This window comes from Meleagris gallopavo, chromosome 1 (assembly GCF_905368555.1).
Source record: "Meleagris gallopavo chromosome 1, MGAL_WU_HG_1.1, whole genome shotgun sequence".
In the NCBI taxonomy this organism is placed as follows: Eukaryota; Metazoa; Chordata; class Aves; order Galliformes; family Phasianidae; genus Meleagris; species Meleagris gallopavo.
In genome coordinates, this window is record NC_139404.1 from 5,227,025 (window position 1) to 5,371,203 (window position 144,179).

Here is a 144,179-nt window from a genome sequence, read left to right on the forward strand (position 1 = left end):
TCAACATGGGGGAAAGACAGATGAGGGATCTGATAAATGTTCATAAATATCTAAAGGGAGATGGGAGGCACATGAATGAGGCCAGGCTTGTCTTGGTGGTGCATAGCAGTAGGATAAGGAGTAATGGCCTAGAACTTGAACATAGGAAATTCTGTACTAGCATGAAGATCTTCTTTATACACAAGAAAGATGTGGAACTCTTGGAGCAGGTCCAGAGGAGGGCTACAAAAATGATCAGAGGGTTGGAGCACCTCTGCTATGAGGAAAGGTTGAGGGAACTGGGATTGTTTAGCTTGGAGAAGAGAAGGCTCTGGGGAGATCTCATTGTGGCATTCCAGTACTTGAAGAGAGCGTATAAACAGGAGGAGGTATGACTGTTTACGAGGGTGGATAGTGATAGGACAAGGGGGAATGATTTTAAACTAAAACAAGGGAGGTTTAGGTTTGATATTAGGAGGAAGTTTGTCACTCAGAGGGTGATGAAGCACTGGAATAGGTTGCCAAGGAGGTTGTGGATTCCCCATTCCTGGAGGTATTCAAGGCCAGGCTGGATTTGGTTCTGGGCAGCCTGGTCTGGTGGTTTGTGACCCTGCACATAGCAGGGGGGTTGAAACTAGATGATCGTGTTCCTTTTCAACCCAGGTCATTCTATGATTCTATGATTCTATGATTCTATGGTAAGGGTGATGGAGTACTGAAACAGGTTGCCCAGAGAGGCTATGAAGTCTCCTTCTGTGGAGATATTCAAGACCAGTCTGTACATCTACTTGTGCGACTTATTGTAGGGATCCTGTTTTAGCAGAGGGATTGTACTAAATAATCTTCCAACCTTGTGATTCTGTGATATTGTGTGAGACTTTAGCCCTTGTTTGGAGGCTAAATCTGATTACTATCTACTGATTTCAATTGTTCTTCTTTTTCCATAAGAAAACTCAATAAAACTTTCAACAGAGTACAAAAAAGGTAGAAAATAATTTCTTTTTTATGCTGATTCACCAGAGTCAAGATATTTGAGAGGAAGCACAAAACAGAATAACTCGTTTGAAAGGGATCTCAAAGCAGGCCCAACAGCCTGCAAAAGCCTACAAGCAACATGCAAAAGTGGTATGTGAAAAGGGCTAATGGACAGTAGTATAATCAACTTTCATACTTCTTTTTTGAGTCCAGGTAGGCAAGCCCTGTTAGTTAATCTCTAGCTAATCTGCTTCCTGATTTATTTCAGCTCAATCCCTTTCTTTTTTTTCTCACCAAAAACAACCTCTTCAACTACTAAATCAAATCCTTTTGCAGTCCTACTGCTCTCGGTAGGAGGTAGCCATTCATTATAATGACATTCAGATAAAAGAGTACATATTTTAGTTTACAGTAGAGTCTTTTTAGATGGTTTTAAAATACATTTACAGCAGAGTAAAGTACAGTTAAATAGTAAAGGATTTCCTCTGCACTTTTCAATATGCAAAGAAAGACGGACATGTTTGGAAACAGCAGATGCTTCATTGTCTGCATGAGAATTCACGGAAGGGGAGCTGAGAGAATTACGAACATCATCTGTTAGTGATTAGTCTTATGTATTCTTTATATTTTAGCACAAAGTCTTCTTTTTGTTTGTTCAGGGAAACACAATACACAAGTAAACTTCAAAATATTTATAAACAAGAGGGCAAAAGTTTAGGAACAGACTGTCAGCTTATGTAAATCCAACTCCTTGTCTCTGATCCTTCCTACAAATTCCAGACAAAACTTTTGAAGTTCTATTAAGGTCTCTAGCACTGACATCTCCATGTGATTATTTATATCCATTATCTATGTTGAAATTAGTCTTCAAAAGACAAAATGGTTTTTTTTCTGCATTTTCTTTCTTCTCCTGAGGATTTTTATGTTATGATTTTTTTTTCCAAATTATTTTATTTTTTTGTGAAGCATAAGTATTTATTGTTAAAAATATTACCAGTTTATAGATAACATATTTTAATTGGAAACTAGAAATTTTTATCCTCAGCTGCAAAACTTCAAAGTGTTTCATTTTATGATGAAAAAGGGGAAAAGGACTTATTCTGAAAAAGAAACCAAAAAACAAAACACAACATATTCTTACCTCTATTAATAGCAGCTGTTGTTCTTATCTGAATAGAATTTCTCAGAATTTCTCAGTAAAGTGAAAAGGATTTTTATTCTTTAGAAATTTCAAGAGACAAACGGTTCTTCACATTTCACCACTGCAAAGCAGAACAAAATGCCTACTTGGAAATGCAACACTGCAGCAACTAGGTGCAAAACTATTTTGAAGCTGCTCATTTCTTTTTCTGGCTTAGCAAAGCCTCTGATCATTCTGTAACTATAGCAACATAACCACAAGCTGCTCTTTTTAGACACTTTTTGTGCATTGTCTTTCTTTCTTTTTTTTTTTTTTTTGTCCAGAATATAAAAAGATAATGAGATACACGCATTTTACTTTGCTTGCCTTGTTAAGCTATATTTAAATAATAAGTAATAAACAGAACAAATTAAAAACCCTCCTATCTCTAAATGCTTTTAATGTTAATTATATTTACATATAGACTTAGGGGAGGTGATTCATTTTCCTGAATGTAGGCACATAGAGACATTCAAGATGTCCTAAAGGCTCCCACCTGGTATCCAGATGCCACAGCAGAGGAGTACATGTCTGGGAGTCTGTACAAGTCTTAGAACTAGACACTAATGTTTAGGTAACTGAATTGCATCAAAAATTAAGTAAGTATTTTTCAAATTATCCTAGACTCCTGTCATATGCTAACAAAACAAATGAATATTTGTTTAATGTTAATCATTCAGTCCAGGTAATGGCAAGATACACCTTCCTGCAGCACACTGAGCACGACAACACCACAACTCATAAAATCCAATAGGCTGTCTTTTACTCAAAAATTTTCTTCTAATTGAGTCTTCTTAAAATACGATAAAGCATAAATTTTGGAGAAGAATGTAAAGATTTGCCTGCCTGCTAGAGGCTTAGTTCAGTTTCCATATAGAGGCTTCTAACGCTGTTTAAGAAGGTGCTTTTTCCCATTCCAGAGTGCTGCAGATGTCCTTCAGGTCCTATGTTGTCTTTGCCAGTCTGTGAGGATGTCTCATTGTAAAGCAGTTATCAGTACTGCAGGAACTATTCAGGTGACACATATTCATGTTCCTTTAAACTATGTCATAAAGATCTAATCAGGATTCAGGAGACTATATCTATATATACAGGAAACAACACCTATAAATAAGCATATGTCTCTCAAGCTTATTTGATTCAGTATTTAAAACTAAAACCTAAGACTATTAGAAGCATCTCGAGGTATCTAATACATAGGAATGACAAATAAAACTAGATCTGCGAAAGATTGTGGTTCTCTACAGCAGCAAATGAAAGAAAAGTGGAATACACTAGGACATTTCAAAGGGCATAAGGAATTCAGAAGTTGAGATAAACTGTGAAGATATGTGTGGGCATCTACAATCTTAAGAGAGTTTATTCACTGTTTTAAACATGCCAAAGATATGTAAACAAATGGGCAAAAGCACAGAACCTATGAAAAATATCTACTCTTAATACCACAGTTTTTTGTGTTTTTTTAAAGTAAAACATTAATAGTAAGCACCTTGTTTTGCTGGCAAGAGTAAAAGTATATTAAAGGAGTGATAAGTCACATGCTCTGATGTTAAAAGTCTCAAATCCATAGACAGGCTCAATAAAAGCCATGTGCCCTCTCAGTTAGACAAATGTAAGCTCTGATCACTATCTGAGCATTCAAGATCCAAAGAGTAAAACAGCTCATATACAGCATGGCCATTCACCATTCATTTCTCAACTTTCTTTGTAGTCGCAAGAAAGAGGCAGAACTGCTTAGGGAGCAGCTCCACACTGGTCTAGATTTGTTGGAATACGTTGAATCACAGATGAGCAAGGTTTATATCTCTGCATAACTGAGGCCAGAGTGATTTGACTACAGCACATTCATACTCTGTATGAGATGGATCTCTGAGAATGAAAGAAAACATTTTGCAGCATGTTTTCATACTGACTGCCAAAAGACTAAAAGAATAATAATTATCTGCAATTAAATGAATTGTAAAATGGTACATTAGGACTCTTTCTACTTCTTTGTGAAAGAAATGTTCACATTCAACACAGTATATCTTCTGGGTTTTTTTGCAATCATTCTGATAAAGAGAAAAGCCTTTCCCCAACTTTTCAGTTTTTTAATCAGTTTCTCCAGGTGAAATGCAAGAAAATATGAAAAACTGCCCTCCATTTTTTTCTTTACTTCCAAATTTTTTTCTGATACAACAGATACAAAGAAACAAAACCCTTTTTTCATCTTCTACTTCTTAAATTATAATAAATTACATCACATTATCTGCACATTATCCTCATTATCCTTATTTCTGTTGGAGAGCATGAAAATAGCTTTATTTATTGTTTATACAGAGGAAATTAAGCAAATAAATATTTGCAAGAGTAGGTTATAGCCATGTAAGTTTCCCTCTCAGTGAAAGTTTCACTAAGTCTTTTTGTTGGTCTTTCCAGTATTAGTTAAAGAAATTACTAGTGTCCAAATCAAGAGAGGGAGAGATTTTCTTTATCTTCCAGTTCACCTGAAGTCAAAGAAAGAACTAAGTGATTTAAATGACTTTCCAGTGTATGTAAACCAGTAAACAGTGAGTTATTGTAGGAAATGAGCATGATCAGTGGCTGACCATGGTAGTGCTGGAACAGGCTGCCCAGAGAGGTTGTAGAGTCTTCTTCTATGTTCAAGACCCGTCTGTATGCCTGGCTGTGTGACCTGTTGTAGGGTACCTACTTCAGCTGGAGAGTCGGACTCAATGATCTCTTGATGTCCCTTTCAACCCCTGCAATTCTGTGATTCTGTGATTCTTTTAAATGACTAAATAATTATATACCAGTCACACAATGGCATATTGTGTACATGATCACAGAAATGAATGGTTACCCAAAGATAATTATCAGAAGTTCGAAGTCACCTTTTCTAATAATACCACTCATCATCAGATAAATAGCTATAAGCACTTGCAGTCTGATTCCTCACTTTTTAATTTTTTTTATTTCAGTAATTACCTAAGGATTAACCTCAACTTTTCCTCTTTGATCAAGGGATAGAAGCATCACTCTTAAGAGCAGAAGCTGAGAGAGCTGCAACTGTTCAGCCTGGGGAAGAGGAGTCTCAGGGAATCTTATAAATGTCTGCAAATGCCTAAGGGGAAGTACAATGAAAGAGTGGTGCGCAGTGCCAGGACAAGACGCAATGGCCACAAACTAGAACACAGGATGTTACCTCTGAACAACACGAAGAAATTCTCTGGTGCATGGGTGGTGGAGCTCTGGCACAGGTTGCCCAGAGAGGTTGTGAGGTGTCTTCCTTGGAGATCTTCAAAAGCTGCCTGATCCATTGAGATTATATAGTTCTGGTCTTGTTAGCATAGTTAACAAGAGTAAGTAGGAAAAAAAAACATAATTGCCCATTCAGTGATATTGATTTTTTTAATAGACTCATTTCAGTATACTAGTGCGTTTTGTATAAATTGCTAAGGAACACATTTGAAAAAAAACAAATGACATGTGAGATTATATATATGGTTAAAAACTATTACCAGTGTGAAATGTGTCCTTGCAATGTTATTAAGTGAACTGGCTTCATTACAAACATAGTATAATCATCATGGCTGACGGAGCTTAAAAAAAAAGAATTAATCACAGTTTGGTTTGGTTCAGCAAAGATGGCTACATCAAAGGTTTCATATTTAGCTACAAAGATTTAGACTGAAGAAGCGCATAAGGAGAGTCAGTATTAATTCAATATTATATTTTCTTTACAGTTTAACAAGTACACTAATTATTTAATAAATTCACCAATGAATGTGCTCTGAAAAACAGGATACAGTACAAAAAATTGAGTATAAACATTTTAGGATTCAGTGTAGAGATCTTTCAGTTTAAACTGTCTTTTGAACAGCTACTGAACCTTCTTTAAGCAGTATAAACAACATGTGAAATTACAATTTATATTAGTCTATATTCATTCCTCTCCATACATAGATCAGGAGAGTAGGAAAGTCCTAGCCCTTGATTTTAGGTATACAATTCAAGTCAGGTTTGGGGCTTAATCAACATCTATCTTTCATATCTAAGTTCTGGCTCGGTCTCTTCTTTCCTTAATACTCTCATTTATTTAATTTTAATTTTATTTATTTATTTATTCTAAGAATGTTAGCAATTAAACCTGTACAAAGTTTTAAACTGATTTCTCATTTCATAAAATTAGGATTTGATTTAGTGTTAGGATTTCACTGTAAGAGGAAAAAATGACTGTCAGGAGACTTACAGTGAACATTATCCCCTCAATAGTTATTCAGATTTATACTTCATCTTACATACAATGTTATTGCCACTTAGGCTCTATTATCCTATATAAGCCATTACTGACTTTTAAGGTGCCACATGTTTAATTGCATATGTCTAATGGCATATAAAGAAGGAACTGCAGGGAATGTTCAGATAATCTTCCTTCCATTAATATCATTACAGAGCAAAAGTGAGTCCTTTTCTTAAGAGTGAACCTGGTGCTGATGTAGGATCACCTGTCAGAACCTAGCCTCAACCACCTGGATAGATTTTATTATAGTGAAGATGAATGTGAATGGTTTCCAGGAGTATTTGCATATTTTAATATGCGCTTGTCTTTGTCTTCAGTTGTTATCTTGGCTCCTCTGGCAGAGCAGGTTCATTGTATGCAAGGATAAAACATTTGTAATCTTTGTCTTAGATATGATCATACACTTCACTTTGATGTCATTACAAATGGTTTCTTAGCATGAAAGAGTAGAATTGGGTTCACTTGATGGATGACATCGTTCACTTCTTTTTCTTTCATTCTTTTCTTTTTTTATTTTTTTAATTAGCAGAAAAAAAGATAAGACAAAACTGTGCATTCAGTCCTTTCAGTCAAGCTTTTTCTGACCCCAGGTTTGAAATAACTACATTACCTCCATATTTGGAGTAAACCTACAGTACATGGAGTTGTTTTTTTCTAAACACATCAAAGATTTCCTGGTGGAGTCTACCACTCAGAAGGCCATTTAAATAGATTCTCTGGATTGTTTTTAGAAATGAATTTATTTAGATTTGCGTAAATAAGATATGTATCAATTGACCAAACTTCTAGTCTGTTCCTAACTGCTGGTATCACTGCAATATACTATCAACACATAATCTTGTTTACTGGTGGTATGGTTGACTTTGAGTTCATAGTGTCTACTGACTAAAGTAAGAGGGGCTTTATATGAAAAATAACATTATCATTAAACTTAATGTTCTTATTTCTTATGGTTAACACTGGTGTACTGACATTCACATGAAAGAAAGCAGCAAAACAACAAATGTCAGCTGAGAGGAAATGTAATTGTTTAACAGTGAGAGCACAGAGCTCTGCAATTTTTGATTGATTTTCAAGGACTGCTCCAGACAGTATGCATTAAGATACACAATAACAGAGATTTTGATAAAAAAGAATCACAATATCCAGCTCATGAAGAAAAGGTTATAAATAGATATAAGTAAGAAACAGTTTCTGGACTCTCAACTCATGAAGAAAAAAATGCCTGCAAACAGAAAAGAAACAAAGATTTTAATGGTGGAAATAAGCACACAAAACAGAAGCATAAGAAAGACAGAGACCTAGTATAGCTTGTCCTGAAGAGGTCTACAAAAACGACCAGAGGGCTGGAGCAACTCTTCATGAAGACAGGCTGAGAGATGGGGTTGGTTAGCTTGCAGAAGCAAAGGACCATGTCAGAGGGATAGAAACTAGATGATCTTTATGGTCACTTTCAACCCAAACAATTCTATGATTCTATGATTCTAAACATGATTGCTTCTTCTAATGAAATTTTCAACCAAATGTTTTTTATCTACCTATCAACCTCAGGCATGTACGGGGAGAATGTGTTGCTTTATGCCACTACTGCTCTAATAACTGCCAGCTCAAATCACTTTACATATTTACCTGTCCATTCATCAAACATAATTTTGTAGAATGCAAATATTAACAAGTCTACATTACCAAATTAAGAACTGCATGCCATCATTTTGCATTTCAGAATATGGAAAGCCATTTCAGAACAGTTATATCTTCCATGATCGCAGAAATCTTCAAAGTTAAATGAGATCCCTCGAATCTTTAAGAGAGAAAAAAAAAAAAAAAAAAAAAAAAAAAAAAAAAAAAAAAAGACATTGTTTGGCTATCTGTTGTATATTTTCAGAAGCGGTAAAATTCTTAAATTTTTGTGCAGCACCTCATCTTGGGCAGAGCAAGAAGGATTAAGGAAGCCTGAATACTTTATATACTATCTTTTTACATCTTTCTTAGTAATGTGTGACAAGAAGGAAAAGTTAGATACAACAAGAAAGTATTAGGGTCTGACAAATATTTTCTGTGAGCTTTTTTGGACAGAAAATCTCATTTTCATTAAATACATTCTTACAATGTCTGCTCTCCTCAAACTTTCACTTTTAATCAGATAATAAAAACTTCAAGATTTTCATCAAAAAGGCAATTTTCCACAGGAAAGAATTCTCCTGTTTGACTGTACCTGGGAATTACCAATTTCAAAAGGTAATTTTCTAAGCTGAGTCACAATGAATGTGATTATTTACAATCAACACTAGCCCTTACTGAAGAATAAAAGGAGTCTTTATTAAAAGCAGAAATAAATAGTACATGTGAGCTATAAAGTGAATGAGTCTGACATACTACAGTAGCTTGTAACTGCACACAATGCTCTGAACATGACATTCCCATCTTTCATATTGCAGGTATCGACCTAGTTTTCCCCCCTCTTTAGTGCTTGAAATGCATTCTCCTTCTCTGACATCACTATTCAATCAAAAATGGTTTGTGAATGAAAAAGTTGAACCAGAGAGACTAATCTAAATAATAATAAAAAAATTAAACACTTAAAGTCAATTATAATGAAAGGGTTGTTTAGTTTCTGCTATAATTCAAAATTTTACTGTACATTAACACTTTAATTCACCATCTTGCAGGGAAAGAATACACTTCATAAAGCTTTATGTGTTGTATAACTACAAGATGCGTACAAAAAAAGGGATATCATGGAATGGACAATCTTTGTTTGCTTTCAGTCTTAATTGGTTCAATAACACTAGCTTTTCTGCTTGGCTGAAGGCAGAACTGAAACTTTGTAAAGGAGGCAATTTTTCATTTCTTCTATGTTTTAACTTAAAAACAAAACAAAACAAAAACAAAAAAAAACAAACAAAAAAAAACACCAAACAAACCCTTTCCAATTTCTTTATAATCTACTTCATGTCAATTCCCTCAGATTACTAGCTTCATTCTGATTCTATTTTTTAAACAAAGGCTGTTGGTTCTTGTTCTTCTCAGTTACCTTTTGCTTAACCCCTAATTTGAATCTGCCAGTCCTTTCTGTATGCCATTTGGAAATGCACTGGTAAGTAAGAAAGAAGTTCATTCTACAGAAGAACAAATGTCTCTTTATTCCCTTTATTGTCTTGTCCTGTGCATCTTGATCAATATTTTACTTTGTTGCCGTATAATATCAGGGAATAAATCCATCTCCCTCCACCCACATATACATGTAGAAATCGGTCTGTCACACTGCCATTCCCTTCGCCAGGTCAGGATCATTTGAATTTATTTATTTATTTATTTATTTATTTATTTATTTATTTATCCTTATCATTATTATTTTTTTTAATGTTGCATCTTTCAATACTTATATGTAAAATGTAAAAAGGAAAAACCAAACAAATAAATGCCGCCTGTCCATGGTAGCTACAGTATCTTACTCCATGTCTTTATTACAGTGATCTAAACTATTATTCTTTCCCTTTAAGACCTTAGGGATCATTTAAGACAGATATTTCAAGCAGTTTTCCTGCATTATACATCAGAACGTAGAATCTGAGATTACTTGTCTCTTACAGTCAGGGCTGTAACTAAAACAGCAGGCATCTTGAAATTTGCTGTAACTCATGAGAAAAAGCATCTTCTACTATCACAAGTGGAAAACTAAGGATAGGAGTCAGGAATAAGACAGGCATGTGATAATGAATTGTAATCCAAATAGATTTGAATAACCTGTAGCCAAAAATCTTTTATAAAGACACATACATAGTTACTTCATTCTGTTAGCGAAGAAATAAACTTCTTAGAAAACTTCCTATGCTTATGTGGGATAGTAATTCTCATTATCTCATGAAGAAGTAACATTGGCCCATTTTTTATAACATTCCAATTAGTCAAAATTGATCTGAACTTGAAAAATGTGTTTGTTGTGTTTTGGATTTATTTTTTTTTTAATTTGAAATTCATCTACAAATCTTTGTCTATAGAATTTACCTGGAGCATATTATGTTTAAAAGAAATTGCTGCCCTACTGCATGATAGGATTCTGCTTCCCTTTCTACTGACATCTCATGGATTTTTTAACATTGACATAAGTACGAGTAGGCCCGGGAGTTAAATTAAATTAAAAAGTCTTAGTTTCAAATGCAAATGCTTATTTCATAAACTGAGCTGATAGATGATAGCAACTATTGTCATGCTGGAGAACACAACAATGAAGATATTATATTCCAGGTAACTAACAACAAGTGTTTCTCTAGGAAGAAAATTCATGCTTGTGTTCAAAACAAGTCATGAAAAAAATAAAACAGTGTTTCAGAAATGCAGTTCAAGGGTTTGAAAAAAAAAAAAAAAAGATAATAGAAGTCATCAAAAAATTCAAATAAAAATGGTTGTATGATCCAGAAAACATTAACTCTGTGGAAAAAAAAGTGAATTTACAAAACTCTAGCTGTTTAAAAAATGTTTAAACTAATTGAGGGATGCAGATCTTTTATTTCCTGACTTTATTTTCATGACTGTGAAGAAGAAAGGAACCTGGGGCTGTTGGTTGATGCTGAGCTGATCATGAGCCAACAGTGCATCCAGGTGGCCAAGATGGCCAATGGCACCCTGGTCTGCATTAGAAATAGTGTGGCCAGCAGGAGCAGGGAGGTGATCATCCTCCTCTACTCAGCACTGGTGAAGTCATACCTTAAGTATTGTGTTCAGTTTTGGGCCCCTCACTATAGGAAAGATGTTGAGGCCCTGGAGCGTGTCCAGAGAAGGGCAACAAAACTATAAATATAAAGAATCATTCTGGAAAGAGGATGGAGAGAAGCTAGTCTTCCATGTTTATGATGGCTCCAGCACGGAAATAAAAATTTAAACTATATCAGGGAAAAAATACTAGTTTATACCACTGAAAAAAAAAATCCTATTGGGTGATAAGTACCAGAATGCATTATTTTGGTTCTGAAAAACATCTACTCTTAAAGGGAAACAGGAGCTAAAGCAACATGGTATAGGTGATCCCACTGATGGTTGGATGAACTCTATGTCTTCTAGCCTGTTGTAGGCTCTGATAAGAATACATTTTCCTTTTATAAATACAATTTGCAGAAACTGTCTTTGTTCTAAGTGATATGTTTTGCAGGAATGCACTGCATTGCTTTTTATTTCTGCTTTTTGTTTTTAGAAAATCTACAGATCATTCAAAACTAATGATAAATTCAGTATTGGAAAGTGGTCAAGGTTTGTAACGCCAGTAATTCCTGCATAGTTTCCCACTATGTTATTGTCCTAGAAGTATATGTTTTCAGTATTTTACTTTGCCAAATAAATAAATTTGTTAGTATTAATTTGTAATTAAAGCTTTTTGGAGTGTAAGTGTATGTGGATTTTATAATGTTTTGGAAATACTATCTCTATAAAATCTATGAGCTCCACAGAACTATGCGAGCATGTTTTATTATGTCAGCAAGGAGCTAGAAAAGGTCTACATGTAGGATATTCACATATTCAGTATTTTTTCTTTTATTTATGGTCACAGTCAATTTATATGCCTTTTTGAGCTTCTTAAATCTCTTGAGCTTCATATTTTTCCAAACACTTTGAAATGTTCTCTACCTCTTTTAAACTTTTTAAACAGACATAAAAGTGTTCACATTAAAATGGGAACAGCTCCAGAATCAACCTCATTTATTATATGTATGAATCAACCTCATTATATTATATGAGAGTAAACTCATCTCATCTCTTATTAGATTACTTTCTAGATCTGGATTTGTACTCACAAAGGCCACGTTAGTCCTATTAGCACAGTATCACAATGGAAGTTCAGGGCAAATTATTAGGACTTTTCATAGTTACTGCTTTCCAGGACAGAGTGCCTCGATCAATCAGATAAGCCTATTTCTCGTAGTGACCAGGGAGCTGCTATTTGGCTGTTTAAAAATCCATTTCTTTTTGATTGTGTATTCATACTAAGAAAACAAAAGGCTCTGCATGCTTATTTATGATACTCAAAGTGTTGGGAAGAGGGAGTGAAGAGGAGGAAATGAAAAAAATTGTTACTAGGGGCATAGAAAAGCAAATAGCAATTTTGTATTCTTTATTTTATTCAGTACTGATGTCAAGCTACCATGCTTGTAAGTTTTCCTAAACACCTTTTGATACATTATTGTAACAAAAGGATTTCTGAAGTCTACTAGACTTTCCTGACTTCTGCCTTTCTTACAACCTCGTGATCTGCTGTAGCACCTGACCTAGCAATTGTCTTACATGAGATTAAATTTGTTGGTTTATTCCTAATTATCTTTCGCATTGTATGCATATTATCCTGAACACTATCTCCATATTCTCATTAAATGAAAGAGTTATAGAATCATAAAATAATTTGAGCTAGACAGGTCTTCTGGAAATCTTTCATTCAACTTCCTGACTGAACAAAAGCTATCTTTAAATTTAAATTAGTTCCTTGACAAGAGTAGTTTTGAAATGTACAAGAACAGAGATTCCACAGCCTCTCAGGGACACAAATCCAGCTCCAGTCTACTTTCCTTGCAAAATTCTTTGCCTCTATTCAAAGATAATTTCCATTCCCTCAACATGTTATTGCTTCTTTTTTTGTTTGTTTGCTTTATTGTTGTTGTTGTTGTGTACGTATTTGAAGAGATTGGTTCCATCCTCTCTATGTTCCCCATTTATGCCTTCATGTCTCTTTAAGATAAAGAAGACCCAATAATACTGCTATGCATTAAGTATTTTTTCTTCACAGTGAATTTTGATTTTTCATTTGTATTTGCATTGTGACTGTCCAAATTTTCCCCTATGAAGTTAAGTTTATCACAGTAATTTCCAAAGCAAACACCAAGGTCTAGAACCTTGATTCATTTTTATCTGATTTAATGAGATCCTGGATTGTTTTCTTGCTGAGGAAAATATATAAATGCTTGAGCATCAACATTAAATCATGATTTTCAGCTCAATGATATAAGAATATATTACATATTGCACAGACCTGTACAATTTATTTTAAGAGCATGACTCTATAGCAGTCTAAGTCCAAGCCAGTTAAATCTCCACTGACACAGACCTATCCACCTTCATTCCTACACAGGCCAACATAAACACCAGGGGAGCTTGTTAAAGGAAATAATCTGACAATAATCAAATCCTGAAAAAGGCAGATGTTTAACTGGTGATAAGAACGTGATAACTGAGGTCATTAGTGGTCTATTTTTCTGACTCTGGGCTCAAGCTTCAACAAACTCTGCCTTCCTAAACATGGTTGGCTCAACCTCACACAATGTTATATTTTATAAAACATTCAGTGTTGTGAAGTAATTTCAGCTGATGCTAATAATGAGAGGAATCTTTAGTGCTCTAAAATCCTTTAATAAGACACACACTGTGCATATTAGTAGAAATGTATTAAACACACTTTACCTGCTCATTAAATTCACTTGTGGCATTTTTCATTTTTATTCTTTTTGGCGGCTTGGAAGGAAGCTATTAGATCTGCCATAATTACTGCATCAAGCAAGATTTTCATAAAATTAAAAGGGAAAGAGTTAACGTTGTATCATTATATGGCATTTACAGACTTATCATGAAGAATACTTTACTCGTGTTGAAGCTGTTGTTATTATCAATGGACTATGGCTAGTTTAAATCTCCAGTGATGAAGCTTTACTTCCATGATTAATGAACAAATTGCTGTTTTCACAAGGGCTTGTAAGACAGCCAGTTGTTCCTCCCTCCTTGTATAGGAGACACTTAAGGCTTTCTTTGGGGACCTCATTATTTTCTATATGGCTAGAGAAAGAAATAAACAAAGCCCTAAAGGACATTTATGTATACATAAAGCGGAATAATGTAACCTTTTAAGGGGAACCAGGATGAAATGGAGATGAAATCAGGAGCCATACAAGGACAACAATTCTCTTTCCAAAACTGTGCAAGACCTAAGTGTTATTGCTAAACTTAAATTTTTATCAAGCTTAACAATTTCAGAATCATTTTCGCCTTTGATACATTAGTCAGTATCAAATCAAAGTAAACAGCAAGTTGTTCTGACACAGGAAAAGAAGTGGACTTTATTTGCCCTGAACATAATAAAGCACAGTGATTTACTGATTTATCTTGGCTTAGCATCTGAACCCCAAAGAGTTCATATTGCACTTGATTTTGTTTCATCCAGTGCTTAACCAGGTGAATGACAATATTTCAATTCATCATTGTTAGCTAGCTTCACATACCAATATCCTCTGTCCTGATTGCATGCAAAGAGTATTACTGGAATTTACAAGAGATGCATAGATATTTATTGTAGAAGTTTGTGAATTTAGCTCTCCTCAGCACATGTAAATCAATGAAGCCACGATGACTTACAATATACTTACAACAATTTGTACCATTTTTTTTTTCTTTCCACCATAGATTCCAGTGGTTAAAGAGATTAATTTGATAAAGCAATGCAGGAATTCGGCTGGTTACACATCTCCTTGTGTAGGTTTTCTTGTTAATTTAATCTACTTAGTGGCAAATTGGTCATCTGATTGGTCTACTAAGGGACTGCCATTGTGAAAGATCTGGAAGTAGAGCTGTACACTACTTTGTATTTGGTTTGGTCCAGATTAGAATTTCTGGAGATTCAAAAAATGAGAATGATCTTTAAGATCAACCTTCCATAATAAGCCAACCAAAGGTAAATATGAATTCACATGCAGACCATAGATGAGGCACAAGGTGAGGGGATTCCTGTTGAAGACATGAACTTAGGCCATTTAAAGCTTTTATTTACTAATCTGTGTGTCTGATGGATGAAATTAATAAAAAGGCAGGACTGTTAGTAAATGCTACATATCCAGCAGTAACCTTTTCTCTTTGAGGAAGAAACTGTTTAGTATTTTTTCCTTTTTAGTCACAGTGTTCCCACAAGTTCTTTACTTAACAGGTTCAAAAAGTTTCACATATGTTTTTGAGTTTTGTTTAAAAATGGGGCTATACTACCCAAGCAGAATGCTTTTTTTAGAAGGCTGAAAGATATTTGTATATATCAGTGGAGAAAGGATAGTGGAGAGTTTCAGCAGTTCTGAAAGAAAATCAAAATTAATTTTTAATTTTCATTATTCTTAATCATTTTCTTGCAAAAGAGAAAATTTTAACCATCTATAACTAGATATGCAAATATAGTTCTCTGAAGTTAAGTTTCACTTCAAACTGAATAGGATTTGTAGGCCACTGTGTACAGTACTGTGTTCAGCCACTGTGTACAGTATCCTTAAAAGAACTGTTAATAAAGATTAAAAAAAAAGACAATGAAAAAACCCCCACAATCAAATAACAAAATTAAATATAAAGGTAATACCACTTTTAAGACTACCACTTTTACAGCTAATTCTGGACTTACTTCACAATTTAGGATTTTATTTTTTTTTATCAGAATACATATATAAAAACCTCTCATTTCGATGAATGAAGAATAGATGATATTTCAGTTTTGATGATGCAAATCTCCAATGTGATTTTTGACAGAGTTAGGAATTTTCCTCATATTACTTCACCCATAGCATACTCCTCAGTACAACTTTTGGATATTTTAGAGCAGGGAAGGGAAATACTTTCTGTTGCTTTTGAATTTACCTCTTGCCAAAATTGGCATGTTTTCCTGAGATAACTTCATTTTTAATTAATCAGAGTCTTTTGAAAAAAAAAAAACACGTTGCTGAAACATCAGAAACTCTGTACAAATCTAATGTTTAAGTGAAAAGAATGGCTCCCAGGACACACACTGAAAGACTCAGTCTCTATATTCATCAGTCATTACAAAAGCAAACAACTTTAAAAATGTGAAAACAAAGCTAAACTAAAAATGAATGAAAAACCCTATACAAAACATGAAGACTATTGTAGTAATCACTTCCATTAACTCACTATGTGTACTACATTCAATTTGATAAATAAAGAGTAAAAGAAATAAGAATATCCTGGAAAGGCCAATAAAACTGATGAGTCATGGCAAATGGAGAGGAATGGCTCTGTGAAAAAGAATGAATAGAACACAGATTATTAGGCTTGCATAGAAGGGTATCAAGAGAATTATTGGAAATATAAATAACAAATAGCAGGGATAAGATCAACCCAGAGCTACTCTTAGCACTTTCTTCCCTAATCCATTTCAGGTTCAGAAATTTGAAATGGCAGGGAATGTAGGCAGAGGGATGACTGTTGCATTTTGGCATCCAAATTTGTACTAGTAGATTTTCTGAGACTTATACATTTGAATGTTAAATGGAAAATTATGATGATCTATAAAAGTCTGTCATTTTGACACACAAGCCACATCTTTCCTGAGAACCTTATTTCAAAGAAATACATAAACTTTCTTCCTTCTCTTTTTTTTGTTTTTGTTTTTTTTTGTTTTTTTTTTTTTTGATTGAAAAAAAGAAATGTTCTTTACACAGAAAGCTGAGCAATTTTTCTACAATGTACTGTATTTTTTTCTCATCATAGTGTTGTGCTCTCAGAGGCTTAAGTTAAAGTTTTCTCTTGGCTCAGCTGATATTTCCCAGGGTTCATGTGCATTTTTAAGGATATCTCTGTTACCTCTATATGGTAAATAGCAACAAAACTGTTTCTTTACAAAGCCCAGGAGCAACTGGTATCATACAGATCTGGAACTGCTGTGATTTCTTACAGAAGCAACAAATGCATGCTCTAAGGATAAGGAAAAAAGAGAACATCTAGAGAAACAAACTTGGCAAGAAAACATCTTCCAAGAAATCTTCCTTGACTGCTCTCTCCTTCTATTTGCAAGAGTCCAGGAAAATCAGATTAGATGTTGCTATGAGTGGTACTAGAGGAAGAGGTTCATCAGTACAGGTTGATAACTGCTCCTGAGGAGACTGAGTTGAATCTTCAGAAGGAAAAATACTGTCATTTTCATCTTTTCCACGTTCTGCCAGCAGGAGGAGCATTAAGATCTTAATCATATTTTTTCCTAGATACCTACAATAAGATCTAGACTCATGGAATCATAGAATCATTCAGGTTGGAAAGATCACTGAGATCTAGTTCAACCATCAACCCATGCCTGTGACTGCTCTACATGCCTCTAAGTACCACACCTACATGTTTCTTGAACACTTCCAGGGGTGGTGACTCCATTACATTCCTGACCAGCCTGTTCCCCTTGACCACTTCTTTCCGAGAAGAAATTTTTCCTAATATCCAACCTGAACCTCCCTTTGCACAGCTTGAAGCCATTCCCTCGTCCTATTTCTGTTACCTGGAAGAAGAGGCCAAGCCTCACCTCGCTACAACCTGCCCCCATGTGTCAATTCCTCACTTGCATAATGTAAATGTCATTTTTTGAGGACAAAGCTGATGTCATCTAATCAGGCAAGTGCTCTTCGAGAATGTCATATTTTTTTTCCTGGGTTTGTGGGATTCTTATTATTAAGGGATAACAATAATTTGAAAGTAAAATTATAGAACATTTTGAGTTGGAAGGGAACCTTAAAGGCCATCTAGTCCTATTCCCCTGCAATGAACAGGGACACCTACAACTAGATCATGTTGCTCAAAGCCCCATCCAGCCTGACCTTGAATGTCTCCAGGGATAGGCATCCACCATAACCCACTGGGCAATGTGTTTCAGTGCTTCACTACTCTTATTGTAAGAAACCATTTTCTTTACATCTGATCTAAATTTCCCCTCTATAGAAGTGGGAGTGGTTGTTCTTTGCTAACCTGATGCAACAGCCAGTAAAATCAATAGAAGCACTTCATAAACTTCATAAATTTTGAGCTCTCTGCATGAAAAACCTCCATACCTAAATTAACTTGGTCTCTGTGATGTTAAAATAGTGTGAAGTCAGTGTGGTCAGTGGGTGGAGGACTGGCACTGCATTTTAGTAAGAAAATTCACTGTGGGAGTAGGATAGGAAAGTGGATTTTAGTGTCAAACTGAGAACTATTTCAGAGTATGTAGAACTGCAAACTGTTGAACATTGACAGCATGCCTTTATGCTACTTCGATGATTCATTATCTTTCAAGGCTAATGATGAAAACCTAAGGGTCAGCAATATCATTTTTCCTGCCAGTTGTACTCCCACTTCCAAAACTGAATGTAGTAAAAGACAGCTTTTGCTGCCATCAGTTTTGAACTCAGACGATTGTCACTGTTGATACAGAGATGCTCTGAGAACAGAAAATGCTAAATGCCAGATTTCTTTGCTGTAGATGGAGTTCTCCCGCCTTCAGAAGGCCTTATCACAGCAGGTTTCACTTGCAAGTTCTCTTTGTAATTATGACAGTGAAAAGGATTTCAAAATATAAAGCTTCAGTTTACTTTTTAAAAATAAACTGTCATAAGTGATGAGCTGTCTTGGGAGAATCAACTCTCTCCACCTCCAGCACAGATGAAATTGAAAGCAATGAACTTTAGATGGGTATATGTATATATATTGCACATGATTAACTCGCCAGAAGGAATCTACTGCTGCAGGAAATAACTGAGGAATCATTTAGGAACGTTTGAAAACAGGGTTAGATAAGTATTAAAATGAGCAATATTTCTAGGGTTGTGATATATTGGTTAGGAAGAGATTACAAGGCCCATTTTTTTTCTCTTAGATCATAACTGAGCATTAGTTCAGATTGAGAACAGATCTCTCTTGCCATCCTACAGGACGTTACACTGAATATTTCTGTCGGATGCTTTTGCAGGCAAAACTGAAATCTTACAAAGGTCACAGTGTTGCTGAATGCAACTCTAAATCAGGAATCTCTGCATTGAAGTCAGTGAGTTCTGTTGCAGACATAGCCCAGTTCTGGTACACTGTCAATTAAATAGGACTTTTGGATACATTCAATAACCATGATCTTTCTGATTTAGAAATTGTACTGGATTTTAGAAATAAAAAGTAATCTAAAGTAATAAAAATAAAATAAAAAGGAGGAGTGGGGGGTTGAAACTATCCTGGCTATTTATACCTATGCTGAAAACTCAGTCATAGATTTTTTTAAAAAAGTTATCAGCTCTGAGAGTACAGTGTATTGCCACAAACGATCCACAAATCTCTTACAGTGCTTTACAAAAAGCATTTGTCTACCTTCTCAAATACTAAGCAGCAGCTTGGAGTGATTCAAAGCTTCCAACAGAGTTCATGACAATATAAAGGAATAGAAGAGAAAAGAAATGGAAAAACTCCCTGGCATTTTGTGACCAATGTGTGAGGAGGAACCAGGAGGTATTCAGAATGGTGAGGAACACTGAACCGTCATCACACAGGCAGTAAAATTGTTCTTTGTCCACCCCGGAGAAGAGCAAGTCAAAGAGTCTGACACACACAGCTGAGCATCTGGGATGAGCACTAGTTACTGATTTGCATGCTACCAGAGAGTCTGTAGTACTTCTTGCAACCAGTCTTGGTAAATAGAAACCATGACAAAGGTGACTTTGATGCACAAAACAAGCTGTGGAAGAGACTGGGAAAATTGTGATTATGTACGGCCTTTCAGAAGATGGTACTTATTGTTAAGATGAGTTTGTATTAGGACTAACGTGAAACAAAGGGATTGTTCCAGATTATAGTCTGTGCTGACTGATTATCTGCTCTGTGAGCCTTTGGTCACAGATAATGTATCCAACAACTCTGAAAAGTGTTGTCTCCATGAATCCTATGCCCCTTTTGTTTTAATTACCATCTGTTTTCTCTCAAGGGATTCGACCTATTTTGGCTGCTGAGATACCTTGGCACCAGGACAGATAAAACACATCAGGTGAAGGACTAAACAGGTTATCTGGCATTTTGCTCGGCTTTTGACAGTCTCTGCTAAGAGCAGCAAATGTCATCTGCTGCAAATGCCATTTGATTGATAAAGGAAAACCATTTTTCTTCATTTCTCTTCTTTTAAAAGCCCAAGGAATAAATCTATGTAGATAAGAAATGGTCAGTAGTTATTAGCTGAGTAAACCGGAGTTTGAAGATTCTCTGTTAATGTCTACTTGCTTGAACTAAATGCAGATACTCTGATGAAACACCAACACTACAAATTTAGTTACCTCAGTTTCCTTTATAGTTAAAACGGAAAAAAATAAAATAAATCACATCATAGTGCTCAGGAAACTGCCTGTATTTTTCTACTAATTACAATAGCTGAGATTTGGAAGGATCTCTGGAGATTGTCTCCTCTGACATCCCTGTTCAATCCAGGGTCAGTAATAGTAGGTTTGAATCTAGTTGGGTTACGAGTATTTCCAGGATTGGAGACTTCACATATCCTTTGGCATCCTGTTTCAGTACTTGATCATCCTCATTCCTTTGTATTTGTTCTCTATAATTAATATTATACGGAAAAATAAGGTGGTTAGATTTAAAAATTATTTCAACTCAGCTAAAACAAGTTCAACATTTATGAGTTAGTGAACTCTTAAAATGAATCAATAAAGTTTTGTTTTATACTTGAAATGTTTTTGGGTTGTAAATATTTGTAAAGAAAGAGAACAAGTTTTGGGGGAAGGGACAATATTTTTAACTAAAGCAAATTAGGGAAAAATATGTGTAATGCTCATATTCCCTACTGTATGATCACATCTTTGTCTCCTTTCGTAGAGCTTCAGCTTGCACGAGAGAATTCCTTCTACAGATCTCATACTTTTAATTGTCAAGATATCAGCCATACTGCTATCACAAGGGAGGAAATTATTTAATGATTTTCTTTTCTTCTTAGCCTCCCCTAAGTCTCTTGTTTTTGTCATCAAGCTGTTGGAAGTAGTTGGAGACAGTCCAGCAATGTGAGTATTACATATGTTGGGTTACCAAAGTTCAGCTGAAGAACTATCAGAGGATTCATGTTTGCTATGGCAATTAGTTCTCTTTATGTAGTGTGGTCTATGTTCTGGTTTTGTTACATATGCAGTCATGGATTCTTTAGTTCAGAAGGGACCTCTAGAGACATACTATTAGATTCAAGGTAAAATGAACCATATTTATGTATTGTCTGACAGATGCTTTCCTAGTCTGTTTTTAAAACCTTTCATGGAGGTGGGAGAGAACTCTGTAAGCAACTGAGAAAACATCTTCTGTGCTTCACTAATTTTACTGCTATAAAACTTTTCTTAAGGTTCAATTATAAACTTGTTGTTGAAATTAAAATTGCATAAGCTCTTATCCTGACTGCCATGGTTATGAAGAACAATTTGTTCGCTTTAATTTCATGTTAATTGTCTATCTTTTTGCTGTTATAAGTTTTGCTGTTTTGCTTCTTTCAGATCCATTCAATCAATCCTTCCCTATATATTAGCTTTTTAGATTTCTGGTCGTTCCCATAACTTTTCTTTGAACGTTATGCAATTGAATCCAACAATTTGTCACTGGAATCTGGAACATAAATGTAAATATAATGTATATATTATATAAAAATATATAAAAATAAAAGATGGAGATATGTATACATATATATACCTTCTCTTTTCAATTTTTTGCCTGAAATTCTGTCACGATCTTGTGTACTTATTGACCTTAGTGTTGTGAAATTATAGTGAATGAGTGTGTATGATTGTTGACATCCAGCTGGCAGGTAGTAAACTAATTTATTCCTTTTGAAGATTTGAGGTTTATCCCTTCATGTCACCCCAGCAGCTGTATTCAGTTAGCAATAAGTCATAGAAACTGGTCAGCTTGACGTAAGTTTCTCAGGAATGTTATTCATAAATGATGGGTTATAGTGAGGATACTTCTCTCACAGTAATAATCAGATGCATTAATCAAGTAGGAGACTTTCAAATAAGGAGACTAAAATATTAAAACCCACATGTAGGAAAAATAGTCACTTATAGAAATGAGTAAGCTTGCCACTCATCAAATAGTTGAACAAAATAAATAAATTTACCTTTGGCTAAAGGAAACATAAGTGAGGGAAGGAAGAGGCACAGTGATTCTGATCTTAGATTCCCATTACTCACATCTTGCGGTTCTGAAAATGAGTCAACAGCTACTCAAGATAGGCACAAATAACAGCCTTACATATAAATGTATCCAGGTTATAATGAAGAGGAAAATGTTCTGCTATGCCTTTACTTTTTTTTTTTTTTTTTCCTGATAAAGAAATAATTTAACTATAAAGACTATGTGTCATTAAGAGAATTATTTAGATTTACATATCATATTAAAATTAGCCACTCTTCAGGGTAACTGAACCTCTTTTGAATGATATAAAATGAAGTCCCACATATTCCTTAGGGTGGATTAGCACAATTCAGTGTAATCAGCAATTATCAGAACAAGCTGCCCTCTCCTCCACACCAGCCCCGGCAAGATATTTTTCATATAGTTGCCCATCTTGTTTATAAGCTTAATCATTGATTGAACTTCACAGACTAAGCTGATGACTGATTGAAAATCATAAAGCAACAAATGATGTCAGAATCCTTTTAGGAAGAAGTGGAGACCTCTTTGCAAGTAAATCCCAAGTTATCTTCTTTCTCTAACATGACAGCAAAATGAGGTATCTAAAGATCCCAGGTCCATTCACACCAAGGTATGAAGAGCACCCTGTAGATGTTCTCTTTTCGTAGAAACTGTAGAGTCTCCCCAGTAGAACCACAGATAAGCAGCATGGAAAAGTGGTTACCCTAATCCTGAAGATATGAAGACCCTAAGAATAAAGGGGAAATCTATATAATATCACGGAGTTCCAAATCGTACTGGTTACACTTTTTTCCCCAGTATCTAATTCAGTGACGTTTGAAGACAAAAGAATTTTTATCCAGATTTCATCCATTTGAAGGAGATGAAGATTTTGAATGCAGGAGAGAAAAGGCTTACTCATATCAATACATAAAATTAATTTATATAGAAGAAAACTATTCCTATTGTAGATTTAGTTACAAACAAGATTCTTATTCCTGCTCAGTCTATTACTGTCTCCATAATATCTTCTTGTTTTTCTCCATGCCTTAAGTAGTTTTAGCTCATCATTTTGTCAAAATTAGGAAAAATATTTCTTTTCAGGCAGTGAAAAGACACATTTTGGGATCAAAACAAGATTAAGTTAATGGAGACCTTGCTTGCAGGTCACTTCTTTTTCAAATCAGCATGTGGCTTTATGAGGAAGCAAGAGATAATAATAGCCAACACTAGTTAATTGTATTTAAAGAAACACTATTTCTTGTCACATTTGACATCAGTGATTTTAGTGTGGGAATCAATCTGTATTCTGCTGTTTTGTCTATATCTACTGTTTCATAGGAGCATAAAGCACAAGCTTAACATTCTTCTAAACAAAGGAAGCCAATATCAAGGTTCGAAAAAAAATAATTAAATTTTTTACATAATTTTAGACCTATCAACACTGCCAAATTTCACTTCCCCCTTACAACATCATATTTCCTTCCTCACCTCCTACTAAGTGGATATGGCATCATTTCTTTGATGTACTTCTGCTTGCAATGTAGTTTGCTGCAAGAAAATGAGAGGATTTTCCTTTAAATTTTGTCCTAAAGAAACTGTGAAGAATCTGCAGCTGCATTTCCTGGTTGAACAGTCCCTGATGGAACTGGGAGGAGGGAAAGCCTCCTTACAGAAGCTGAAAACAAATACATACGAGTTGGCTTGCAACACATAGTCTTTTGCTAGAGTGCACACAGCTGCGGAGTCCCCAGAAGCATGGAAGTTGTTCTGAGGCAAGATGAAGAAAAGATAATATCAGCTTTGGGAGAGTTACTTGGCACTTCAACATAGAAGTGCTTGTACTTCCATCTGGGTTGTATGCAAAATTATAGGAGCCAGAGCCATATCCTTCTCCTTGGGTTGTTGACAGGAGTTTGGCTCTCACTTTAATGGATTCTTTACGTGCTTGCCAGAAGGTTAGAACCACAAAACCTGTGCTGGAAATGGCAACCTATACTGAACATATGAGTTCACACTGGCAGATGGAGGACAAAAAGTCAAACCAGTTCTTCCTTGTCCTTTGAGTCTTGCAGTTATACCTCACAATGTTTTTGACTTGCTAGACCTTTGAATATTGTTTGCATTAGCTCTTTTCCTCTGTTAACTAGTTTTATTCAGTATAATTCATGCTTTGCCAAAGTGCTTCCAAGTTTCTTAAGCAAACAGCTGCTTCTTTTACTTCAGCATCTCATTTGACAGGTTTGGGAAAAGAAAAAAGAAAAAAAAGAAGCAGCAAAGAAATCCACCACATCCAGTCAATCCACTTTCCTCTCTTCGACACTTTTTTCTATATCAATAAGAGTGACTTCTCCTTAAGTTATCTGTATGCTGCTGCCAGAATTGATGAGAATGATGTAAGGCAGCATTACTGTATCCTGATACAGTAGAACAATTCATACTTTGAGTGAATCATGAATGACCAACCTTTTGACTTGCCTGGACTGTTTGAGTAAATAGGAATTGTCTAGGGCTGCACACACATGAGTTGCTTTGAAAGTAATGCCTTCTATTTATTTTCATGGAAATTATAACTGATATAAAAGGCACAACAACATTATTTGATATGGAAAAATCTCAGCTATAAAACACTGTTTTTCAACATACTCAGCAACAAAAACCTGCATGCCACAGATGTAAAAATTTGCACCAGCAGAGGTGACCCACTGTTGCCATTGTGGAAACGGCTGTGCTCACATTCACTGTTTGATCTCCATAAACATTCAGCAAGCCAAGAAGCAATTAAATGAGATAAAGGGTGATTGTGAAGTGAGAGATATTTCTCTCTGTTAAGATAGGTATTATGAAAGTCTTCACAGGCAAGAGCTTTAGCCACACTGCCCCAGCTGCGGAAAGCAAAGGTAACAACAGGGAGAAAGAAGATCTGCCTGCTGTAAGTGAAGATCAGGTTTGAGACCAAGAACCAGAAGATGCAAAAGTTCAGTGAGATCCATCCATGGGTTCTGAGAGAACTGGCGGATGAAGCTGCCAAGCCACTATCCCTTATATTTGAAAGGTCATGGCAGTCCAGAGAAGTTCCCACTGACTGGAAAAGGGGAAAAATAACATCTATTCTCAAGAAGGGAAAAAAAAGAAGATCCAGGGAACTACAGACCAGTCAGTCTCATCTCTGTGCCTGGCGATATCATGGTGCAGATCCTCCTGAAGGCCTTACTAAGGTAAAGGTACATGGAAAATAAAGATAAGGTGATTGGTGATAACCACCATGGCTTCACCAAAGGCAAGCCATATGTGACAAACTGGGTGGGCTTTTATGATGGAGATACAGCATCAGCAGATAATGGAAGAACAAGTGACATCATCTACCTGGTCTTGCACAAAGCATTTTACATTGTCCCACACAACATCCTGGTTGTCCCATTGAAGAAAAATGGATTTGATGGAGGGACCACTTGCTGGATAAGGAATTGACTGAATGGTCTCACTCAGAGCATTGTGGTCAATGGCTCAGCATCCAAGTGAAGACTGATGACGAGTGGCATTCCTCAGGGATTCGTGCTGGGACAAGTGCTATTTAACATCTTTGTAGGTGACACAGTGGGCAGTGGAATCAACTGCACCCTTACCAAGTTTGCAGATGACACCAAGCTGAGTAGTACAGTTGACTGCTTAGAGGGAAAAGATGCCATCCAGAGGGACCTGGACAGGCTTGAAAAGTGGGCCATACCATCCCCATCATATTCAACAAGGCCAAGGGCAAGGTACTACACCTGGGTTAGGGCAATTTTTTAGCACAAATATAGGCTGGGCAGAGAATGGCTTGAGAGCAGCCCCGAGGAGAAAGATTTTGGGGTATTGGTTGACAAAACGACTCAATATAAGCTAGCAGTACACACTTGCAGCCCAAAAGGCCAACCATATCCTGGATTGCATTAAGAACTGCATGACCAGTAAGTAGGTCAAGGTAAATGATTCTGCTCCTCTACCCTGCTCTTGGGAGACCCCACCTAGAGTAAAGCATCTAGTTCTGGGGCCCAAACACAAGAAGGACACTGAGCTTTTGAAGTGGGGCCAGAGGACAGCCACAGAGATGATCAGATGGCTAGAGCCATATATAGAGCCCCTATAAGAATAGGCTGTACAGCAAAAAAAAAAAAAATAACAATACCTTCTAATTCAACATAAGCATTACACAGTATTAGCAGACAACAAACCAAAAAAAAATTGGCTGACTCCTTCTAACAGCTGATGATAGCCCAAGAGAATGGTAACCTCCAACTAGAGAGATATTGCTCCCTTGCCTGCTAACCCTTAAATGAGAGTGAGAAGGGGTGGATCCAGGCTCCAGCCCATCTTATCACTCAGGTGCATTGCTTGCACCTGAGCTTTCTGGGATAGTCATGCCTTCTCACCTGGTTCTTAAACACTGATTTCAGGCTGTTACCAGGCAATTTCACTGTTGGGGCTCTTCAGCCTAAAGAGAAGGCTCTGGGAACCATAGAGCAATTTTCTAATACCTGAGGAGGGCCTACAGAAAAATTGGTAAGGGACTTTTCATGAGATCATGTACTGACAGGATGAGGGGAAATGGATTGAAACTGGATAATAGTAGATTTAGAATAGGTATTAGGAAGAAATTCTTTGAAATTCTTTACTGCGAGAGGTTGCCTAGAGAGGTTATGAATGTTCCCCTCCCTAACGGCTTTTAAGGATGGGCTGGATAGGGCTTTGAGCAACCTGGTCTAGAGGGAGGTGTCCCTGCCTATAGCAGGGGGGCTGGAACTATATGGTCTTAAAAGTCTCTTCCAACCCAAATTACTCTATGATTCTATGAAAGTCTAGTAAAGAAAAATGGTCAGATTTTTGAGTTGAATATATGATTGCAACTTTATACATTCTACTGGAAGATTTGCAGGCAATGTATTTGTTTAAACTGGAAATGGTGTTGTAAACATAAATTAATGATTTTTTTAATTGCAATCTTGAAACCTATTTTCAAATTCCTTTATCAAAAGTGAAAACGCAGACAGTGTCTCAAAATGCATGCAATTATTTGCCACTGCTTCAGTCAGCACTGCAGAGCACTGCCCTCCCTGTGCCCTGCTTTCAGTTGATGCAGACTTAATAGCACGTGGACAGTTTGGCTGTTGCTGAGCAATAGGTGTGCAGTTGGGGCCACTATGTGGGGAAGAGCTACCACCTTTATAGTGTAGGGCAAAGGGCAGACTGCACACAGCCCCCAGGTTGTGAGTTGGGGATATCTGTTTTAAGAGGATGGAGGTCTCCTGATCTCTGCTGAATGTGTGCATGCACTTACATGTATTCATATGTACACGTATTTCTACCGTCTCCAGTGATATATCATGTACATTTTTCTAATAATTCTACCCATAGTTTTCAGTGATAAGAGAAATTCCTGTCCTTTTTCATGTTTTAAATCTTTTTTCTCTAAGAGCAAGAGATTTGTCTATATTTGTTTTTTTTTCAAATTTCCTAAATAATGGGGAAACTAAGCTGTGCTGGAAGTGGCGGGAGAGAGAGGATTAAGTTTGTTCAATCAGACAACTAGATATTCTTCCTTTCATCACTGTGAAATAAATCAGTTAGCTAGTATTCAACTCTGAATAACTTCCATTTCTCAGTAAAAAATAAATAACAGCAGGTATGAGCTTGAAGACAAAAGTTCGTACAGTGAATATGAAGAAACTGTAACAAATCTTGAATCCAGCCCAAAATTTTAAATATAGTATGTAATGTTTTTATCATGTTTGTTCTGCTCAGCTCACACACACAAAAAGTATCACTTAATGGTTTCTGTACTGAGCTACTGTATATGTTTTCTTTTCCCCTATTTTCTACAAATTTCACTCTAGAGATGGCAGCAATAGCGGAAGAGCTGGAAATTGTGTACATAAAGCTTTTTGTTGTCCTGAATTAAAGTTTTCAGAGAGACAGTGGGACTTTCAAAAATTTCAGCTAGCTGAGAATCACTATCATAAGTACATTCATAAGTACAGCTCATCTACTATCAGATAATATGCTTTGACTTGTTCACTACCTCTCATTCAACCTCCAAGAAGATCAAGAAAGACCTTTACTTATTACTTTTTTTTCACCAATTCAGAGTCATAATTTTAGGCAACATACAACCTTCAATATTCTGGAACTTTCTTGGTGTTGTGTGACCACTTGTTCTAACAATTTGATAACATGTGCTGACAGGCTGACAGCTCACAAACAATATTATTTTCATTTTGGGGGAAAAAAAAAAAAAAAAAGGAAACAAAAAAGGAAACAAAATACACAAAAAAAGAGGCCAGAAAAATGTTCTTTATACAATAACATGGTATTTACTTTAATAAACTTTACATTACTTTAGTAAAAATCATTTATTTCAATTCAAGCTTTGTTTTAGTTGTTTTAAAATATCAAATTAACACGAAACATTTATCTGGGGGCTTTATACTTGGGAAAAATATTTCAAAATGGATTACAAACAGTTGTTGATTTTCCTTAGAATGTTGCATTCTTTGGAAAGTTAAGCTAGTTGACCTTGACAAAACTAGTTCAAAACACTCAGAAACATCTCCATGCATTAGTAAGTGCCCTTATCTTTTAAATCTAATTGTGCTGCTCATTATACTTGCAAGAGAATTTCATCTGGGGATCTGAAGAACTAAAAGCATGAAATGTGAATCTGTAATAATTTGTAGTAATAACAGAATCCAACCTTTTGCCAAGATAAAAGATATATAATAACAGAGGTTGCAGAAGTAAATTTATTATCACCTGTCCCCAGTAGTTTGCATAATGAGATATATCTTTGCAAAACTGGAGATAGAATACAGGGAAGTGGTGAAGTCACTGTCCCTGGAGGGTTTCATGAATAGGGTAGATGTAGCACTGAGGGATGCGGTTAGTGGGCATGGTGGGGATAGGTTGACAGTTGGACTAGATGATCTTAATGGTCTTTTCCAATCTTAATGATTCTATTTTCTGATGAAGTAATCACATAGTGCAATCCCAAACATGAGATAGGTTAAGTGGCCATACCATCCTCTCCTACACTGTAGACTGCCACCCTCCACAAAGCACTGTGCCTGTGTTTGTCAAATAACTGTAAAACAAACCTTTAGTAGAGATAAATCCACACAGATCGATTAAACTCCATTTTACACTGACTCAATATCAACCTTAGTGCTAAGACTTGGCAGTTAGAATTAAGAACAAACAGGTTAGTTTCCTTGTTTGTTTGTGGAGGAAAAGAGGTGTTATTGGCTGCCTCTGGGGAAGCAAAGAAGATAGAGTTGAAGCTGGAAACTGTCCAAACCAGTGAATAACTAGGGATGATTCTCAATCTTTCTCTGGTAGCAGGCTTCTGCCAGAGCAAAAGAAAGAGAAAAATCTGTGATTATCCTAGCAGACTTCCAGACACAACTGAGTTCTCTTCAATGGAGAAAGTGTTCTGGAACATTCTTTTGTCTGGCTCCTCATTTTAATAGCCAGATTCTCAAACACTTCTTTTAAAAGCTAGCGATGCTACCTGCTTGAGAGGGAAAAAGTTCTTAATGATAAGAGTAAGAAACACTGGCACAGGTTGCCCAGAGATGTAGTAAAAGCCCCATCTCTGGATACATTCAAGGTCAGGCTGCATAGGGCTCTGAGCAATCTGATCTAGCTAAAGGAGATATTTAAGCAATTAAACAAAACGAGCTTAGAATGCTCTGCTGAACAATGCATAAATCTGTTGAAAGATCCAATGAAGGTCCTGTAAGTTCTAGCTCAGAGACCTGTTTTCTTTATTCTAACATTGTCAAAATAAGATTTCCTGCTGCTACAAAAAGATTCAGTCTCATAATATCTCTGAACATCAATTAGCACATAGGCTAATTTATAAAAGTAAAAGCATCAGTTTCCTACTTTCATACAAAAGATTGTTGACTCTGTAAAAAATTCCAATACTTTCAGTTTCCAAGATTTTTATCATATTTCTCTTAATATTTTTAGTAAATCCCCTGTATCTGTAAAATAAAGTTTTTGGTTGAGAATCTCAGCTAATGCTAAACACAATAAAGAGTAATTCTTATGTTTATTGAAATTTATGAAAAACATTTCTAAACTTTTTATAATGCTTATCTCAGAATGATTTAAATATTTTAAAATACATAATATTATTTATCTGGGAGGATTTTGGTGGCACTGGAGGATTTTGGTATTGGGAACTGAACTGGGAACTGAAAGCTCATGCCAAATGCAGGCAATTAAATATTGTATTGTGAGAGAAATCAGTGCTTTTGAGCTAAATATCTTTAATGACTCATATAATCATTGGCTCACCTAGGAGAAGGATGTATAAATCCCAGACACTTTTAGTTGAATCTATCCATTTCTACAGCCAGTTCAATCAGAATAACAGGTTGAATTCACATACACATTATGCACCCTTTTGGCATTACATTTCATGTCTTTTCCTAACAATCTTGGTCTTTTATCTAGTGTAGTATTGATTTATACAACAACAGCACAGAAGATTTCCATTCTTCCAGATAGGGGTCATTGCATACATTCTTAACTCCAGTTGCACAGTACGTTTTATAAGCTTCAGATAATGCATAGGTCACTAACTGGAACACTGCACATTCATCTGATTTGCCAGATGAATGCTAACAGGGCATCAGTATTTGTCCATTCAGCATTGCATTTCCACTTTCAAGAGTTAATAAACTTCTTTCTAAGGAATCATGCTGTCTAAGAGAACTGTAGCAGTGCTTATTCCCATATTTATTCCCCAAAGGTTTCCTCTCGGTCCTGTCCCTCACTGACTCAGAGGTCTATTTTGTATGAAGAAGACAAAGAAAAGGTTACATGGTTATCCACAGAAAGCCAAGAAAACATATTTGGTGGCATGCCTTTTTCGTTGTTACTTGGAAACCATTAAAATATTAAAATGTCTACAAAAGCAATAAAATGATCACAGGAGTATGTAGTGATATTTAATTTTCCCACAAGTTAAATATCACTGATAATTAACTGTTAGAAGTTTATTTTGAAATGACATTTCGGTGGAATATCAGACCTTTACAACATAATTAAAGGTTTTCTCATTGTAATGGTGCCCTATTCCTGGTATGAAAGCTTTTTGAAATTATCTGTCTGCTTCATAAATGATTTTTTTTTTAACCTTTTTATTTTTTTTTTTTCCATTTAGTTTGGCCATTTCTTGTTTTGTTTCTCTTTTAACTACTGATCATAACCATCACACTAAGTAGTGGGGATCTCTTAGATGGTAAAATGCCTTAATTTTTTTTTTTTAATTGTTTAATCTGTTAGTTTTGTCTGCTTAGGTGGATTTTTGTTGCAGTCTGGAAATAATCTGCTATAAGGAGAGTCTCCTTCAGGATATTATACCTGGGATGACTTGGGCAAATAGAGTCAAATTTAAAAACATGCTACAAATCTTACCTGAAGTAGGCTTTTGATGCTCCATGGTTGTGCATTTTACATACTTCAGATCAATATCTAGTCTGCCTTGTATGAAAAGAGAGACCAGTGTTCATTTTACTGTAGACAACACTAGGGGTGACAAGCAGAAGGCAATTCCTGACTCTTAGGCCAGTAGTCCATTTTATCTTGTGAATCTCCTTTAAGCTTTAGTCCAAAGCTGAGGACATTATCAAAGGCACAAAAGCTTCAAGTGTTACACAAAGAAGCCAATGCACAATGATAATTATATGGACAACCTTGTGCATTATCATCCAATATCTCTTATTAATATTCATTAGTGCTGCAGGGTCAAGATGGCTCCATGAAAGCTAGTAAATTAAATTGTATTAGAAAACTGCTAGCTTGTTAGACCAATCACTGAGAATGTTTCTACAAAAACAAATAAACAATCTCCCAGCATTTTCTAGATGCTGCTTGATATCCAGCACATCCCATAGATGATTTCCAATAGACAACTGGAAAGGAAATAAGCAGTCTTAGTGAAAAAAGGAGTTAACATTGTGGATCTGAGATGCAGCATAGAAGGTGGTCTCAGTGCTGGAGAATGGTTAAATTTAATAGAAGAGATAAAACTTCTGTATCCGATGCTTTTCCATCCCAAAGAGCACACAGGGCATAAGGAAGAGCAATGCAAGCTAACTTCTGGTGGCTCATCACTGCAAGTTAGTATAGCTGGAAAGAATTATGCAGTGGAATTGTGAAAGTGTTCATCATACACATATTGCCTCTGAAGTTTCAAAGGTGATCCTAAAGATTACCAACATGGTTTTATATAATGGAGGGAGCAGCCGGTGCTAGTGGATGGAGAATTATTTTCATTTAAGTCGTAAAGAAAGCTTCAAAGGATGATTTCAGCCAACAACAACTGTCTTTAGTAGACACTGGGATCCACAAAAGCTATCCTGGACTTCTGCACCAAGAACACACCTCAGAAAAATCTTCATTTTGCAGATATTACTTACTGAAGTCCCTAAGCTCTGTAAGCGTTAGATAAATTTCTTATACCTTATATTTTATTAGTGAAAGTCTGAAATAGACAAAAACAAAACTTCTCTTATAGAAAGAACAATTTATCCCAAGAGTCTTTGCACAATATTTATTTTCTTCGTAACTTTAGTTTCTTCTTGGTCTCTTTTTATCAGAACTATTCCAGAATTTTAGCTCTGACAAGGTGAGAAATAATATAAAGGGTGTTAATATCCTATAAATCTGCTGTCAGGTAATGGTTGTCAGACAACCTCTTTCCATAATTAAGTAGAAGAAAAGACTGATAAAGAGCAAAGAGTAGTTTAGCCTTGATTTTTTTCAGGAAATGCATGCTGTTAACTCTTATATTTCAAAGATTTACAAAATTCTTTGATTAAAACCCAGTTATAAAGGAGTTATCTTCAAGATGAGTAATTCTACAGGAAGTATGCTAACTGCAGTTTGTATTCATATTATATTCCAGACAAGAACCAGCTGAAGGCATTCCATAGTAACAACCACAGGATGTACAACAATGTTGGAATCATCTGCTGAAATAGACACAGGTGCTTAGAAGTTGAAGATATTTATGCAGTTAAAAATGAGAACATCAGTGCTATAGTTCCTAGATGCATTAATAAAGTTGCTTCATAAAGTTGCACAATAATGGGAGCATTATTGTGTCGAGGGAAGTAACATAGGCCTGTCCAAACCATGGAATTAATGAACTTGGATTTTTTAAGGATGAGTTAATTTGAAGGGTTTCATTTCAACAAAGGGACTTGGCCCTTTAGAAAGAGGTTCAGTAACAGCGAGGGTTATCAGAAAATCCCAGGATGTATTATAAGAGAAGTAGTACTTTTCTCTCCATTTTACAGATAAAAATGAACTAAGTATTATTAAAAAAGGATAATTTGCCAATAGGCAGACATAAGCATATCTATAATACAATATAACACTGTACTCCCACAATGCTATTGGAAAAAGTACTGTCAGCTAAGTAAAGTCATATCTCACTCACCATCCATGAGAAAGTTAATAATGAAAATGTCATTCTAGGGAGAGAAATAAACAAACAAACAAAAAAACCTTAACTGCAGTCTATCAGGTCACAAACATCTTTTAGACCTTGAAATCTTCAAAAAAAGGGGTAAGACATCACAATTGTGTATTGACATTCTCTTATGTCCTTCAGCTTCACACAGATATCTCCATATGCACTTTCCCGAGACAATCACCCAGCAGTTAAGGGCCTTCTGCAGAAGAAAGACTTGCATTTTGAACAAAAGAGATAACACATTTCATGAAACATTCGCACAGCACATTCATTGGCCAGCTATGTTTGATGAAATAGTGTCGCTACCCTCAGCGAGTTTCCATTGTTTCTGTTGTCTTCCTGTTTATTCTTATTTTCTGTAAAGAGTATGTAAGGGAAATAAAGATTGCAAGTAGCAATGAACTGACAAAGACACTCATTTACACTTTGGAAAGATTCAGACACATAGAGAGTGGCAAGAGGCCAGAATCCTCTTGGGGAGATTTTCATAAGTCTTGAAGAATTTTGCTGTGTTCAAATCTCCAGAATTTCACAAAGGCTTTATTTGGTAGGGATAAAAAAAAATAAGAAGAAGAAGTGGAGCTGCAAAGGTTGGCAGTACCTTCTAGGCAATTTCACAATAAAAATGCAATTATCTTTAAAATGCTTAGGTGTATCCAGAAAGTTGTACCCAGCAGCTATGTACTTGGGCAAATTTATGTGCACAGATATCCTATTCCAACTGATAAAGAAATATTCTTATGTCACTGCTGGTTACAAATTGAAACTGCCCCTTTATAAGGGAAAAACAAAATTATTAGATAACTGTGTTTAAAACAGTTGCAGCCTTTCTGCATTGGTATTGTCACATCCATTTCCAAAATCTAATCTGGAAACTCTCTCTTTTTTATTTCTTATTTTTGTTTTTTATCTTAAAGCCTCAATTTAAAATGTGTTTGATTCCATCCTACCAGAAGTTCATAAACAATACATCTCACTAAAAGGTAAGACCAGCAAGAAATTAAATATCTTTGTTGGACTGATGTTTAGGAACTGAGGGATTCATTATTTTTTAAAAATAATTTTCCTAACCTTTCTTCAGTAGCTGTGATTCCTCTTTATCCCCCAGAGTTATTGGCCAAGTGGATACAATCAACAGCAGCAGTTTGTTCATTGATTCAAGGACACACACAAAAGCAGGGGCTACCAAAATTGTTCAATAGAAATGCAGGTGCTGCACTGTTAAGGTTTGTTCGTGAATAACTATTCCTAAAAATCAATATGACAGTTGTCTAGTGTCAAAGGTAGTCAAGTCAGTTTGCAGGTAATGTGGTGATTTTCTTCCTAGCAGGTCAGGTCCCATACAAACGAATTTATCATGAAAAGAAGGAAAAGAATCAAGCTTATTATTAGACAAAGCAGCAAAGGAATTTTGTAGCAACTAGGGCATAGTCAGCTGTAGATACAGATCAGCACAATTTTTGTTTCCAAGGAGGTAGAGAGATTTTGAATTCAGAGAAGAGCAAAAAATATACATATATATTTTTTGGAAACAACTGCAGGATGCAACAAACACATTTGGATTTTAAATTGTTGTTATAACCATGCAATGGCTTTACTTAGAGCTCACCAGGGTCTAATTACCATGACATCAGTCATCCAAGTACTGAGCTACTAGCCATAAACCACCATCTAATCCTTCTTTTCATCAACTTAACCCCCCACCCACACAAAGAAAATGGAATAAAAGACATGGCCTGTCAATCTGCAGTGATAACACCTTCACACAATGGAGCAGCAGAGGCCAAGGAAGGATTAAGCAAGGGGGAATATCAGGGTTATCAACTAGAGAAACAGCAAATCAGATGAAGAGTAAGTAAACATATAATAATAATAAATACCCTGGGAACAATTCTAACACATTCCAGTAATGAAGAAAAGCATAGCATATCCAATCTATGTTTTTTAAGAAAAGATATTTTGAGCTATTGTGTAGAGAGGGCACTGGTGTGAGTGAAATGAGTTGGTAGCTTAATAACTGCTGCTATTTCTTCTCCTATGAATTTGCCAAATTTGTTCCTGTTTCTCTTACTAAAAACATAGCTAGAAGCTGAATATCAACTGCAATCAATAATTCCTCACTATGTTTTTTATGTCTAGTTAAGGTGTTTCTCCAAGAAAGACAGAGGTAATGAGAAAACTGAAATTGAAGACAGACTTTCTCTTGCACAGTAGTAAATGTCTACCTTATTAGACACAGTAGGCACTCTTAAGATAGTTTGTTCTGGGTTTAAGGACAAAAGGAATTCTAGAAAATAATCCCTACACACACACACACACACACACACACACACACACAAAAAAAAAAAAAAAAAAAAAAAAAAAAAAAAAAAAGCTTCTCTCTCCTAAAGATATCTTTAAGAAGGCAAAATACTTCAGACAGTCACTGACATGTTGTTCAGTGAAGTACCTTTCCATTAAAATTCTGCTGTGTTCAGTGTAACTTCTTTCAGAATTGATCAAAGCTATCTTAACAGGGAATATATCACAGGTCTATGGTAGCCTAGAAAGAGACTAATTCTAGAATTGTTAATATGGATTACCAGAGAACTTGTAAGAGCAAATAAAGTGCAAGATGTCACTCTGACCGCCTCAGCCTGTCAGCGTAATGCTAAAGCTAAGCAGTGGTGAGTGCTTATCCTGAAGGATATGAGACAGATCTCCCTCCTGTTTTCATTTCAGTGCAGAATAGACATACTTCAGAATTCTCCAGAATTTTAGTGGAACAGAAAAATATTGACTTTCATGCATTACCATTTGTCGTCTCAGACTCTGAGCTGCCCTCTCTAATATAACTATTTTCACAGTTTTCTGAATGTTTGAGAAATGCTAATTATCCCTGCTTTGTGGTTAACAGTACCAGACAAAAGAAGGATAGACCTAACAAAGTATGCAGTCTACACTAACTTTTGTGGATCCAGATTCAAAAAAAATATCCAAAACCAAAATGACACATTAATTCCTTTCTTAATGTTGGGTAAAAAGCTACATCAAATAATGTATTGAATAAAGACCTATGTAGAACAACCAAATATAATTTATGTAGTTTGCATATGAACTTCAGCTCAATGTACAGTAGGAGCATTTGAGTCAGGTCTCCAAAGAAGCATCTTTGTGCACCTGGGATTAAAACAGATACTTTTTACAGCACAGCTACAGAAGAACTCAGTCGTGCTATCTCGTGTTCCCCAACCACTCCTACATTTGCTACAGCACAGAGAGAATAAGCTAACTGAGATCACTCCTCTTTCCTCCTTCTAAGTCTGCAAATTGTTTGAGGAACAAAATGAGACAGTGGAAAAGGAAGGATCAGTGTTATCCTGTGACATGATAATGCAGAAATGCAGAGTCCTTGTTTGAACTATCTCCTCCTTGTGCTGTTTCCATTTTCATCCAGCTCTACAAATTGATTCTGGACTTTTTCTGCCAATTTCCAAAGTTTGGAGAGTACATTCATCCAGCTAAATCATGGGAAGCTATCTCTGCAGTCCTTGGTCCTGCAAAACAGACTGGTCATGCTGCCTGACTACCAGTAAACATCCAACATCTAATTCTTAATCATTAATTGTTTGATGATAGCTAGGAATAAATTATTACTTTTGTAATGGAGAAAGGTAATGGACATTATCAATCGTTTACTAAAAATAATATATCTAAAATGAGAGAACTCATAAAGAGATGTGCTTAAACAGCTGTACAAAGACTGACAAAACTGAAATTTGAACTGCTTCCAGTTCATAAAAAACAACTCGTGTCTGTCTCTTGATTTAAAAGAGAATCCATAGCATTTTGATTACACTAATTACAGTGCAGCTGAATCCTTTCTTATTCCTCAGCCACTAGGGACCACAAGTACATTGCCTATGGTTCTGTCTGAACAACATGCTTGACTTCAAATTATAGGCATAGAGAGATTATATTCTATGTCATTTCATACTCCAAATGAGGAGAATAATGAGTTTTCCTTGCATAAGTTTTAATGCACGAAGTCTTCTATTTGAAACTGAGCAATACAGGATGTTAGCACCAGAGATAAAAATGAACACACAGCATCCCCTCATAAAGGTCAAAAGAAGTAAAGGTAACTGAGAAAAGAAACAAACCAAAGAAAAAGAAAAGCAGAGAGAGAGAGAAAAAGAGGGAGTCTTGCTAGCTGAAGAGTCCTAAAATGGTTTGAGTTAAGACACACAACATGGAAGTGAATTCTAAAGACTGTTCTAATTTCCCCAGATCCACCTGATGCATCTCATGACCACTTTAAACCACAACACTTGTCACATGAAGAAACTTTTAAAAAACTGTATGAAGAACTTGGGAATATTCTTGTTAAAACTAACTTCTTGTTAGCATGAAGAGTGTAAGCAATCTGACTGAGACTCCTTTCACTCTTCTACCTGAAAACCTCTTTTCTTGTTAATTAATCTATTTGCTGTCTCATCGTAGCTGGAAGCTTTAATTCACTGTTCTTATTAATTATCACATTAAGCATTACAGCCACAATACAAAATAGAAGGGAACTGTGAAGAGACAACACCAGAGGGTAGGGAGAAATCTTAAGCAGAAAATGCTTGGCAGAGAACTGAACTTCAGAAGAAGCAATGAGCATTCATGGTAGGAAGAAATATATTGTTCCCTTGGGCAAACATCCCTTCCATCCTCATCAGAGCTATGATGTTGTCTGAATAGTGACTAGGCTCTTTCCTAACATTCTTTCTACTCTTTGATGTAGGTGAGGCAAAGTTTTAGCAAACCAGATTTGATAAATCAGAAGTCGATTTTTCCTTCAGTCTAAAAGTAAAATTAAAATAGTCTGTTGCTGCAATATGCTTTTGTCTTCAGTACCCACCTCTACATCTTCATACTGGTTTCTGTCTTTTTCTGAGTACAAATCAAAGGTACTTACCCAGTGTTCCAAATCACTGCATAGCTAGGACATGCAGCAACACAAACATTTCACAGTGGATGGGAAAGGGTCAACCGTTAGCTTCTGTCCAGGATCCACATAGTTACTCAGTATGACTTTATGCTCATACAAAGATCAGGTTCATGTTTAATTAATTAGGATATACCTCCTGCACATGCTTTTGGGTAATGTTACCTGAGAGATAACAAAATCCTTACACTGTGGTTAAATGAATTAGACAGGAACACAGGAGGAAGACCTTGATTAAGTTTCTTGTCCATCCCTTAGATTCTTTCCTCATAGTCACCACCAAAATTTAGTAAGCCCAGAGCTTCCTATATTCTTCACAGTAGTTGTTCATGGAGCAGAACAATACTGCAGAAGACACTTGCCCCAGTCAAACTGCTTCACCTCTCTCCCAGAGTCCTTCTACCCCGAACTCCCTAAAACTTCCCTGCCGGAACTTATTCTTCACTCCATTTTCTGGTGGGCAGAATTCACCTAATTAGATGTAGAAAACTGGAGTGATCAGCTTCTGAGTTAGTTTTCCTGGGATCTCTCCATGATGAGTGGAGACAAATGTGAATTTACTTGTGAGTTAAATATAGTACTTTGTGAATAGCATATTCACAAGTGTTCCACTGAAGAGAAGTAATACTTAAAACTTTTCTAAATGGTAAATATATCTCCTAAGCAGACTCACTGCTGTAAAATGAGATGGATTTTTTTCCTCTTGTAGGAGGGGTGGCCTTTCCTGTTAGCAATTTTCTTAGAGTTTCTTGTATGGTCATGAGAATGTTATTCCTTTCTTCCAAATTGTCTTCTTCAGGCACTCAAGCTGTTTTGATCTGAACTTATTGTTCATTGGAACTATGGACTTAATGGCTCGAAAATCTTTTAGCAGTGACTTGGCAAAGGTTATGAAGTGACTCAGTAGCAAAGCAGGAACAAGCACTCAAGCAGACCTGGTTCAAGGTCTTTCTCTGAGGCTCTCTGCCTGGCTTTAAGTACTTACATGACCATCATCACTCAATCTTCCTTAACAAGAGTATTTTTCATTACTATTATTTTAGAAGTGCTTTGTAATAACTCAGAAGTACTAGGGAAAAAACTCAAAAGCTTTTTTTTTCCCTAACTCAAAATATATGTTTCCTTCCACTGTGTACAGTCTGTTTCTGTGGCAGTGGCTTGGGTTTCCTAGGAAACGGCTGCAGGTCAGACCTTGATTGGTTGTGTTGTCAGCTTGATTGCAGTGTTTCAGGTGGTGGGCCTTGTAAGTGCATCTCTGAAGCAAGTAAATAGGGGGCCATCCAAGAGCTTTACATTAGTGGTCTGAAAGAAACCACACAGATGGCATTTTGGGGGAGTATGTGACACAGGGGGCACCTCTTTGAAGAGAATAGGAGCCTGCGTGGGATTAGAAAAGAGGCAAATCAGAGATGTGGGCAGGAAGGGTGGGATGGAGGGCTTTGAGGCCAGAAGTCTGGCTGCAGCAAAAAACTGCCATAGTCTCAGCTCTCATTGAAGAAGGAGCTGAAGTTGTGGTTCTGTCGTGGCCTGGAATCTACTGATGCTTCTGTCCCACAGAAGCTGGGACTTAAACATTTCTTTTCATCTTTAACTTTATTGATTGCACTGCATGTTCTCTGAGACAAATGTCTACTGAGAGAGGGGAAAAAAAAGAATGTTTTCTACTGTAGCATTTAAGTGCCACTAAATTAAAAAACAGAGATATCAAAGAGAATAGCATCTTTGTATCCTGCATTCTTCTGGGAGAGAAAGAAAGGATTGCCTAAAAGGAATATATCTGATGCTGCTTTCCTTGTGAATCAGAGAACAGCAAAAGCACATGGGAAGAGCACTCACACTGGGAAGTAAACAGCAGAAGTGGGAACAGTTCTGGAGAGTTCCTTGAGCTTCAGTTCATTTCCTTTTTCACCCATCTTTGTACACACACACTCCAGAGTTTTCTATGCTGATGCGTGAACACAGTCACTTAAGTTTCTTCTGGTTAAACCCCATATAACTTTTCTAAAACATAATTACAGAAATGCAGAATATTCCCTTCCTTTCCCCTCCCTTTGTTTCCTGGAAAGTAGTTTAATTTTGATCTTTGACAGAAAAATACCAGTGTGTACTTCTAAGTCATTCTGAAAAAATTCCATATAGTGATTAAGTCATGTTCTGACTCCTTAATGTGCTTTATAAATACTTACATACTTGGTGAGTAGGCATACCCTATGCCAAATAGGTAGATGGATCTATGGATTAAAAAGTAAAACGATGTTACCTCTTTTCAGCATGTGCAATTGCATTTATTTTCTCCCTGATTCACAAGTGCATCACTTTCTGTTATTTAAGTAAAAAGTACTTAATAGAATTAATCTGAATTCAGGTCTAAGAGCACTCACTATTTCTGCAGTTAATCTTAGGAAGCTGGTGGCAAAAAGCATATATCAAGACAAATTTGTGGCGGATGCTACAGGCACCACCCATGGTTAGAATCACAATCTGCAGTTTAACAGCTTGGCCGAGTGTCAGCTGAGTACCAGGGACTGCAAGCATGCTTCAGCCTATAGAATATGCAAGTTAGTGTAACCCTGAACAGTTTGCTATGAAATAGATTGGAGACAAAAAATAAATCCTTTTTTTCATGTTTGTTGCAGGTCTGCAAAGATCATCTCAATTCATCTGATGTACTGTAACCTGTTAAATTGTGTTTAGCAGACACAGCCCATGGTGAAGGGTGTTACAGCCCAGATAGATCAAACCCACTGTGAAGTTTCACAAGTTAAATGAAGGGAGAAAGGGAGACAAAAGAAAAGGAGACTAGGGGATCTTTCTGCTGTCACATGGAAAAAAATCAACAAGTGAGTATGTGGAGAAAAAACCTCCTGATTTCTTGTGGTGCCCTGCATAGTTGACAGTGATGCTCTTCTTCAATAATGTAACACTTTTTTCATATAGATGTGCAGCTCTCACTTAGAGATAATCATCCACACACTACCTTACCTTCCATTTCCTGGCTTTACACAGGCAATGCTGAGTTATTGTCCTTTTGTAGCATTGCTCTATTTTGTCTACTTAAGGAGCTTCCTGCGTTACAGTAATCTATGTATGTAAAATAGAATTAAGAAGAGAATTTAATGAATCAGAGAGAGTCATAAGTAAACAGCCAAGTAAATTTTAAACAGAAAAAATGCATAACTATAACAATGCAAGTAGCACAAACTTTTTGTTTATTTTATTTTATTTTATTAAAAATTTCCTAATCCTCAGTGTAGACAGATTAAATGGCACAGAAATGATTCTTTTTCCCCAGTAATATCTTTCCCTGGAATACTTATTCCAGACAATGCATTTGCTAGCATCCTTTATATGGTACATAGAGGGAGCTGTTGGCATAAGTTTATTAGACCAATCAGAGTGAAAATTTTCCATTGCTACCTAACCCTTTATAGGATTTCATTATTACTTGAACTGGAAAAATCATAGCTTCATTAATATACAAATAAAAAAATCTCATGAGTTTTAGGCACATAAAGTAGGTATGAACTATAATACAGTATTCTGCATTCAGTGGGACCTAACATTCATTAGTACATACATTCTCTCCAATACTCAAATGTTTTTTGCTGTTCAATCACATAAGATTACACATATTATCTTTACAGTGTAAGAAGAATATAAAATATACCAGATACATAAGACAACTTCATACATTCTGATATGTGTGTTATGCAGTTCTCCTTCATTCTTGCTACTATCCCAGGACAATCTGAAGCCCTAGTCTAGGAGCTGTGATTTGTGTCCTCAGCTCTGTACAGACAGAATATTGTTTCGACCTGTCACTCTGCTGACCTTCAGGGGTTTTGCTCAGGCTGCTGCAGAGACAAGGATCAGATCAGTATTTTAAGGCTGTTATCTCTAGGAAATGTTTAGGTGCTGTTAATTGCCACTGTAAAGTCAGGGGTGCTTTTTATTCTACAATTCTCTATCTCCTAAATCAGGAGCGTTTGCCCTCAGGATTAGCATAAACACATAAGAAGTGCAAAAAAGCAGATTGGAGAAATACAACAGTTACAGATTCCGTCCTTAAAATGAGATAAGGAAAGATTAATTAGGACAAAAATACTTTTTAATAATGAGAAATAAAAATGAATGTAACATTTTTTTTACTAAGCTTACAGAACACTTTATTAACTTTTCTGCCCATCATCTTCCGTTGCTAAGATTCTCCCTGTTTCCAAATTCCACGTGGTGCTTATGGCACTGACATCTTCAAGTCATAATGATTCTCACCACAGTTTTATCTCAGAAACCTCTAAACAGGAAGTTCTGGAAATGGTGAAAGAGGAATTAATTCCCATCAAGCATCTGGCAAAGATGTTCAGGCTCACAACTTCAAAAATACAAATGAATCCTGGCAATTTAAGCCAGATCAACATCGAGACTTTATGCAGAGAGCTGGACATCCCAAAGAAATAACATTAACATTTTATGAGATCATTCTAGACTGCAGGAGCATGCTAAGTGTGGAATGTGTTTTGCACACTGCATACATTACAAGTGCTGCATGATAACAATGTGGTTGTTTAATTTCACAAAGAGCACACAGATGTTAAAACTTACTCATTTTTCATCTGCCGTAAATGAACAAAAGAACATTATTGCAATTCCCAGTCTTTGACTGGCTTCTTTATTTTCAGAATCACAGAATCACAGAATTTGGGATTGAAAGGGACCTCAAGACATCATTGAGTTCAAAAGCTAAAGAAAGATCCCTACAGTAGGTCACACGGGTAGGATTCCAGATAGGTCTTGAATATCTCCATGGAAAGAAACTCCACAACCTCTCTGGGCAACCTGTTCCAGTGCTCTGCCACCCTTACCATGTAGAAATTCTTCCATATGTTAGTACAGAACTTCCTACGTTCAAGTTTTAGTTCCTTACTCCTTGACTTATTGCTATGCACCATCGAGAAGAGCCTGGCCTCATCTATCCCACCTCCCCTTAGATATTTATAAACATTTTTCAGATCTTCCCTCAGTCTTCTTTCCCTGTGGCTAAACAGACCCAGGTTACACAGTCTTTCTTCATACGAGAGATGCTCCAGGCCCTTTATTATCTTTGTGAGATCACATCAGTGAGAGCTTCTCTGTGAGCAACAAGGAACCTTTCATTTCAACTCACATGCAAATAACATTTTATTTACTGCTCAGTGCTGTGCTGAGCAGGTACAGTAGACCCACTTTTGTCTTTTTGGAAAAAACAAAGACAGTATGGATCTCAAGCTTTGTACCCATCTGGTACCTGGAATAAACCAAATTTAGCTTATTTTACTGGAGATCTCAATTTGGCACAACACTCAAACAGAAGTTAACTTCAATGCATGCACACAGTTATCAGGAAAACAGTAGAGATATTTATAAGTTTAAGGATAGCTTAATAATTTTTGAATGGTGATTAAAACATTTGCTTACTTTTCTGCTTTAGCAAGTTCACCATATTTAAATTTATTTAGTCAGCAATTTGATTTTAACTTAAGTGCTCTAAAACCACCCAAATGTGTTCTTTTTTGTTTGTTTTGATTTGTATATATAAATATATATTATTTGGAATAAATTTAGATTTATAATATTTAAAACTATGGTTCCTCTAGAACATTTCTGAAAGAGAAAAGAGGATATTTAGTTTAGGATAAATGTACTTAAAAATAAAAATAAAAATTTTTGTAATTCTGTCATTTTGTATTTGGAAGAAAATTAAAAGGTAATCTTAAAAAATAGTGCTATCGTTTGGTTCATGACACTAACAGCTGCTGAAATTTTAGTACCGAGGCAAAGAAATTTCTGTTTTGTAGAAAATGTACTAAATTGTTCCTAAGAATCACAGAAGATCATTCTATTGGGTTTCTTTATGTTCTGCCAGAAAACTTGTATAGTAACAATGCATTTATTTTTCATTCTCCATAGCAACAAATCACAAAAATGTATAAGTACCTAGTATGGAAAAAGTAAAAATACCCAAACAGCCCATACAAATCCTTAGTTACCCATAAAAAGATAGTGTGATAAGTCTGAGAAAGAGGACCCAAGGGGTTTGAAAGAATTTATGGTCAGCCTGCTTCCTCCTTGGTCAGGACAGGATTAGCTGATGATTAAAAACAAACATCATAGAAATATCTAAGAAAACGAGGATGAATGGATTTGTCTTATCTGTGGATAGGAGGGAACTGTAACTGGAAGGCCAATTGACAGGGCTTAGGACACTAGTAACTGGTAGGTGGTGTCAGAGATTTGTTTGTTGGTTTTTGATTTTTTGTTTGTTTTGCTAAAAAAAGGGAAATAAAACAGTGATGGTGCTTTGTTGAATTTTATGATACTTTTCCGAGGACCCCTCTCAATCATACTTTCTAGTTTATTTAAATGTAAATACAGACTGTAAATTTTACAATGGATTATGGCTCTTCTTTGGAATTCTTGGTCCTGGTTGCAAATACTGACCATCTAGTCCATGATTTCTTTCATAGAGGAAGGGTTCTGTGGGATGGATGAGCTCAATTTCTCTGTACTGCTGCTGTATTATTTTTCTTAGCAAGCAAAAAATATTGCACATTGGTGCTTTAGAGTACAAAGTCTATTTGAGTAAATGAAAAATCCAGAAAGGATTGTAGAATAGATTCTAGAATATGAAAATTCTAGAAAAATCACATGCTGTGGTTTAACCCAGCAGGTGGCTAAGCCCACACAGTCATTTGCTTGCCCTCTCCTTCCCAGTGGGATGGGAAAAAGAACTGGGGGGAAAAATGTAGAAATCGTGAGTTGGGATGAAACTACTTTCTATGATAAAGGAAAGCAAAAGAATAATAGTTATCACTATACATATATATGAATGTATATAAAAAGTGATGCACAAGCAATAGCTCAATACCCCTCACTAGCTCCCTGAACAGCAGAAGAAAAAAAGATGAACTCCTACACCCTTCAAAACTCCTGCATGATGTCATGTGATATAAATTATCGTTTTGGCCAGTTTAAGTCAGCTGTCCTAATTCTGTTCTCTACCAGCCCCTTGGACCCTTCACTAAGAATCACCTTGGCTCTGTACAACACTACTTATCAGCAAAGTATAAAAACTGGTGTGTTATCAACATTGTTTTTTTTCCTAGCATCAAAAGCATAGCATCACAACAGACACTGTGAAGAAAAAAATCCATCCTAGCTGAAACTAAAACAGTGGGTAATAATTTTATTGTTTCTGGAGTATTTTCTACAGAAATATAGGCATAGATAAAATTTATCATGTATAAGTTTGGAAATATACAGATAAATGCCAATAATAAATTGTTTTTAAGGTTTTTATTTGAAAGAGCCAAGACAGAAAGAAACACAATAAGTAGAATTTTCACCTTTAAGTGTTTGGTCATGCTTCCAATAAGTGGTTGAAAAAGATGAAGATTATACAAAGCAGAATTTAGGTCATTATGTTCTGCAATCTATGTATAAGATATGAAAGCACCTACAATACAGAAATCAGATGGGTACTCCATTTGTAAGACTGTAAGGTTTCAAAAACTTTATATTCTGTGTCAAGATGAAACTAAGCCTTTTCAAAGGTCTTTTCATTTATGTTTTTTCAAGTGAAAGATGTGACTTTTTCTTGGACTGTTGCTCCATTTATTGAGTAAAAACAATAAAGAAAACCAAACAAACGCCACTTCACTACTCTTATCAACACATGCTCCCAAATTTATCTCCTCTTGGTGAAGATTTGAACTGAAAACTCTTCTACACCCTTCAATAAAATCAGGGTAATTAGATGATTTGAGTAACTTTTACTGATTTTCTCTTATGGGAACTCTTCCATTTTGCTTCAATAGTTCAATCACCCTCCTAGCAATTAGGTAAAGCAGTTAAAACAAATGAAGAAAAGATCATAAAACTGGTGGTTCAGACAGAAAATGAAACATATTTCCTTTTTCATAAAGCCTCTCTTAAAGATGCATAATTGGTTAGTAACTAAAAGTGGACATATAGATTTCTGTGATATTAAATTACTTCTTTGCAATGCTGTTTAGAAAAAAAAGTTCAAAGAAACACAAGGTGTGGCTATGCAGCTAGATAATTGGACAGCAATGAAAAAAAATGGCTTTTTGAAGTTATACTGGAAATTCCTATGCTTTACTTTCCTGAATATTTTGGAATAATCTTAGAATATAAGTCCAATTCTGCACAATTAGGAGCATTAGATCTTCAGGCACTATAAATCACTAGGCTTGTGGTTCTCAAAAAAGTACTTAAATTAAATGATGCATATTGAAATTAATATGCCAACTTTAAAATGTTTTTCAGCATGTTAGTGAACTCTTATTTCTTTAATCATTTGTTTAAAACTGGGAATGGCTTTACAGAAGAACACTCATTTTTAGATTATCTTCTGAGACAAGTGCTTCAGAGAACACAGGAAATAAGGGATACTTTGGTGCTATTTCCACAGTGAAAGAGAACTCAGTTGTTTATACAGAACTTAAATAGGCTCACAGCAGTTCGTTACTATACTCTACAAAAGGAGATATAAACAAAAGAAACCAGTCAGCTAGGTGTTACTTCAGCATTTTCTGAATTTCAAGAAAGCTTCAGTCCTGTATCAAATCTGAATTGATAGGGCACCTTTTAGCGTGAGTACAGACAGATACTGAAGAGCTGTCTAGGATAAGTTTCGTATTTGAATATAATATTTATGTTTTAGTATTGACTACTGGGTAAAAATAGTTAAAAACAGCTGTCGTTCAAATGTTGTCACACTTTCTACTACACCAAAAGTCACCTTAGAAGTTTAAATAATTTTCAGGGGTTTTTTAAGCTTTATAGCTACTTAGATCATTTTTTTCGAAGGGCTGTAGAACCATTTTCTCATATCTTAGAAAAAATATTACAGAATCTTATGTCATAGTCAAGTTTATTTTTCGCCATTTTGCACCTAAAGAAGGAGATATGAAATCTTCAGATGCACTGACATTTAAATTTCACTGGCATCAAAGATAAGTACTTTTCCGCTGTTTCTCAGCAAATTTTATTGAAGAAATAGCTGAACCCAGGTTTCTCGAGTCCTAGACTAGACTTCAAGTGAGTTATCTAAGAACCAGTAATAAGGAACTTAATCTGATCACTGAGAATCACCTTTTTAAATAATCAGGAGATTAATATTAAATTTCTAGTTGATTAGATAACGTAGTCATTTATGCAGCTGTAAATAGGCTGGAGTATAAGTGAACTGGAGACATGGAAAATCTAGGCATTCTCTCAAAGACTGCTATGTAGATTCTCTCAAAGTCCTGGACAGAGAAATTGGCATCTCCACAGTGTAATTCATCCTATGTGTTCTAAGCACTATTGAAAAATAGCATGAATCAAGACTGTCCATTGACCGGAACAGAAGTGTATCTTAAACCAAACACTGACTATTGCTCAAATAAATTTAGATGAGGTGAAAGCAGCCTCCAGTAATGACAGAGATTTCCACTATGAAGTTTCACTAGCTTTCTGTTAGAAAAAACAATTCTTCACAAAATCATTACAAACCTAAAGATGTAGAACTCTTTGCACTGCATTAATAGGTCTGAAATCTATATGGAAGTCATGCAAATAAATGTGGTTTTCTACACACATTTATGAAAGTACCATCAGAAAATCATCAAATCATTGAATTGTACAGCAAAGTTAAGATATGTGTTAAAGAGCAATATTTTATGATATATGTAACTCATTTTAATACAAAAATGCCAGTAAGAAGGTAAATTCTTCAAGATTCATGGAATGCAGAGTTCAGCATGCCATCAAATTAGTAGGATCACACACAACTTAATTAATTAAGTCTCATTGATTACTTAATTCTTAAAAATTATGTTAATAATCTATCGTATTTGACAATCTATTGGCTCAGTGTCATGGAGGGGAGTCAAAAACTTGGCTGCCTCTTTCTCCTGACATGTTCTATCTTTTAGGCTATGTCAGCAACAGACAGATTTTGCCGTAAACTTTAATGTTACTGAAGTTGAAGACTCAATGAATCTCTGGAATGGGCCCTGGCAACATTTGCAGTTGAGCACAGACACCTGAGCTTGGATGTTTGCTGAGCTTCTGAGTATAATATTGCTATACATTAATTTTCCTTCTCCTTCATCTCTCACAACAGTGTGATAAGTAATTTATTAAGAGATGCAAATTCTATAACCCAAAAGTTGAGACCTTCCTGGAAGCAGATCCAAGTTACGTTTGGAACAATTCCTAGAATTCACGCAAAATGGAGCACAGTTGTAAAGATTTTGCTTTTAGTATTTTTCCTAATAGCATGCCAGTCTTAAGATAAAGCTCATGTTCCAGTATGTCATGTACCAAAATTCTCACTACATTTGTTTTGTAATTTCAGATGATAATTTTACCCATAGTTCAAAATTTCTTTGCACAGAGTTGTCTGTATCTAGAGAGAAATAGCAGGAATCTGCCTTGTCTTTAAAATGTAAGAAGTTCTAAATATTATCTTATATAACAATATATATCCTGGGAAATACATTATTATTTCTATTAATTATTTTTCCTTTGGATAATTTTAAATATTGGTAGAGTAAGTTAATTCCTAGTATTTGGGTTGTTGGATTAATTTATTATTGTATGAAGAGAGCAGAACTTACAAAACATTCTCTTGATTTTTTTAAGCACAAGTCCCAGGTGTTTCATTTTAAAAAGATGTTACAGCAATAAAAATGTTATTAAACTGTCTTCATTCACGCTGTTATAGTTGAAGCTGTGTCAGCATTTACATTACAAGCTCATTTTTTCCAGAGAAAATGCTCTGGTCCATTGGGTAAATAACGTGTGCTTTACTGTGACATATACATAGGAAAGCTAGAAATATTCAAGAACATAGTTATTTAGGATCTTTTCTTAATTCCATATCATATATGTTGTGTTGCACTTTTTTCCCATTAATGAATAAATCAATCACCTCCCAGTCATCATAAATTTTCTTTATACCCTAAGCTATGTTACTATTATTTTTATTTAGACTTTTAGTATTGAGACAAAATGTATTTCCTATTGTGATTGTCTATACTGACCATCGGCATAACTCTTTGAAACATCACCTAGCCCTAAGAACTGAATGACCCTGAACATTCATTAAAAAACTCAGAGGCAATTGCCATGTTTTCAGCACTGCTGAAATAAGGTCCCAAATGTCTCAAATTTCACATTATTTTATGGAAGCATCTCAAATCATAAATTATTTCTGGGACTTAAGTGACATACAAAAGACTGCAGAATGAACTGTGCAAAAAAGAAACATAAATGAACATATATTTTCTCCCAGGCCTCTATTAAATAGTAGATCCCTCAGACGTACAATTTCTTAGCTAAGACTCCTTTCTCAAGACATATCTCACAGATCTATTAGATTCAGTTTATGTGTTTTCAGTCACACATTGCTATGTCTACACCACATCCACTAAACTGAATTGTAATGTTTCCGTCTATTCTGAGGGTATGATTCTGCAGTTTAATAAACTTTTGGGCCAGTATTACAAGCTGGTCATATTTCCAGGTTCCTTCTACCTCATCTTAACTTACAAAAGATTGGGTTTATAGCTGATTGAAAAATAAGTAGTTTGAATTTCACACCTGAACTCTTTGTACAGTATTTAAGAATTAACAGTGTTGTTAATCCAAGGGTCTCTGAGCTTAATCACAGAATCACTGAATATCCTGAATCGGAAGGGACCCACAAGGATCACTGAGTCAAGCTCATAGCTCTATGCACGGCTACTCAAAACTCAAACCTGACACCTGAGAGGATTGCGCAAATGGTCCTTGAATTCCAGTAACACAGAGCTGTGCCCACTGCCCTGGGCAGCCTGTTCCATGCCCACCGCCCTCTGGTGCAGACCTTTTCCTTAACACCGCCTGCCCCTCCCCTGGTACAGCTTCATGCTGTTCCCTTTGGCCATTGCTGTCACAGCTCAGCGCTGCTCTCCACTTCCTGTGAGAAGCTGCAGCTGCCATTAGGCCTCCTGGCAGATAAATAAAAGACAAAAGTGGAAAGAAGTGTTTTCACACTGAAGATTTGTCCTAAGCATAAGCTTGTTATGGATTTCCTCTCTAATGTAAGGATGGGATTCATCATATATTAGAAGTACTCATCTCTTTCTCTCTATTTGTTAAACTAAGGAAATAAATTTGATGATGAGATTAAACTGAAGAACTCAGTTTGGGATGACTGCAATCCAAGTCAGATAATTCCATCCCACTCCTTTCCCTCTTATTTCTGTCTTTCTTACTGTAACAACTTGCTTGCCTTCCTTACTGTAGTGCCTTGGTGTTTCAATAATGCCTCAAGGTTTCAATCACATTTCTCTTTTACTGGAGACTATACACTTTGCTCGTATGAGGTATCTTTGTCTTTCCAATCCTCTCTTTCTTGTTATTAAATAAATGTCCAAAGGAATCAATACTTTTCCTCAGGTTCACAGATATTCAAAGAAGACTTTCCAATCTCTAGCTGTCTAAGCTAACTTTGAGGTACTTAAAAAGTTCAAAGTAAACTATTCATGACTTAAGTATGAGTTGTTTTGAACATTTTTCCTTAAATCCAGTTTTCTGGAATGAAGTATTTTTAACATTGACAGTTCTCATAAAGAGAAACCTAATGATTTTCTTCTGAGCATAATATGCGGATAATTAAGATAATGTTTTTAGCAATCTGAAATGTTTAACTGCCTTCATACAATATAAATCTTTTTTTGCACTCTTTGTATATTTAATTTAACTAGGCAACAAAACAGTAGAAAGAAATATGATGGCTTGCATAATTACACAGCTATATTCAACATCATATTTTTGGAAGTCTTTCTCAATCTTACACTTGGTAATTTTCTCCATAACTGGGCAATTTGAGATTTATTTCTCTTTTTTATTCTTTCTTGCTGCATTAAATGTATGTGTCTGAGCATTACACTTTTGCTTTCAGTTTGCATATGTGTAAGTAAACAAAGATGCATAAAAATATGCATAGCTGTATAGATTTTCTGTATAATATGCATGCATATGCATTTACATGTGTACATACATGAGTACATTTGCAGATATAAAATTAAACAGGATATATGTTTGTAAGGAGTATTTAATCAATGCATATACCTTGGAACCATAATCATATAAATCATCCACTTATTTTGAAGTAACATTGGGGAATTATTAATAATAACTCCTTGATTAAGTTGAAGAAAGCTTTGATACTGTGAATGCAAAGATTTGTTCTGTTGAATTCCTGAATACTGCTGAATAATGAACCAATCGGAGGGCTTGTGACTCTTCTGATGCTTTTAAGAAAGAATTGCAGGGAGCAAAGTCAAGTTTGAGATGTATTATATTGTTGATAAATAGGAAAAATAACAGAAACTACTCTACGTGAAAATAGTGCTTTTATCTCTGCAATGTCTTTCTCCAGATCCAGATGCATCTTATGTACCTTAGTACACTGTAGCTGCTGATTGCTGTCAGTGAGGAGTGGGTCTATGACAAGTCTGGCTCAGCAGCTATGCAGGGGATAATTACATCATGCAGCTGCAAGCATCCAGCTGCAACAAGAAAAGGTGTTTCTGCACTAAGGTTTCAGCTATTTTTCAGGGATGGAAGTTTTAGTCTCAGTCTTTTTGTACTTGCTCATAGACATGCAATGAGGAGAAGAGATGGTCAGAAACTGGTACACAAAGTTACATTGTCTCTATATTTAAAAAAAAAACAAAACGCTTAAGCATCAATTAAAGTGCCAGGGAACCTGATGAAAAATCAGTGGAAATATTTCTGCCACACTTTCTGAACAGAATATTTGGGATATTTTAATAATTTCTATGTAAAATATCAGCAGACTTTTTCCCTGCAAACTTTCTAAAAGCTGAATATGTTCAAGATTTTTAAGGTCTTTTGCTGCTTTATATATCAGTTGAAAAGATGCCCTGAAATTGTTAAATATTATAACAATAGAATTGTACTTTTTTGAGATTAGACGAAGGTTGTCAACCCATGCTATTTGCTATTAATATGAATCCTGCTTTGGAAAGGAAAATCATATTCTGGTTTGCATACAGTTTGTTGAGAATTTAGAGAATCTAAGATCTTGTAGGCAGACTGTTAGAAACAACTGAGGAAGAGTAATTTTTGTGTAATTTTAGCAGGTTTTGTAACAGTCTGATGTAAATATTGCTGAAGTTGAACTCAGTGTGAGTGACTGAGGATTTAGATCACATTCATTACTTTCCACTTGCATAACTCAATTTATCCATATCTCTTTTTGTACTTTTCAGAGGGAGAAAAGGAATTATTGTCCCTATTTCCCCAGTAGGTGATGTCTGAAAGCATCAAAAGAGGTTATTTAACTGACATTCACAGAGAACGCGAATCAACTAGCAGTGAAGAGAGAATATTTAGTCCCTAAATAAATTCAGTATTGATTGATTATCCCATGCACAATCACAGGTCCATATAGACAGACAAGGGTACTTACATTTAAAATTATTAACACTCCTGCTGCAATTCCTCTACCAACAAAACATATATATTCCAGTTCAACTGGAAACTGCAGAGCATGACAGTCAATGTGTTGCTATAATACTTGTTGTTATGAATTAATTAGCTCATTTGCATTTATACAGCACTTCATGCAGAAGCAACACATGGCATTATACACTTAAACTACATTACAATTAAACAGAACTTCTGCTAATGAAGATAAGACTAAGCATTAAAAAAAATCAATCTCAAAAAATTAAATTCCTCAGCTCTGATGGGAAGAGCCTTATATTTTTTTAAATAACATGATAGAACTTTTAACAAAGGGCAACTACAAATGTCAGTTACAAGGATAGTGACTGATCGACTGTTCAAGAAAGTAAGTGGATATGAAAAGAAGAAATGAATAATATGTAAACACTGTAATAGCTATTATGTATTTGATAGGAGGACTATAGCATCCATTCTTGCAATGTGATAAGCTTATTTTTTTCTATAGCTATTCTACATGCTGTTTTTTGCAAACCAGAGACTTTCACAGTCAATGGTCAAGGAAGGCTGCAAAAACAAAGCAGCCATAATTCAACTGCGATGTTATAAAATGTGAATCAGGAGCCGTGCATCCTGCTGAGACAGAAATGGTCTTAACCTTCTAAATTCCTGGGATGGCTAAAATGAAGTCTGAACAGCATGGCTCACATAGGCTGATTAGGAAATTAAAGTTCCACTCCCAGCCATGTGTTGACTAAAGAATCTCTGTTGAGAGAGTTATTTGACCTAAGGAAAAGAGAAAGAAGAAAAAACAAACAAACAATCAAACAAAAACAAAAAACAAAAAACCACAATCAATTCAGTTTTCTCCAAGTCTAAGCCAGATAAATAAGGAAAAGAAACTATTAGAAAGGATCCAAAGCTTGAATTCCGAGGAAAACAAACAAACAAACAAACAAACAAACAAACAAACAAACAACCTACAACTATTCACAACTAAAAGATTCTTCAACAGGGACTAAAGTTGTTTTTATTGATATCTCTATAAAGGAAAGTGGAAAGGTATTCTGGCACTCCCTAAGATGTAAGCCAGTGAAGTTTGTGAGACACCGGTTTCTACATCCAGAGTTGAAGAACTTGCGTCACACACACTCATTCTCATGTGTTACTCTTGGTGCATTGTCTGAACCTTTTTGCTTGAAGTATGATTCTCTGAGCTCTTTTATTGTCTCATTTATTCTTGTGAGTTATTTTCTGACTGATTCAAAGTTTTCCTTTCCTACTAAGCTCAATTTCTTCAGCTATTTTTGCCCAATAACAATAATAATAAGAAGAAAATAAGAATAAAATATTTTATTAATATAGTAATAACAATAAAAGAAAGATTTATCGCTCAGTTTCCTTTATTCTGACAATTTGGAGAACATCAGTCATAAGACTGAATGAGCAGCAGAAGAATAGACTCAGTCACCTGTGACCAAACTCTTAGTGAACTTTCTCTTCAAATACCTTTAATTATGCTACTAATACATTTTTCTTCATTATATCCTGCTTTACTGAAAATATGATTGTCATATTCTGACCTGGCAGACGTTGAAACTGGTTGCCCAGAGAAATAATGGAGTCACTGTTCCTGGAGGTGTTTAAAGAAAAGGGCAGATGTAGTACTTAGGGACATAGTTTAGTGGCCAATATTGGTGGTAGGTGGATGGTTGGACTAGATGATCTAAGAGATCTTTTCCAACCTCTATGATTCCGTGATTCTATGCATCCTACTGGATCACTGAAAGAAGTAGCAGTTGCTAAAGGCACCCTGAAGTCTCGCCCAGGCTCTTCCAAGATAAAGTCTGACTGCTAAATCATGTGTATTTGCAGCACAAGCTGAAAGCTGAATTTGTATCATAAAAATGAAATTTAACTTAAAGGTCGGAGAAATTTAAAAAGCACCTAGCAATGAGAATTATAGAATGGTTTTCCAGAGGAAGCATAAGAATGTCCTTTGATTTGATGCATCTGTAAATAGAGTGAATTATTTGCTACAAACAGATGACGAGAAAAGTTGGGGAAAGAGTATGTAATAGTAGGAAGGAAATAAGTAATTGTTTTTTATCCTTCATTATTTCTAATTCCCGTTGTTTTTAGAAATGCAAAAATTTGAGTTACAGTTTTCCAGAATAGCACAGCTAGTAACCTCCCTGTTCTGAAAACACCATGAGATATTTCTTGCATTTCTCCTAAAGGGACCCACAGATAGTAATACTTTTGTATTTTCTTTCAGCAATATTCCCATTTTTGTATGACTGTAACAGTTCTCTGCAGGAAAATTTCACTGATTCCAACATCTTTTGGGCTGAAATGTTTGGAAAACTCTCTTATATTGGATACTATTGGAAAAGATTATTCACTAAGAGGGCAGTCAGGAAGTGGAACTTTTTGGTTGATGTTTGAACAATAAGCTGATGGCACACCTTTTAAAAGGGAAATATTCTCCAAGAGCTATTCCTTTCTGCTGTTCAGTAGATTTACATTTGCAAAAGAATTTGTGGAAAAAAACCATAAGTCTAAAATACAATCAAAACCAAATGTATTTTTCAGAAAATTTATCAGCCAACCTAATTAGAAAGACAAGTTGTTTTATTTAGTTGATTGGTTTTGTTTGCCCGTTTTCCCTTTTTTCATAGGAGTTCAAACTGAAACTTTAACTGTTGTCTTGCAGAAACTGAAGATAACCCATGTGTCGTAATTCAAGCATTAAATAAAACTTTCAGTTCAGACCACATCAACAATGTATATCCCATATATCCCATCATATACAACACTATCTGATTGGCCAAGATGCCTGTGGGATTTTGCAAACATGGCATTTGCCCTCTACTATTATAAATTTTGGAAGTTATGGTCACCTGAGATAACTTTTTTCAACTCTACTTAACAGTAATCCCGCAGGATCTTGATACAATAGAGGCAAAGGAGATGGTAGTCTGTTCCCAGTGTGTACGGCCTTACCCTGTTATCATAGAATCATAGAATTACAGAATCATTAAGGTTGGAAAGACCAACAAGATCATCAAGTCTAAGCATCAGCCCATGTCTGTGACCAAACTATATTACATCTGTCAGTCCCATATCGACCCTTTTCTTGAAAAACTCCAGCAGGTTGTTCCAATGTATTACTGCTCTTTCTGAGAATAAATTTTTCCTAATATCCAAACTGAACCCCTCCCCTGGCGCAACTTAAGGCCTGTCCTGACCTGTGCCACAATCCAGGGAAACTGAATGGTAATATGTGCTGTAGAGGTGATCTCTTTCCTCAGACACTGGCGGATGAACCACATTATGGGAACACGAGAGAATTTGCGATATTCGACCAAAATGAAATTGTAGCTGTATCAGTAGTCAGCAATAAATTTGAGCATGCTAGTGTAAATGCTGACAGTTATAAGCTACACATGAAGAGATAAGCCAAAACAGGGAATTGGGTGAAATAGAATTTGAAATAAATAAATATCTCACACAGAAGAGGAAGGTGGGAAAAAAAGAAAGAAAAAGAAAGAAAAAGAAGGAAAAAGAAAAAGGAAGGGAAAATGTAGCTCTGTGTACACCCAGGAAAAAATATGTCAATCTTCCTCCTGCTGGCAATTTGGGCATGGAAAAATTACTGAAGGCAGATCATCATTATTAGAGCAAGAAAAAGATATTCCTAATAACTGTGTTATCTTCCATCAAATCTCTGGAGACAAAAATAGCCTCATTTGCTCCAAAGGGTTGCAGGGGTTACAGTGTGAGGCAGGAAGCACAGAAAAAGAGATTGATACCAGGGATTAAAGATCACAGCTGTACAGAGAGGAGGTTGAAACAAATTTGAGTTATTTCTAAAGCCCTGATAAAAGAAAATGGTGCTTTGTTAAAGAAGGTGACAACTGAAAGATAAAACTAGAAAGAAAACATTTTAATAGTAGAGCTGAGCATAGTGTTGGTTTTGCTTGGTTTTGTGCTTCTTCACAAAGTAAAAGATTGGGCCAATTCTCAAGGTGAGCAATGCTAAGCCAATTTATTCTATCTTCAGGTAAAATTGGTATGGGGGAAATACGATTTTACTAGCTTGGATTCAACTCAGCTGTCCAGCCTGATGCACCAGACTGTTTCACTCTGTTATTAAGTTACCTCAGGCCTGACCACGGCAAAGCAAAGGTTCTTCTATGTGAGGGGCTGGAGCAGCCAAGCTTTGCAAAGCTCAAACTAAGCTGGGATGCAATCAACCGAAGGAGCTACTGTGATGGCTATCAAATCTGCTGACACAACAGGTATTAAATTACAGGTTGTTAAAGATTCGACTATTGCAAGAAGTGCTAAGTAGGAAAGTTTCTAAATCTGACATAGTGACAGACTGATATCTCTTTTATGTAAGATACTGAGACCTAAAATGTACAATCAGACTAATGCATAATACTATTAATATTACACTTGCACATAAAAGGGAAAACTTATCACTGAAGCATTCTGAAGTGACTAAGTGACTGTTCCCTTCAAACTAGTGGGAGCTGAGCGCAGGAGGAAAAAATCTCTCCCTAAATCTGTCCATATTCTTGACTTAATAAATATGTAAATATAAAGTTAGCTTCAGAAGGTACACATTTTAAAGAGGAAAGGCCAAACTCTTAATAAAATAGTTTAGGAACATTTCTTTAATTTTATTAATTTTTCCGAGATGCCAGAAATCTCCTGCAGTACCCACCTCAGATATCGTCTTCCTACTTAGTTATGTTGATTCACTATAAACAGTTATATGATATTTACTTGCTCTGCAGAATTATCCAGTTTTCTTAAATGAGCACAAGCTAGATGCCTTTATTCTCTGCTAAATCTTTTGACCTTCTAGGAACCCCATTGTGGTTGTCTGTTTCATGGGGATTTGTTGCAGTAGTGGTGAGAATCTCAAGGAATTTGATGTCTTGCTGGGTAATTTGTCCTATTAAGTCATCACCATGTAAGTACCTGAGAAGCTTCAATAAACTTAGAATTTTATATATGTGAGTAAAGGTTTTATATGTGCAGATGTATAGTCTGTAGTAAGGAAGAAGTGTCTGTACAGTGATTTTGAATTAAAATTGAAGTCTTACAGTACATTAGCTGTGACATTTTCTTCAATGAATGATAATGACAAAATTGGTAATGGATTAGGCCAAAGAGACAAGAGAAATATCCTGAGGACTTAAAGAGCTATTTATCCTGTATCTGGCTCGGCAATCCTGGAGCAGAAGGGGCCAATTTGTTATTTTAAGTGAGGTGCTGAGAGGCTGTAGAGCAAAGAGACATGTTCTGCCTGCTGCCAAAAAAAGGTTAAAATGACTTAAAATGACTATAAATATTTGTTATAGAGGACCTTTTGTTCTCTTCAAGGTATTGAAAAAGAATCAGAATAAAAGATTTTATGGTGATAAATCAAATCTACTGGACTGTAAAAAAAATGTCTTATGGTAAAACAGGCTTTGTGAGTCCTTGCAACTAACAACGAATGACCAAAAGATGCTTACTGGGGTCAGATATATTACTGAAAAGTATTAATTAGCTCAATGAAAAAAAACAAAACCAAAAACAAACAAAAAAAAAACCCTATCTAAAATAATGAAATGAAAATAAGTAACATATCAGTATATATACTGTTTTGACTGTTTAAATTTCAGCTGATATACACACAGGTTGCTATTGAGCAAAGCAGACCCTTTACCTTCTGGTTCTTATAGGACTCAGAAAATTTACATGAACTATTGGTTTTGCTGGGGACGATACTTCTGTCATTTTGCAAAAATGACAAGTGGGATACCCAATTGGATTTATATTTCTTGGTTCATCCCCAATATGTTGAAAATCTCTGCCCAACCCTGAGAAAAACTCTGACCATTAGGAGTACCAACACCAGATATCTGCAGTACTAGAAAGAGAATTATGAAAAAGGCAGAATTAAGGTTTTCTTTATGTGAAGAATATCTTAAATATTACTCAGTCAGGGTAATTGTCTCAACAGCACAGCATCATCTTCTGTCTATCATCTGCAGCAGAACATTCTTCAGTCCCTGTTATCACTTTTTCTGAAGATTGGCATCCCTCAAAGAGTAGTGATCTAGTACCAGTCAGAACAGCAGATCCCATGGTGTCTTTGCAGTAAATTCCTGAGAAAGACAATGTACTCTTAAATTTATAACTCCCAAAGATAAATACAAAAGAGCTGCAGGTTGGTTTGGTTGTTTCTTTGTTTACTTATTTTCACACTTCTTGCAGATTCAGAAAGACGTAACTCTTTCCCTCTCAACCATAAGAAAAATAAAATAAAAAGGGAAATTGAAAATTTGAAATTTTCATTTTATCATTCAGTTCCAGCTGATGGGCTCAATGAAATTCTTGTAAAAGCAAAATTTCAACCAGAATTATGGAGGTGCAATTCTCTCAATTTTGGTGTCTGTTAATCTGCTTTCTCTGCCTGTGGAAGAGATTAGAAAGAGATTTCTAATGTACTCTGATTAACATATTACAAATGATATTTTCCTTAAACATTTCCTTCGTAAGTGAGTTGATGATGGATTTCTGCTGGACAGTTCTGAAGAATCTCTGTTTCTGTATCTCCAGTGTACAGCATCATCCAAACTCACAACTTTAGTTCAAGTTGTTTTATGAATGATGAATGTATTTATAGTTCACTCAATATAAAACTTACTGTGGGCATTTTCCAGGAAATCATTATTAAAATAAAAGTAGGAAGAGAGTTTGAAGTTCTGAACAATTATCCATGTTATATTGCTTCTTAGAGATTACTCACCATTAAGCAGATTTAGGTCTTGTTAACTGCAGAAAAGAAATTGCTGAGATTCTTTACGTGTACGTGGGGACCCACTTGCTTCCTTGTAAAGTACCTCATGCATTTGTTAGTACTACTTCTAACATACAGTAATTAAGATTTATATTGCTTGAGGATATTTGATGTTAACACTGGAAATTATACTTTTCTGTAATCAGAAAGTAAATGAAAAAATGTACACTTGAGACTTCATAATTGTGAACATCATAGCATTCTCATTTATATTTAGTTTAACACTACAATTCAAAGGTTTGATCAGAAAACATCAAGCTGTGGTAGTCAAGGACATAAGTAAACTGAGATTCATAGACACAGAACTCACAAAAAAATTAGGATATTTGTATTTTAAAATAAAATTTAGTCAGAGCAGAAACCTTACTATTCTCCAGAGTGAATAAAGCTATTGTTTCTACAATATAAAAACATCTCAGCTGGGAGAATCTATGGACTACTGAAACCGGAAAAATATTTCTAAAAACTTTAAATTTGTCCAATTTTTTTCCACATAACATTATTTTTTTACGATTAGAGAATCTCTGCCCAAAAAATTTACATTAATCACAGGAAAAAAAAATAAAATTAAATCAGCTTCCCCCTTTTGAGATAGCATAGTTGTGAAATCCCAAGGAGAAGAGAGAAAAGATAAAATATAATAATGTTAATCCAGTTCAGATCTAGTAACTACATGCACAAAATCAGAGAAAGTCACCATAAGAGCTGAGAATTGATTTACAGATTAATTTTGGTTTACTTTCGTTTTGTTTTATTTGGCGTTTCACTGTCTCAAGACTGTGGCCCCTTATACCTGCCATTTTAAAGTAGCTAAAGTGAAATTTTAATTTAATGAGAACAGTTTTAAGGGCTCAAATAGACAATAAAGTGCCAAAAATAGCACTTCAAAAATTACTAGGAACCCTAGGTACAGCAAAAGAGTGCACCTGATGTCCTGACTTCTAGTAACTTGTTTATTTTAAATATGTGGTCAAGATCAGAAGTGTTTTAGTTGTTTTTGTTATTTGCTGATCCATTAACACACCATCTCCCATACAAGGAAAAGAAAATCCATATAATTTACCTGTCTGTATATGCCTCTTACCCTAGTAAGCTTTTGACTCCATTGGTTACTTTCAAACAAATTTGACAGAAACACTGTGTTTAAGAGATAATGAAATTCTTGTGGATTTTTTGAATCTCACCAATCAGACAGAAGACACAGGTTAAAATTAGTGAGAAAAAATGCGGAAAGCGCAGCTGATAAATATTCTGTTTGGCAGTAATTTTTTGCATTGAGCACATAAAAAGCTCATAGTATGACATGCTATCATGTGATCATTAGCCTGTTGCTAAAATGAAGAGGCTATCCAAGGGACACAGCGTAAAGTTGAGGTTGTGTTGTAGAAGTCAAAAAAAAGTTACAATAGACACCTTCATCCATCAGGAAGAAAGTTTTATTAGCTCAAACATTCACAGAACTAGATGTTTTTAATAGTAAGATACAATTTCCTATACTCTTGAGTGTTGGTAGGTTAGAGATAGAGAACAATACAGTTGATAGGAATACCAAAAAGTGATAATTATATCATAGCTGATCTACTGTAGCATTAAAATCTCCCCCAGGAAGAATTCACTTTGTGAAAAGATTCTTTGATTTACATCCAGGAGAATTATTATAACTAGATACAAAGACACAATGTGAAAAATAGTTTTGAATTGCTATTTACTAGTAAACAACTGCTTAAAAAAATTACACCAGGCAGGAACTCCTGAGGAACGAGACAAAAGGTAGGAGATAAATAAAATTTACCTACAAGCATAAGAATTTCCTCTAAGTAAAAATTTCTTCTGGAACTGCATAAAAATCCCCTGGATAAGCTGTGATTCTAGTCATCTTGAAATTACTAATGTGTAACTCAAGATTGCCACATATTTTGGATATAAAACAAAAGAGTCCCTACAAAACCACAAGAAAAGGGGACACTCCATCTTAGGAAATGTCCATAAACATGAAAGAGAAGGCACTGTCGGCAGGGACTTTTTACTTCCTCCAGTTCAGGATGCTCCGTTTTGTTCTGAACAGTGAGTTCTTCCATGAGAGTCATCTGGAATCCAGACATGCAGTGACTTAAGTGGCAGTACAAACCACCAGAATCCAGATGTCTTGTCCATGATCTGTAAGTGCTTGAAGGCATATTTGTGTCATTATTTTATGAATCAAATGAAGTGGACTTGAGGCCCCATCTGGAGTACTGTATCCCCAGCAAAAGAAAGATGCAGAGCTCTTGGAATGGGTCCAGAGGAGGGCCACTAAGATGATCAGAGGGCTGGAGAACCTCTCCTATGAGGAAAAGTTGAGGGAACTGGGCTTGTTTAGCTCGGACAAGAAAAGGCTTCAGGGAGAACTTCATTGTGGACTTCCAGTACTTGAAGGGAGCATATAAACAGGAGGGGAAACAGCTGTTTACATGGGCTGATAATGATAGGACAAGGGGAAATGGTTTTAAACTAAAACAAGGGAGGTTTAGGTTTGATATTAGGAGGAAGTTTGTCACTCAGAGGGTGGTGAAGCACTGGATCAGGTTGCCCAAGGAGGCTGTGGATGCCCCATCCCTGGAGGCATTCAAGGATAACCTGGATGTGGCTCTGGGCAGCCTGGTCTGGTGGTTGGCGACCCTGCACATAGCACGGGGGCTGAAACTAGATGATCATGGTGGTCCTTTTCAATCCAGGCCATTCTATGACTCTATGACTTGTGGTGAATGTGGACTTCTTTTGATGGGGAAAAAGAGAAAGCAGGGACCTGGACTGTGGTGTGTCATGCTATGTGCTGAGTATTATAATCACTGAGTTACTAGGTCTTCCCTTTACCAGCTTCTTCTCTGACAATATTTTGTGAATCTAGCTTTTCATTTCCCCTTTCTTTTGTCTATTCTGCAAAACCAAAATATTTTCTCTCAAGTTGAATAGAAAGTTTTATATGCCACTGACTTTTCATTTAAAGTTTTTCTTAGTAGAAACAGCAATAAAAAAATTCACTCTGGATCAAACCTTTTTTTTTTCCTAGTTTGACTGTGGAGAGGAATAATCTATTATTTATGTCCCTATCCACTACATACACAGTTTTCTCTCCAGGGAGAAAATAAGACTCAGAACAAACGAACTAGGACAGATGTTGCTCACATTCTTTCATATACTATGGAAGGTGATCAGATCCTGCTATAGTGGAAGTGGCATGAGAAAATAGATCGTAGAAGTTGTAATGGTCTTCCAAGGAGAGAAAGTAGCTTATGGAAAACATTCTGTTACTAACAGATCATCCAACATGCGTCTACATCAAGGTCAGGAAACCACTGGGACAAACCTCCCACATGTTACACCTTGCTTTCTGATTTTATCCCCTCCTTAAATTATACCTAAATATTTATTTTGCAAATTCCTAGAAGAACGTTGCGCAACCTAGCTGCAGGTCCCTGATGTTCATGACACCATCTAAATTCAAATCATGCATAGCAGAAACAACAGAGGCCTTAAATTAAGGAATTGTCAAAAAATGGCATGGAAATATGTTTTTTTCCTTAACGTGGAACATAATGTAATTGATTAAAATGTAGTAAGTCTGTAGAGCAAACAAAGGCAATGGCAGAGCCTTTATTTGAGAAATAGGTGCTATAGGAAAAGATATCAAAGAGGAATTAACTCACCCCTCCCAGTAAGAGTTTGGAGAAAGGGGTGAGCAGCCTTCTCCTGTTCGTACTCCTGTGCCGCAGGAGAAAGGAAGGGAGAAGGGGAGCCCACACAGACTCAGACTCCTGGAAGCATTGCTGAGACAGAAAGGGTGACGCTAGGCCCCAACCCCCCCCTCCACCCATTCCAGGCATTCATGTGCTCATGTATTGGTTCAGGAATTCCTGTGACCTTGGAATTCTACTACAAAGTGAAATAATGTCAGTTAGTGTGAGTAAAACAATAGTAGCACTTTTCTGTGAAAGTGTTCTGTGTTCACTGTTCTGTGAAAGAACTGTGTTCAAACAGTTCTTGAGTAACTTATTTATTATTTGGATACTATATTACTGAAATCAACACAATTCTGTCTTCAAAATTGAAATCCTGTTCTGCCTTTGGTACACATTTTCAGAATATTTTCTTTTAGTAACAGCTAGGAGATTTTTCAACTGTCCTTACGGCAAAACTCCAGTTTGTTAAAAATGAAACTGTCCATGGAAAAGGTTCATTTTTCATGAATTTCTTTACTGAAACACGTTTTCTGAATGTATTATCTGCCCGTTTTCAGGAAAAGAAACCTGAAATTCTGTTCTCCATTGGCCATACTAAATTATGCTAACATGCAATAATAATATGTAGTAACAGCTGAGATAAAACCAGCAGTGTATACTGAAATTATGAAAACAAAAATAAGCAAGCAAGCAAGCAAAAAAAAATCTGCAGTTGTTTCTTTTTCTAAACAATTACTTCAGTTTGATTTTCAGATCAAATGAAGATCATTACCATCATCATTCGAATTTAATCCAACTTTGGTTGGAAGAACTTCTTGAAATACTTGCTGTTCTGTAATTTTTAAGACTGAAGTCTATTTTGAGCAAAGCTGCTTTGGAAAGTTTGCAGATGAATATCAAACAAATACCATCAAGGGCTATGCAATTAATTCCAAAGTTATTTGAAACAAACTCGAAGAAATTACTTATTTAAAAAAAAAAAAAAAAGCAGCAGGTGAAATGGAAATAGACGTAGGTTAACTACAAACATAGACACAGCAGTACAGAAAGTAAAGATCCTAGGTCAAAAATTCCAACATTAGTTTAAACCATAATTCTTAGTGTTTGAAATGGGAATTAGTCCAGTTTTTCTGCAGATATTGCCAGGTTTGAAATTCCTTGCTGGGAGAGGACTTAACTGTCAATAGGGTAATTACCAAATCTGTGAGGCATCCTATGTGTAGGCTGTTACTTCTAATCTTAATTTCAGTTTGGTACTGATTTAAGTCATGGAATACATTACCTGTAATAAGATGCCAAGAAGCAAAGCTTCACATGGCAATAAAAGTGAAGATGCACAGAAGAACTCACACTAGAAGCACTGTTTGCAGATAAATCATCTTCGTGATTGAAGATAATGGTCAAATTCAGACTAATTACACCATATCAGCCAATTGAGTCTCTACCACTGCTGGTTGTTCTATTCTCTGTATGTTGTCAATCATTTACTGTCAAAGAGCTCCAAGAGTGTTATAATATATCCTTAAATCCACTATGTTGGTACTTTCCTAAGATTAAGTACTGTCTTTTATTTCTGAGTAACTATCAGTGTCTAAGTCAGATTCAATCAAAAGACACCGCCATTTTACAAGACACCTGTCCAATTAAGAGAAATTTATTGACATTCACATTTCAGTCTTCTTGAGCTAACATTTAAATGTTTTGCAGAGTTCATTACTCCACTATTACTGTGTAAAAAGTGAATGAAATTAGAAATTATCTCATAGAACCTGATATATCTATGTAGAATGTTTAAGCAACATTTCAATGAAATATAATAATCTTCCTTAACAGAAAAGAGCTAATTATTTGGCTACGCTGCAAAAAGCAATTCAATATCTTTTAATATAAAAAACTGCACAAAAATACAAATCAGAAGGAGTCAATAAAGCAGTTAAAGTGTTCTCCTCTTGACCTTCTGTTTTCTTTTCAAATGATTAATCTTGGTAAAGGCTAGTGATGTTCTGGTATAAACCCACTAAAATGTTTTAGGATTAATATACATCAACTATCATTGGGTGCAAGTTCAGAATGTACCAAGAAGCATCAACATCTTGCTGATTTTTTGAAGTGTTATGTTATGACTCTACAAGAGCATTCAAGCATCTGTTTGTCTCTGAACCTGGGAGGTGCTTCCCCAACACTTCACTGAATGGTCTTATCCAAAAAAGTTTTTGGCACAAGAATGATGAAGCTTAAAAATTCCCTCCTCCCAATTACTGTCTGAGTTCTGTTTGAGTTCTTTGAGAATGTCTGCACAGGACCTCACATGTCTCACCTAGGGCTTGCTTTCCATGTTGTATATATAACATTGATTTGGGTGATTGCAGGTCAATGTCTCAGCATTGTATTGCATGTAGGACAAAATATTCATGGTCAGAAACTTCAGTATATAGTGATGATTTTTCTGTCTGAATTCAGTTTGTTTGTTTGATAAACAAAGGCCAATTGTATCTTTTATAGCTATTCAGGTTCAGTGTAATTATGACAAAATGCACAAAATTTAGTTTTACCTCCTGCACCATCAGTTTGATACTGAACTTCTTTCCAAGAAAGTTCCAAGGTTTAATTTTTTTGTCCAAACATATATGATTAGCTCCAAAATTGATTGAAGCCGATTGGAGCAAGATTTACAGAAGTGTTTAGAAACCTACTGTACTGATGTGTGGGAAGCAGAATTTCTGTTGCAAGCATAGTCTTCATGGAAAAAAATGGATATAGTCCTGGTTTGAGCGTATTATCTCAACAAATACTGAAATGTCACACATTTCAGAACTGTAGCTAAAGACAAGACTCTAAAAATGGTTTTCAGGCATGAAAAGAGTAAGTTTTATTTTATTTCATTTTATTTTTGTCAGCTTTATAATGAATCTACTCATCTCAATCTTTGAGACCCAGAAGTACCTCACATGTCAGCTTCCAAGCTGCTGCTTGCTTAATTCTTCCCCCAGACTGAGATTTGATTGCCCTTCTGTACTCAATTGTCCTCTTAAAAAATGCTAGAGTAGTAGAAACAAAATATGTGGAAGCCATGGAAAATCCTTGATAAAACTCAAACTACTCATCTTTCACATAGAGTATGAAAAAAATTCAGAATTTTAAGTTTTTAAATATTATTAAGAATTTATCTCAACCATTCCTGACTGAGGATTTAGTTGTCTACTATTCAGCAAAATGTTTTCCTCCAAATAAACTTTCTCTAAGGGGAAAAATGAGGAGAAAAAAAAAAAAAAAAAAGTGATAGTAATCATGTAATACTGTAATGCTGTAATAATGTATTGTTCTTAAATTTAAATTCCAAGGAATATTCTGAAGTGATTTCACAGTTAGAAAATGTAAATATGTTCCTGATGAATATTATCATTAATTGATGGCTAAGTGTAGAAAACTCCGAGCATGTTGGACAAAAACATTGTGAATTTGATAAGTGATAAAGGCTTATAATATTTCTTGTCTCGTCTTGTTTTGTAAGACTGCACTTTGTGGGGTTTTTTTTGTTTGTTTGTTTGTATGTTTTTTGTTAATGCCCACTTTGCCTATTCTTTCAACTCTTGACTCAACAGACTCATCTTGCTTTCAGAATCTTGATAAGCCTAGGAGGCATTTATCTGACATAATGTAGTCCTGGAAAATATAAACATACAGTCATCTGGCCTCTCCTTATGGAAAGACTCTAATGGCAAATTATACAATCTTGAAATCAATACCTGAAATAAGTTAGATAAATAGTCTCAACAGTGAACATTTCTTATCCATTTATTATGATGAACCTTACAGTCTACATGGGGAAGTCCATATTGTAAGCAGATAAAGTTACTTGACATGACTCCGACTGCTGGTAGTTAGGTCATACAAATATTTGGAGGCAGATTTTAATTTCTTGGAAAATGAGATTTCTAAGCAGGGAAGAACAGATTGCTGTAAAATGTGTCTGTGCTGGTGAGAGAGAGCACCTAGGGAATTGCTGTGATTCCAATGTTTTGTAAATGGCAGTCAAGCAAACAAACAAAAAAAATCCAAGTCTGTCCTAGAAAAATAACAATGCTTTCTGCAGGGAGATGAGACATAAACAGAACACTGAAGCTGTCCAAAGGAGTAGTATTTGCACATCTATGTACACTCACATATGCGGCTCTTGTTACTCTGCTAATAGCAGAGGTGCAAGGCTTCTTTTATATTCCAAATCACAGACTTGCTTAAATAAACTGTTTGGCTGTTGCTATCACAGTTCTACTTGTTGTTTGCAAGCAATGCTTATTCTCAAGACTTTATAAATGTGACAATTCCCTTTATGAGCACTGATAATAGGATTGTAAGTGAGTTACTAGAGGGTGGCAAATAGCGGAGTGCATTAGTTCATTACAGTGCGGATTTATTTCCATAGTATTCCCAAACTCTTTTCTTCACATATCTCCAGTTTGGGTTGTGATACTAATCATCTTTGCTTTTGCATATCTCACTATTATGTTTGGCTTGAACAAGTGAAATAAAGCAAAGAGGAGGGAACAGATGGTAGGAAGCAAATTTGAGTAGGCAAGATACATTTTTCAGTGTCTTGCTGCCTCTCACAAGGTGTGAGAATTGTAATAGAGCAGTTTGTAGCTCAGAGCCTACTATGGGTTTGCAAACAAATTGTCTATAAGTTGCATACCACTAAATCTATAAAAACGCTAATAATTTGTTTTTAGCTTGTTATTTCAAGAATTTAAGAGAAAAAATCTACTTGTGCCTAGAAAGAATAGAATGTATTAGAAGCAACAAGAAAAACCTCCTATCTTTGTGCAGTTAATGATTCTTCATAAAATAAATATAATTAATATAACAGTTGTAAGGTACATCACGAAGGAGAAAAAATCCTTGCTCTATAGCAGCACAGGCCTCCTGGAATAGATATATAGTCGAACATCACAACAGGGGCTGGACTTCATATCCAAGAGATCTTTTCCAGACAGGTTTCTCTGTACCACAGAAGAATGATTTGGATGTGAGAAGACTATAAGTATGTAGTAACAAAAATCTTAAACTCTTAATAAATGCCTTTTGTATTAATTTTTTCATAATTCTTCACTTGTATTTCTTTGCTCACCAGGGGAAGCTTATGGACATTCATGAGCAGCGCATGAAGATAATCGTATGTAACTGTTTGCATTGTTAGGTACCTCTTATTTATTTATTGTATGGGAGGAACATAATAAGTATGTCATTCATACTATTAAAAACAAATATATATATATATATATATATATATTTACTTGCAAATTCAAGATATTAAGTAGTCCAACGAAATACTTGTGGCTATGTTAACTATGCTGCTGTCAGACTACATTTTTTCATAACAGTTTTATAATTATTTAATCTATCCTACTCATGAAATAGCCAATCATGTAAAACTGCAAATATTTTAAAAAGTACGTATAGTCCTTCCCTACCCTACTTTCTAGTGTCTCCCCAGAATAAAAAAAAAATAATAATAATCACATTTCTTTTAATTCTGCAGTAAATGTTTATTTGACAAGATCTTTCACTTCAAGTCATCACCACATACAGATTCACTTGTCTTTTGCTCCACACTAGGAGCCCTTCATACTTTGTAGGATTGAAGTATGCCATCTTTCTCAGGTAGTTATGTTAGAATTAATCCATATTTTCCTTCTAACTGTGTATAGTCTACTTCAGAATAGTCTTAGATTGGAAAACTTCAAGTTAGCAATTTTTGATTACTAGAGCAGGGCACATTCTCATGTGATAAAACAGCAAGCTTGGTTGAATCTGTATTTGGCCCATAGCAAATAATAAGTGAGGGAATTGCTGTTTGACTTAAATGAAAGCTTTATAAGTCTACAGAAAAGATCTATTTTGCATGCTGCTGAATCAGCAAGGTTTGATCTGACTTCAGCCAGCTTTATTTATGTATGCTAAGCACAACTACGTTTCAGTTCTCTGGCTCAGCTCTCCGTAAAAGCAGTGGAGAGGCATGGATGTTCTAGCTGAGTAATTATTCTCGTTCAATGGTAGATAATTTAAGGTTTGATTCTGCTGCCCATACTAAAGAATCTAATGCAGTTTTAAATGCCTTGATTTACTCAAAATATCCACATATAATCAGAAGTTGTAACAGAGGACCTAGTAGAGATCTAATTGTATTAAGTGGTGGCTACACTGTGTGGGATACACTACGCATTCAAATGACATTATACACCTCAGTTTGAGCAACAGAATCAAACTACAGCTCTAGTAGCTCTAACAAACTGAATGCTATAATGGGGTGGTAATCACTGATAGTGATCTAACCCAAGCCCTATACTGTAGCTTAAAGGAGATGTGTCTTAGAGAAGCTACTGGAGTATGTATTAGAGATTGTAGTGATTGTTAGCATGTCATATCAGATATGGTATTCAGTCAAAGATGGCAGAAAGGACAAATAACACACATATTGTCCAGTAAAATATATGTATACAGATATGTATAAAAGAACAGCCCGTCTAAATTACTGCAAAAGAGAGCAGTAGCATAAACAACAGAATATCTGTGTGATGTTAAATAAATAAATACAATTCTACTTCACAAATTCAAATTCTTTGTGAAGATATTGATTCATTAGTTTATCTGAACTTAAGTGTTGTCCATTTGTGACCTAAAAAGTTTAAAGTCTCAGTATAGTTAATGGAGGTCTAGTCAAAAGAATATACAGTTTTACAACTGTCCATAGTTGTTCACCTCCTGCACTGTAAACCAAACCTGTCTGTATATTCTGTTGAATGGGTATTTATGTACTTCTGAATTTAGATACTAAACTCACATATGGGCATCTAGATAAAAACTGCTTAATGTAGGCAACTTGTCCTGCAAGCCTAATCTCCTCCAACTTTTCTTCTCTGCTTCTCATCCTGTCACTGGTATTTCCTCTCTTCCATCTGATTTTTTTCTGTTACGAGATTAGATTGCTGGTTTGAACTAACTGAGAAAGATGTTGTGAAACTTCTTTCCCTTGGAAATATCTTTGTTTTCTTCCTACAGAGTTAAAATATGTTAAATTTTGAGCAAAATAATAAAGAACAACAACAAGTAAGCTTTAAAAGGTGATTTGTTTTGGAAAAAGAACTCATGCAATCCTTCATTATTTTATGTCCATTAATCATGTTTAATGGAGACAATCTCAAATGGAGATGATATCTGTGTGAAACAATGGATGCTTTAATAAAAATATATGGTTTGGTAATCAACATTTTAAGACTTTGTGCAGTTTGTAGTCCTACGTTCTGGACTCTTTCACATAAAATACGATTGAATATGAGTGAATTTTACTATTCTGGAGAATGAGGCTTTCCCAGCTGTTATTTCACAGAATGATAGAAGTTTTGGATTGATGAAAACTCTTCTACTTTGGCATAAGTGCCTACATCATATTTCTTACAAACAAAAAATTTAGAGGCATAGAGAGTAGTGGAAAGGGTTCCTTTGGTCAAATGCTTTGCTTTTTTGTTAAAATCCATTTATTTTTGAGGGGCAAAATGCAACAGAAATGAACATGTACATAAGCATGTAGAACCCTAATAATTTAGACTTCAGCAGGTCGTGTTACTTCACAGGCTTAAGAGGTAGTTCATACCATTATTGAACAAAAGCTAAAAGTATAGTTACCATAGCAACGACCACAACACGTGATGCTGATATTTCCCTCTGAGATTTTAAAGACCCACACATTTTTACAGAAGCAGTCACTGAAATATCTCAGCTGCACTTGTTGATATTTGTATTTTTATTAAAATTTACTAGATCTGTGGGGTTATTTTGAAGAAGGCCAAGAAAGCAGTTGCAAGAATACTAATTGTTTGAACATAGATACTGTAAAGTTTCATTGCCTGCTGTTAATGGAAAGACGTATTTTCACATCTTATATTATGTTTGCATATATAAGGAAAAAGGAGAAGCTGCATAAAGTCATATTTCCCAGATCAGATAACCACCATCTCTTGTTTTTTTCCTCTAGAGTGATGAATCTAACATACGTAGCAACAGTTTGCTAGGAAATATCTCAAACTCCTCTGGACTAGTGGTTTCCAGGTCTACACTGTCATTTTCCCTACTTTCTCGTTAATTTTCTCCAAATGAGAGAGTGCAGACTATTTAGTATAGATTATCATGTTAGTTTAAAATACTAATCACATGTAGGCGCTAGGAGTTAATCTTGTGTTTGTTGGCAACTTACTTTTTCATTGGACTTTTAAGGAAAGCTGTTCTTATAAAGCAGCTATTTCAGAGGACAAGAACATAAAAATATTTTAAAAACCTTCCAGCTAATCCTTTTGGAAGAAATTCTAGGGAAATAACCCAAAATGAGATTGTTTTGGCATAGAGGAGTTACAGCTCAAAGGGTATTATAAAGCTCTACAGGTGGCACAATCATCTGGAAAAATTGAAAATGGAATTTTTAGAATGGTTCAAACTTCCATTCAAGACATCCATTACTACTTACTCATAGACCAAGTTTAGTATTCACTTCAGTTTTAATCAAATTCAATTGGTTCATGGAACTAACCTCCTTAAGTTACTATTTGATGAATCATTTCCTACTTTTTAGCTTAAATCAGAGATGCTGGAATTTTTTATTTGTATTTTTATGGACCTCCAATAAATTGCTAGTGTTGATTTGCACTTCTGTATACGCAATGCTAGCCTATAAAATACACTTTTTTTTTTTAGTTTTATTTATTTGTTTGTTTGTTTATCTATTTTTAGCTTTTCTGGATGTTGCAGAAGCAACCTATGCATTCTGCTGTTGAAAACTGCTTCCTGCTGTGATACAGCATTTCTGAAGTCTGCATAATAGTTTTTACATTATACTTCTGCAACTGATACAGATGTAGCTATACATAGTCATTGTATGTGCTGATAAATATGTGGAAAATACTATTATTTAATTTTAATAAGAATTTAGTGTAGGAGAGAGTTGCATTGCAAATATCTGAGAAAGCATTTCAGTAAGGTAGAGATCACTGGCAATGAAGAATGGTTTCATATAACAGAAATTGTCAAGATAATATTTTACAGATAATATCAGGAAGGGTAAATGAGGAGACAGTAGTTCAAAGTGAAAATAAGCTCAGGGTGCAGTGACCCAAAAATTGTATTTGAAGGCTATCTAATGGAAACACAAAGCTGGCAGAGCTGCATGCTTTCGAATATATATATATATATATATACTAGATACATATATATATAGTCTAATTGTTAAATATGGCTCCATTTACTGAACAAAGAGAAGAGTATTATCAGCAAAACGAGGAAGAAAAAACAAAGAGGCAAGTACTCATTTATACTGTGGGTAGTGAACTCTCTACAGATGAGTAGAACAAAGAATATGGATTTGTACACTCCCATTTAAATTCTTAGAGGTTATCTTGTACAAGGACAATATCAGTTTTCATCTCTTTACATATAGTGCTGAAAATAAAGGTTTGGTTATTCTGTCTACAGTGCAATAACTTCCCTGTTCATTATGAATGGAGGTGTCTTCTTAATTACATTCTTCTGTATATCTCTGAACAATATAACAGATTTATTTTTGAGTCACTTGTTTATCAGGTACTTGAAAGCAACACAAAGATACTGTGTAATTATTGATGAAATTTAGTACCAAAAGCATTCAGTTACACTCAATCAAGGTAAAACAGGAATTCAATTCTCTCTCAAAGCAGGAGATAAAATTTGGATCAAAGAAATGTTAGAAAACAGAATCTCTTTTTTATCAGTGCGATATAGAACTAGATCCTTCTTGTGCTGTCAAGTATATTATATAACATCATCAATAAATGTAATATTCTCTGTTCTGAGAGTAATTAAAATGTTGTCCTCTTCTTTTCATTTCAGACAACTCTGATGGTTAGCATCCTCTTTTAATGTTCCAGAATCATAGAATCATAGAATCATAGAGTTGCAAGGTTGGAAATGACCTGCAAGATCATCTAGTCCAACCATCCAGTCTAAAGATACTCATGATTGATGCAAAAACATTTGTTCTTATGCCTCTGTTATTCTTTGCAGTACTTCGAAAAGTGAGTTTAACTCTGGTTCAGTCTTTATTTTTTGTGACTTTTGACTGTGATTCATTTAGTTTAAGTTTTACATGACAATATCCTTTTTCTTGATCTATCTACTTACCTTCTCACAGAAGTGTTCAATCCTGAAGTCTGATTTCAACTTCACACAGAAGAAGCTGTCTAGGAGGTTTCTGAAGTATATGAAGGATAACTTTCTGATGCAGCTGGTGAGAGAGCCGACGAGAGGAGCTGCCCCGCTTGACCTGCTGTTTGCAAACAGAGAAGGTCTGGTGGGAGATGTGGAGGTCGGGGGCTGTCTTGGACAGAGTGACCATGAAATGGTAGAGTTCTTGATTCTTGGTGGAGCCAGGAGGGGGAACAGCAAAACTGCTACCTTGGACTTCCGGAGGGCAGACTTTGAATTATTCAGAAGGCTAGTAGGGGGAATCCCCGGGGTTTCAGTCTTAGAGAGTAAGGGGTCCCAGATGGCTGGTCACTCTTCAAGAAGGAAGTCTTAAAGGTGCAGGAGCTGGCTGTCCCCCCAAGCCACAAAATGAGCCGGCAGGGAAGAAAACCGGTGTGGATGAATAGGGAGCTATTCTTGAGGTTCTGGGAGAAAAAGAGAATCTACCTCCTGTGGAAGAAGGGACGGGCGACTTAGAAAGAGTACAGAGAAGTTGTTAAGATGTGTAGAGAGAAAATCAGAAAGGCAAAAGCCCAGCTTGAACTCAACCTGGCCGCTGGGGTAAAAAGAAATAAGAAACCCTTTTACAAATACATCAACAGTAAGAGGAGAATCTTCATTCTTTACTGGATGAGGCTGGGAATGTGACCACTGAGGATAAGGAAAAGGCAGAGGTTCTGAATGCCTTCTTTACATCTGTCTTTAAAGGTCAGACCAGTTATCCTCAGGATATTCCACTCTCTGATCTGGTGGTCTCGATTGGACTGCAGACAGAACCCCCCGCAATTTGGGAGGATGCAGTCATAGATCTACTACTTCAGCTGGACTGTCACAAGTCCATGGGGTCGGATGAGATTCACCCAAGAGTGTGGAGGGAACTGGCAGAGGTGATAGCCGAGCCGCTCACCATTATCTATCAGTGCTCTTTGTTGACTGGTGAGGTCCAAGAACACTGGAGGCTTGCCAGTGTGACTCCCATCTACAAGAAGGGTTGTAAGGAGGATCTGGGAACTACAGGCCTGTTAGCCTGACCTTGGTGCCAGGGAAGGTTATGGAGCAGATTGTCTTAAGGGAGATCACGCGGCATGTGCGGGACAATGGGGGGATCAAGCCTAGCCAGCATGGGTTCACAAAGGGCAGGTCCTGCTTGACCAACATGATCTCCTTCTATGATCTAGTGACCCATCTTGTAGATGAGGGAAAGGCTGTTATTGTAGTCTACCTAGACTTCAGCAAGGCCTTTGACACTGTCTCCCATAGTATTCTCCTGCAGAAGCTGGCAGACCGTGACTTGGGCAGGTATACTCTTGGCTGGATAAGGAACTGGCTGGAAGGCCGGGCCCAGAGAGTGATGGTGAATGGAGCTAAATCCAGCTGGCGACTGGTCACAAGTGGTGTTCCCCAGGGGTTGGTTCTGGGGCCTGTCCTCTTCAATATCTTTACTGATGACCTGGATGAGGGTTTGAATGCACCCTTAGTAAGTTTGCGGATGACACCAAGTTGGCTGGAAGTGTCGATCTGCCTGGGGGTAGTGAGGCCCTATAGAGGGATCTGAACAGGCTGGAGAGCTGGGCTGAGTTTCAACAAGGCCAAATGCCGGGTCCTGCACTTTGGCTGCAAGAACCCCAGGCAACACTACAGGCTTGGGGCAGAGTGGCTGGAGGACTACGTAGAGGAAATGGACCTGGGGGTGTTGACTGATGCTCAGCTGAACATGAGCCAGCAGTGTGCCCAGGTGGCCAAGAAGGCCAATGGCATCCTGGCTTGCATCAGGAATGGTGTTGCCAGCAGGAACAGGGAAGTGATTGTCCCCCTGTACTCAGCTCTGGTGAGGCCGCACCTCGAGTATTGTGTCCAGTTTTGGGGCCCTCAATGCAGGAAAGACATTGAGGCCCTGGAGCAGGTTCAAAGAAGGGCAACAAAGCTGGTGAGGGGTCTGGAGCACAGGCCTTATGAGGAGCAGCTGAAGGAGCAGGGATTGTTCAGTCTGGAGAACAGGAGGCTCAGGGGAGACCTTATTGCTCTCTGTAACTACCTGAAGGAAGGTTGTAGTGAGCTGGGGGTCGGTCTCTTCTCTCTTGTAACTAGTGATAGAACTAGAGGGAATGGCTTCAAGCTGCACCAGGGGAGATTTAGGCTGGACACTAGGAAATACTACTTTTCTGAAAGAGTGGTCAGGCACTGGAATGGGCTGCCCAGGGAGGTGGCAGATTCACTGATCCTGGTGGTGTTCAAGGAACATCTGGATTTTGTGTTGAGGGACATGGTTTAGTGAGTACTATTGGCGATAGGTGGATGGTAGGACTGGATGATCTTGAAGGTCTTTTCCAACCTTGATGGTTCTGTGATTCTGAGAAAATAAACTTTGGGAATGGATTAATCTTGCCATCATAGAGACAAAGTACTGTCTGTTATCACCACCCCAGGAGTTTCCATTGATTACACAGTGAGATCAAAATGAAACCTCACTTTATGGATGGCCTTGGAAAATAACTAAAGCTATGCAGAGCATATGTATATTCCAAAATTTTACCATTTACTTCCTCTTGCTTCTCTTTCCAGACATTAAGCCATTTGCAGACACTAAACCAGCTAGCACAGCTGCTATTTTTCTAATGCAATGTTTCTTTTTCAATATACATAGTAAGTTTTATTAAATCTATAATTCATGTTTCTTAGTTCCTTTTGTCACATCAAGAGTTGTAAGCAAACATAATAATGATATGCATCAGGAGTTATAAGTTAGAATGTTAATAAGAATGTCACAATAAGTAAAACATTGTACAAGTCCAATGATGCTGTCCTTAAGCCTCTGTATAAAACTTCTGGCATGTGTTGAAGAATCACAAGCTCAAAATGCCCCTAGCTACACAAACGATTTGGGGAGCTGGATCTTTAGAATGAAAGGTTCTCTTCATGTATTCTCAAGTTCTCACTGGCCATTGTACATTGCAAAAAGATATCAAGGAAGAATTAAGGTGGATAAAGATTTTTTCCAGTCTGTTTTCCCCAGTTACAATTGTAGCAGATTATAAAGATAAAATGGTCTTAATTTTATGGAAATTGTGCAAAAAGTGCTTGCATACTTAACCTCAAAGTCTTTGTTGAAGAAGTGGATGATAACATACTTGTTTACTCTTTTATTTTTTTCTATTTTTTTTTTTTTTCCCTGCTAAGATCATTTCTATGAAAAAAAAAGGAAGGAAACATGGAGATATGTGCATTACTATGTAGGTCAACTATTAATTGGTTTCAGAGGGCTTTATTCTTTAAAAGAAATCATCTTTTTATACTTACAGAAGACATTTGTTCCATTTGCAGTATAAATTGGGACACATGCAGTTTCCTTTGTTGTTCTCCAAACCAAGATGAGTAAGCAAGCCCATTAACTCAACGAGCAATATAGTGAGGCCTTTTGCAAAATACTTCAGAAGAAAAGTAGAAAAATCTCCATAACTGCAGGCAAACAATAAAATAGCTATAAGGCAAAAAGTATTGTTTGCACTATCCCCTTAATCAGTGGTTCTTCTTTTTACATCTCAGTGTGAAATCTTCATACCAGTTAAGTTAGTTTCAGAAGAAATAATCACAGCATTTTTATAAAATCTAAAGGCCACAACAAATTAGATTTTATCTCTATTAAACATCCATTAAATGCTCACAAGTAGACAACTCTGACCTCATAAGAGTTTCTGTCAAAACTTTGGCTTGAATGTCTTACATTTTTTAAAAATATAACATTATTTAGAAATAACTCTATCTTACTTAAGATACACAAAGTTGCCTTAAGTGAATATTTTTTTTTCTCTTCAGATAAATCTTCTAGAATTAGTTTAGATGGATAAAGGAATTAATAACTGCTTACTGTAGAAGCTGTCTTCTGCAGATGACTAGTTTGACTCCAGATTAGCCATGACTGGACAGTTTTATCCTAATTTCAAAATAAAGTATGGTCCCAACCCAAAGCGATACTGCTTTAATCTTTGCTGTTACACTGTATTTGTACCATTATTGTACTACACTGTACTTCTCGTACCATTGCAGAATAAATTTATTTCTTTAGCCTGCTGTCCATCTGGTAAACATACAGTTCATAATTTGGTCCTTTATTTCATATTATATTTTCTTTTTGAGTGAGCATTAGAGATGGAGTGTGGAGTGAAAAAATAAATCTGAGACTGTACGTGTACAAGTCTGTGTGGCTGGGTGACATGCACTCCAGGGTCCTAAGGGAACTGGCTGATGTGGCTGCTAAGCCACTCTTCAACGTATGTGAAAATTCATGGCTATCAGATGAAGTCCCTTGTGACTGGCAAAAGTGAAATATTACTCTCATTGTTAAAAAGAGAAAAAAGAGCCAGGGACTTACAAGGCAGTGAGCCCCACCTCTATGTCTGGAAAGATCATGGAGCAGATTCCCCTGGAAGTCATTTTAAGGCACATACAAGACAAAGAGGTGAGAGAGCCAGCATATCTTCACTAAGGGCAGATTGTGCCTTACCTATCTGGTGGCCTTCTAGAAGAACTGACAGCATTAGAGGACAAAGCAAGGACAACTGTTGCCATCTGCCTGGACTTCTAAGACATGGTACCACACTACGGCCTTTTCTGTAAATCTCTGAAGCTCATAAAGAGCAGCCCTATGATAAGGAGTTGGGGATCCTGATAGATGAAAAACCAGACATGAGCCAGTGGCGTACACTTGCAGCCTGGAAGGCCAACAGCATGCTGGGCTGCATCAAAAGAGGGATAGCCAGAAGGATAGGGACATTATTGTCCCCTTCTACTCTGACCTCATGAGGCATCATCTGGAATACTGTGTCCACAACTGAGGTCTCAGATCAGGGAAGACATAGAGCTGTTGGAGCAGAACAAGAGGAGAGCTATGAGGATGCTCTGAGGTCTGCAGCACCTCTGCTATGAGGAAAGGCTGAGGAAGCTGGGCTTATTCAGCCTGAAGAAGAGAAGCTCAAGGAAGATTTCATTATGGTCTTCTAGTACTTAAAAGTTTATAATCAGAAGAGAGACAGAATTTTTACATGGTCTGATAGTGATAGGATAAGGATGGATGGTTTTAAAGTAAAAAAAAAAAGTAGATTTAGATCAGATGTTAGGGGGAAAATCTTTACTTGTGCTAGAACAGACTGCCACAGAAGCTGTGGATGTCCCATCCCTGGAGGTGTTCAAGGCCAGATTGGATGGAGCCTTGGGTAGCCTAGTCGAATACTTATCTAGTGCATAATTTGGTAGTTGACAATCCTGCCCACAGTAGGGTGTTGGAACTAGATAATATTTAATGTCCCTTTCAACCTAAGCCGTTCTATGATTCTATCATTTTTTAAAAAAGTCATCATTTAGGTAATTAAAAGACAAAATGAAAAAATAACACAAGTACTACACTTGCCATTGAGAGTTTATAGGTTCTACAGTCCTTTTGTTCTGTATTTAAATTGAATTTTTGCAGGAAAGGCAGGGTAGAAATTGTCTCATACCGTGTATGTATGGAACTGAACATGCGCAATCTGGACAAAAAAGGATAACCATCACGTAGTCAACAAAAATAATGACTTTCTAGGAAGTACTATACAAGGGCATTCCAAAACATTTTTTATCAATCGTCTCTCTCTGGAGAAAAGCTTGAATTAGTCACTAGTCTTCCCTACTTCTGGTACTAAGTACTAAAATGCATGTACTAAGTAACATTCTCATGTAAGTCTTCATAATACTGAATTTTTTATGCCTGGAAGCTAGTGCTGCCACAAATAACAAATCACAGAAGTCCAATTGGCTCTTTTGTTATGTGTATAGTACATACATACATAAGCAAGTCTAAACCACTGCCCATAAGCCTCTTAGCTCCTAGATGTACAAACACAATGTAGTTTCTAGAACACATCTGGAGGCAGTTTGGAAATTACATCGTAAGAGTATCTAGGGAAGCATATGTAAAATAGTATGTGTTAGAAAGTGCTCAAATTGGAATATAGCACAAGAGTTATACAGGTTTCAGAAATAAAATACCTTAAACATTGTTAAAAGATATTAAATTCATGCTGTTTTTACACAAGAAACAAACATTATTTATTAAGCATCAAGTTAGTAAACTCATAAATTGAGTGATATTCATAAGCCTTTTACTGCTTATTGTCCCAAATGGATTGATTTCCTCAACCAATTTGTCATGGTTTACGAACAAAATACGAAAAAAAAGGAAAAAAAGAAACATTTTAGTAAGTTTGTTATCAAAGAAAACAGCTTTGAAGAGAATTATTATTTGTTCCTTCTCATTTTTTGCTTTTCAATGTGAATTTCATTCAGTATTTTACTTCAGAAAAACAATAATGTCAGAGGATTTTGGGGTCTAAGATGGTGTTCGAGGAGGAGTTGCTTCTGCCACTGAGTGATTACAACTAAAACACAGTCTTTCAATACCTCTATTTTTCAATATCTCTTTGCATTTTATCTATATGGTCTACTTGAATCCCAATGATTTATGGACATGGTCCTTTTCCTACTGTACCTATTATTTACCTAGCATAACATGTACCTGGATTTAAGGCCTCTAGATGTAATCATAACAATGACTAAGTACATACAATTCTATATCTATATTCTGGTTATCTACAATAGTTTTACTGCACTCCGCACACATTCACTTCCTTTCAGGAATTCAGTTCATCTGTAGCAACACAGAGTTGAAAAAGTCAAAAGGCAATGCTGTTTTGTCATCATATTTTTAAATGTTATGCTGAATGTAAGGTGGAACTCTAAGATACTTACCCCAAGGTTAGTTTCACAGTCTCTTGCTTTGTAGTTTCCAACGATCTGTTTAAAAAGCTTATGTTATGTACTACTGAATTGTAACTGAATCTGATTATACCTGTCCTAAAGGGAAAGCTCCCAGATCATAATCAATCTATTCAGGGATTTGAAGTGCGATTTGTATAATTTACAAGCTGTGTTTAATGCAAACTATCATCATACTTACCTTTATTCGAACGTCTTGAAGGCTCAAAGAGTTGTACAAATACTGATAATTAACTCTGGGATTTTCAAAGAGATCTAACAGTGAGCTGTGCATCTACCTCTGAATTGGCTAGCTGACTCCTGGAGGCCTCTTTGAGAAATCCAGTCCTTGATTATTTCAATCACAGCTCTGCTCCAGAATAGAAAACACTTCCTTACTTGTCCTATCTCCAAGTCCTAATATTAAAGATTCCACCTGATCAAATTCTTTACATTACATATAAGATTTTCAAAGAATGACTTGACTCCAAAAGGGATAAGAACAAGTTTAGACAGCCTCTTGAATACATCAGAAACTACAGGTTCTACTAGTGGAAAGTTGAAGTGTTAAGATGAAAACAAAAAATAGTGTTCATTAGCAGTAAAGATGATTAACCCTGATAATAATTTATTGTAAATTGCTAGAGATTGTCCATGATCAGCAACCCTGAATACATTTATCCCTGAGTTATGCAACGTTTTGATCTTAAAACTTCTTCTTTCTATTTTTCCTCTTTATAAGACATACTATTATCTCTTAAAGATTTTGTTTCTGCTTTTTCAGAACACAGCTGCTTCCAAAGAGAAAGGGAAATATCACAAAACATCTAGACACCGTTGAAGGATTTTCATCTAATAATAATAATAATAAAGTAAAATTGAATTTGTATTTTCCATATTCACACTGACTGCTCTACTCACAGCCTGTGTAACTCCCCAAAATTAGAATCTGATAGGGCTCTTATGTTGAGCCTATTTAATTCCTTCCATTCAGATTAAATTGTCTCTAATGTACAGGAAAAAAAAAAGAAAGAAAGAAAGAAAAAAAAAAACGAAAAAATAATATCAAAGATCTGGCATCCTGGTGGTAGTAATATGTTATACTTAAATTTTCAGCCTTTATTTTCAGTGAAAGTTCCTGGGTATCATCAACCATACACAGTCCTGTATTAAATTGTCCTGGTAGGCCTCACAACAGAAATTACTTGCCATATTGTATGTCCAACTCCGCTCACACATTATATCTATGTTCCAAAAAACAGAAATCAGCTCAAAATGAGTTTGTGACATTCAGTGCAAAATAGTAAACTCTTTTTACACTACTGACCCATTATATACACATTTTCCAGTCTGAAACAACAATCTTTGCTAAAGAGAAACATAAATAAGTTCTTACTTTGGCAGTTTTATTTTAAATTGTGTTGCAAGATAACAGATGAGCAATATTATTCATTGACAAATGGGTTTGATCGGACTAGTGCAATGGTTCATTAACCTCATGATAAGTTTGGGCTATCTCAGAAGTGTTCTTGCTGTGAATTTAGATTTGATGATGGCTCACACATCAAGGAAACAAATTGCCTTGTCTTTTAAAGGAAAAAAAGAGGGAGGTTTAAAGAAGTTAATTGATGTCTTTTAAATCCCATGACTAATAAAGCATTTTTTCTTCTATATATTTCTTTCTAATTCTTATGAGATAAATGAGAAAGACAGAATGCCAAAAGCAGAGATTGCTTTAGTTCTGTTGTTACCAATTAGAGGGAGTCAAAGAACTCTGATTACAATTATCAGATTTTAATGAGGAATTGTCTGTCAAGATTTTTTCACAACTTTAAAGGTATAACTGAGATTTGTATGCTGTGGACAGGTTGCCCTATACAGAAGGCTTGCCTTTGGATAATCAGTAACTGATTTTTAACTATCAGTCATCAATAGGTGTTTTGAATATTATTTTAATCTCTTGGAGGAGATATTGAGGAGATATTGAGGAGATATGGTTTAGTGAGAACTATTGGTGATAGGTGGATGGTTGGGCTGGATGATCTTGTAGGTCTTTTCCAACCTTGGTGATTCTGTGATTCTGTGATTCTCTTGTTCCCTAATTCTCTAATAAAATAAAGACTAAGATATTAAAATTACAGTAAATCAGGAAAAGCAAAATTTAAAGTTACAAATCTGCTGATGTAAGCTGGCATTTTTTTCAATGAGGTTTTTTTTTCCACTTTTTCTGCAGTTTGTTTCACCTTTAAAGGTAACAAGGGAGCTGCTGTGTTTGAAAACTTGAAGTTCATGTTACAATAGATGTCCTAGCATTCAACTTGTTTTTACATATATTAATGCAATGGGGAATGAGGAAACATTAATTTGAATGTTTCTACAAATAAATGCCCACTTCACCTCTATATGATTTAAAATGGTTCTCTTCCATAATTCTAATCTTGTCCTACACACTTCATCACATACTATTTTTTTTTTTTTTTGAAATTACCTGTCCTTGAAACACTCTAAATGGTGGATGCTAATCAGAAAATTAATTATAGTTGTGCACTGAACAGACTGTAGCCTGCAAGACCCAAGCTTTATTTGATGAAAAAATCAGAAGATATCCAGTAAATGATACACAAAGAAGTATAGGCCTTATGCTTTACAACTATAAATGGAACATGGCCTTTGAATTTCAAGCCCTTTGGGACAGTGAAAATCACACATGAAGAGGAATGAGAAGGCAAGGCTTAGTATTTTCACTGATTATTATGTATAATTAATGTAAATATCCAGAATCTGCTTTTGGTACCTTCCAACTACTGCCTGTTTTTCATATAAGAAATTTGGGTTTATGAGATTGCCCAGTGAAATAGAGAGCTAATCCCTGTTTAGCCTGCGTGATCTAAATCTTTTTTCTCATGCAAATAACTCACTTAGACACTTAGGAAAATTAGATACACACTGCCTGTGTGAAAGTTTCTGTATTTTTCTATCTCCCTCCCCTCACTCCACCCAGTTGTTTTTTAATTGATACGGCCAATTTATGTTCCAGCCAAATATGACAGATGGGATAGCAGTCTCGAAGTTATTAAGGTCTGACATAAGGTCTTATGAAAATCACTCTTAGGAAAGTAAAAAACACCAACTAATGAATCCATGTAGAGAAAGACAGCAGCATGAATTCTCATTAGACACTGGAGGATCCAAGTATGAAAGATAAAATCATTTTATGAAAGCCCCAAGCACTGACATATCTTTAAGTGAAGTTTACTAGACAGTAGAACATCCATCCATGAGCCATAAATCTTTTGTAATGCAGGTTTCAGAAACAGCCAAATACTTTGTGTATTCTGGTGCTTTTTTGCATTTCTTTGACTGTTTTTGTCCTTCTTAACATGGAATCTTTTTTTTCCTAAAATTAAAACAATATAAGTTAGTCTAATAACATCAGATCACAAGCTTTTATAATTTTCTTATTAGTATTATTATTTTATATGTTGAATAATAATCAGAAAGAAAAAGGCACAGTTATTTTTACTTTCCATGAAAATAACTCTTCACTATCTTAAAATCATAGAACCACCAAAGCATAGAATCACAGAATGGTTTGAGTTGGTAGGGAACTTAAAGATCATCCAGTTACAAAGCTCTGCTATAACTGGAACACCTTCCACTAACTAGATCAGGTTCTCAAAGGCTGATCCAATCTAGCCTTGAACACTTGATTAGATTAAAACACTTAGATTGCTATCAGATTTCCCTGCAAACCAGCCTGTCATCCTGGTCTGAAGATTAGAAGCAGACCTCCACTATCACAGAATCACCAAGGTTGGAAAAGACCCACAGGATCACCCAGTCCTACCATCCACCTATCACCAATAGTTCTCACTAAACCATGTCCCTCAATACAAAATCCAAACGTTCCTTGAACACCACCAGGGTCGATGACTCCACCACCCCCCTGGGCAGCCCATTCCAGTGCCTGACCACTCTTTCAGAAAAGTAGTATTTCCTAGTGTCCAGCCTAAATCTCCCCTGGTGCAGCTTGAAGCCATTCCCGCTAGTTCTATCACTAGTTACACAAAAGAAGAGGCCGACCCTCAGCTCACTACTGATGTCACTTGGCCCTGCCCTCCTTTCAATCTTGACGCATAAACTCTCTTCTGGGCTCACCATCCATCCCCAAACATCACTCCATCTAGTCACTGACATAAAGAGTAACACCTACTTCTCCTCTGCCCTGTTTGTCCTTCCTAAGGATTCTGCATCCTTCCTGAAGAGCCATTATACTTCCACACAGCTGTCGTAATGGACAGCTCATCATGTCTCTGCAAAGCTTATATAATCATAGCTCTGGAGGTCAACTCGTTTATTCCTCATGCTACATTTGCATGGTGACTTTAAAAGTAAGATGTCTGTGAAGACTTACTGGCTGAAGTGGCTGGAGTTTCTCTGTACTTCTCTTCAGGTTCTCTCCTGCTGATTTATTATCCTTCTCCAGGCTCTGAACATCTTTTGCTGATACTGGCATTAAGTTGGCAGGAGAGGGATGGACTGAGGCTTTCCTCCACTGGAAACTTTAATATAAAGCCATAAGCCTGGCAAGTCTGTGCCTGAATATGCTCTTTCCCTCTCCCCCTCTGGGGATTGACTCCATCAGACTCCGTCAGTGAGTCTGGTGGTCTAATTAGCCAAACCCCTGTGTGTAACATCAGTCCTGCAGCCATTTCTTAATATTTTAGATTCAACTGGTCTTTCCAAACCTCCTCCCTTTGTCTGGGAGGATTGCTTGGCTACGAGCAATCCTCCCAGTTTGCTGCAGGCTGTATTTGGAACCAGCTATCGTACTTCTCACTGTTCCTGATATTACACACACTCCTCACCACCTCCTGAAGCTCGGTCACCTGCTGCAGGAAGTCCTCTACCTGGGCACACTTGTTGAAGGAAGCTCTGTCACTTGTCCCTTCCCCATATGGAAGATCTGGACACTTTCTGCAGTGTGAGATCCTCACTCCAGCCTGTACCTTCAGCAGCTCAGTCTGGGTGGACACATTGGCTATGCTGGAGTATATGGTGTTGACACCCTAGCTGGAGCTGCAGCCTTTGCTCTCTGACAAGTACCACCACTCTGCCATGAGGCTCAGGTAGGATGAGTACCTATACAGTTTGTCACAGAATAGTGTCTGCTTGCTGGGTTATGTGTGCTTCAATTTTCCCTCTTGTCCTTTGGAATGGCCCTCCGAAACAACATTCTATTAATTATTAAGTAATTATTAATATATATGGGTTAATATTTAACAAAGCTGAAAGACTTACCTGTTTTTATTAACAACCACTTTTTTTACTCCTTGTCTAATGCGCTCTTTAGAAATGTATGATGGCTCATGCCTTTCACTTTCTTCAGTGATAAACTAGATAAAGTCTCACATGAATCCTGCTTTTATAGCCTATTCTTGTCTTCTTTTCCTAAGTGATATAGTGTAGAATAAGGGTCTTATTCTGTCACTGTCATTTTTACTGAAGTATGTGCTATGCCATTAAATACTTCCATTAAAATAGATATTGCTACTTCAGAAATAAGGCACTACTCTATTTAATGGCAACATTGCTTCCAAAATGTCACCTTGCTATGAGGGCTGAAGTTGAAAACAAAGAAGCTACAGATAATAAATAGACATAGATGTCAAATTCTATCACTATTTTGTTAAAGATCTGCAAGAACATACCAGGAAATTCCATTGTAAACACTACCAGTGCTTCTGGAGAGAGAGGTTCTGAAATGTCCTTGGACGTGGTATGTTCTGCTTTGTTCCGCTTTCTGCCTACTTTTCATCAACATGTCTGCTTTACACTGTTTATAACCCAAATATGCTTGGACACACTGGACAGAGCATCCCCTAAAGAATTCATTTAGGTTGTACTTAAATTTATGCTTGCAAGATTGCAATTGCAAGTTGGAGATAATCCCCTCTGGTCAAAGAGTAGTTTCAGCCCATCCATAACAGATGGAGCGCATATAACAACTAAGTCCAGCTGAGGAATTTTTTAGTAATCAATATGAGAAGGAATATATTACTGCTTTGACAATCCGTCACAAATGAATACCTATGTTTTGTTCTCAACTCTATACTACATTAAAGATAAAATTTACAGCTGTATGTGGTTTTGTTTTGCCTTGAGTGTGAATGGCGGAGATTTAAATTGGACTTATTTCAGCATGCCGTTGATATGTCTTGGTCTCTACACTTAATTCACAGAGCTGCTGTTAAAATAAAAACAATGTGCCGCTATCACTGGTCAGCAGTTACTATTAGTCATTAGAAACAGAAGCAGCAGCATATTTGAGTAGTAGCTCAAATATGTAGCTCAGTAGTTTCTGGTTGATGACCTTCAGTATATCACAGTTAAGGTAAAACATTATTGTTTGTTTTTGTTTTGCTCTGTTTTTCTATAGACATACATGATTTCTGTATTACCTTTTTGCACATCTGCTGTATTTTAGTTGTGCAGTGATGACGTGACTGACCTAACTACTTTGAATATCTCTTTAAGGATTAGATGTACTGCTCTGAGGAAGTGCCCACCTTTCCACTAATAACATGACATCTACATCACATCTCTATTTTAGAAGGCTGAATTAAAAAGTCCTACTTTCTCTGGAATTACCCATGTATGTATTAGCACACGAATATATGAATGAATATCTATTTTGAATAGCTTTACTTCTTTTTTCAAGTTTGTGAATTTAAAAAAATAATTTAAAAAAATGTAAGAATGTGATTTTCTTGTTTGTCTTTTCCCAAAGTACTGACATGTTAATGCAGGATATTCTGAAATCAGTGGTTTTGGAATCAAATGACTAACACTGATTCTTTAAGGTGGGAAAAATCCTTTTCTACAAAAATAAACTCTTGCTGTATTTTATAATGGATGAAAAATACTGTCTTTTCTTATCACCACTCAAGACTTATACCTCCCAGATATCTCCTAGGATAGATGGATGGCACACATTCAAGTGCTCTGAACTCTCAAAAGCTCTAAACCCTGCCACTAAAATGATAGGACAGGATTCCTCAAGCATCAGATTATAATACATTTTATAATTTTATAATACATTTTATATATTATTTTTCCATTATTATTATAGTTACTATAATTTTAGAGGATAGTCAAGCTGAATATACAGTTTGTATCTTGTATAGCTAAGCTGTACATATCCCACCACCTGCTAATATTTGTCATGATGAAGAATGACTATCCCGTATTATCTTCACTCATATATGTAATAGAGAGGTTCTAAGGCTTTGTTCAGTACATATACCAGAGCAAAGCTACCTAATTTAATCTCCTAAAGAGAGAAAAGCTCCACTAGATGATGACTTAGCAGTTTCCCTTCCTTAGATAAAAGTAAATATTTTGAATATCCCAGCTATGAGAGTGATGCTCTGTTCTTCAAAGAATTTAATTACCTGAATGCAGCTGTTCCAAGATGTACACAAAGCACTTGGAAAAATTGGATTTAAACAAATTTATGATTATTCCAAAAACCCATGCTTAAAAAATATGTTCTCATATTAGTGTCACTGGCTGTATAGTTGACTATTTTTTTTTTTTTCTTCAAGAAAAGAATTAGTGCTATCATTTTCTTCCTGTTGATTAAAAATGTTCTACACAATTTCTTTTTTCATAATCTTGGGACAGATTGCTGGGAACAAAAGGCCAACTCTTTGAATTGTCATTCAACTGAGTTTTCATTCTTTAGATCTGTCAAAAGCGAGTGTTCTACTTTAAAGAAATATTATGTCTAATTGCAAGAGTCCAAGGTAATAATCTTTGGGACAAAAACACCTGCATATACTGAAGAGGCAGTTCAAACCTTCTGATTAGCTTGTCGTTTATTTTAAAGAGTAGGTTTGATTAATATAATGAGGAAATATTCATGAATGGGCTTATGCCCAGTGCCATGCTCTAAAGATTTTTTTTTGCTGGCGTGAAGATACTGAATTAGTAAATGAAGTCATTACAGCTGAAAAATCATCTATGTGATGTAGCTAAATAGCTGCAACCAAACAGAAAATGTTTGAAGAAAGCCAAAAGAAAAATAATTCATAAGGGAAACGGCAATGAAGGTGTGAGGTAAAGAATCACGCAAGGAAACACTGGAGCAGATTTCATCTCATCAACACTGGCAGTTTAGCTTCAGCTGCAGAAGTAATAACTGAGCATTGACTGAAGTCACTGGCAGCATGTGCCGGTGCTTGCCTTCATCTTCCCGTGTAGGCAGCTCCCCAACTTATGGCAGCCAGCATCAGCCTCAGACCAGCTCCACAGGCCCTACTGCAGGAAGTGAAGACAAGGAGTCAAGAATCTTCTTCCCTAGGCATAGAAAGAGCAAACACCCCAGCACTGATTCTAAGTAATATTCTCCTAAGAGGATGAGAGCAAAAGCAGATATACAAAATTAATAAAGTCTTCAGATTTCAGTCCCTATCTGTAAGAGACATATACAGAAGATAACTTCCCTGCTATTCTGCTTTGATGAGCATATTAATAACCTCAGATTAGCTAAGTTGAGGTGGATGTCACACAACCAATGGGTAGACATTTCATACAACTTAAAGTCAGACATATGTATGTCTCCACACACAAATCCAAGAGATTATAGCTCAAGCTTTTTGAGCAAGCTTACTTTGTTAATATTTAAGACAGGTACAGTGATAAATAGCCTCATGAATACAGAGAAATCTGTGGTAGCTATGAAGCTGCTGTTGGTAGAGATAGATTGAGTAATAACTGTTCTGGGAAATACAGGAAAGAAAGGGAATGGTGATTTATTAAGTGCAATGAACATATACTGTTTAACAAGTATAGAAAATGGAAGTGAATAATACATGAAAACTGCTAGGCCTTAAATTTAGTGCATAGAAGACTGCAAATTAAATCCTTAGTAGTGGAACAGTAAGTGAAGAAGCTGAAGAATGACGGGTTATAATGGGCAGTGAGGAGAGGAATGAAACCGATTACGATTGTCTAGATGTCATAGAGCCTTAGGCACAAGGAAAAGTAGATTGACACTTGAAAACCATGTAAAACTTTTTGGTGTATCTAAGGGGCCTGTTATATGTTACATTCATAGCAAGTGGTGCTTAACTTATGGCTTTGTTCCATGCTGAAAATGAGTCATAAATGCTGCTTCAAGCTGTTTTGATTCTGATGACAACTCTGAAAATATAAAGCAACCAGAAGCTCCCTACAGCAAGCTGTTTCCTGTCCAAATAACACGTCAACCTACCTAATCTCCAGGTTTTCTGGCCTCACAGACTTTCGCAGATTTTTCAGGCCCTAACACCAAAATCTCAGATTTGAGCCTAACTTCAAAAATCTCAGCACTTCCAGAACTCAAGCTATGCATGGAACATTAAGAAGAGCAAAATGAATGAATGGCAGTCTATGAGACTCCCTGTAAGACTCTGCCCTCTTGAAATCCAACATCACTGATGAGTTTAATTTATATTTCTTATCTCTACAATATCTGTCTGCCCAAACTCTTTCATAAACAAGACAGAGAATAGCTTGGGTGGAACTGTTTGATTCTTCGAATCTCAGAGAAGCATGTATATCACACTGAGAATTCCTGCAGGGTTCCTCTGCTGTTCAAGTCTAGATTTTCCATTGAATATGGCTTTAACCAGTCATTAAACACTGTTCATTCACAGATTCATTGTGTCTGAAGCCAGCAGGGACCACTGGATCATTTGGTCTGACGTACTTGTACTACGTCATTAAACTTCACTATTTTAATTCTGTACAGAGACTAAAAATTTGTTTACATTGTACCATCAAAAAATGTAACTGGAATATCTGAACACAAAGCTATTGAAGAGTAGCAGTACTGGTTAATGGTCACTGTAGTCTGAGCTGTCTATGCTAATGCTACCTATCATTTTTTCTCCTGATCATACTGAAATACCACCATGCAGCCACCTGCCTTTCCTACAGTTTATAAGCTAAACATAATGTCTTCTAAAACTTCCTCTAAGATTTTACTGTGGTGTAGCAAATTGTATTTACTGCCAGCATGAACTACATGCACTACTTCCTAAATGTGATGATGACTCCCTTTGAAAATACTTGGTAAAACCTTATAAATTTGCAAATGTTATTTGGTCTTACGCATATCATTAATTCACCTGTATTGTCACCAAGGAATGGAATGAATTCAAACTGTTTTGATGGATTCCTTCATAGATCCATCTTGATTATAATTAACTATGTTCAATGAATTCTAGCCTGTTACGTAACTTGCTCCAAAAGTAATGCCTCCTATATATTTCCATGGAAATTATATCAGCTACAAAGAGAACATTAACATTATTTGATAGAGAAGATTGTCAGCTACAGAATAGTATTTTTCAACAGTCACCACTATTACTGTGCATTTTGGCCAGTGAACAACAAGAGCCTGTGTGCTGTGTTCATAAATTTCTACGCCAGAGGAAGTGACCCACTGTTTCACAGCTGCTATGACAGAGTCATTGCTAGGAAAATTTTGTCCGTGCAGTTCATCATTCATCAGCCTGAACAGATGGAAGTCTGAAGGCACAAAATCCAGACTATACAGCGGGTATGATAGGACAGTCCAGGCAAGACTTTTAATTGCTCCACAGTCTTCAAAACTGGTATGGAGCTTGGCATCACCATATTGCAAGAGAACGGTTGTTTTATCTTGCAAGTTCAAAGTTTGAACTCTGAAAGTTCAAGTCTTCAGATTAGTCAGTATCATGATATAGATGTCAGTGTTGATGGTTTGTCCATGTTCCAGGAAATCCAGAAGGATCACCTCTTTCATATCCCAAAAGACAATGTACACCACTTTACCCACTGAGGCCTGCATCTTGGACTTTTTTTTTGGATGGGAAATTGACATCTTGCCACTCCATCAATTGCCAATGTTTTGACTCCAGCTCATAGATAGTGGTGATACATCTCATCACTGATATTGATGTGATCAAGGAAACTGTTACCTTTAGATTCATATTGCTTCAACAGGTCTGAAAAACTTATCCACAGTTCTATCTGTGGGACCCACCTGGTCCAACTTTGTATTGCCACCATCATTTCCAACACACTGAAGCCAGTATTCAGCTCCGTACACAGTGCACTGGTTGTAATCCATGAATTCATGCAGGTGAACTGATGCTCTTCTTTTTGTGGTGTGACAGCTGTGCATGGCCATCCAGAACCTGGTTTGTCTTTAACATCACCTTCTCCATTGGTGAAACATATCACCCACCACCTCACTCTTCTGACATCCACTGTTTGGTCTCCATAAAAATTAAGCAAGGGTTAATTAATGTCAACGGGTGCAATTTTTTTCCACCTGGAGGAGTTAGTTCTACATCTTTGCTTCATACACACTTCTGTGTTTGTTTTGTCAGACTGTCCCTCAGCTGCCATCTGTCACATGGCAACAAAATGTAATGGAATATTAGTGGAAAGGTCTACATAAAAACATTCACCAAACATAACCTTCCTAACACTCCAACAAAATTCAAGCTCTACTATGATGAATATGTGTATGTATATATATTTATCCCCCATAACTTCAAAAATATTTAAAACGTGATCCTGGAAGCTTCACTGAGCTTTCAGGTATGCTGTTTATCAGTGGAGATAACAGTATGAATATGGGAACACATGAGGCTTCTGCAGACAAGAAAATATTTGGGATTTGAAATTTTCACCAGAAAATAAATTGTTCCCAACTTTTCCAATGGCATTAAAATAACTGAAAAATTGCATGTAAGTAGAGCCCAGGACTTTCCTAGTTTAGGAAAAAATGATATATGCCACAAAGGAAGCTTCAATCTTTTTATCTAATTTTCAAGAAAGGCTTCAGAAGGAGATAGGCTGGACTTTGGTTTGTTTCAATCAGATGACCTCTCTGAAAAAGAATATATATTTTCCTTTCTCAGCCTAATTTTTATTTTATTTTATTTTAATTTCTCTCTTCCTTCAATGGAAAATCATTAAGAAGATCTTTACAAATCCCAGACTACACAGGCACTGGACTGGCTGAATGATTTCTAATCCTCTAATTTTGTACATGCAGAGTGCCTCATGCAGTGGAGCTTTTACTGCTTTGTAAGTTGTTCCACTCTTACTGCCTTACTTCTCCAGTTTAAGGTTGCACTGTACTTGAAAACACCATCTTAATTATACTTCAATAGCAACTTCATAGTTTTTGTTCCTCTTTCAAGTGTTTGAAATGAGTGCATAACTACTCCCCGAGGTTATTTCTATTAGCCTAATACAAAACTGCTCATCTTCATTTCAGGTATAGAGTTTTGAAGGAGACGGGAGCTTTCAGCAGGCATTAGTCACACTAAGTCTGCTGAGTAAAAGTAGTTCTGTGAGTGCTACATGGTGCCAGAGGACTTTGGCCAGATGAGTGCTTCCAAATGAGTCATTTTCATGAGTGAATCCATTGAGTATCAAACTGAAAGATGCCCAGTTTGAGGAGTGTCAAGTGAAATACTGACAGATGATAGAACTGTCTGTGAAAGAGCTGCCTGTGATACTGGTTAGCATCAAATGTACATTTCAGTGTAGCCTTTCTCTCTTTGAATAACTGCTCCAGTTCCTACAAAGTTGCTTAAGTTTAGTGAGGATAGGAATTTTTTTCACTTTCCAATTATTTATAAGAGTTTAAGAGTGAATGCAAGCATGTACCCACCAAATTGTGCTCAGGAGATGAAGAGTGTGACTGTTGTTTTCTTTTAAACCATATCTCACAGCCAAATGTTCCTTTAAATTAATAATTAAGCTCCTGAAATTTTGTCCTTTATGCCTATAGTAACTTCATGTCCCTTGAAAAACATTATTGTCCTCATCTATTTGAGATTCCTCACTGAGGTCACCTTTATTGTTATTTTTATCACTAGATATGCTGCATTTTTTTATGGCAGTTCTCCAAGGCCACAAAAGAGGTCATTTTATTTGGCTTTCTGTGAACCCCAAAGAGCTTGTGATCTAAATAGGAAAATTATATATCCATCTTCTGTGACTATTTTGACCTTTCTCATATTGCCAACTTCTCAGATACAATGGCAATGATTCTTGTGCTGGTCTAATTACCTCTAATTGTGCTGTTCCTGTTACCTTGCTAGACTGACTTTCTGCCATAAAATGACCTAATATGGACATGAGCGAAGTAGGAAATCTTGTTTCCAGACTGCTTTGAGTTGAAGAAGAAGGAAATAGGTGTCCTGGTGGCGAACAGGTTGGCCATGAGCCAACAGCGTGCCCTTATGGCCAAGAAGGCCAGTGATATCCTGAGATGAATTAAAAGAGTGTGGACAACAGGTTGCGAGTCATTCTTCTCCCCCTCTACACTGTCCTTGTGAGGCCATATCTGAAATACTGTGTCCGGTTCTGAGCTCCTCAGTTCATGAAAGACAAGGAACTACTCAGAGAGTCCAGCAGAGGGTGACAAAGATGATCAGGGGCCTGGAGCACTCCTCTTATGAGGAAAGGCTAGGAAACCAATTAGGACTGTTTAAACTGGAGAAGACTGAGAGGGGATCTTATCAATGCTTATAATTATGTAAAGGGTGAGTGTCAAGTGGATGGGTCCACTCTCTTTCCAGTAGTGCCCAGGAACAGGACAAGGAGCAAAAGTCTCAAACTGGGACACAGCAAGTTCCATCTGACTATGAGGAAAAAACTTCTGTACTGTGTGGGTGACAGCACTGAAGCAAGTTGCCCAGAGAGGTTGAGGAGTCTCCTCCTCTGGAGATATTCAAGGCCCACCAGGATGCTTTCCTCTGTAGGGAACCCGCAGGGAGGTAGGACTAGATGATCTCCAGGGATTCCTTCCAGTCCATATGGTTCTGTAAGTTTGTGAGTCTGTAGTAGAAAAAGATTCAGTTGCACCTTCAAATGTCAGTAGATTTTTCCAAGTATGTTGTAGAGTTTACAAAACAAATCAACCTCATTTTGGTAGCAGGAAATGTGAAAAGTTTCTTTATTCAAAGAGTAATATTTCTTATGTACATTCACAATGTGTAAGAAAATACTTAGAGCATTCTAATCCAGGCCAGATGAGGATCAATTTTATTCAACAAATGCAGTCTGGATAAGATGGCAAATAGCAATGGAAATGATTAACCATCTGTGTTATTCAAAGCATTCAAGTTATTCAGGATAATAAGAGACTACAGAATAAGTAGGAATAAATGAAGAATGAAAATGAAATTCACTGTTGAAAAATAGAAGGAAATGCACTTGAGAAAAAACAGTCTTTAAATATACAATGACAAACTGACCTGCACCTGACAGAAATTAAATCATGAGGTTATAATCAATAGAATTAGACTAAGTAGTTGAAAACAGCAGTTTATTACTTAGGAATGTTTAAAAAAATAGAAATGTATTATGGCAATTCATAGAAAAAGAATACAAGATAAAGAGAAAAACTTTATTACCATTTATTAAATTATATATTGTAGAAAACCATTGTGGGTCTCCATTGAAAATAAAGTATACTGTAAGTAAAATGAAAAGAAAACAAAGGATCATAAAAAATGTACTATGGTTTGCATGTGAAAAACATCTAATCCCTTTTAAAATCCTTTATTGGGCAGGGGGAGGGGGAAGTATTACTGAATGTGATGTGATTGAAATCTACATAACTTTGAGTGTTGTGGGTTTGACTATTAACTGTAAATAGGGACTGGTAGTTAGGTGTCTTCTCCAGAACAAAAACTAGAAGACATTCAGTTGCATTATGGCATAGCAAATTCTATATAACGTATTGAGAGATGTTTCTCTATACAATGAGTGAACTTTTTAAACTTGGCTATGAACTCTGCGCTGCAGAGGTAGAGCTTACACAAAAAGTAACCTGACAAATTCATAGGAGGAAAATCCAATAGCATCAGTTAACTAAAAGTACAGCCTCTTTTCCCTGGAAGTTCCTGAACTGCAATTTCCATGGATGCATCACCACATCTTGGCCTGCCTCCTAAACATTTTTTGTCTGAGATCCCACAGAATCCTCTTGCAGAGCTGAAAGGCCTTTCTGCTTCTCTGTGTGCTAATCACTACTTTCTCCTCCTTGTGTTTTAGTCTTGGATAAAATAATTGTTCCACTAACAGTCAGATTTTGAAAATGCTATTCATGAATAAAAAAAAAGAGAGAGAGAGAAAAAAAGGGAAATGAAGAAGAAAAAAGCAGGGAGAGGAGAGGAGAGGAGAGGAGAGGAGAGGAGAGGAGAGGAGAGGAGAGGAGAGGAGAGGAGAGAGAGAGAGGAGAGGAGAGGAGAGGAGAGGAGAGGAGAGGAGAGGAAAGGAGAGGACAGGACAGGACAGGACAGGAGAGGGATTATTACTTTACCTATCTGTCCATGTTGCATTCCAGTCTGTTACAGGGTTCATTTCTTTCAGGAGATTGATGATTATCTGGACTCAGTTGTGTCTTGCAGTGAAAGACTCCAATGCCTGCTATTTTATCCCTCCTGACTTCCAGGCAGAAATAACTACTCCTTCTGTTTTGATGTATCTATATTATACTGTCTATCTTCCTAGATTTTTTGCTTGGAATGTAGAGGACTTCTAATTCACTCCTAGCTTAGGCTGAACAAGCAAGTGTGTGAACTAGGTACACAACCAAAGCTAGAAACCTATCCAGAACTGTGAACTTGGCTGTCCTAATGAGGTCGGCTGCATTTTTGCCAATTTTGCTATTTGCTACTTCCCAGTTTGTAGTAATCCTGATCCTAGGCATAAAAGTATAAATGAGCTCAGCCGTTTTGATATCTGACACAGCAGCATTTGATCTGAGACCTTCAGAGCTATAAGTATGAACAACTGTCTTACACTGATGAAACATGCTCACTACAGACAAGCACAGAGGAAACCTGCATTGCTCACTTACAAGAGAGGTGATGTGAAGTTCTCATCTGTCTTGACACCTCTAGGGAAAAGAACAAAACTTACTTCTCAAAAGAAAGAGAATGTTAAAACCTTCTTTCTCAAACTCGATCTTCAGTTGGCATCAGTGTAACTCAAATGAAATCTCCCTTGTACAGCCTCATTAACTCTTGACTTGCTTAAAGGAACATATTTAAATAATCTACTGAGGCACAGCACAGGTGAAGTAACCAACTAATTTTAATATGCTGGCCAATACTTGTGTACAGCTTGACTTGGAAATCATCAGGTGCCTTTGATGAGAACATATGCAATCCATGATGATGAATACCCACAGATATATTTTACCGTGCTGTGCAGCCCCAAAAATAGCACAGAAATAATTTATTTATATTTGTGCTAAAATACGAATCCTTATATTAGACAATTCTTTCAGTGAAATTCTTAAAGCACTGCAATCAACAGCAAAATATCTTTTTCCATTTATTCTTGTCTTACTTGGCCAAAAGTGTAAACATAGTGTTTCATGATAATGCTTATTTTACAGATTTGAAGAAAAAACTTTCCCTACTCTTTTACTACTTGGAGAGCAGATGACAACTTCCTACATTTTCTCATGTCACATAAGCACTATGTATCAGTGTCAGGCAGAAGGTGTTCCTTGGCTGGAAAATCTCCAGTAATCACAAGAGAAAGCCAGAGAGAGAATCAGCAAGGCAGCATTGACAGAATGGTTTTGTGTTTTTTTGTTTTGTTTTATTATTTCTCGCAGCTCTTAGGTCATTGCCTTGCTCCATGACTACCCATTAAAAAGGTGTAGTCAGTTTGACCTCCTGAGGCTTGAAAGCTTACTTCTACTGCCATTATAGGTTATCTTGCAGTAGTTTGAATCTGTCAAATAAGTCTTAATTACAGAACTATTACTGATGATATTAAAAAATATCAGATTTATTAAAGAATTGTTTCCCCTCTTTAAATACTGCTTTGTCTGACGATCTCAGCTCTTTCTTGAAGTGCTTTCCAGAAGGGAACTTGCAAAAAAATATTTAAGGTATTATACTTTGCTGATAAATAACCTCAAACTGTCAGGAAGTAGCAAAGGCTTTACTGAGTCTGGCGCAGAGCCTTTCCTTGGATGCTCTTGTTCCCTGTATCCATTCCCCTGCTGAGCATGGATTATCAATCAGTAAATTTATAGCCTCATCATACTTGAACACTTGCTCCTAGGTTTTAAAAATGCTGACTGTTGCCTTCCCTCGGGAGACAGTGTTTCACAGAGCTGATAAGAGATTCTGAATTGAGAAACTGAGACTGATTTGAGGGTATTAGTTTGGAGATCCAGAGTTGAGCTGGAGTTAATTTTAAATTAAGAGTGCAAGTAAAGAAGAAAAAAGTAAAAATATTGAAAATACGATATAGATTTATATGGGATTATGGTAAGAATAATACTTTATAACCAAATAACTTCAAAAATACTCAAATGGTATGGCAGTTCATGGACTACTGTTCTATAATTTTCCTATTTTTCTCTGTTCTTTTTTTTTTTTTCCATTAAGAGCAAACTATCAATGCTAACAGAAGACATGAACTTGCAGAGTGATAAAATGTGGCAAGACTTTGGCTTGAAGAACTGGCCACCAAAAAGCTGTCTTTTGTGAATAACAGAATTATTAGCTCAAACCTTGATGCTTGGCTAAACATTTTTATTCAGGTACAGTTTACCAAAAACCTCTGTTGCCTTCAGCAATCCTTTCTGAGCTCACCTAAACAATTTCAATTGTGTTAGCACATTTTCCCACACTTAGTCCTAGTGTGGTCCTGTAGAAGACAACTATTCAAGCAGAGTACAGGGACAATATCTCAGAAGGCATGAGTGGACAAGTGAGACCAGAGAAAGTAGGCCATAAGCTGGAAATCCTAAAATGAAATATCTGCATTTTTTGTTTCTATTTCCACTTCTTCCCAGATGTAACATATAGCATCAGCAGTTGTGGAAGAAATCATGAGTCAATGCTTCAGTTATTATGAGCATACCTCAGCTTTTCTTGCCTCTCCCTACCATGGCAAACTAAAGTGCCTTCGTCTGTATAAATAAATCTTTGTCATCACTAGCATAATCTCAGAGCCATCTCTATGCCTTTTTTAACATCTCTATTTTGTAGTTAGAGACCTCTTAAATCTTACACCAAAATTATTAAGAAAGACATCCAACAAATAATTTAACCTTATCATTACTCTGGATAAAAATATACATATATAAAAACAACAAACTATTTTTTCTTCCCAGTCCATTCAGTCTATCAGTGTTCTAGAGAACTTGTTAAGGGGGCAGGGAAAGGCAATTGCAAAGTGCTGTAGTACACTTAATTTTACTGTGAGTGTTATTTCTGATTTTGGGTGTTAACACAATTGAGGTTTTCACACAACCACTGTGATGGATGAGTAACTGGCACAGGCAGAATAAGAAAAAACCTAGAAGCAGCAGATCTAGTGGAATTCTGCAGCAGCAGAACACTGATGGGGAGAGGTATGGCATTTATGCCCATGTCTAACATGTCACAAAGCAATGAGACATTTCAAAAAGCATTCAAACTTGAATACATTTAATTTAATTTGAGTAAATGGATAAAGAGCACAGCTAAGATACACAAATCTAGGTGCGTACATTGAGGTGCCTACATATTACCTAGAGTATTTAAATATGCTATAGTCAATGGATATCTAATCAATACAGTTAGTGAAGTTTACTGATCTGCAGAATTGACTAAATGGAGGTTGGCATTCACTGAGATTGTTACTTTCCAAGACTGTTAACTGTATTGACTGTTACGTATGTTAAGACTCATTCAATGACACACCCCCAATTCCTGATGCCATTCAATATGAACTAAGGAATTCAAATCATTAACTTGGCCTTAGTAGATATAACATAGTGCTTATGGGAGACCCATGTCCTTCTGAACCAGCAGCTGGTAAAGCAGCAGGGTAATCTAGGGCATTTCAAACACCACTGTAACCTTATGTGAGTAATCAGGCACACCATAGATCTCCACTTTCTACAAAAAAAGCTTAAACTTACAGCTGTCATAAAGATGCCTACATTTAGAAAATGTATACCCCAAAATGCCAGGTGTCTATTTGGTTATTCAAACATAGCCATCTAATTCCATTTCAGATTTCCCTGGATATCCCATCTGGCACTCATCTGCCCTTCCAGAAAAGTATGGTTCTCCCATGTGTCTTGCATTACACCTTCCAGACATCTACAGATGTTCTGGATACCCCAGGGCATCTCAAATGACAGTAAATGCCGAGTCTTAGGCAACTAAATCAAATCCTAAGTGAAGGTTGTATGTGTCTCTATCTGAACCATCTGTCTAGACTTCTCCTGTTGTCAGCATAATCTCTGGAATTTAAAGTAGAAACTACTTGACCAAGAGCAAGTATTTAAATTAGAGTATGATTATTAACTTTTTCCTCTTCTCCCTTCAATTTTCCTTTGGTCATTTATGCCTAGTGGAAGTAGAAGTACATGTACAAGGCTACTGCACTGATTACTGTTTTGATTAGGTGATATTTCATACATGTAGTTCAAGTGATAATCATCATACAAGAAAGCCAAAGGAAAGTTGGGTCCTTTATTCTTGCTATATTGGCACAGGTAGTGATCGTATTTGAGCCCAGATAATAAGATTTACGTATGTGAATGGAAGTAAAATCTGGTGAAGAATACTCTAATGAATTTATACTTTCGTCTAACGTAGTGATGTCAACGGTTTACGGGGCTGGCTCGGTCCGGTTCCGTGACTAGAAGGGCAGAGGGATCCACGGACCCGTGCCCCCGGAAAAGGAAAATAGGGGGCCCCGAAATAATTGAAAACAGCTGCAACAATCTGAGGTGAAACAAACTAATTTACTAAACACAGTATCAGCAGAATATAATGAGAGAGAGAGAGTGTGTCTGAAAGGTGGATCGGCCTCACCACAATGCTGAGGTGAGAAGTGCAGTCCAGTTGAGCTGATGAAGAAGCGCAAGTGAAGAAGCACAGGCAAAGAAGAGAACATCAGGTGACCTTGCCAGGAGTTATATCTCCTCACTGACTACAAAGCCCCCTGGGGAAATGTAGTTCTTCTTCTCCTCCAGACAGGCACCTGGAACTTGAGCATCAGCAGTCAAACCTCCAGTGCATTACATGATGTTATGATGTGGAATACTGATAACCAAAAATCATAAAACCATGACAAGTGAATAGGCTGTTAATCTCTAGTTAAAAGCACTAAATCAATTTATTTAACTATGTCTTCTTGGAATTAAAATTGAAGCAATCTTTTATTGTTTGTATGTCATTCAAGTCTGGAGAACCTCTCCTCCAAGTTTTTTCATTTCTTTGACTGTCAGAAGGATCGAAATCACATGTAATGAAAAATGAATCTGCAGATCTTGACTCTCAGTAGTTCACAGCACTAATTTGACATTCTTTTGCTTCTTCTTGGTAAATGAAGTGGCCTTTATGACTTGAAAACTTGACAAAAGTTTTGTAGAAATAATATTTGTAGCTTTAGATTTTACAGTTAAATACTGTGTATTGTTGTTACTTTTTTTTTTTTTTTTTTAATATAATGCAGAGGAAGCCAAATTGATTGATTAAACTTTGACCTGTATCTGTAGGAAGCAATTTGAACAACCTCTTTTAAGAAGTCTAGCCTTCTCTGTAGCATGCACATAGCTTTCATTAACATTAAATACAGTTACATGTGCACACCAGGGCATAAGCTTCTGAGTATATATTAATTAGCTAAGAAATGATCTCATATTTATTCTGCTTGAAGTTAGTGTTTAGGAACTTCATTTTGGCTTGCCATCTTCACAACTTTTTGAGAGTATGTTTCTTCAGTTTCCTTTAATTATTTCAATTAGCAAATTTCTTCAGTGACCTGCTTCAGCACATGCAGCCATTTAAAAGAAAGAAGGTTCTGTATTGTAACCACAATAATTTACTTTCCATCCACGCCTCTTTATAGACCAATCTCTATAAGACATTACCAATATTTTAACACTGCTTAATTAATAAGATCAGAGGAAATTAATTCTGGGTCTGTAATCAAAATTGCTTTGTGGTTGTAGAATTGTATTTTGGAAGAAAATGTAGATTACTTCTTCATGTCTCAGATGGTCTATCCAAAAAATACTGCTTTCTTTGTAGCAGTTAACCAATTCAAAACATCAAGCTGTGAAAATAAATCAACATAGTGATACAAGGGGCTAGCATTTTACATTAATCATGTCTTCTAAACGGATCACTTACAAATAGAAATTACTTAATTACACTTGGATTTGGGTTCAGGATTCTCAACCAGCTTTTCCAAATCACAGCCTTAATCCAAACTATAATTTGTGAGTATTTCAAATCAGCTGCTATAACATTAGAATTAAAAGTGCAAGTACTTACTAGAACTGAGAGTAAAAGTTCCAACAGTATTGGAAATGAAATTCATTTTGTCTTATTTAGATGTCAATGATGTAAACATCCACTGTAGATCTAGTTTCCCAAACTCTCTGGAAATCAGCAGATATATTATGCAATATACATCATTCCCTTAGATGTCAATTGAGGGGGAGACTATATTGTAAGAATGATCTGAGTGTGAGTTATAACCAGACAACTCTGCAAGACCCTTCTAACCTGAAATATCTGTCAATCTTGTGAATCTTTTGAATCTTTTGACTGCAATAATAGTCTTGTTGGTTCTCTCAAACAAAGCAGTTAGGTTAGTTTAGACAAAGCGGTTAAAGGTTAAGTGAGATGTCATCTATCTTTTACTTCTTTTGGAGATATTCAAAATAAGAGAAAGATTCTTTGTGACTGTGTAATCAGTTTAAAAATTATGCAGTAAGCCTAATTTTTCTTGCTTATTTGATATATAAATTGGAGTCTTTGGAGCTGATGTTTTCTAATTTTGCAAGCATGCAAAAGAGATGAGTTATGCATTCATTTCTTGTAGGTTGACTTTTGGCTCAAACATGCAATGGTTAATTCCAGAAACAGGGAAATTTGCCCACATATTTCATACTTACTCCTCTCCTTTATTTATTTTTTTATTTCTTTTTATTTAAGTTAAAATAATACTGCCCTTTACTTTCAGGCCCTGATAGTGCTGCAGGCTTAAACAGAAAGAAGGCAAAGTTAATTAATTTTTCCTTTGGGAACTACCCTTTGGCCTGAAGACAGTTATTTTAAAAATAACTTCCCTCTGCCTGATGCCAGTATTATCACAGATACAGTTCTCAGCTTGACTGTCCAGATCAGAAATGAAATCTCTGTGTTCAAGAGATGAATTCTGTATGCGCTGCTTCCCTGTTGTGTTCAGACAAGTTCTTTCCATAGGCTGCATGGCAAGATTTTGTGGGTATTGTTTTGTTTGGTTTCTGTATATTTGATCATGCTTGTCATACAAGAGTAAAAGCTGAGAGCACGATGCTGATGAGCCTTGAATATATGTGTATAAAACTGATGTTCTGCTTTTCTGGATCTGCTCAGACAGTTTTGGCAGGCTTGTAGCACTTAAATTTGTATTTCTTTAACAGAAAAAGAAAAACAAAACAGCCAAGCAAACATAGTTCAAATATACTATTGGGTATATCTGTTTTCTAGAGACCCCTATTAGCTCAGAAAAATGCTTCTAGATCCCTACCTTAGCTTAAGCTTTCAGTAAAATGAAAATCTGCTTATTTTAAGGACAGGCTCACTATAATCACAGGAAGGGATACTGTGTGCAGACGACATGAAGTCAACACAATTTTCTGAGCACTTGAGATAATGGTTGGTTTCACCCCTCTCTGGAAAGTGGAAAGTCCAGGCTCGTAAACTAAAATTTGTATTTACTGCTGTATGTCAAGATACGTCAACTCCCACTGAGTATAAGTACTCATGTGCATTTTATATACGTAGCTTATTTATATCACTGTCCTGGTACTTAAAAACTGCAGTGTGTGCTAAACTACATCACATTTCCCATTTATCCGGAAACTCAGATCAAAGGAAAAGTCCATATGCTTAAACATCTGCCATGATACTATATCAGAACAAACCTTTCTTCAATTATGTTTCAAGTTGGCAGTGCTGAAAAGGAGAGCTATGAACTTCTCAGGCCACACAGAAAAGGTGAGTAGTGGTTGAACTGTCCATTCAAAGACTCACTGATTTTGAGACTTAACTTTTCTCTCATCTTGTTTCTTGTAGAGATTGCTACACAAAATTATAAGGATTGAGATTTTAATATTTAAGCCACTAAAGAACAATGAAAAAAAATCAAGTTCATTTATGTGTTTGCCAGTTTGTATATAGCTGTATAAAAGGTGGTGCATTTCAAGCTCACTTTCTTTATAGGGATATTTTGATGATTAATCTTCGTGAATCATTATGAGATCTTTAGATAAAAGATGCTATGTAGTATTCCATAAGGCCTCATGCATGAAAGCATCATTAATGATTTAACAATAAAAATATGGTTACCCTAGAGGCTGTCAGATACCTCTGGTGGTAGAGATATCTACATAAATAGGTACTGTACTGTAACATTGATAGAATAATTTATTTGATGAATTTCTCAGTATTTTCAAATACACTTGACAATGTCTTTTATTATTCACCTAACTTGCATATCACTGCAACAGTTAAACTGTTAACTCATGAATGTAAAATACGTACTATAAGTTTTCAAAATTTCACTTAGTGATGAAAGGTGTTCAGAGAACGTGGAACACTTACCCAAACATTCTATTAAGGGATACAAAATATAAATACTATAACAAAATATTATAGCCATTTCTGAACATTTTCTTGGTGAGGACATTGGACCAAGAGCTTTCCTGGTGTATAATTGAAAGACTCAGAAATTGCTATGGGAAGTATCACTAGCTTTCTGATGCTAGAAAATGTGACTGAGTCGACAAGACAGCTGCAAGTTATCCATACTGAGTTATATCTTCCATTATGTTCAGGACATGAAGTGTCTTGAAGATATGTGATTGTACTGAAATGCTTACAGTCAGAGCTGATTCTGAAAACTCACATTCATTCACCATACAAAAACCATTTGGTCTTGAACCTTATCGTATAGGTCACACCCTTCAAATCCGTATCACTCTAATTTAGAGACAAGGGTGTGGTGGGGGACCACGTCAAAGGCCTTGCAGAAGTCCGGGTAAATGACATCAATTGCCTTCTCTTTGTCCACTGGTTGGTGAGGCACGACCTGCCCTTGATGAATCTGTTCTGGCTATCTTGAATCACCTGCTCATCCCTCATGTGCCTTAACATGTCTTCCAGGAGGATCTGTTTCATGATCTTCCTAGTCACAGAGGTGAGGCTCACAGGCCTGTAGTTCCCTAGGTCCTCCTTCCTCCTTTTCTTATAAATGGAAATGATGTTTCCCTTTTTCCAGTCACCAGGAACTTCGCCTCACAACCATAACTTTTCAAATATGATGGAGCAGCTCAGCAACCACATCAGCCAGCTGTGCTAAGACCAACATGAAGCATTATACATAAATAGTCTTTAACTTTGTTTTGGCTGGAATTTTAGGGTGATATTGGATAGGTCAAGGTTCACAATTTGTCTGCGAAAGAAAATGACTGTAATAGAGAGAATTGGCCTGTCCTAACATCTACTGTAGAGATACGAGTTTATATAATGGCACCCAATCTTTCCTGCAGCAATCTAGACTACGTACAAACAAGAATTTTACTAGACAAAAAACAGGCACAGGCAAATTAAATTACTTCTTCAAGGTAATAAAAAAGGTTATCAAAAAAAGTTTCTTTCCAAGGTAGTCTTCAATGTCAAATCACCCAAAATGACTTTAATGCTACAAACCCATCCTTTTGTGGATAATTGGCTTAGCTGAAATGGTTCAGAGGCCTTTAGTAATAGGTATGGTGAGGCTGAAGATTTCATCATGGAAAATTGTCAAATACTCAGTAATCTCTAGTATTCAAATACACTGCCATTAAAATATTCCTTTAACAAGAACAGCATTGTTTTATTTAGTAATGGAATAAAGAATAGATGTGACTTATTTGTTTTTGCTTCTTTTCACAGATGATTACATAGTAAAGTTGAAGGAGACCCTATTTCTTAGCACATCAAAGCATTTGTTTTACTATTTAATTCTTTGGTACTGGCTCTCCTGAGGCCTCTGCTGCTATGAGCTAATGCAAATTCCATCAGGAAATCCAACTGGCTTAGTAAACACTGAATATTAATTCAAGATGTTTTTGAAAATGCATAAACAGCATCAGTCCCAAAATCCAGAGCAGAAGCAAATAACAATGATAAATTTATACGTCAGAATTTTATGTGGAGTGCTGTTTTGGCCATAAAAATGAGCTTTTTTCTTGCCATGTTGAATGATCATGTTGTGCCATTCTAATACATTAATTCTAAATGGTTGAGAGATATCCCGGCTTACTCCAAGCTATACCCAGGGCTCACCCAAATTGCTAAGTACTGCTATTCCTGTATTGACTAGTATCCTTTTCTCTGGAATCACCCACAAAATGTATTTTTTGAAAAGAACTACTTTTGTGATCAAGGACACAGAATAGAATTTAGGAAGCACACAGTTAGTCTTCAAGTTTTATCAAGCATTCTGTTTAAGTTATAGCACTGCTATTGTTCACCTATGAATGCCTTCCTTCTCTGGTCTTGTCTAGATAATAGATGATAGTAGAAATGTTTTCCATACTTCAGATAGCAGAAGAAGATCCAACTGTCAGCTGTTGCTGCTTAGAAAAATGTTTTCAGATCAGACCCAACCTAAAACAAATTTCGTTGTGAAAATCACAACAACCAGAATTCAGCTAAGAAACTTTCCAATCTACAACTTAAAAACAGGAAAATACTTGTCACTGCCAGGTGTTCCAACATCATCTCTAAAGTACCTGATTTTTAAAATGCAATTTGTGGCTGCTATCAGAATAATATATGCAATTCTCTCCTCTACTAAGTCTGATGTTATTTAAATATCTTGTGTGGCTCTGAAGTTGCTGGGGATATATTGTTAGAAATTCTGGATGCCAGACTGGACATCCAAGGAAAATAACTATTGTTATCTGTCAAAGCCCAATTGACTGAGACCAAAGGCTGTTTTTTGTTTCTTTCCATATTTGTTTTGTCTGCTTCATTCAGGGACAAAAGTAGGTTTTATGAATATTGAGATACATAAGAAGGATGCACATGCATGTAGCTTTCTTTATGCATCATTATATATTCATGTTGGGGACATCTCTTATATAAAGTATGATTTTGTAGGCAAGGATCTCTCTTAAAGTCTGAAAAGCATCTGAAAGTTTGAGCTTCTGTTATCCAGGAAAACCCTCAAATTCTATTAAAAAATACTCTTATATAAAGTGCAAGCAAAGGTTTCACTAAATGTAGAAGATCTAAAGATATACAGAGATTCATCTGATGGTAGCAGATGATACAGTTGCAGTACTTGTTCTCTGGAGAGCACAGCTATTATCTCTGATATTCTAAAGATTAAAAAAAAATGGCAATTTGAATATTTTATAGGCATCTAACCTCAGCTAATGCCTGGATTCTTTCTGGCAGTCCACAGATGAACTCATGCTGTCTCACAGCTCATTGCAGACATTCACATAAATGCCTTGTGAAACCACTAGCAATTGCCCAATTGTCCAATGTGACAATCAGAGCTCTTGAAGCCACAGGTTCCACTTTGCAGGATGGAAAAGAATTGTGATGCACTCTGACAGCAAAGGAACATCATTTTCTTTCTCTATTAACCTTCCTTTTGGAGAAACTGGAAGATGCATGATGTTTCCAGGGTCTATTGACAACAAAAGCAGTTTGATACAGAGTTGTACTCAATTTTTCTCTAAATATAAACTCAGACCCGATATTACTGGTTATATCAGTTTTATACCTGGGTATATTCTGACATAAGGTATTTTGAGGACAACAGTTTCTACACTTCTTTTATAAAGAAGAAATTTATAAAGAAATTTGGATGAAATATTAAACAAGGACACCAAAAACTTTTAACTAATAAATACTGTTTAGTCTTTAGTTTACAACTAATGAAATACTCCCTTTTTAGTAGATTACTTGTACAGTTATGTATCTTCCATTCCTCCCAGACAGAGCAATGAAGGCTAAAGCCAATGTTGCAGTAGTTATAAAATCATTTGCTGAATTTCAAAAATAGACACTCATACAGTCACAGAATCACAGAATTGCAGCGGACCTCAAGTGATCATTGAGTCCAAGTCCCCTGCAAATGCAGGCACCCTACACTAGGTCAAACAAGTAGGTCTGTCTTGGGACTGGTGCTTTTTAACATCTTTATCAATGACATCGATGAGGGAATCGAGTGCACACTCAGCAAGTTTGCTGATGACACCAAGCTGAGTGGTGCGGTTGACATGGTGGAAGGAAGGGATGCCATTCAGAGGGACCTCAACAGACTTGAAAGGTGGGCCCGGGTGAATCTGATGAGGTTCAACACAGCAAAGTGCAGAGTTTTGCACTTGGGCCAGAGGAATCCCAGGCACCCATACAGACTGGAAGGACCCTTGAGAGCAGGTCCTTGAGAGCAGCCCTGTGGAGAAGGACCTGGGGGTCTTGATAGATGAAAAACTTAACATGAGCCAGCAGTGTGCCCTTGCGGCTAAGAAGGCAAATGGTATCTTGGGCTCCATCAAAAGAGGGGTGGCCAGCAGGGACAGGGAGGTGATTGTACCCTTCTACTCTGCTCTACTCTTCTGAGGCCCCATCTGGATTACTGTGTCCAAGTCTGGAGCCCCCAGTACAAGAAAGACAGGGAGATGTTGGAGAGGGTCCACAGGAGAGCCACAAAGATGATCAGGAGACTGGAGCACCTCCGCTATGAAGACAGGCTGAGGGAGCTGGGCTTGTTCAGCCTGGAGAAAAGAAGGCTGCAGGATGACCTCATTGCAGCCTTTCAGTACCTAAAGGGAGTCTACAAACAGGAGGGGAATCAACTCTTTGAAATGGTAGATAACTGCAGGACAAGGGGAAATGGTTTTAAGTTGAGGGAGGGGAGATTTAGGTTGGATGTCAGGGGGAAATTCTTTACAGAGAGAGTGGTGAGGTGCTGGAACAGGCTGCCCAGAGAGGTCGTGGATGCCCCATCCCTACAGGTGTTCAAGGACAGATTGAATGGGGCTCTGGGCAACCTGGTCTAGCATTAAAAGTGGAGGTTGGTGGCCCTGCCTGTGGCAGGGGGGTTGGAGATTCACGATCCTTGAGGTCCCTTCCAACCGTGGCCTGTGATTCTGTGATTCTGTGACACAGTGGCATACTTCTGGCTCATGCCCAACTCTGTGGAAATAATTCTGGTGTTCAAACGCTAATATCAAGTAATGACAACTTTCTTCTCTTTCTGAAATAAATTAAAAACAAACAGACAAACAAACAAAAAAACAGAAAAGGATTCAGCCTGATTTGTTTTGCCTTTTGTTTGTTTGTTCCAAATGAAACGTAATAATCATTCTTCTGACAAGTGCAAAATCTAAGTTAAAATACTTCTTATATAAAATGTTTCAACTTTTTTTTTTTCAAATTTGGTTTTGACAAAAAAATGAGAGAGATTTCTGGGAAATTTAGACAGAAAAGGAGACGTACTCTTCATTTTAGTTATTTCTTATGCTAAAAGTGTACTATAATGAATATCAGATAGTAAAGCAATGACGGAGAGAGATGTATTAAGCTCGCTTGGCTACCTTGGGAATCATTAGTAGGGATGATGATAAAACTGAAGATTTCTTGGCTTCCAGCCTGATGTTTTGAGCAGAAAATTTCTGTATTTTCTTAGAATCCAGAAGTGAACTGTCTTAGTTTCAGTATATGAGTTGAATTTTAATTACCCCAAAGATTTATAATTTTGCAGGTGAATATTTGTCCCTATTTTAAAGAATTTTCATTAACCTCTGTGGATTCTTAGCATCTCCAATGTCCCTTTTTTTCTTTAAAAGCATATGTGAATTTATGTAAGCCATCTACTCATGGCAATCGTCACTGAACAGAGTACAGAGTACTTTACATACAGAATGTAATGCCTCAGGAATTTTTCAGACAAATTGAAAATGTTACTAATCTACTATCACATTTTGACCAATGAAAGTCACAAAAGACAGTTTTATGCAAGAAAGATTGTGATATTAAAATTAATACTAAAATGATTCCATTCCATTGCACAGAAACAGTAATTTTGAAATACTTAGGACTACTCATGTCTTATATCAGATGTGTCTATTCAAGTCCCAATGGATAAAACAAAAATCCACTATTTGCATCAAATTAAATTTAAAAAAAAAAAAAGTCAATTTAGACTCTGAGGAGAGAATTTGGTACCTTGCACTGCCTACATCCAAAGATCAGCGCATAGTATGTATGTACCCTTAATGAAGGTGAATAATTGGTTTCCATATTTCACAGTTTACTTGAAAGATGTTGGTATTATTTATGGTGGGATAGTCTTTGAAAAAGTATTCAGGACCAGGAGTGGTTCTATTTCCAAAAATGTGTCTTGCATAGTACTATAAAGATAATAGGTACATTTTGATTCTGCGAGTAAATTCTCGAAGCTGAAGTACTGAATTAGAATGCAGGGTAGAGTGTGATCTTCATTTTACTTAAGCTCAGAGGAATTTGCTAGAAACATAATTCAGTCTATATACACTGGTTGTATATAGACACATTTGTATTATATGACGAATAATACTACAAAAAGAGAACCAGGAAAGATTCATACAAGTTTTATTGCTGTTTGATAGAAGTTATTCTGTATTTAAATGATCATACACTTTTACATCTGAAGATGTCATAAAGAATTACTTAATTTTTTTTTATCAACAGCCCTCAAAATGAAAATTTTCATTTCCTTTTCACAGAATTACAATGGAGAAAGACTTGTCCTAGTCACAGTAGAGATTTGTGAAAATCACATCCTACTTTGAGTTCCATCTGTCAGAGGACTCTTCCTGCCATTCACTGTTCTGTGACGGTGTTAGCTAGATCTGTCATTACATACAGGTTGAAGATTTTATCATGGTAGTCCTTCTTACTGAAATAATAATCATTCCATAGGTTCTCTCCTCTTTTCTCTTTATTTAGCTTTAGTTTTCATACTGCTGTATTTTCCCTTCTCTTGTTACTGACTTCTGCTTACACCCTCCTCCTCTCTTTCTCTAAGCTTTTCCAAAAATACTACTATTTAAAAGAGACTTTCAAATGGCATAACACCTGAGTGAATTTAAAATTAGTTGAAATCCCTGGTAAGAGATCATCTCTAACTTCACACTTAAAGATAAAACTGATTTTTCAGCGAAGAGCAATAGGCAGAGTAGGAGTAGGCGTGCATCAGTCTTAAGATCTTTTTTAAAGGTGCCCATCCTTAATTTGTAAAAAAAACATTATAAGAGGTTGGTATCTTTATTCCTAAGATCAGGCCTTCACATTTGTATAAATTAGTTGTTAGAAATAACAACTAGTCTCAAGGAATCTTTTACCAGATATTTTTCAGAAAAAATTGTTTCAGACTGAGAGGAAACATATAGGAAAGTGTAGGAAATACAATGTTGAGATATTTGTGTTTTTCTTTGGTTTGGTTTTCTCATCACTCCTGTTTATACTGCTTTGCCTAGCTAAACATCAATCTATATGTCCAGGAAGTTCTCAAATTCTACTGTCAAGTATCCCAACAACACACAGTATCTTCATCCTTCAGTTTCTTCCATCTCAAAGTAAATTGTATGAAATGTTTCATATTTGTTGTTTTATTTCTGAAGTCATGTCTCAAACTGTGTTGTTTTCTGAAGCAAACTTCTGTTTCTCTACTGAATTCCTGGGAAATCTGATTATCCTCATTGGGTCTCATCACTGGGTTTAATCCTTACTGCTAACACTAAGTCAACTCCTAGATGTTATTATTCTGTTTGTTTTGTTTTTGAACATGTGCTGAAAAAAAAGTGTGATGAAAATACAGAATTTGTACTGCAATTAGGTGATTTATTATTTGGCTACACTAGCTCTATCTCTATGCAATTTTGAGGAAACCTAGGTGATTCATGATGGTTAGTTGTCTAAATCTTAGCTATATTTAGAAGAGCACTCAATAAAAATATTTCAGAGATTTAGTTAATAACGTCCCTTTTGGATTTCTTTCAGACCGAATTGAGTTAGTAAAGGTTTTTCCTCAGTGCAAACTTAACTAAGAAAATCTTTGAGGATTATCTACCTATCCTATTCTTATTCTCCTGGATAACTCAAAAGGGAATAAATACCCAGAAACAGCATTATGACAGCTTGTGAAAAAACATGCATTACACAGTCTTTGGCATCCAGGCTTCTGTCTTGCTATGAGGGAGAGATATTGCTGTCTAGTCTGTGTGTTGATATGTATGAAATGGTTTTTCAGTATGTTTCTTGGTGGATTGAATTATAAAACTACTGGCACCTTCAGAATTGAATCTGGAAAGATACAGAGCTTCATGAGTTCCCAGTGCGTGAAGTAAAAACTGATGATATTCTGCAGCTTGTCAGTACTCCGTCCCATCTGAGTTGCTAAGAGCTGTACAGGCAAGGGACACCTGAGAGTGTGCTGGAGGACCAGGTGGGATTTATACATATACCTGCAGGTACTGTATCTCTTGAGAAGTCAGAAACTTGATCATTAGCCATTAGCTTGTTTCCTGCTTCAAACACTTTAGTACAATATACATTAAGAAGAGAGAAAGCTGCTCTTTATTTTGGCCTGCATTGTTAAAAATATTGAATGAAGATACATGAATCAGATTATTCACACTGCATGGATGTGATTTTGTTAGCCTGTGCCAAACATTGGTTCAGTAATTCCTAAAGTGCTTGTAGCTTACAATGCGAGATGATTGACAGCCATTAAAGTGCTATACCTTGCCTTCTGAGAGAAGAAAAGTGCATTACTGATGAGAACAGTAAAAATTAACGATGAAAATCATGGAACTAACACTTGATTACTATTGGCTCAAACAATATTTCTTTTCATCATGTTTAATCATGTGCTGAAACTAAAATTCCCGTCTCATTAAATAAGAGCGAGGAAGCTTTATAAAAACATCCATCTTTCCAGCGTGAAAATTCAAGTCTGTTTAAAGCTCTGCTGGTGTCTAAGTGAATTTATATTGATGACTCCAATGGCTCATCAGATCAGAGTTGGTCTTTTATCCTTGTCTTCATGTTTCTGACCATGTCATCTATTTTTCTGAATTATAAACAATTATTTCACTTCTACATCCAGCACAAAAGCTGTTTTCTTTTTCTGGAAAAAATCTTTCTTACTCTGTGTTTTTTCTTTTTCTTTTTTTTTTTTTTTTAAGCTGACGCATTGTTTCAAGGGCTCTGGATAGCACATCACATAACAAACCCAGCTCATTATTATGCATTATCTACTGCTGCTTTCTGCAATGCAATATTTACAATTTGGCATTAAGGCAGGAGATGGCCCTCATTGTGCAGCACAGCCACTGCTGATAGATCGACACAATGGTTCTTTAGAAACATGAAGAATTGAAAATGGTTCATCTGGGGATTGCAAGTGCTATGAATTCTTTATATCTAACAGTTGGCCTGCACTGACCCAAAGGATATTAGATTTCTTAGGAGCAAACATGCTATGCTGAAATGTACTTAAAAAGCTCAATCTCAGCGGCCTGCAGTGGTGCTCCCCCACACCCTCCATTATTGTTGGCCTTTGCCAGACAGAGCTTCCTCTCCCTCCACGCAACCCTTGCTCCCTGCCTCCTGCCTCCCGCTGGCTTAAGTCTTCCATGCTGACACTGCACAAGGGAGCAGACGACAGTGGGGAGGAGTAAGTGAATACACCATTAGAAGCTGGAGGAGGTCGCTCTCAAGCCCTGGATTTTACAGTCGTGTCACTTGGATTGGTTTTACATCTGGCAGGCCAGAGTGACCTTTGGCTGCCTCTTCTCATTTCGCTGGCTCCTTCCCTAGTGAGTCCACGTCAAAGCCGCTTCTCTTGCAGTCTTATAAAGGGCTGCTCTGCCAATGCCGTTCCTTCCCACACAGCAGGAGGCTTTGACCTCAGACTGGAAAATGGAGGGGGAGAAAGACAGCTGAAGGGCTATTGAATAACCCCCCACTTACCAAGTTTTGTTGCTCTGACAACAGTAGGACTGAGCCAGATGCTAACTCACAATTGCTACCATCAGACACCAGCAATTCACCCAAAGTTGTTGGGTACCATGCAGGCAGGAAGATGCTGTGGAAACAAAGAAGGACATGAAGTGACAACATCCTTGCAGGAAGCACAAGCATTCCATCTTGGAATGGTAATGAGACACTTCTCTAATGTTTTCTCACTAGTAATTCCAAACTACTCGACCTACAAAACTTAAGCACAATAATATTTTTCTGCAGTACGTAAGTATAAATCTTACACATTTTCTTCGTGCCCCAATCTTCTCTGATAACTGTTCATCACACAGTACTGAAGTGACTGGTTCAGAAGGAGGGGACTAGGGGACTGGGGAAGTAGTGGCTGTCCTGCTGTGAGTGAAGATCAGGTTCAGGACCACCTGAAAAACCTGAACATCCGTAAGTCTATGGGTCCTCATGAGACGCATCTCAGAGTTCTGAGGAAATTGGCTGATGTAGTCGCCAAGACACTCTCTATGATATTGGAAAAGTCAGGTAAGTCAGGTGAAGTCCCTGATGACTGGAAAAAAGGCAAAATTGCACTCATTTTTAAGAAGAGTAGAAAGGACAACCCAGGGAACTACTGACATGTCAGCTGGAGAAGATCATAGAGCAGAAGCTCCATGCTAAAGCATTTGGAAGACGGGGAAGTGATATGAAAAAACCAGTATGGCTTCTCCCAGGGCAAATCCTGCTGGACTAACCTAGTGGCCTTCTATGCTAGTGACACTGCATCAAAGGACAAGGGAAAAGCCACTGATCTCTGATCTATGTGGGCTTCAATAAGGCCTTTGACACTGTACCCCAAAATATCCTTCTCTCCAAATTGGAAAAAAATATGGTTTTGACTGGTGGACTGTTCAGTGATCAAAGAACTGGCTGCAAGATTGAATCCAGAGAGTAGTGCTCAATGGCTCAGTGTCTGCATGGAGATCAGTGATGAGTGGCATCTAGCAGGGGTTGGTATTGGGACCAAAACTGTCATCAGTGACATTGGCAGTAGAGTCGAGTGCACCCTCAGCAATTTGCAGATGACACCAAGCTGCGTGGTGCAGTCAACATGCCTGAGGGTTGGGGTGCCATCCAGAGGGACTAGACAATTTGAGCAGTGGAACCTCATGAAGTTCAACAATGCTAAGTGCAAAGTCTTGCACCTGGATTGAGACAACCCCAACTACCAATACAAGAGGGGGGATGAAAAGATATAGCTGAAAAGTACTTGGGGATTCTGGTGGATGGGAAGCTGGACATGAGCCAGCGGTGTGCCCTCTCAGCCCAGAAAGCCAACTGTAACCTGAACTATATCAAAAGAAGCATGACTAGCAGGTTAAGGGAGGAGATCCTGCCCTTCTACTCTGCATGGGTGATACCTCACCTGGAGTAGTGTGTTCAGATGTGGTGTCCTCAGTACAGGACAGACAAGGACCTGTTGGAGAGCATCCAAAGGAAGGCCACAAAAATTATCCAAGAAGTGGATTGTCCCCATGAGGACAAGCTGAAAGACCTGGGACAGTTCAGCCTGGAGAAGAGAAGGCTACAAGGTGACTTGAGAGTGGCCTTTTAGGATCTAAAGAGGAGCTACAAGAATGAGGGGGACAGACTCTTTAGCAGTTGTGATTGGACAAGCGGAAATAGGTGAAAGAGGACAGACTTAGGTTGAATATAAGGAAGAAGTCTTTTATGCTGAGTGTTGTGAGGCACAGGAACAGGTTGCCCAGAGAGGTTGTAGAAGCCTCATCCTTGGAGATATTCATGGTCAGCCTGTATCAGGTTCTGAGCAACCTGATCTAGCTGTGGATGTCCCTGTTCACTGCAGAGGAGTTGGATTTAAATGACGTTTAAAGGTCCCTTTCAACTCTAAGGATTCTATGATTCTATTATTCTTTTGAGATAGGTCAGTTGACTTATGTTACTGTTGATCAGTGAACCAACTCACTGCTAATGGCCATCTGTGCACTGGACAACATTTCCACTCCACAAAACCATTCTCCCTTTCTCTCTGTAAACTCTCCCAGCACCTTTTCAGAGAATCATTAAGATTGTAAAAGACCACTATGTTCATCTGGTCCAATCATCAACCCATCACCACCATGTCCACTAACCTGTGTCTTCCAGTGCCACATCCACCCTTTTATTGAACATTTCCAGGGGCAGTGACTACATCACCTCCCTGGGCAGTCTTTTCCAATGCTTCAGCACTCTTTCTGAGAAGAATGTTTTCCCAATATCCAATCTGGATCTCCTCTGGTGCAACTTAAAAGCATTGCACACTTCACATCCCCAAAACGTTTCCACTTCTATGTTAGATGCTCCTTACTGAAAAAGTCTTCTTAGTAGCAAAAAGCTACATAGTGTTTGTTGTTGTTGCTGTTGTTTTTTCATCTACACTCCAGGAGAGCGTTTGGTTCTGCCAACTCATGGTGATTTTAGAGACTCCCCCCATGATGAAAGGTCAATCATCACAGTTGTACTACATAATTGAGATCCAGCCCATCTAGGCAACAGCACACGTCTTACCTCTGCCAACATGGCTCTTTTCCTTCCCCTCATTTGGATGACAATTCAGAGAGAATGGAATCTGGGGGGGGGATTAAAAGCTGTCAGAAAAATGAGACAATTTTTAATCGAAATGTGTGTTTCACTAACTTCATTGCACAAAGCTTTATTGTAAGGTTGCTGTGGCAACCTTAACTTTGAGCATCCCGATGTGTGATTAAAATCTGAGATTAAATTCTTCATTAACAAAGAGAGTATTTTTCGTGGACAAATTTGACCAAAAATTGCTGATCCTGAGGACTGAGAGTCAGCATCACCTCTAATTTTAGTCACAAAAGGGAAGGAAGGACAGAAGCAGCTATGTAGATGGCCGAAATTCTAGGTGGGAGGGAGATCCTTTTCATGCCTTCCAAATGCCTGCCACCTTTCCCCCCTGCCCCACGTCTTCCCACTCCCTAAGGATGCTATACTAATCAGACTTAGTAGCTTAAAAGGCCATAAAGGGAAAAATGTCAGGTGCGAGCTGCTCTGCTCAGCATGACAAGAGTTCAGATAAGAACACAAAAAATACCACATGGGGTTAGACATAAGGTTCATTTAGCCGGGTAACCTTTGCCTGGCAACAGCAAGTAGCAAATTCTTAGGCTATGTATAGACCTGACCTTTCTCTCCCAGCCCCTCCCAGCTCCTGATAACCACTACTTAAATGTGTCCTTGCAAAGCTTCCCCAAATGGTGTTTTTTTTCCTAGTAAAGACCTTCTGAGCTACGAGATGTATTTTTTCCTTTCCTTTTTTTTAACTTTTTTTTTTTTTTTTTTTTTAATGCAAGTGGCCAAACTTCTCCCTTTGAAGGAAAAATGATTGCTCCCTGTATGATGATGGAATGGGATCAAGGGTTCAGGGCAGCCCTGTAGGCAAAAAGTGAAGTAGAAGCATGCTACAAATGAGAGATGCTTTCTCTTCTCTTTTGTTCTTTCTGTGCTTTTCAAGAGAATAAAGAAAGTTGGATAGGAACACTAATATGCATTTCTATACAGAGATGAGGATTATTCAAGATGTTTCCTTTTCCCATTTAACCATGGCAATAGCTTCAACCTGAAAAGCTGAGGCCAGATCACCATGGCTGATTTTAATCACTGAGGGCAGTGAAGGGAAAAAGAGCAGCTTGTATGGTTAAAATTCCGACAGCCTGAAACCCATAGCCTACAACCTATTATTCATCAGCTCTTCTTATGTCTTTTAATTTCTTCCTGGCACAGCTCTCATTTATGTTATGTAGGAATTATGATACAGCGGAAAGATATTATATGTTAAATAATGAACTTACCCAGGAAAATGAGATCTACATTAATGTAACATTTATTTCTCAACTTACAATTCTGGATTTCTTCATTTCTACACCCAAGCAATGAAGGCTCATTCAGTATTTCATTTTCTCTTGTTTTTTGGAAAAAAGGTGAAAACTTACAGGACATCTGATTGTTTGTGCAACACAGGAGAAGCACAATTTCCTGGCCTGCTGGGCAATTAGTTTATGCCCTAAAGTGTGATTTTTGATCACCATCCTTACAGACTTAGTTTGCTGTGCTAATGGCTGTAAAATTATTGAGTCTCTTATTAGATGGAGTCACAGAATTTGTGTCAATGATTCCCAGTTATAGCAAATTACCCATATGGATCAGATGCTGCATGGTTGGGTGCAAACATATTTTGGCTTCGTCATGCATCAGAACTGTAATAGAAGAGAGAAAATTTACTCCATCTTGCATAATATTGAACAACTCAAGCACAGCAGGATTTCTTGTTTGATAATATGATTGTATTATATAATTATATATTGTATAATTGATAATATTTAATAATATGCTTGCTACTGTAATCCATATTTTTATTTTAAAAGTAACAAATAAAAAACCCCTACATTTAGGAATTGACAAGAACCGCATTTTATGTTTTTTTTTTTAATATAGTTTTTATGGGTTTTCTCTGTCCTAATATGGGACAAAACCTTGTGATTTATATAAAATATCAACATATATATTTTACAATATATTATTATATATAAATATTATTAACAGTTTATATAAAATATTATTTATTTATATTATTATTTATATTATGACACTTTTTTAGAATATTTGCTTTATTAGAAGATATTTTCTCAAGAAACCTCCTGGCACTTTCATATTTCTCTTTAACTAAGTATAGTCTAAGTCCAAATACATTTTTGTTTTATCTACAGAAGTTTTTCCAGAAATTTCTGTGTTTTTTTTCCTTCTTTGCGGTTCTAGAATCATTTTTCAAAGGGACGCTTTGTTTCCAGCAGATCAACCACCCATTTTAAATTAAAGAAAAAAAAAAATCCCATTGATTCCTTACAGTCTTCTCTGTTCAAGAAGCGTCTGAAAGAGGAGCTACAAGATATGGTTTAGTAGCTTGTGGTAGCAGTGGTAATGGGAGGACGATTGGACCAGATGATCTTGAAGGTCATTTCCAACTTTGTGATTCTATGATTCTATGAGTACTTTACCTCAAGATTTTTAATGTAGTTAAATAATAGCGTCAAAGTTCATAGACAATGATTCAAGACAGAAGGAAATAATTATAAGACAAGGATTAATGAAAAAGAAAATCACAGAATCACAGAATTACAGCAACACAGTGTTGGAAAGGACCCTTGGGGATCATCAAGTCTAACCTCTCTGCTAAAGGAGGTTCCCTAGAGCTTTTACAAGTCACGACTTCATGCTGATCATTAGCATCTACAGAGAACAGTAAGTCCCATTCCCTCATCCAAAACAGAACGACTGAATGATATGATTTTAAAGAGTCATTCTTGGATTATGAGCAAGAACTTCATTTCCATGGTGAAGACTTCCATGTAAGTTGCTTTTTGATCTAACAAGATGCCAGGTCCTATCTTCCATTTCTCAGAAGTGAATCAAAACTACAGAATTATGAATGGATTGGAGAGGGATAGGAGAGAATTTAGGCTAAAAAATCTCCAGAGCAGCTAAATGCATAAATACAGCACAAAAGGAAGGAAAACTAGAAGAAAGTTATAGTTAAACTGGTTACATAGTTAAACAGGTATATATGTCCTTGCATTTTTATATCTGTGCAGGGCATGTAGACCACTTTCTCCATTTGGATGCTGCTACAACAAAGATTTGATATTTGTTTAAAAATAATTTTAAAAGTAAAATCTGAGATTTTTCACATTATCCCCCAAGTAAGTACTGAAAGGAGAACACCAGATGCTATGAGTGCTTTGGTAAAATCACCCTTAAGTATGTGTTTTAAGCAACAAAGGCAGTGGGCTTTGTAGTCACTAGTGAGGAAATAATGGCTCTTGTTATTCGTCTGGAAACCTAACATGCAAAACCAGGATCTATAACACAGGATTTTACCCTGAAGAAATGCATTATTAAATACAACTAGATTTTGTTCTGAATTATACTACCGAAATCCATGTTTTCACCTTCTCTCTTTGCAAAGTTTGCACCTTCTTTCTGAAAAATAATGTAGATTAGTTTATGTGTTTTATAAATAAACACAGTTTCCCTTGTCGTTGTTGTTGCTGTTAGATTCAATGCAGTTGAATTGTATTCAATTAAAAAAATTGTTGGAGATTTAAGGGAAGCTGAAACTTACCTCCATTGCCTGCTTTCATTTTTTTTTTTCTCTTGTCTGCATGTCTCAGAGTTTTGACATTCTCCCTGGTGACGGTTGCTATGCTATTCCTCAGCACATTGGTTGGTGATCCTTGCAATGCCTAAGGTGCTAAGGTGTATTTTGTACAGAATATCTTTTTTTTTTTTTTAATTTTTTCCTTAGGAAAAATGCTTCTTTTTAAGAAAGAAATAGAAGATGGTTCCTTGGAACGGGGCTTCAGTACAATTATTTCCCGCAGTGATGATGTCAAATTTATTATCAACACACAGCACAGCTCAAGGAGTACAGATGATCAATGATATTTTGTACACAGTCCCTCTACATCCTGTCATCTAGAAGGATGCACAATTAGCCAGATTTGAGTAACTGACTGATTCATTTTAGCCAATATCTGAGTTGTGGCAGATATCAATGAAGGATTGTAGAAAGAAGAAATATTTGCACTTACCTATTGTGTTCCTGTGTGGAGCCAAGTGTTGGACTTGATAATTTTTAAAGGTCCCTTCCAACTTGGGATGTTCTATGATTCTGTGATTCTATTAACAAGGTGTACTGTCTTACTAAGAACAAGTGAGGAGGTTGTATGTGAATAATGCCTTCCTAATGACTGACAAATGCAGCCCAGCATCTGAAGTCTGAGATCACAAAACTCTCTTATGCACTGTGTAAATGAGAGATTTTTTTCTTCTTGTTTGATTCTGTATAACAGCAAATTTCATGTGTGCATAGATAGGAAGGCAAAAGCCTCTTTTCATAGATGGTCTCTTTTCACATGTCATCTGTCTTCCCTCCCAGCTCAGCCTGTTTTCCAACTTCCTGAATCGAGTTATGGGGAAAAAAAAAAAAATAAACAAAACCCTACAAAAAACAGCACTGTTTGTCCTCATTTTTGTGAACTCTGGCAGACTCAGGCCTCTGGGAGAGTCACCAGCAGGTAAAATTGACAGCAGGCTACAGCTGACTGCGTGCCTGCCACTAGGATCAGCTCCCACCAGGCCCGCCACAGATTGTCACCCTTGTTGCACCTGCAATAAAGGATGCACAGGCTGGCAGAGTCATAGAGAAAAGATCTTTTCAGAGTGTGTACCTGGGCTGGCCTGATATATCGAAAGCTTTGGTGCAAGCCCAACACCAACTTGTATTCTTGAGGCAGACTGATTGAAAAACCGGTTCATTTTTTCAGAGTTTGCTGCCAAAGTGGGGAAAAAGTGTTTGTACCAATAGAGCAACAACAACAAAATGAGCTAGCTGTGGAACATGAGGGAGATTGTGGAGGAGAATCTACTGCTGAAGTAAAAAATGTCATTTCACTCAACTCAAAATGAAAAGTTCTGTTAGTGGCACTCGTAAAGCAAAAAAAAAAAACAAAACAAACAAACAAACAAAAAAAAACGAAAAAACAGCAGCAGCAGTGACAAAGAAACAAACAAAAAACACCAACAAAGAAGGAAAAGAAGAAGAGCTATCACCTAGGCATCAGCTTCACTTACCATTTACTTGGTAGTTCAAGACTTACTGCATGTAACACTGTCTATAATAAATCAGGGTCAGCTCTCTCATGTGTCTGAAAAGGTCCAAGCCAGCAACTGAGATGTGTATGGGATCCTGAGCATTCATGGTATCCCTGGTTCAAATTGCTCCACCAAGCAAGTTTGCAATCCAAGTTTACTAAGGTAGCTGAAAGAAGAGGAAACTGAACTCAAAAGTAGGAAGTATTTTCAGCTGCTTACCTAAAGAAGACTAGAAGGAAAATCACTTTTTCTTTCTCTTCAGCATTCATTTTTTACTTTGCTGCATTTTTTTCCCTGTTATGACCAAACTATTTCTTTAAATCTGTATATGATTTATCCATATATCTGGGGGTGGGTGACAAATTTCATTTAAAGTGGAATTCTTCAAACAGTGAATAAAAATACTAATTACTGTAGTTAGCCTGTTTCAGGAATCCAGCCCTTGATAATCAGGTCCCCTCTGCTAATGTTCCTGACTGATGAATGTCTCTGTCTGATGTTTAAATATATCCATTGCAATCTCACAGAATTTAACACATACATAAAAGCATAAAAATAATCCCAGGGGCAGCCCCATACAGAGAAGAGTGTAATGCGTCAGTGTGGGTGCTACACTTGGATTCACATTAGATACGTTAGATGTATTTTCTCAGCTTGCCAGGTGTTGTTTTATCCACTATTTATAATGAAACTGCCCCACTAGGAAGTAACATTTAAAACTGGGCCATAGCATCACTTCTGTCATTATGAACTGAGAATAAATTACGCTGTTCTATATTGCATAGAAAGATGCTGAGGTAGAAGTGGTAAAGAATGTTGTTCCAAGAAAACATGGAAAAAATCTGTAAGATTTGTAATAGATGAGTGGCTTGTACTTTTATATCTTTTTGTCTGTTGTTAATGGTAATTTTTATATGAAGTTACCACTATTACTTTCCAATCCTGCCTTATATGTCTAATTTGAAAAAGTCACTTAAATAGAAGTAAATTCAGAGAAAAATATTTTTAACAATTGTACTGTGAAGTTTATGATGTACCTCATCTGTAAATTGGTATCTTTATCATCTGTACTAGAAATCTGGATTTTTTTTATTAATTTCCACCACAAACAGAATTCTATTACACTTTGCCTGACATCCTCCATGAAAATCTTCGGTTTTCGGGCACCAAAGGAAAAATCAAAATAGACAACCTGCCAGCTATAATCTATGGAAAACCTCCAAATCAACACATCTGTTTCCATGAAGACAGAAACCATCCAAAATACATCAAGACAGTTATATTACAAAGCCATGCCCTGGACACCACTATATTTGCTCCGAAGAGAGCATTCATCATCCCTACCTAAATAATTCAAAGAGGAATTTTATCCAAAAATACACTTTAGAATAGGCTATTCTGAAATAAGCATTCAAATGCATCACAAGAATAATTTCCATGTGTTGTATACACCATGTTATAAGCCATTCTTCCTTGGAATCTGTATGGGAAATCAATGAAGAACATGATTAAATGACCTATTTAATTATACATTAAACTTGTATGAGATGATCATATCTACTCAGAACTCTTCAAACCATTCACAATATCTGCAGAATGCTAAACTCAGAAGAGAAAGAAAATTTTCTTTATGCCAAAAAACACGACTAAGGGATTTATATCAGAACTAAGGAAGATATTTAAACCTTATCAGAATATCTCCACTATAGCCACAGTAAATATTCCCACAGTGGATTTATAAAGCAATTGATCTTTCCCTTGTCATTTTACACAATGTAATACCCTTCATGAAGTTCACAAAGTGTCCTACTCCTGAAATGAAAGAACAAAAATAAACCACATGGATGATAAATAATGGACAAAAACACTCTCAGTCAGGGAGACCTTTTTTTTTTTCTTTCCCACAGAACATTTATTCGCCACTATTTCAATATTGGACATCAGAAGAGATTTATACAAGTCTTCTAAGCTGAAACTGGGAACCAAGATTTGTGACTTGGTTGGTTATTAAAAAACAGGATTTATTCAATTGGCACATTGATTTTGTGGTACACTATAATGTTTCTCATCCTACCAACTGTCCAGATATTTATCTAATTAAGATAGATAATTTTTCATTATAAATTTTGCATTAAAACCCACTACTTTAGAAATGTATCTACATTTTCCATACAGGAATTTTAAAAAGTTATTGCCTTTATTTGCAACTTTTCTCTGATTTAAACATAGCAAATACTTTTTACTATTTTACTTTAATAATTTTTCTGAATTAATATTCTGTCCTTTCATTTTATGAAGGCGATTCTGTTTTATGTAAAATAGTCCAATTGAAAATATTTAAAAAGCATTTTCTGAAGCTTCTTCGTCCAGTCTGCCCATATATTTATTTATTTTTTTTTTTTAAGATTGAACTGAAATTCCAAATCTTTTTGTTGTTTATTCATAGAGAAATTAAATTTTAGGAGGAATTAATCCCTTTCAGCTACTTTTGTCCTTGGGAAGTTTTTTTTCTATTTAATTATAAAAATTTGTAATGATTCCTGGGACCAAAGATTGGCTTAAAGTACTCCCCAAACAAAGTCCAAAAACTTGATGACTGACTGATGACTAAGAGTGAGAATGTCTTACATTAGTTAATGCATCTGCAGTGTAAGTACATCTGTCTGATCTTCACCTTCTTGTAAATTCTCTGGAGCAAAATTTAGACGTTGATTCCTATCATCTCTTTCAGCTTATTGCATTATAGTGCAGGAATCAAAATACTTGTCCACATGCTTTCCACCCTAGACTCTGAACATTTTAGCTGCTTTAGGAGCTTAGTGGAGACCAGTCCAGATGCCAATGATTCACTACTGAAATTAGGAATCCAGGTGGAATGTGGAATATCCAGCTATGCTTGGATTATGAATCTACTTGTTGAGGAGCTTTCAATTTCTGACTCCACATTTTCTAACAGGGGCTGACTGCATGAATTTTCATTCCTGGGATTTACACATACAGCATATAGACTAAATACCAAAGGTCTCTGAACTATAAGTGATATTTACCCACAGTATTCATATCATTAACAAGTAGCTAAGAAAAGATTGATCTAGATTCTGGCTTTCAGAACATAACTGGAAGACATGTGCATACAATTTGTGTTATCAGAAGGAGTATTATCCTAATAAAACACTGGGGCTTCATATTTAAAGTTGCATAACGTGTTTTTTCTCTGCTTTCTTGGCCAAATCATGAGAATTTTTTTTCAGATTGACTGAATTGTTGCCATTGGTATTTTTTTAACAGTGCACTTGATCTGATGAAAGCAATATTCATTTCTGATCTTTTTTTAAATAACCAGTGTGCCATTTGTTGAAAACTCAAAAGATATCCCTAATAAAATGGTTTTGTTGATTCACATTCCAATCACTCAAGAACCATGAAAGGTTACTCATGACTTCAATTCTTACCCATTTCTGCCTGATTCAGAACAGCAACCTGAATTTGAGTCACTCACCTGAAAAAGATGAGTATATTTATACTGCAGTCAGATGATAGCATAGCTAATATTAAAACCCTAGTCCTTTCAGAAGTATTGCTTAAGAGTTGCAGCAAATCTTTGGTCTTTCTGGATAGAACATTCACCTGTGGTTTGTGGGCACATGGTGGTTTCATTCTCTGATTCATGTCCACTTAACTATTTTAATAAGGAGAGAAATTTCCACAGTAGCAATGGAGAGAAAAGCTATCTACAGTTATCTGTAAAATTAGTGCTGGACAACTCTTGTCATTGTGATTTCCATTCCAAATTATCACACAAAATTCAGTTACTTGTCTAAGATATATGTTCTGCCTTTTCACAGACACCTTCTCCTTTGTATAGATGAAAATAGCCCTCGTCATTACTGTGTTTCAGAAAAAATATTCGGAACTATTTAAACACCTCTAAATACATGTTTTCATTTTATTTATTTTATTTTATTTATTTGCACCCCAATTGAGGTAAATGTATATGTTTTCAAAGTTTTCAGCAAATATAGAAGACACCAAAATTGATTTGTTAAACTATACTAGCCATACTAGCAAACTCAGCCATCTGTTTCCTTCTCACTCCCTTAACACCTGCACTTAGCCAGTTTCTATTTGGCTCATAATCTGCATTTCCCACAAAGGACTGGAAAGCTCAAAACTATGCCCTCTCTCACTTCTACTGCCCACTTCACAATTAACACTTAGCTATTTTTTTAACATATTACTTTGTCTTGCTGGAAATAAGAGATTCAGAGCTCTCGAACTATGTACATTTATTACAGACGCTAAACAATTGAGATCATAGAATCACAGAAGTATGGAACGCCTTAAGTTGAGAGGGACCTTAAGTCCCATCCAGTTTCAAACCCTGGATTAGTCTGGTTGACATCTAGTAGATCAGGCTGCCCCATCCAACCTGGCCTTGAATGCCTCCAGGAATGGGGAACCCACAGCTTCTCTGGACACCCTATATCTGTGCCACCCTCTGAGTAAAAAAGTTTCCCCCTGACATAAAATATAATTCTCCCCTCTTTTAGTTTAAAATTGTTCCTCCTTGTCCTATCAAAGGCAAATTGCATTTTCTCATTCTTTGTAAGATTACATTTCTTTTTCTCTTGGAACTTCCTGTGAGGTCAGCTAAAAATGTATAAGGGTGAGAAGAGAATAATCTAGCTCCTCAAATGATGTTGTGGAGGTGTTGCATATAAGATATGCACATGATATATGCAGAAATAATTATAAAAACAAAATACACAGAGAGGAAAGAACTGCTAATACATCTTAGAATATCTCATAAAAAAAAAAAAAAAAAAAAAAAGCACCACTTAGCAAGAAACACAGCACAAACATTGATCTTATTGAGTAAGGAAAAAATGATGAATTTTCCTCTTCTGGCAGGTTGTTGAATACTTAAATGGATTGGATTTAAAGATATGACTGCACATCAATATCCTTTACCATTGTCATATTAAAGCCAGGAAGATTTTGTTCACTAAGTGAAAACCATGTTGGAAGATGCAATTTTATTCAGGAAGAGGTTTTTATATTCAATACTAAATTTAGCACTCCACTGTTAATACCCTTTTAGTGATAATTTCTAGCATGTGCAGTTTGCAGCATTACTATCGGAAGATGGAATTATTTTAACAAACCTCTTCCCTGCCTGTGTAGGAGCAGACACCATAGATTTTTGTGTTTTATGACACACAGCTGGAGTGAGCACCCTTTAGTATATTACTTATGCAGCTTGATATTTGTCTTGTATGATTATTTTATCCTACAGCTAAAAATAATTTAATCACACATTAAAGCCATGAGAATTCCACTGCTTTTGGAGACTAGATTCTCCAGATTTATAACCTACTTACCTCACATGGTTTTGTTTTGAGGTTTTGAAATTGGCTTTATTTATTATAAATGCCATAAAGTAAAATTATTCTAAATCACTCCTGCGGAACTACAAAAACGAAACTTCATATATGTGAGAGGATTTTTATGTCTTTTAATTAGAGCTTGTGTTGAAACTTCGAATTCTGTGCCAAAAGGTTTGTTGAACAGCCTTTTTCAAGCTGTCTGCAAAGGACAGAACCTCAGCTGTTCAGAGCTGAGAAGTCATGGCTTTTGAGTAGTTTTATATGACAATATCAATAATCAAAATTCCCAGGTATTACTTCAGAGATTTGTAAACAAAATCAGATTTTTTTATCCCCACTTTTCAGCTTGGCATATTGAGAGGAGGTAACTGCTTGTCCCGTTTCCACAGCTGTTTGGAGGCAACATAGTCATGAGTTTGTCCAAGACTTATATGAGGGTGTCAATCTAAAGTCAAACAGTGATAACAACTTCCTAAATTTAATCCTCATGCTTCACGATTTCAGCTAGCCTGTTGTTATTCAGAAAGTTTGTCCATTTAGTACAAAATTTTCTCATCATACCTTGGAATTCTTTTTTTTTTTTTTTTTTTTTTTTTTTGTGAAGTATACATTGCATTTGTTGCAGGCATGTGGATATTGTATTTTCTCTCCTGTTTTCTGCTTGTGGTACATGACTGAGGCTTCTGAAGGCTGAAAGCATCACATTAGCAAAAGTCATTTGACTTGACTTAACATACTGCATGCATGTGAAAGGTAATCAAGACCAGCGAGTTAGGCTCAACGACCTAATAGTATCCTTTGGTCATCAACTATAAAATTATTAAAACTATGAAATTATTAAAATTGTGAGATTATTGAAATTATGAAAATACAAAATATAAAATTTAGGATAATATTAAGCCATTTGGAGTGGTGGAAATTAAACACCTTGAGTATTATTAGATGCCACATATACGTATTCATTAAAATCCAAGCAATAGATGTCAGCCCAGGCAATACCATCATATGGCATAATGAAAGAAAGAGGAAAAATATTTAAGGTCTCTGGACCAATTTCTTCTCATATTTGGTAAGTGCACACACTAAAATCTATTTTCAATGAATTAAGTGCTTGAGGTTCAAGTTGTAAAGTTAAGTAAATCCTGACTCACAGAATATGTTGAATTTAGTAAGGATTATTTTCAACAGAGCTTCAATATGATACGTATGCAAATTTAAGTCAACATACTTGTACTGTAACTCTGTCTCAGCTATTATTGACCATAGAGTTGTTATCAGTTGTTATCAGTTGTTATCAGAAGAAGAAATTTCTAATCAAATATTGAAAAATTTGATAATAATATCTATTATTTAATTAATATTATTAAGCTATTAATATAGCTTAATTATAGCAAGATTGTACTTCACAGTTACTTCAGCTAATACCTATCTTAGCTCCAGAAATATGCAACTGGACCTACAACACGGTCCATCTAAGGGCCATGTAGATAAGTGACAGCAAAATCTATCTCTGGATTTCCAAGATAACTGTTCTACTGAATATTCACATTTTCATATAATTTATCTTCTACTGCAACATGCATCTTCCTTATCACAAACAGGAACACAGAGGCTGCGGCTATCATAACTTGGATCTACATGTCATGAAAATTAGCATATTCAGCATTTCCTTTTGGTGAAAGCAACTGTAGTTTGTCTCTGCAAATAAATGCCTAATAAAATCAAACATATACTTGAAAACTAAAAATCTCAAAGGTAAAGTGTCCGGGAATGAAGTTCAAAAGAGTTATCTACAGAGAAGTTATTAGACATGCTGAAAATAAATAATAACACCATGTGCTGTTTAAAAAGAAGTCTCTCTTCTGACTGAACATGCAAAATAATTAAAGAAAGTTTACATTTAGCAAGGCATAGTGGGAATACTTTATATGACTGCTTTTAAAGCTTTGGACAAAGACATTCAAAGTTCCTCAGTTTTTGAATTCCTCTTTTTTTCCACCCCAGTATCTTTCCTGGCTTCCAATTACAATCAGTCAACTTATGTACCTCAGAGAAATTGATCTGGATGTATTATCTCAGAAATGCTTTATGATTTTAGGTGTCTCATTTCTGGCTGCCCATTTGAAACACTAAGGAGGGGACAAGCAGGACCAATAAGAAAGGCTAGACACTGGGAACACCATGAGGCATGGGTCCAACCATGAGGCACATTAGAATAAAAGAAGTTGTTCTGCTCACTTTTCAAAGGGATAAATTCAGGATTAGTATTCAGATTCAGTTTTGTCTCCTACTACCTTGAGCAAAAGAGCTAACACTTCTATCATCCAGTCTGTAAAAGGAATAGTAACAGTGATAGCAACAGCAAAATCTGTCTTTATTTTGAAGAGAAATATACTACAAGACTGAGATATTTAGGTGGTATGTTAATGGAGATCAAGTACTCAAACCTGTAGTTCACTGAGAATTGTAGCCCCTGGGTTAGAATCAGATTTTAGAAACGCTAGTCAATTGCCTACTACTGTAGCTCTTATCGTTGATAACTTGATATATGACTGTATGTTCCAGCATTGGTTTGGCACATGCAAATTTTAACTATGAGCATGATATTTTAGAATTTAGTATGTGATAGTGATTGCTTAATATAATACTTTATAATATACTTATCAGAAAAAGTCTTAAATAAAATGGTGCCAGAAATAGTTCAGATTTGTATGATTTATATTTGCACAGACTAAACCTGCCACACGTATAAAGGATATCGTTAATAAAGTCAGTTTGAAATAGAGACATATTTCTATGGTGAGCGTCATTCCCATGTAATATAGACTCTATACTGCAGCCATTAATAAAGAACTGATCTTGGTAGATGCTCCATACCTATTTCTCTTAGAGGAGATTTACAGTTATCTCCAGGATTTTCTGATATTTGGTAAAAGTTCTAAGATTTTATCTTACCTTCATGACTTATTTTTTCTTCTTCCTGTAATATAGTCATTCCCTTTCAATAAGAGTTTGTATCTTCACATTAACTCATTAACTGCACTTGTAAACTGTCACTGAAGCAAGCAGAGCTTACAGGAATCTGGACACAATGTTGGCTTTTATTGGTAAAATGCAATTACAAAGGTAATTGGCTCCTATATATCTGCGTGACACTTTCTTGGCAGAAGTTTTTCCCATTTCTGGATTGCCTTCCCCTGTTCTACTCCTCCTCAATATGTTTTAGTGTTGGAGCCAGTAGCCTGGTGACCATTCAGAGGTTACACTTGGCAGGTTTAGGACACAGATGCTGGGATTTGAAAGAGTTTTTTACCAAGTTCTCTGAGTGGCTCATTTCTTGGATCATGTGGCAATAATAAAATTAACTTTAAATATAATGAGAGTTGACTTACTGAAGAGTTAACTTGTTTATGAGCTAACTCCATTTAGTAGACCATCAAATTATTTTGATTTTATTTTTTTTAAATAAATCCTCTCAGCTTCAGAACTATGTTTTCCAAATGTTCTAGCCCAAAATGAGATGATGATGAATTATTTTATGTAACTTCAAATGATAGTTCTTTGAAGACCACCCACCTAGTCTCCTGTGCAGTCATTGAGACATTATCATTTCTACACCCTACAACAAATAATCCAAAGTGTAAAAGAAAAGATATGCCAGGTGGCTGAAGTGGGAAGTGGGGGTAACAGGATGATGTGGTTCTGTCAATTCTTCAGTCAAAAGTAGAAATCACAGCCCACAAAATGGAAACAAATATAGCCATAATCTCCTCCATGACTGCACAAGGTCTGTGTAACTCTGAGTTTTCAGAATGAGTACAGATGAGGTACTACTTCATGTCCCAGTAGGCACTGTTGTATATTCAGACTTTGTCCAAAGCACAGTATATACACACATACCCATGAGCATATACAGGATTGGAACTATAGGATCATCAATGTCCAATTCCAACTTCAAACCATTCTACGATTCTGTGCTTCTGTGATATATATGTTCCTGTGTGAAATGTGATATGGGTCCCTGGAGAAAGCTCTTCAGGCAACAGACTTGTCCTTAAAGGGATCTCACCGGGAAAACTGTGAGAGCATGGTACTGTATCAGTTTCAGTGAAACAAAATTCTAAAAAGATTATCTCAAAGTAAAATACACAAGTATCATCAGCTTCTAAAATATCTGAGGAAGTTGAATGAAGCCTTCTGAATACAGGTGAAAAAGCTGAGACTCTACACTATAAACTTCATATCCCAAATTAAATGGGACATTTACAGTATCAGACATCTCTTAATAGTCTTTTCAAATTGTACTGACAAAGCTTTTTGGAATTGTATCTTAAGCATTAGCAAGTTCATGATGGTATAGTTATAGGTATGAATTTGTATCTTAAATCCTTTCCAGATACTTTTTTAAGACTTAAAAGTATACACTGTAAGGTAGTAAATTAGCATTCTTATAATTTGATACTAAAATATGGAAAAAGGTACCCACCAACATGGTTCTGTATTAATGGTTAGTCAACTACCTATGTTGTGCCCTGTCGAAGTTTGCACAAAACAGAAAAATTAGAAAATATGCAGCTGGAGAAGGAGGAATCCTCTTCATGATTCATTCTTCTTCCCCTCTTTTTAATAAAGGTAGATCTATTAGATTCTTAAATAGAGAAAATTAAAAAAAAAAAAAAAAAGTTTCTTGGCAGGAGGGTATACTTTGTTGCTAAGAGAACATATTATCCCTTCTATTTAGACTTTGCAGAGACACTGGGATACAATTTTCAGCTCTGGGTTCAGTGATGTCAGAGGCATTTAAGGATGTCCACCATTTATGAAAATTAGATTGCATTGGAAAATTTTTGCCTTTGGCTCTACATGAATTTATGCAGGAGCTGGAATAGCTTTTTCCATGTTTGACATAATTATTTGCCAGAGCACAAAACAAGCCAGAATTCAAACTATTCTTTTTTGGTCATTGTAAGCTACTTTAAAAGAATATCAAAATTATTCCATTAATACTCATCAGAGAAATTCCAGAGTGCTCTACAAGTTAGGAAGGTCCATATGCAACTAGCACTAGTTCAGGTTCAATAATCAATGAGCACATTCAAAAGCTTAATGATGATGGTTAGTTGGAGTTATATTACAATCTCTGCATGAATAAATCTGTTTTCTAGTTCAGCAGTAAAGTGCAAGTCCAAAAATACAGACAAAGCTCCAACTAGAAGGAAGGAGAATGAAGAGAATTCAGAAAGTACTGTGCAAAGTCAACAAGTCTTCATCTGATTAATGATTTAGTTATGCATGAATTTAAGTATGAAGAAATAACCATATATATAGTGATGAAAAACCGTATTTAGCATAGGAGACAGACAAAAAATGTGTGTGAGTCTGTTCCCACTGCTGAAGATTTATTTTGTTTTGGAAAGTAAAATAAGTGTGACCTAACTCTCTCACTTCGTTATGCAATTGTTGTTTATGAATAGACAGCCTGTGGCATCAAATATGTCACAAGCAGTCAATAGGTTGTCATATATTTGTATAAAATATTCATCAAATAACTTGAAACTCAAAAAATTTATAAAGCATGTTACATCAATTTTGCTTACACCCAGTGCTGTAGGAAGCATTAGTTCCATTGGCATCCATAGAAATTCTCATATTTGAACAAAGATGCACAGTCTGGTCTCGGAGGTTTTTTGTTTTGTTTTTGTTTTTAAGAGCAGGCACTTTCATAAATAAGTACAACAGCAATTTCTTTTTGACAATAATAGATACTAAACTACCAAAAAAATTACCTAGAAACACAATGGGTTCAACACTACTGAAAGATATTAAATCACATTTTCTGATATTGTAGAAGAGTTGTTTGATAGAAGAATGGCTGAGTAGTTTGATGGAAGAATGGCTGAGTAAAAAAACCTTTTATTTTCCTGTACTTATGAAAGAAGATAGATTGTAATTTTTCTTTCTGGTCCTATAATCTATAAATCTATAATACTGAGAATGCTTTTGTGAATTATTTCTAAATAAATCAACTGGAAATATATTTATAATATCTATTGTTTAGAGAATGGAATTTGTCTTATTCATTATACTGTCTCTATATATCTATACGTATATAATTTGCGAAAGGTAAGGAATATTTAAATGCAAGGCTAATTTAAGTGAGCATAACCTTTTGATCTAAAAAGTAAACAATCTAACAATAGGATAAATTGCAATCTGTTGAGACATATTTGAGTTATTTTGCTGTAATTGGCTTGGCAGCATCTTCAGTCACAGATTTCTGTTTCACAGATTGTCCCCAAATGAATAAAAGGTTTGCTTTGAAATATAATTAATACTGCATTCAGCTGCAAGACTTTCTCAGGTTGTCAAAGGAATTTGAAGAAGGTAGTTAAAAAATAAAAGAAAAAGAAATGGGAAAAGAAAAAAGCAACAGGATGAAGTAGCTGAGCCAAATCTAAAAATGAGATGAAGGACTGCAGAAAAAAATACCATAATGTTGACTGAAAGAATTGACAGAAGTATCTCAGGTATCTCAGGTATTCATTTATTGTAAAATCAATCATCAATAGATACATTAATCTGTTGCGTAGACCATGCATCCACTTTCTGTTGTGTCTGTTAAGGTAACTTATGAGCTCTTTGTCTCTCTAATGTGTATGCATTCAGCAGAGAAGAGTCTAGAAAAGCTTAATTTTTCAGTGCTAAAATCATAACTGCTTTGCATACACATTCAGGTTAATTCAGGCATAGTGTTTAGAATTCAGAAATTTATTTTTTAGAAATCTACAACTAATAGTGCAACATGCAGCACAAATAGAAAAGTGAGGGCAATTTTTATACACTTCACAAGGAGTAATTCAGAGCCAGAGACATTTTCTCTCAAGTTTTCTGCAGATTGAGATTCTTGTCATGAACACAGGGGAGGTATATGGGTTTTTGTAGGTGGTGAAGTGAAACCACAAATCTGGTCTGCAGGGCAGGGCAGTTGGTAGTAGAGATGGTGCTGGCATCTTATGCCATCTCTATGGCAGGGTCTGATGGCCTGCAATCCCAGGCAATGAGTGAGGAGAGGAGAGACCGCAAGGTCCTGGTATTTTAGGTACTGAAGTCCCATGGACAACTAAGCACCAAATGTACATAACAATGTATAACTTCTTTAATATTTAGCTGTATCACATGTTTATCAAAAGTTTAAAAAATATTATTAATGGAATTGAAGTGAGCTCCCTCTCCCAGTTGCAAAAAAAAGGATAACAGCACTTTCTAATAAACATCAATGACTGTGAATAGTTCAAATCAATAAAAGTCATAAAAATTATGATGGCCAAGCAATGCTTCTGGTGCTGTAGCACCAACTGTTATTTCAAGGTGAAAGGTATTCTAGATCTGATGTTTGAAGTCATCTTTGGTTTGGAGAGCTCTTTCCTCCCATTTAGTTTTAGTCAGGAATATGATCATCCCTTTGTTCCTGGTATTGCCAGTAAAGAACCTTTAAGGTTCAACACTGATACATCTGATATGTCCTCTCTGATCAACAAAATAATAAAATAAAATAAAAAAATAAAATAAAAAAATAAAATAAAATTACTACTTTAGACTTTTATATGCTTAAGGTAGAATAAGAGGATAAACACTCTTCAGTGTGATCACATTTTTATTTATGAACAAAATAAGTAACTGCAGCAGCTGATGACAGAAGAAGGTTTCTCAGGTGAAGAGAAAGAAAAATATAATTAACTGTTCTAAACATCTAAAATGAGTTCACTTTTCAAAGTGAAAGAAGCCAAAATCCTTTCTGCTTTTCCTGAATTTCATCTGTGTAAATTACGCACACAAACATCTATGACAACAGTCTCAATACTTCAGTATTTAGTTAATTGGCATAATAACATTTGGGTGAGCTTGCTTTTATCCCAAATACCTGGGGTTAGAAAAAAGTTATCAGATACTTGTAAAGGAACATATTTGGTAGTCAGTCAACAGTGAGTGCTTTGCAAGCCATCTTGGATAGATTTCCTTAAATATTTAAATAAAAATTGTAAATATTATTTGGTTCATTTCCAGGTTTCCTCCATTTATGTAGTTAAGGTCCAACAGGGAAGACAGAATATTTTTGAGCTAGAGTGTCTGTATGTAACACTGTTTTACTAGACTGACAGTTCACTAGGAATTTTATGTTATCAAAGATGATTTACAGTGAAATCCACATAATAGTCTTTTTTTTTTTTTTTTTTTTTTTTTTTTTTTTTTTTTCTGTTCAGATAATTACCTTTAAATTAGTGGAAGAGAATTTGGGGAAGGTAAGGGTGTGTGACAGCAGTTTATGTGCTTCAAACTAGCTTCACAGAGGGGAAAGGATTAGCAAGAATCTGGTACTGAAGCTTCCTGATATACAAAACAAAACTGTTTGCAAAGGATGCTGTGAAAGAGTGGAGAGAGGGGGGAGATTGAAGATGTGGCTTACTGTATATCCTAAATCTGGCTGGAAGATGGGCTTTGAACAAGCTGTTATTTTCCACATGGGAGTAGCATTGCTACAGTAAAATGCCAGATTTCATCCATCATAATGTCATGGCTCATATTAAAATGTCTTGAGGGACCTTAGGGAGGGATGGGCAAAAGACATCAAATCAATTTTCAGGCAATTGCTACGGTTTTCAGAACCTAAGCCCTATGTGATGGCGTTATGGTTGCACAAAGGGAGGCTATAAATAAGGTCCATGTATCAGGAGAGGAAGTAATTTAGAAAAAGGCAGTTGATTTGACTTTTGCATGAGGCTGAACATATGGTGAAGTACAACCAGGTTATCATTCTTTATATTCCTCACAGAGACAAGCACTGACTCCTTATTTCTGCAAAATTAGCACATCAGTGCAATCCTAAAAGTGACAGCTTTGGAGCAGGGTACTTCTTGTTCATGAAAAGAAGTAATAATTTAAAAAATAATAATAAAAAATTGCATGGATGTTTTATACTTATTTAAATTAGCATTTAATTATGAGACATATAAGGCAAACACATCATAAAACTAGTTATTTCTGGAAGCGTGAACATTGAACTTTCTTCAGAAATTGGATGTTTTTACAAATGTTTTTTAAGTGCAAAGGATGAGAAATTTGCCCCAGGATGGTCCTTCACTACAGGTAAACTTATAAAGTTTGATAATCTACACAAACAAGCATAAGCGGGTTTATCATGAGCTTTGCAAGGCAACAAATGGTATTTATGCCAAATATAATAGTTGTACATGGATCATCAAGCAGATGGCTTAGAAGCAAATTTATCCATCTAATGGCTTGATCTGGATGCTGCATCTACTTAGCAACACCTCAGCTCTGTTGCCCACTCTTTCTCCAAGAAAAGGACAAGATCTATTCAAGGCACATAGAATCATTAAGGTTGGAAAAGACCTCTAAGATCATCTAAGCGGGCCACCCACCTATGATTAATATTGCTTCACTAAATCATGCCCCTAACCACAACATCTACATATTTCTCAAATGCCTCGAGAAATGAGTGCCTACATTCTTATTCTGATAAAAACAGGAGGATTCAATGAGTTCCTTAAAAAATTATTAGAAAAATATCTTTCAGTTGCTTGTCGACATTTGCCTCCTTTGTGAACTGTGCTGAAGAAAGTGGTTAGAAAAACATTTACTAAAGTAGTCCTACAAAGCTATTATTTTCCTTAAGTGGTCAATACCTATTGACCTGCAATGACCTTTAAAGAAGGAATTTTTAATGTTTTGTATTAATCTTAGGCAAGCAAATATCAAGATTTTCTACTCAGCAGCTGTTTGTCTTGTATAAAATTAGCAACTGGCCTCAATCCTAGCCAAAATGGACATATGGTTGAATAAAAAAACCTACAATACTTAACACTAATTGACATACTTGTTTGCACTAGAGCTGGGTGAATTCAGTTCTTCTTCTTCATTTTTCTTCTATAGCAAAACCATACCAAATAAAAGTGAGAAAATTTAAGACATGAAAATTGTTTCAGCAAAAATAATAAAAACATAAAAAATGATCTATGTTTTATTAAAAAAAAATTAAAAAAACCTGTACATAAATTTATTTTCTTTCCAAGGTTAGTTGATGCTATTATTTGATCTTTTCTTCTTTCAGCATAGATGATTTATTTAAGTGCAGAGACCTGAACATTTTATTACAAGAAAGTTTCCAGTCAATAGCCTGCTCGTACAGACTTCTTGGAGTGATAGAAGTACAGAACCAGGAAGCAAGAAAATCTTTTGGACAGAAGACTATTAAATTTACCAGTTCAGTTTATCTGTATCATTGTAGATACGAAGTCAGAGTTTCAAGGATGAGTACATCTGGTGCAAAGAAGGTTGGCTTTATTTTGAAAGAAGACATCGTGGTTTTGTCTGGCCACAGCATGTGGTTCTCTGATCTTCAGTAAGTAATTATTTTCCATCAGGGCATCTCCATTTGTAATCATTAGATAATTCTTTAAGCAGTGAGTTGAGCTGTGATAATTATGAATGAAAATTTTACAGCTCCAGGTGAAGATGTTGTATAGAAAAACTCTGTAAAAGTCAACAAGAGCTTTATGTTGTTTTTTTTTTTTTTTACTAGGCACAGGCCAAAAATGAATATTTCACTTTATTGCATTGATGAATTTATCCATCAGTTTGATTAGCTGTGCAATAGAATTTTGTCTCAAGAGAGAGCTACTTCAGTTGTTACTTCACATTAGTAATTGTTACTTCACATTAGTAATTATGTTCTTCTTTTCTGCAGCTAATTTGTATACATTCTCCATCTTAAATCCTTCTTTGATCTCATGCTGTTAATACAAGTAACTCTATTGATTTCTCAGATCTTATTAAACAAAACAAAAACAAAAACAAAAAAAGCATTAGTGGCTAATTCTTTGTAGGCCTGTTAATATAGTATTAAACAAAATTCAGTTACCTGGACATAAGCATCTGCCGATCTCCAGATCCAGCTCCAAAGGTCACAGGTTTCCCTTAGGTCCTGCATCATATTTGTCAGGTCTGTACAGATGTCTTGGATACCCCCAGGCATCTCAAATGGCACCAGATGTTTATGCATAGGTAAATGAAGTTGTTTCTAAGGATAGGATGCAGTTCCATATTCAGATAAGACATATAGCATGCAAGTGTTTACAAGAAATTCCTTTTGCTAGCTTTCCATAATTGTCCATAGAGTCTTTCAGTCTGCAAGAGTAGGACTGTAGTACAGGGACCACCTTAATATCTCAGTCTCTTTTTAGCTGAGTTTAGTTCTCCATGTAGACATCTAGAGTAACCTTAGAAGCTTGAGTTTATTTAGTACATTTATATGGTGCTTGCATGGACACATGACATACAGGAACCCATGTTTTCTGGAGTAGCAGTTGGTACCCAGGTGAGATGCTCTACCATACCTTCATTGGCAGTACATACATAAATATGGACAACTGGTTCAAAAACTTCTGACCATAACAGTAGAGGACTTGCTCTAGTTGCAAAAGTAGACATCTACTGCCTCTTAAAATGCCTTGATTTCCATGGAGTTGGTAAATGTGGCACAGATCTCAAGAAGACTCAGGCCTCTCATGGCCATGAGTGGAGGTTGAGAGAACTTGAGTTACATACCTATACTTCATACATATATATATCATTAGGCACATAGAACAGATATTTATACAGCTGAATAAAATCCTACATCTACCCTGTGCAGAAAAGGAATAGCAAACTCTTTAGCTCCCACAGAGGCTCTTACAGCACCCAAATTAATTGTCAAAACCTGAAACTGAATCCCATCTGCACTGAAAAAAAAAACACTGAAACAATAGAATGTTTAAGTATGCTAGATATCATCATAGCCTTATAGGCACGTGTTAAAATGCACAAGCTTAAGCATAAGCTGTGCATTGAGCATATCCACAGCCCTTTCCCTTTGCAAAATTTTTCTTTCTTTCTTCTTCTTGTTATTTTTTTTCCCAAGGCAAGAAATAATTTTTCACCTTTTTAAGTGCCCCTTGGCTGTGGGTATTGTAAAGATTGTTACATCTTGTGGAAGTGTCAATTAGAGACAATAATTACTTGACTTGTCTGCTTTAGCATGAAAATGCCTAGAACATTTTGTCCTTGGTAGTTATAATTTTTATTTCTATACTCATCCGATTTAGGAAACACACTTTTTAATGGAACCTGATTTAATGCTTCCTCTCTACGCATCATAGGTGAGGCCACACATGGAATACAGTATCCAGTTTTGGGCTCCCAGTACAAGGGAGTATACTGGAAAGATCCAGCAAAGGGCCACAGAGTTGATCAAGGTACTGGAGCATCTCTGCTGTGAGGAAAAGTTGAGAGAGCTGGGACTGCTCAGGCTGGAAAAGAAGAGGCTCAGGGCTGTCTCATCCCTGACTGCAAATATCTGAAGGGAGGATGCAGAGAGGATAGAGACACACTCTCTTCAGTGTTGCACAGGGCCAGAACTAAAGACAGTGGAGACAAACTGGAACATATGATATTCCCTCTGAACATGTGTTTCTTCACTGCGTGAGTGATGGAGCGCTAGTACAAGCTGCCCAGAGGAGCTGTGGAGTCTTCTCTTTGGAGATCTTCAAAACCCAGCTGGACATGATGCTGGGCATAAGGCTGGGTGTTCCTACTTGAGCAGGAGTTGGATCAGATGGACCCAGAGATCCCTTCAACCTCTGTAAATTAACTTTACTTTCTGTAAATTATCAGCAAGAAGATTGCAAGAAGTTACCGAATTCCATTCTTTATTAAATTATTATTTCTAATCTGTTTATTTTGTTTATTGTTTTATGGATTCCTTTTCAGAGCAGTTTGTCTGATCATTTTGTATCATTTAAATAATTCATATTAACTGTAACGGTAATGTAGATTTTATGAAGGATGTACTCCTAGATTAAATATTCTAAAATTATATTGAATTTTCCCATCCCAAGTAGCATTTTCAAGGAAAATTAAATCAGTCTGCACTAATGAAAACCTAATTTACTAGAACTATGTATGTGTTAATGAAATGGAGTGCAAAGCAGATTTTTTTTTTTGCATAACTCTAAGTAAGTTTTCTAATGTCGAGGATGAGAAAGTGGAATAACACCAAATCATCTAATGCATCTTGATGTGTTTTTGCTTTTTAACAGATCCCCCTAAAATCTTAAGGATCATATACATACGTTTATCTGGAATGTTTTCATGGGTTTTTAATAATTCCCATGTGTAAAATAAAAGCTCCGTTTTAACTGCATGTTAGATACTTTCACCGGAAAATGCTTCCAACCAAATTCTACAGGTTTTTTTTTTGTTGTTGTTGTTTGTTTGTTTGTTTGTTTTTGTTTTTAACTAATACAAAGTATTTTAGAGATTTTTTCAGAATTATTCAAAACCACTTCTGATCGAAAATGTATATTCATAGGTGGGTGTTGATTAATGGTGCTAAAAACCCTTTGTGTAGGATCTTATGCTAATTACCCTTTACACCCTAACCTGTGTCAATTCTAACAATCTAAATTAGTGTTTTCTCTTAGGACCAAGGAATGTGAGAATTGTGAAATTGGCTCAGTATGCTGAATTAACAGTGCGAAAATGGAGACGTTCTGCCTCTCTGTATTAACATCTGCTGCTTATACTAGATGTGGTGTTCTAATCTAACTGATGGAGACATTACCCTATCTCCATGGGGAAAAAAAAAGAAAAAAAGAAAAAAAGATTAAAAATAAGACAAAAAGGAAAAGGAAGAAAAGATGGGGTGGGGAAAGGGAAATGAAATTCTTGCTGTGTTGTAAAAAAATGTAATTGGTGACAATTGTTATTGGCAGTTCCAGGTAATCATGTCTGGAATAATGGATTTTTGACATGCAAGTCTTGAAAATTGGTTGCATTATTGTTGATGCAAATAGTTTAGTTTCTTTCCTATTACTGCTGTCGTATAATGGAACACAATCTTATAGGCAGTGGGTGATACATAGAGCACACTGCTCAGATAAAATCCTGATTACAAATGGTTCCATTTGGTTTATTTTATATTCTAACAGTAACATAAGTCTTTCTGGGTTCATTACATTATTAAAATAAAAACCTATGTTTCTGAAGAGAATAGGAAGTTTTTATTATTGTTTCTTCCACTAAAACATTGCAAGGATTATTCAGATTTTAGGTTGGAGACATTTAGTTGATAAACAACAGTAATCAATGGCAGTGAGAAGAAGCTTGTGTTCAAAATATAATGAAATCTCACAGACTCGTGAAATGCCCATTGTTGCTCATTATTATCATAATCAGCACTGTCCAAAATATTTCTAGGCTGCCAGGATGGCATCTGTGCAAGAAGCACATCCAGCAGTACTGACACACTCCAGCTGAGTGCAAGTCGAACTGCAACATCCTATAAGCTGTACTTACTGCTCCTGGGAGCAGGAGGCTGCAATTAAAAACACATAAATACAGTCAGTGTATTTAAAGATTTTTCTTTGTTCCCAGAGTTAAAAGCACTCATAAATTAATAAAATGTATATCTATATTTAAAAAAAAAAAAAGTAAAAACAACTGGAAAGGCATTCTGGGAATTTGGATGGAAAGGAGAGAGTTGTAAGCCAGACCAGTGAGCTGGTGCCATGTTAATTTAGCTTTAATGGGACTGAGCTTGCTCATGGCTGGCTGGGAAAAGCCTGCTCCAGAAGTGCTCCAATGGCCTGGCTAGGCAAGGAGGATAGGGGAGCATCAGAAAGATGTCAGTGGCAGAGCTTGCTTCCAGTTCATAGATATATCACAGTGTTGCTGACAGCCTGAGCTCTTGGAAAGGTTGGAGAGAGCCAGTACATGGCCTCAGTGCTTATCCTTCCCTGTTTGGCAGGAAGTAATGGGAGGGGAAAGAATTTCCCACTCCTATTTTCCTCACTGCTTTTGCTCAAACTTGTATGAAAGATAGAAATAATGAGTTTGGCCCCCAGTCATCACTTCATTAAAATAAAAATCCTTCCTGACAGCCCAAACGTGATCTTTAGAATCGTATTACTTGTCAGAATACACTTTTGTCCTATTTCTAGCCAGGAACATTTTAAATGATTTCCTTTCATTATTTTTTTCATCCCCACAGCATTGCTATATACAGTCCTTAGGAATCATTGCATTAGTTTCCAAGAATTCAGTTCAAATTAAATTTCCAGATCTTAAAGGGAGTCCAGACAAAACAACATACAAGTAAAAAAGTAAAGAAGGCAGTATAGTTACCCTTGGTTATGGTAGCTATATACTCAATTCTAAACTAGCACAGTCCAAGAGATGGCTTTGAAAAGACTAAACAAGTGAAAATGTAAATGAGTTGTCATCCTAAAATACCTGTTTGATATTTTAGGCTTTCAGTTTGCACAGCCATTAGACACCTACTTAAATTTTTATCTGAAATAACATTTCATAACCCAAACACCATCAGCCTGATTTTTTCTTGTTAGAACCAAATTTTTGTGAATCTCAAGCAGAGGCCAATGTTTGAACCCTGCTCTTTCCTTGCTACCGTAGAATGTCAGGCAATAAACAGTTTTCTGGGAATCCTCAATTTTACTGCTTTTTCAGTGAGATGCTAACTGACCCAGGCAGAGTAGTGATAACGTTAAGAGATACTGTGTGTACCTATTGATGAGTTACAGGTCTTGGCTTTGATCTACACGAGTTGCACTGTTTGTGCCAGCTAAGGGTATAGATTTATGCACCATGACTTGCCAGCCACCACCCATCTATATCTCTGAGTTAGTTGTTCACTGTGCATGCTATTCATTTTATTTTAACAGCCCTTGAATGTCTGCAATAAGGATGCTGTGATAACCTAATAGTCAGATGGTTGGATGGAGACATAGAATTGCTTCTTAATCACCTGCAAAATTTATCTGGTTTCTTCCACTTTCTCCTAAAGTATGAATAAAGTGATGAACTGCATCTTAGCTTGTTAGGGAATGTTTCCCGAACAAATTATCATGCCACTCCTAATCCATGATTGAAGACAAATATTTTCCTGATCTATTTTGCTTCAAAACTCTTCCTGTTGCTGGACATTACAAACCACACTGGCCAGTTATTGGTACTGTCCATCTACTGGAAAAACATTGTTTTTTTCTGGCCAATATCAGCTTGACAGGCTCACCTTTCTCCTTACAAAGTTTGCATGCTCCACTCTGAGTGATTTTACCCCTAAAATCAGCTCTGGCTAACATCTCTTAAGAATGGTATCTTTAATCAATTATGTTCAGAGCTGTGAAAGAAAAAACGGTTCTGTCAGTGTCACATTGCATGTGCCTGAGTGCTGAATATTTTTGGCAAACTCAACTTTTATTAAGCATATCTGATTTATGTTTTACAGACTCTTGGGGGTGAAAAGGCAAATTAATTTAATAATAGATTCACTTTTTAGCAACATCTGTTTGCAATCTGCCTACGCTGCTATGAATATGATTTCCTCGTGTATCAAAATGTACTCTTGTATTACTTATACTGATTCCAGACCCGTTCTCTTGGGAGGGATTTTTATTATTTTATTTATTTATCCATTCATTTCTTTTATTTTCTAAAGTTAAATAATATTGCATTTGGAGCTGAAAAACAAATGATTTATTATTCCACAAAAGGTACTCTCTGCAATACTATTATGTTGCAAAAGGCTGAATAAATTGGGATGTGAAATGGGTAGAGAAAAAGTTGCCAAGCAGAAATTATACATATTTTCCTTCTATTTGAAATCAATGGAAACTTGTTAATCCAGTTGATTTATTTTTTGGTTATTTTATCCTTGTAATGCTTTGGAAGGACCTGTATGTTTATTGATAGAAGTAGTCCAACCAGTGGAACTAGTTCAAACAGAGATACCGATAAGACAGTGACCTCAGTAGTTCCAGATGTAGAGCACTGCATTTCAACAAATCACATCAGCTCATGAATTTCTCAAACATACTGCTGGACTGAGAC